Source organism: Nothoprocta perdicaria, unplaced genomic scaffold (genome assembly GCF_003342845.1).
Source record: "Nothoprocta perdicaria isolate Ctin4 unplaced genomic scaffold, notPer1 scaffold_112, whole genome shotgun sequence".
Taxonomy (NCBI): domain Eukaryota; kingdom Metazoa; phylum Chordata; class Aves; order Tinamiformes; family Tinamidae; genus Nothoprocta; species Nothoprocta perdicaria.
In genome coordinates, this window is record NW_020454228.1 from 2322546 (window position 1) to 2466724 (window position 144179).

The following is a 144179-nucleotide window of genomic DNA, read 5'->3' on the forward strand; positions in this document are numbered from 1 at the left end:
CTTCTTTTGGATGGAATGAGTTTTATTTAGCTTTTGCCCATCTGGAATCTAGGAAATTTTGTGTGCCACTTAGCTTGCCTCGCAGGGATAAGTAATTCAGCTGGACAGATTACTTTGCCATCATGTTCACCTCATGATGTATCTTTCTTCTTTCTGCTTGTGCATTTTTTTCACCGGGATGGATGGAGGCAGAGATGAGAACTAATAAATTAGTTTTGTAAAAGTACCTCAGACCCATAAACTGTTGCCAGGAACACAGGCACATCACCACCTCTGCCTGCACTGTCACATTTTACTGTGAGAGTGCAGCTCTGGAGGGACTGAGAGCTCCCCAGAGGACTGCGTGTTACAGTCAGCCCAGAGAACTCATTTTGAAATGATAAATTTTGCTGTGGAATTAATGAGGGAACCTCTCTCCACCTGGAGAGAGAATCAACTCTGAGCCCGAAACTGAGAAATCCATATAGATGAAACTTCTATTTTTTTTTTCCACTTGAAGTGCCAGATAAAGATTCTGCTGTGTTTGCAGTAGTACTTGGAAGCATAGGATCCTCTCCAAAGATACACTGTGTATCCGTAAGGACTAAAATATCTTGCTAGAGAAGGAAAAGAAAAAAAAAAATCCAGCTCTCAAAACAGCACTATTCTGTAGGTTGTGCTAATTGCTGCTTTCTAGTGCGTGATTGTGATTTTTGGCACGCAGTGTCACATACCAAATTCCCAAAATAAAGTGTTACACGATACCTAAGAGCTCTTACGCAGCTTTAAAAAGGGATTTGTCCACTAAATGGGTATCTCTTCTGGTGAAGTCAAATGATGGATGCAGCAGGAATGGTTTAAGAAAAGGGAACTGTAGTCAGCAAGTAATCTGTCTCTTGAAATAAGGGCAAGGGAAAAGGAAAACCTTCCATCAGTCCTGTGTTTGTAAAGGTTGTCAGAAATCCTGCTTTGATTGTAAAGGATTTACAGCTATATGTTTGAATAGCTAAAACATCTGTTCAGCAATATTGTGAAATCGTGAACTCTTGATAAAGGGGACTGCTAAGTGATTGGTTCCTAGAGACTTTACAAGCAGCAAGAGCTGTAAACAGTGGTCACCGCTCGCCTTTCCTAGGCTTGGCCAGAGGATAACTTAAAGCATAGCTCGTACTTAATGCACGGGCGTAGGATTTTCCCCTGGGAATAAGAAGGCAAGAGAGCAGGAAGTGCCTCGGAAATGGTTCATAAAAAAAACCTGAGGTTGTAAATAAAAGAGAGAAGGAAGAGAGCTCGTGAATGCAGTTTGTGAATAGCTGAAATACTGATACCACAGCAGCAAAGGCAAACCAGACCTCTCCGAGAGGGAGCACATCCTCACCCATGGCGATGGACGGAGAGACAGCAGCGGATTCCAGGAGAAGAGCCAGCAGAGGCACGCGGATTGCCCTCGGCGTGCTCGCGAGCGGCACTGTTGTGCTTGGCACGGTGCTCTTCTTGGGTAAGTGAGGCGGTCCAGGCGAACGCCAGTGTGCATCTCGCTAGCGGTTCCGCTTTGCTGCTGGAGTTTGTGCTGCATGACTTATCTCTGCATCTTTCGGTGAAAATCTCCCTCTCTTTTCTCTCTTCTCCTTTTTTTTTTTCTCCCGGTTGTATTTTTACCCTGGGGTGGAAATATGTAGAGAGATTTCTTATGAGAATGCTGTCGCTACGACGTGAGCTCGCGCAACAATGAATGATGAGTTTAAATTTGGGTGCTCGCTTGACTGTGTCCTAGCTAGAACCGGGTTCTTTCATGGGACGGGGGGATTATGTGCATCAATAAAGCTGATTAGCTTGCAGATTGTGACCTTTGTGGACTAATATTCTTCATTTCCTGAAAATCAGTCTGTAGTGCATACATTTTGCAGAATCTTTTCGGTTATCCCTCATTTGGTTTTCATTAGAATTTGACTAAAATTCCTGTAGAAGGTTTCAATAGTGCCTATGCTTGCACATTTTTTAGCTGCTTCTGTTTTCGCAGGGTGAATTGCAAAGTCGTCTTTGCAAATATCGTGAAAAGTGTATCCGGGATGAAATTAAACTGTTTTGATCAAATTTATTAGCTGTGACTGGGAGAAGGAAATAGTTTTTCCTCTTCGGGCTTTGGAATCATTTGTAGATTGACTTTTTTGGAGTATCACAAGGAATTACCTCTAAAATGATGTGTATTAGTAAAATCTGATTTCAGAAAACTCCAGCTAGTGAACTGAAAGCGTTATTCTGCAAACGCTTGCAGAGACACATCCTCGTCTGGATTACTGTAGCCCCACTTCTAATTGCTGTTGATCGACACCAGTTTCTGTGAACTTGAGGAAGAGCCTTTGTCTTTTGCCTTCCTCAAGTCTTTCATGATCTTTTTGGAAAAGTATAACTAATTTAAAGTCACAACAAGGAAAATCTTTGTAGATTTTTTCTGTAGAATACTTAAAGCAACATGTTCCCCTTTGTAGTACTTTTCTATTCTAAACAAAACTCTATAAATCTTTCCACACAAGTAATTTGCGTTATGTGAGAAATGATGTCATAAATGTGAGTAGAATTGGATCCTCACCTGGAGTTTATTTTTTGGCACTAGATAGCTTGTGTATTGTTGTTTTTAGAAAACCATAAAAAATTACCACCATAGCTTGTCAGAGATGACTCCTTTATCCATAGATTGGACATGAAAATTCAAGCAAATACATTGATTCTTATAGGTGTTTTTTTAAGTTTACTTAGGCCCATTCTGTGACCAGGCATTCAGTGTAAAGTTTTCCATTGGCATAACTAAAAAGAAAATAAAATGCTGGCCTTGAGTCAGCCAAAATATTTTTAGATTTTGTTTGGAATTTGTCAGAGAGTTTCAACTGAAAGAATAAAGGAAAACAAAAATTTGTCAATGAAATGTTTTAGTGTGTCCTTTTCAGTGTTTTCATTTTATGTGTAAGTTTACTTGAATTTACTTTTTTACTAGTTTTGTAAAATTATAGATCATTTTAAATGATCTTTATGAAGCACCTCAAGACAACCTTTTATTCTTCATTTTTTTTTTTTTATTTAATCTGAAGATTTTTTCATTTCTGGTAAACAACAACTGATCCTTGGCGTTCTTTTTTTTTCTTTTTTCCTTCCTGAGAATTAAAGCACAAGCTTCTCCTCTACTCTGATTCTACATCTCTGTGAAGAGCATGGAAGAATCATGTGTTTCTACCTAGTGTTGCTTGTGGCATCGGTACCAGAGCACACATTCTTGGGCACTTGCCCAAGTTTCTGGGCAAGTTTCCCAAACTTGCCCACTTTTCTGAAGTTTCCCAGTTTTGAAACTTTTCTGCAGTTTCCCAGATGCCTGTAATGCCTCTGTGCACACAGGCTGGTGCTTCAGTAAGTGTTTTCTCACTAAGTCTGAATTTCTTAAATAGGATTCGGATGGAAGAGTAGGCCTGTCCAGGTAACAACCATGCTGGTTGCTGCTGGGGGAGGCAGCAAGGTCAGTCTGCCTCCTGGCTTGCAGGGTGCAGCTGTGGGCATCCCTGGGGTCAGCAGAAGAGCATGGCCTTCAGTGGAGCCCATCATCCTCAGAGACACGGGGACTCCAGAGGCAGGTGCATTACTGGTGTACTGGATATGGCCTTCGATGGTCCAAACTATGAGTGGTTTGGAGAGCTCAGGGTCCACTGTTGAAGAAGACTCCTGAAAAAAATGATAATCCATGGCCTGGCAGAAGCTCCTCACTCAGAACCATCCCTTGCTCTGAACACAGGGCCAGAGCAGGAGGAGGCAGCTCACTCCCTTGCCCTTTCCAGACAAACCTCAGGCAGCTTTACAGTACTTTCCACTAGCCTTTCTTCCCGCTCGTGGTAGGCCTTTGGACTTCTCAAATTATAACAACGTCCACATTATTCATGTCTGGAGATTTCTATGTGTTTTACCTTTTCAGATTTTTTTTTTTGTTTGTTTTTGACCTTATCCACATTCATCTGCTTAAGCATCTGGCAATAAGCTTACAGAGCAGATGCCAAAAAGCCGGGACACTGAGTCTTAGAAACACTGCTGTAGGTAATGATCTAGTGATGAATCCCGGTAGCAAAAGAAAGCAAGAGAACAAAAATAGGAAACAAACAAACAAACAAACAAACAAACAAAAACACTACCAAAAGTAGCTTTTTAATTAAAAGTACTTTTGTCAAAGATTGTCTTTTTATTTGGCTCCTAATGAGAAGATCTAAATGGAATGAAGCACTTAATTTGCTATTTTCTTTAATTTTGAAGCATCAGAACTGGGAGGACTGCTTTTAGGTTCCTTTTTTTATCTTTTCCTTCTGTGATTTTATGTTTTCCCTCATTTTCCAATGAGTACAGTAAAATTAAATAGTATCTGGCATTCTCTCTTATTTTGTTTATATTTTCTTAAGGAAAAAAAGCTTTCTTGCCCGATATCTGGGCAAGTTTTAAGACAAGCTTAAAGAAGGGCAAAGGTGAGCCATTCTGAAGGAATATAACACTTGGAAACATGTGAAATAATAAAGGATAATATTCCTGATATTTAATTACCTTTTTCTTTTTCCAGACTTGTATGGAAAAGATGGAAATCTTTATGTTCAATTCTAGCATTAGGAAGAATTGCAAGATTCCCCCATGTTGAAATACATACTTATTGTTGAATATATTCTCTCTTGACCAATATAAAACTTCAGAAGAAATTGCTTTATAAAAACCAGCACCATTAGAGTTACCATACCTTGAAATACTCTGCTTGTGTGCTCTCTTATTTATTTTTCCCCCACTGTGATCTGAGTTAATGTAACAGAAATAGCCAGGCTTTTCCTTATGTGTGTGCACATCTACCTCTTGGGACTTCTTCCCATCCTCATCCCAAGCATCAATTAGCTGCATATTTGCTGCCTGACAGCAGCATCTGAAATTAGCAATTCCTGTGCTTAAGTTTCAGTGGCAGCTATAATACATATTTTTAAAAGACGAGCAAAGTCAACTGAGAATATCATAGTTCGTGTCAGCAAGGTTTTTGGAAGCAATTGAGATTGTGAGAACTGGCTCCCAAAGGTACAGTAAAGCGCACTGCGGTTTATAAACCGCAGCAATTACGGTGTCTGCTGCTATGGAGGTTATTTCTAACTGCAATAAGGGTATGTTGCAAGTGGCCTGTCAGTGCTGGGTTGTGCTTCTCGGGCCGGGCAAAGCACGCACCGTCCACTGCAGGGCAACGTGAGCACTGCTGCCTGTGAGTGGCTGGAAAAGCCCTGCAAAAGCCCACTGGGTAGCTACACGTTGAATTTCCAGCTGTGAAAGTTGCCTCTCTGGAGGATGAAAATGTCAACGATTAATTGTTTATTTTTTGGCAGTGTGCACCACATGTTCTTGAGCGTTCTTCTAGGTACTGTTCAGATGGGCAGGGAGAGGAGTCCTTGCTTCATCCTGCCTCCCAGCCAAGACAAAAGAAACGTGGGAGGAAACATGGGGATTGATCCTCTGGGAGCTAATGGATTACTAGGAGCTATTTACTTAGTGCATATTCTAACTTTTAAAAATAACTGTAGTCAGAGATGCATTAGGGTTAGATCTTGCACTAACATCTGAATGATCAAATATGCAATGTTTGCCTCGAACCAGGAATGCTCAGTTCATTGCAGATGATCTCATTATGGCTTTCTATTTTGCAGTGAGCCAAGGCCTTATAAAGTTTCCTCAGAAGTCACAATACTGTTTGACTTCAGAATGCATTGAAGCTGGTAAGATGAATTTTTCTCCTCTCTGTTACATGGTAATCACGGCATGTTAATCAGATAGTGATACCATTTTAACTATTCCATCACTCCTTTCGTTATAAAACCTCATTAACAATAGAAACAAAAAAAAAGATTTTCTTGAAAAGATCACTATCTAAGTTACTGCTAATTTTCTTTTCTTTTTTTCCTACAATTCATCTTCTTGTTATCATTTGTTTTAGCTTGATGGTACCTGGGTTAATTTGAAAATCTTCCTAAATGTTTGGGGTTATTTTTGTTGTTTTCCTTTGTTTGTTCTGCTTTTTATAGAAGACCAAATGACGAGTGACTCAACTTTAAGATATATTTTGCTGTTTCCTTTTCAGTAGTCAGAAAAGTAGTAAGTCAATAAATGGTTATACACAGAGATGCTTTAGGGACAGGTCTTGCATAGTCCTTAAAAAATCATAATGAGGTAGCTATAGCTCAAAATCTGGAATGATTTCCAGATTGTCAGTCTCTTTTCTCCACACATGTGGAGAGAAGCTCCATTATTCTTAATAGAGCTGGGATACCTGTTAGTATTAAATGTGTGCTACAGGGCTCAGGTTTGAAAAGACCTGAAAGTGACACACTGCACTGGTCAACTTTGTTACAAAGTTTTGCTCTCACAAAATCAATGAGATTTTTATCATTGAATTTAGTAAGAGCACAGATCAAAAGACAGTTATCACATCTGGAAATCTGACCTGAAATCTGAGCTGTTTTATTAGCTTAGTGCCACAAGGTAGACCTTATGTGAATTTGTATTTATTTCCATTCTAAATCAAAACTAATCTTGTAAGGTGTCTGGCTCATGTTTGAAATACTGATGAGATTTCCTCACGACAGAAAGGAGAACTTTTATTTATGTGTTTTACTCATGCAGCTCAAATTCTTGCAGTACTAGATTCACTGGCCATCTCCGTAGAGCACCCAGAAAGCATGCAGTGCACACGTTCTGTGTTTTTTGTTTCTCATATGGACACTGTTAGATGCCAGAGGAGCATGAGTTGCATTCTTGCTGCTTTTTGAAAACAGCAGAGGCTTGGACTGGAACAATAAAACTTAGCTTTCAAGTGAGGTCAACATCACATTTCAGAAACTAGTAAACATTAATACTTTATGGACTGTTGCCTGACAGAATTCTGTTTAATAAAAATGTTTCATAAAATTATTATTTTTTTTTAACAGCTGCTGCCATCTTAGGCAAAATAAATCAATCTGTAGATCCTTGTGAGAACTTTTACCGGTTTGCATGTGATGGCTGGATATCTAATCACCCTATCCCGGAAGACATGTCAAACTATGGCGTTTATCCTTGGCTGCGGCACAATGTGGACCTCAAACTAAAGGGTAATTATGTCGTTTCTGAAAATGTTAAGCTGGCTTTTGAATGTAGCTTGTTAACTGGCCAGTTTGAAGTAAATAAGAACTCCATGCTCCTTCCTGGGTACTGCACAATAGCCAGCGGACCAATGTATTGTTCTGTTTTAATGATATTTTTGGTGGTTTTTTTTAAGCAAAAATAATATCAAGAAAAAGAGAAGAGTCTCTGTTTCTTCAAGAGAAACAGAAAGCAGGAGCAAAAGGATACTTAAGCTGAAAGACAGGATTGTAGGATTTGAGGCATTCCCCCTCACAGTAGGATAGCAGAGCAGAGCACAAGACCACCACGTGCACACTTAGAGCTGGTGCAGATGTTAAGCAAACATCAGTCAAGCAGAGCACTCCCTCTGCCAGTGGCCAATAGAAGGAAAAGAATGTAATAGGACAAAAATAGAATGATATTTTTCAGCATACTTAGCTAGTTTTGGGACAGTGGCAATTCTGGAGATGAGTGTTTTTGGTTATTCTGTTTTCTTCATGTTGCTTTGCCAGGTGGCAAATAAGATGTCTAGGTGCGTGGTTGCCACTGGAGCACCTGAACTATCATCAGTGAAATGGAAGACTGCTTAAGGATGTGCTTAAAGTTAAAAATAGCCTGAGGTGGAAATGTGTAGGAAGGGAGGTATTTTAATCTGTGTGTGAGCTGACTTTGTGCCTTACTCTGCAGTAAAGCCACCTCAGCAGGAAGTTCCACAGACCAACTGGGGAAAAAAAGGTGGCGATTATTGCTGGGTAGGAAAAACACACCAGGTTTTTATGATTGCCACTAAAACTGTGAGTCATGCAGAAGAAGGGAGATGTGCAAGATTTAATATTGTCCTTGATGTGTCTGAGCATTGTATACCTTAAGCATGTTGTTGATATATTGACATTTGTAACAGCCTGCTTACACTCACCACAGAACAGAGATCAGTCTTTGGATGTTGTATTTAAAGTGATCTATTGCATTTGTTATTCTATTTTGTGTATATGCATGTGTGTGCATGTATCAAAGCCCTCTCTACTTGCATTCTTCAATCGTATCACATTCAATCTCCACATTGTTAAGTATTTTAAAAGCTGCATTCAGTTTTGGAGTGTGAGTCTGGAAATTTCAGTATAGGATGCAGTCTAATGACTGCTGTTTTAAGTCTGCTGAAGATGTCACAATCACAAGAAAAATTACAGCCGGAGCCTGTTTTAAGTTATACATTTGCATTGTAACTGTTCTGCTGCCAAAATAAGAATGTGCTAGATAACTGCACGTTCCATCTGAACCAGAGCCACATATAAGCCAGATTCAATTAAATGTAGAATAGCAAGATGTGACTCTTATCCTGAATTTCCTCTTTTTGCATTTCCTCTTTTTTGCAGAGGTTAATCAAGGGCATCATGCTAAGCCATATTTTTTAAATGATTTTCCTACTACAGTCCCCTTAGAATTTGCTAATCGCTAGCTAAGAAAATACCACACAAAGAAAGAAGCATCTGAGTGAGCAGTAGTTGCTTAATGGCAATTCTTTATCAAAAAAACACCATGGTGTAATGAAGACCCTGGTAATTACTTTGAAACAAGGCCTGAAGCGCTCTTTAGGAATGCACAGGAAAAAGGATGTGAAATGGTACTTGGAGATGATTGAATATAACATTTGTCATCTTCTCCTTTACTTTTTAATAAATTTAATAAATACTCCAATCTGTAAATGGATAGATTTCAGTGCAAGTGGCTGAAAGAATGAGGCACAACTTCAACCTCAATATATGTTTGTGATTTAACTAGATTTGCTTTATTAAGTCAGTATGGCACTCCCAGTTACTCATTTTGCCATCAAAAGTTTTAGCAAGAAGAAGAACTTTTGCATAGAGTGGCATATATGGCAGACCAGACTTTGGAAGCCAATTTAATCTCTTTCCTAAAGAGCTCTTAGTGGAGCTTTGTACTTTAAATTTCTCTGTTTGACACTGCGTAGATTAAAAAAAAATCACCTTTAAAGAGCTGCTTATTACACAAGTTCTATATTCTGAAATATTTATCATATTAAAAAAAGTATTAATCTAAAAGTGATAACATGGGCTGTCCAGAAAGCCACATTTTTCATAATTGATATTCTTTGATGGTGTGATATAGATGGAAGTACTTAGGCAATATATTAAAAGAAAATGATGTTACTTAAATAAATTATTTGAACATTTAATCTGTTTTCTGATCCCTGAACCTTAAATATCCCTGAGTCTTAAGTAGAAAGGAAATTTGGGTATTTTGTAAGTTCTGTACAAAGCCTTGGTTACACTAGGACATCTTCAGTGTTCTGTGTATTTTATTTTATGTTCAGAGGCAACCAAGATATTGAAGAATATCTTCCAGATGTTAGCAGGTAGCCAGAGGAAGAATTAGTTCTGGTTAACCAAAAAGTAGCACATGCAACAGCAGAGTGTATTCAAAAACCTTTAGTAACTGTTGCTGTGGGTTTTTTTGTTGTTTGCTTTTTTTGTTTGTTTGTTTGTTTTTTTGAGGATGCAGACACAGAGGAGTCCAGGACCTGTCTGTCAGCTGCAGGGAAGGGAAGAGCGCTTTCCCTGTCTGTTGCGACTTTTCTTGATTTAACTGGGAATTGTGAAGAGGACTAGGGGGCTAGGTCAATGAGAAATAGTGGAGAGTCATCGGGCAGTAGATTTTGACTGACTGAAGAGCGCAAGAAAGGTGTATTTCAGGGTTCTTCTACATTTGCAAAGTGTGGCAATCATACCAGTCGCCAAAGTGTGGCCACCAAAACCGTATTTTTGTATAAGAATTTGGGTTTATAATGGATAAGAACATAAAATACTTTATACTCCTGTAGCTTTCTCAGGCTGTGTTAGGAACGACTCAAACTAAAACAGTATCATCATTTTCCTTTCAATTTCTTTCCCGTCCTTTGTCTAAGGGTCACTTGGATTTCTTTTTCTAGCCTCAGAGAAACCTGCAAGCTCCATACGAAACTCACTTTGATGTCCTGACTACATAAAGTGGCAAAACTCCAGCCCAGTGAAACATTAGCAGGAATAGCATTTCATGCCTTATGGGAGAATATACAGAAGACAGCTCCAGATAGCCAAAGCACACAAAGAAAATCAAAGATGAGTTAAAAGCAGAGTCTTGTGCTTTCAGTTGTGACTCAGATTCATAGAATCCTAGAATCACAGAATCACAGAATCTTTCCGGTTGGAAAAGACCTTCAGGATCATTGAGTCCATCCATAAACCCATCACCACTATGCTTGCTAAACCATGTCCCTGAGTGCCTCATCTACACGTTTCTTGAGCACAGCCAGGGACAGCGACTCCATAACTTCCCTGGGCAGCCTGTTCCAGTGCTTGACTACTCTTTCTGTGTAAAAATTTTTCCTAATAACTAACCTGAATCTCCCCTTGTGCCACTTCAGGCCATTTCCTCTTGTTTCTTCAATTGACTGACAGCTAATAACTTCAAATATTTAGCTTAAAATTTCATGGTTCCTAATGGAACTCTATTGGTGAGAATGAAGGTAGTTTCCCTAGTTAATCATTTCTGGCTGAACTAAATTGTCCCTAACTTGTAGCAAGCCTTTCTTTTGCAGATGCAGTGCAGGTACATTGAAAGGTACCATAGTTTGTTAAGGACGACCAATTTTAGCACTGCTGGGACTGTGAAGAAGCCCATGGAGTCTTTCAAAATGGAAGAAATGGTTGAAGTTTAGCCTTTGTGATGTGAAAAAGAGCTACTTCAAACTGCAACCATTTCAGCTTTATATTGTGTCACGGTTGCAGTGTCTCTGCAAGTTAATGTGCGTTTCATTTGCTGCAAAATTTCCTGCAGCTATTTAAAATTTTCTGTTTTACTTGGTGAGTTTAATTAAGAGTTTAGGAGCATTGTCCTCTTACCATTGAAATCCAGGTGGCTTTTCATGAATAATTCCAAACTGTAAGCCTGAGGCAAATGTGAGAGTACCCATTACCTCTAGTGAATACATATCATGAGCCACTTTCTTTTATTTTCTCCAAAGTCTGTAGAATAATTTTTTTTTTCTTCTGTCCAAGTGACCCTGCAGGAATCAATAACAAAAGAAGCCTCTCCATATACTCCTAAATATCAGCATCACAAAGAAAATGTTTTCAGTTATACGAATACTTTGTGAACAAGTCAGTTTTTAAAATTTAGTTTATGCCTATGGAAAAACAGCTTATGGATTATGTTCCCATACTGGTACTGCTCCAATGAGACACATAGTTGGGACTAATCTTCTCTGCTAAGTTTTCTTCCTCAATATCACAATATTGAAATTTGTATTAGTTTGAATGTTAGTTTGTCCTTTCAGACAAATCCTTTAAGGCAGTGTTGACTGTTTGCTGTGCTACTCAGAGGACTGGGTGCTGCTGGGCTTCGATTGGCTTCTGTTCCCCCAGCTTTTGGTAGACACATTGTTGGGACCACTGGGATGGCACAGATGTGGCTTATGGCCTATGTAATGTAACACTGAAAACGGTATATTTATCTAAACATAAGAGAAAACTGGCACAGCACAAGTCAGGCAAATCTCTCTGGCAACAAGTTAACATTTTGATTTTTGATAAAGTATTTGAGTCCAAGATGGAGAAACCAAGACTTCTTATGAGCTTTTGTGGCTGCATGGAATTAAAGCTGTATCTGTAATGGTGCTTTGGGGAAACCATGAGTACAGAAAAGAGATCATTTTGGTTGCTGAATGAGGTTTAAGGCAGCATGGTTGCTGAGCCACAGGATTCCCACAGTGTCTGTCTGGTCAGTTGACCAAAACATCATCTTCCCATGAATCTTGCATTACAATAAGTTTAGGTTAGGCTTTTATCACTCTCTAATTCTATACATAACACTATCTTCAAACTAGATTTATAGTGAATCTCTATTTCAGCTGTTATGTGCATCAGAATAATATATGATATCTTTGGATATTTAATTCTAAAATTGCTATATGACTATACTTTGTACTGGTAATTCTTCAGAAAGAGGCATTCATTCCTTGATAAAGAGGAGTATGTGACATTTGATTTTCCATATTGACTAAAACAAAAAATAATAATAATGCAATATATGTTGAAAATATTAATATAATCAAGTAAAGCTTAGTGCTGGCATTTCACACACAGCTCCATTTGTATGCTAACAAACTGGGATTCTTCAACTTTTTGGTTTAAATGCATCATAAACTAATGTGCTTAATCTAGTCAGCATATGTCAATGTTATCCTATATAGCATAATACTGAGGGAGTAGAGTAATACTGCTCAAAAGATTGTATAAAATAAATATTACTGAAATCAGATTTAGGAACGATGGCTCTCACATCTCCATAAGATTATTTGCCTTTTCTATTATAGTTTATAAACAATTATATTAGTTATTTTTGTGAGAAACTCACATGGAGTACTTATCTTTTCAGATACAAACTCAGAGAATTTACAAAACACTAAAATTATAGCCACAAACAACATTGCCATTTAGGAAATGTGCTGTATATTATATCACTGAGCATTGTTAGAAAGAGTTTATGTAAGCACAGCTGTCCTATTGCTATTTCCATTAGAGCTTTCATATTGTTGAAACTGATATTCAAAAAAAGATAGAGAAATTTCTTCTTGAGGAGCAGGAGGCACCTAAAATGCTAGCATATTAATAGGGTTTATTTGTATAAATGCAGTATTCTTTCATGAAGTTGGCATTTGAAAACACTTATTTGATCCACTTGATCCACTTTTGGCTTGGGAATTGGAAAGTATCTGAATGGATTCATTACTAAATCTTCATTAATTCCTGTAGACATGCATATTAATTAAATTCTCATTAATGTGAAATTAATTCATAATAACTAAGTGTTCTATCAGAATGTCAGAGGAATTGATAGTGATGGACTAGATGGACTAGACTATCCTTGCTGAAATAGAAACTGTCATCAACAAATAGGCTGATGAACAGTAATTGTATCAAATATGAAACATGTTTGCCAGGATTGATTAATAGTGTGTTGATTATCATTAAATGCCTCTTCAAAGGGGAAAAAAAGAGTGGTGTGAACACAATTTCTTAAAACAAGGCAGGTCTATATTAAGGTGTCAGCTCTATAAATACAGTTCTAAGGAAGAAACTCCTGCTGCTGCGGAATAAATTCACAATATTTATTAAAAAAATAATAATTGATGCAAATAACATCATTCAAAATATGGAAGCTGTTATACTTAAGGAATATCTGAATCTGTTCAAGACAAAAACAGCCCTTTCAAAGATGACCAAGAGTCCAATTCATTAGCATTCTACATGCCTTCTGTGCACAAAAGAAATGGGTATATACACTATGGCAGATGGTAGGACAAGGTGGGTTTGTCTAGTGCTCTGAAGGTAGTGGAAGGCTGATTACAGAGAGAATGCAAAATATGAAAGCAGAAATAGTATATGCTTTGGTGAAGTTTGCTTCATTATGAGCATAAGAAAAGGCAAAAGAATATTCACTGCTTAACTTACATCAGTGCAGATTCTAATAAGATGATCCAAGACTCTTAAATTCAAGATTAACTTGCTAAATAACTTATTTCTTCTTCTTCTTTTTTTTTTTTTTCTTGATGGGGAGCATAATAGAAGTTGTGGGAGGGATTAATTTTGATGATGATATCATTATCAAAAAGGAGGAATGTGGATCTTTCATTCCTCAGGATAACACCTCAGCTGTGAAACAATAGCCTGAGTGGTAGCTTTTCTTGTTTTTTTCCAGTTGAAACCGCTTTATTTGGTATAATATATTCTAATTACTGAGTCAGAGGCAAGAATGATTCTTCTAAGTGGTTTTATTAGCCAGCTTTTTCAAATACTTCATATTGTTGGTGTGATATAAGGCTGCAGTTCCTGTTGCAACAAATATGGAATGTTGCATATAAAGTCATATAAAGTAAAATAATTCTGATGGTAAAGATGAAAGAAAAGATAACTCAGAAGTCTCTATTTCTCAATAACTAGAAAATCTCAAGACAGGGGACACATTGAGAATAAGCAAATGGGCTTCAACGTGGATGTCTGTTTGGTTCACTTTCTAGAATGGGGTTTAATTAGCTTCAAATTAGTATTTTTGTTTGTTGTTTCTGTTTTGACAATGTTCTCTAGGTTGGATTGATGGTGCATATATATTTTTCCAAGTAAAGTGATTATTTTCCTGTATCCTTTTTAAATATATGTGAGAATGAGCTCCTTAATTTGTAAACTTAGCTCTTTGCTCATATACCCTCAAAAATGAAGATGTTTTAGGGTTATATATATACACCGACAGGACAAACATTTTAAATGAGATTTTTTTATGGAGAAGGAGCATATTGGTGTTTATGATATTGTTTCGATTTTTTTTTCTTTCTCCTAGCAGCTTCTCTTCCTTCCCTCCCTTTACTTTCTTGTAGCCTCAGATGCAAAGCTTTATTTGGACAAGGATAGATTTAAGCATATAGAGATCAATTTTTGCACGTCCTTAGAACTAGTTTCTTTTTCTATTTATATCGAGCAAACAGTAGAGGAATCTGAGCCGCAATAGAAATTGAAAGCAGACTTTTATAATGTTCATTTAAGTAATTTTTGTAGTGCATGCTTTCCTTTCAGGTCTTCCAAAGTGAACAATATTACAACCATCAACTAAAAAAACAACAACAAAAAAAGAAAGAACCTTAAAGTCAGTAGTATGCTATTTTTTAAAGAATTAAAATACATTAGTGAGACTACCAATACTAACTAGGTAAGCTAGTGGAAGTAGTAGTGATGAAGTGCAAATTAAGTACTCATGCAGTGTGTTTTTATTTTGAAATCTTGGATACAAAGTTATTTGAAAACCACACCCACTTGCAACAGACTCTATAATGAGAGTTTGGGAATGTGGGCTCCAGCTGTGTGTGCCAGGCTCTCCACCAGACACCTGAACTAGTGACAAGCACTGGAGAGTAAATAGCAAAAGCGGTAATTTGAAGTTTAAAAAAAAGTCTGTATTACAGGGAAGCTCCAAAAAACCCAAATATTGCTGTCTACTGGTTGTTTACGAAGAAGACGGGTTTTACTATGAACTGAAGTTATGTAGTAGAAGAAATTCTTAAAAGGAAATTTATTTTTAAGACATAATTAATTAATCAAGTCCTGAAACTATATACAGTTAAGGATAGAAAGCTAATTTTGGTTACACTAGTGTCAGAAGACAGCTATGAATAGCTTTTCTTTTCATCTTCAATGATGTTTACCTTCATGGTGTCTTGCAAGCAGGCAAGAGCTAGCTGCCCTGCAAGGTTTTCGCACACAAAGCAGCTCTGAAACAAAAGCAAGTGTAGCTGCATCAGTGCAGAAACCTGACTGGAGCTAGAAAAGCTTCTAAGAGGGATAAAGTCCTGTTGAAGCACTAAACAGAAGCGCTTGCCTTCTGAAGCAGAGGGTGACTGCATTTGCAGGACTATTCTCTGAGAGAACAGATTTAATTCTAAGAATAATGCAGTCTTGGTTTGACCATACTTGTCTTGGTTTGACCATACTTGTCTTGTTTTCCAAAAATATATACGGCATTGAAATATGTCAGTTAAGTCTATTATTTCTTCTTAGAGCCTATAAATCAAGTTATCCCCTCTTTTCACAGCTTGTTATCTGGGTTGTCAGTATTACAGCCCATCAGACTCATATTATCATGTAGCAAGCTGGCAAAGTTACCATGGGTCAAGTGATCATAGCAGAGATGTGCATAATTTTAGACACTGTGGCTAGTGCTTTTATTTTGAGGTAGAACATTATACTCCTTGTAGACTTTGCTCCATAAAACTCACCACTGCCAGCTCTTTTTAACTCCAGACTTTGAGGGAAAAAAAGGAAGTGGAAACTAGATACAGTAAAATCTCAAACCATTCTGAAATAATCACTCTTGGAACACGCCTATTTGAATGACTGTATTTAAGAATGTGCACTGATCTATCTCCGACTTCTGCAACAGCAGCATGGTTCTAAGCTCTTTTTTTTTGGGTCTTTTGCATTTTGGCCAAGTCAGTGCTGTGCAAGAAGGCTCCATGGGTCCTAATAAACATGACTTTAAATCCAGTGCATGGGGAGTTTCAAGAAATTGCATCATCTTGACACAAATATTTGGCTTCTGTCGATTACAGTTGTTTATCAAGTGGTTCATTTGACATAGGTCCTTGCAAAAGAAATCTGTTGTTAAAGCGTTAGGTGTTCCTAATGAGGACTAGATTAAGCATAATTAGATCAGAGCTCAGGGACTCAGGCATTGGCACGCTGCACACAGGTGCTATATTTTTTGCATGGTCAGGGCTCAGCAGACAAGTGTTTGCCACACGTATCTGTATTCTTTGGTGCATGATGCTTTGTGCCTCCACTAATGCATAAAATCTGCCTCTCTTGCCCTCCCCCGTGGAGAAGATTTTGAGAGGAAGAGTCACCATCAATATATAACAGCATTTAAGTACTATTTTCCTCTGCTTTCAAGCTGAAATTCATCATAGGAGATCCTTAAAACTTGCTACTGCTGGCCTCAGAAGGTATCCTGCAGCTTTCCAAAAGATAACTTGGATTTTACTTCCTCACAGAAGTATCACAGAATAATAACTTGGGAAGAACACAAAGCTTGTGACTGGTATCTGGAGGTGGGTGAACAATTCTTTTAATTCTTCTCATCAGACTGAAGACCTGACCTCTACAGCAGGAGGGGCCACAGAGGGGTGTGTGAAGAACAAAGGCTTTGTGGCTTAAGCACTGAAGGAGAAATCCACCCTGCCTGTCATTAGGTGTTTGCCAAGAAACTACTTTTCTGCAGATGGAGTTTCTGCTTATTGGTCTCAGAAACTAAAGGTTTCAGAGGAAGGGTCTTGGGACATTATATAGATATATGTATATGTGTGTGTATATATATATAAAAAATATTATATGTATTATATGTATATATATACACACATATAATATATATGTATATACATATAATATATATGTATATATATACACTAGGCAGTAAACAAGGCAGTAAACTTGTGGGTGTGAGCTGCTGCAACCTAAAGTTATGGGTGGAGTTTGCTGTGGCATGGGGGGCTGGTTGTAGGCAGGCATAAAGAGTGAGCGTGCTCTGCCTGTGGCCCAGAGCTAGGCATGAGTTTCTGAGCAGCCTTTGGGCGCGTTTCTGGATCTGTTTCTGACTTCCCTTGTGAGGCAAGGCAAGATGCTGAGGTGTCGAGGCATACTGAGGTCATTTGTGCACTACTGAGGTCACTACTAGTGACCTTAGTGGGAATAAGGGACATTTAGCAGCTCCAGAGGATTGGGGCTGCTTGGATGAAGTTCATCAAGCTTTATGTTCACCAAGGAGCATCACTGAAATCAACAGTACTCTGACATGAGCTACATAAAGAGGCATTAGTCCTCTGTGCCTCACTTTCTTTATCTGTAACAATGAAAAATGTTCTGTTTTCTGTCCTGTATCTGAGTGTGTTGAAATCTTTATCATAAAGGTATAGAGTGCGATGCAAAGAGCAGCTATTAGATTATCTCCTGTGATCCAATGTGTATCACAAATGATTACATTACCCCTGTATTCAGCTCAGTGACTTACGTTAGAATAAAAGATGATTCACATAGGGCTAAGGTTTATCTTCCAAAAAAGCATCTAGTCTTGAAGAAGTTAAGGGGAAGAGAATCCAGCATCCATTAATTGCTTGGCTTCAGTGGCTGATCAGTGTCACTGCGGTATCGGTCTTCATCTTCTAAGTGTAGGGGTTTTTTGAGTCTTTTTTTCAGAAGGCCAAAATTCTGTTTGGCACAAAGTGTTTTCTAATGGTGAGGTACTTGTAGATCATTTAATCCCATTACCTTTCCACTCTCTTCTGTGCCACTAAACAACTCACGCTTTTGAAACTGCTCACTGCATGACACTTGTTTTTTGCCAGAATCTCAAGCCACCACACCCACAGGAAAACACAAACAATTGTGACTTTTTTCTGCCCCCTGTCCAGCTGTTCAGCCTTGTTTTTAGAACGCAGACCCCAGGAGGGCACACAGTGTTCCAGTCCATCTCACCAGCCTGAGCGTGGCAACAAGGGCAGCTCCAAGACTGCTATGCCATCCAAGACTGCTCTTTGCTCTAGCATTGCCCTGGGGATTCGCACTGAATTGCTTGTCTGCTTCGAGCTTTTCACTCCTTCAGGGTTACAGCTTTTCAGGAAATGGGATGTCCCCTTTGGGTTTTTCCATAGCACTTTCTGTTTAAAGTCTGAATGTATTCCCACTGGTATATTCCCACATGCAGTGCTTTCTCTTCGAAGTGCAAAACGTTATAAAATATTTCAAATCTTCATCAGATAGCACTGTACAAATGTTTAGTTGGAAGCTTCCACATGTAGCAAGTGTTTGTTGAAAGGATCAGGAGAAAATGAATGAAAAAGCAAAAATGCTACTATCTTCACTAGCACAATATATTCTCCATGTTTGTGGCTGGAAAGTTGATAGAACCTTACATTATTTCAGAGCAATTAATAAGCTTAATCAATCACATAGTTCAGTTGCATCCCTGGGAGAGGCTAAGTAGAAAACTGATAGCACAGAGTATATGCAGTCTGCAGATCAGAACTCTAATTTAAGTCTATATTTTCAATCTGAGGAAGTGGAATACATGTTGCTTTCTCCCACAAATTTGACCACACAAAACCTTTTTCATGCATTCCAGCTCAGATGAGAAAAGTAAGATAGCATTTCTCAGTACTGTAAATTAAATTAGGGGTTTGAAAACTAAAGTGGAACTGGGTAAGACAGTAGGCTGGAAAATCAACAAAGGCTAGAAATGGAAAGTAAGATTAAAGGTAGCATTTAGCCACAGGATTATTCTTAGCAACTTTAGAATAGTCAGATTAAATATATATTTATATATATTTAGATATATACACACAAAATGGATACTTTGTAAAGTGAATTGCTCTCACTCTTTAGCAGTGGATGACTACTATTTCCTCTAGTATAGTGAATCTCAGGAAGTTTGTTATTTTTTAGCCCTCCTGTCCTAGAAAAGCACTGTCTGAAGTCACTTAATATAAATATTCTTTCTATCCTGTCCTCCCAGTTCCCCCTTCTGATGTGGCCTTTTTTCTTGCCTGCCTGCAAGGTGCCTATGCACCTATAGTTCATAGTACTGACCATCATTGCCAACTCTGGCTTCTTTTTTTGTTGTTGGTGATATGTACACCTTTAACTAGCCTCTGAAAGTCGTAGTCACCTAATGAGATGAAGTATGTTATTTCACCACTGTGGAGCAGAATTACAGATAGGTTTTGACACTCACCATAACTGTGTTCTGACGACAGATGTAAATTTTGTGCCTGAGCCTCCTGCCCCCACAGAAAGACCCTCTTGATCCCTAAGAATAATAAAAAAGAAACTATAGAATGAATTTGAAACACATCTCACAAAAGACATGATTGTCAAGTGGAGCTTTGCTATAGTAACCATCCAAAATTGTGTATTATATTTGGCTAGGGACTAGTGATCAGATTCTTGAGCTGCCGCAGCTTAACAAGTTGCTCATGGCCATGCAGGAGGCACATTTACAGCTCATATACAGGCTTTAAATTGTTGTGAATAAGAAAACAAAACAAACACAAGCTTCGTAGTGGTTTAATCTGTAGTATCTCTCTTTGCATGTGGTGATGGTTTCAAGCTACCATATTTTGCTTTGCATTTTCAACAGATGTTGCACTGTGTGGATGTGAATCCCACTATCCCACTACCAGCAGCAACTACTACTAGTAGTAAGTTACTAAATTGTGATTGCTGCTGATCACTTGCGATTATGCATTGTGATCATGATTTCAATAGTTATGGAAAGTTCATAGAATCAGAATCATAGAATCCTTAAGTGCACACGCAGGGTCACCTAGAACTTGTCGCATAGGGCAGCATCCAAGTGGGTTCTGAAGATCTCCAGAGAAGGAGACTCCACAAATGCCTTGGGCAGCCTGTGCCAGGGCTCTGTCGCCCTCAGAGTTAAGAAAATTTTCCTTAGGTTCTTGTGGAACTTTTGCTGCCTCAGTTTGTGGCCTTTTCCTCTAGTTCTATCAGTGGCCACCACTGTGGCCTGTGTTTTCATGTTTAGTATTAACCTTTAACTGGGAGATAACAAATGGACAGTTGCTTCTAATTTTTTGTGTGTGTGTGTGTGTCATACAATTTCTGTATATTTCACAATCTTTTTTTGTCCCTTAAAAATTGATGTTGACAGAAGCTGAATAAAGTTTCTCTCGTAACCAGTGAATCTGCTGAAAATTATTTTTTTTCCTACTGAAATAGCTTGTAGATTCAAGCTGAATTCAGTTAACATTTGGAACTTGAAGTAGAAGATTATCTGGGGAAGCTAAAGCTCTCTATTTTTTTCATTCAGAAAATGGTCTTAATTCCAAATAAATAAATAAAAAAAGTTGCAAGAAAGACAAAATTCACTGTCCATCTTACTGCTGAGTGAATTGCTTTAGTCAAGCCATTGGTAACCTTGCCCACCCTAACTTGGCCTCACTTTTTAATTCCAGACAATGAAATCAAAAATTCATGAGACTTAGCTTCTCAATGGACTTACACAACTACATATGCTCTCCCAGTTAGAGGAGACAACAGTCATCTGGAATGGCAGAGTAGGAAAATAAACAGAAGGCCTGTTGCTTTTTCAGCCAGTATCTGGGGTATTAGCTGACCCGTGGACATCTTTCTCTACCCATCCCTTGGCAGGCTCCATAGGTCTTGCCTTCAATCAATAGAAAGAGACAATATCTGCAGTCATTAAAATTGGACAAGTTGGAAAGTCGCATCCCTGCCCAGCTATATTAAGAGTTGGATTTTCTCGGAAGTGCTAGGAATGTACTCCCTCACTTGGCTAATTTGAAGCTGGCTATATTTTTCTACACTGGTTACTATCACAGCAGTGATTTCCTTTCCATGGATACCCTAACCTGTAGATAGCGTCATTTATTATCTGTATTCTTCATTACTCTGCAGTGCTTCTTGCCTCTTCTTGTTCTTTAAGAACCCTTATACTGAAGGGCATTAAAGATGAATATATTTTGTAAGTTAAATTGGAGTACTTCTAAAACTTGTATTTGGATTTTAATTAGCTAATGCAGAAAGCAGATAAATTCCAATATTCCAGAGCTGAGTTTCTAAAATTTTTGTTGAGGCTTGAGGGTTAAGGCTGAAGAACCTCCTTTGTCTAAAGAGTGTTCAAGGATCCCTCTCCCCATTTCAGTGCCTGGGCACAGGATTCAGGCACCTTATTTTGTTTTTCATGTATGGACAGGGGATTTTACACAATCAGAATCAAGTGTTTTCTTCATAAATGAATTCTGAGAAAATTAGCAGTGTCCGATGCCTACATCACACTTTGCAATAGTGCTAAGAAGCTAGAACAGGGTTATTTGATGGGAATATACCAGGTCTGATTTTAATAGGATTTTGTGCAGGTATATTCCTAAAGTTGATTTTATTTTATTCAGTCTCATCCATTGTTTCTCTCTTGAGTTTCAGCAAGGCTTTAGCTATTGAATTTTATTAGATTCAAATTTCATGGCTATGTAACTCACTAGCAAGGAACAGAAATTATTGCAGTAACTGTAACTGGAATATGCTTTTTCATCCTTGGTTTTATATAGGTTTGATTTATGATTGCTTTTAAATTTCCATTCTTAAAACATGAACAGATCTGATTATTCTGTGCAGAACTGTGCTGGTGTCAGTGACTGCTATTATACTGTGCTTAAGAAGATGAGAAATATTAAGAATTTGAGAATTCCCAACCAAAGTTGCTGTGAATCCCGTCCAGCAGTAGATTTAGGGAAAATCTAACCCATAACATAAACGGAATGATCTCATTACATTTCTCAAAGATGCAAATGCATGAGGTGTTTCTGAGGGAGAAAGAGAAGAGGAGCAAGGGAATGAGGGGCATTTGCTCATTGCTAGGATATTTGTGACTAATAAACAGTTTGATGTCAGCAGTATGGCTGAAGAAATGACCATAGACTGGGTTCAGCTGTAGCACCTTGTTGCACTGCTCCTTACTGGAGCTGGCAGTGGTTTGCTATGCTATGGTTTGCTTCCCCAGTACTTTTGTGCTCTTTCCCTCCCTTGAGTGTAGGTGTTCAGGCTCATATGGTAGAGGAATAATTGAAATGTGCCGTACAGCAAGTTCTTTAAGGTACTGGGTAAAACTTTGGAAATAAATGTCTTTAAATCTTACCTCTAGAGGTCTGCTTCTAATTCTAAGGGAAGTAGTGCTAAAACACAGACCATTTTCAGATATGTAAGTTAGTGGCACCACTCAGCCATACTTTTCCCTCCTTACCTCCTTTGGGAGGTAATCTAGAGAGAAAACTGGTGAGTTACTGGAAAGGACATGGGCTAGAAGCTAGCAACTGCCCCTGGTGTGCAGGGAGTGCTACTCTTGGATTGCAAATGCAGTCAACTCTTCATTACTCAACATAACCCCCAGTAACAGTGTGTAAAGACAAGTAACAGTGCCATGGTTTTGCCATGTTAGGTGCTATGAAGTCCCACTGAGGTTCTGCTAGTTTTGGAAGACCATCAGCTCTTCAGCACTGCACTTTCTTTGGACATGCTGCTTAGCTCAGGCACAGCATAGCATGGAGCTAGTCTGTGCTGTGGATGGCCTTATAAAACCTTTCCAAACCCAGCACTCTGTGGAGTATGATGTAAAGAAGGTGTTCATGAAGTTTTTCATGGCTCCTTAGCTCTGTATTGTCTTCAGTACTGAGATTGTGCTGTGTTTGACAGGCAAAGGGAGAGCTCTTGGCTGTTCGCAGCTACAGCAGAGCCAGCACATGTGAACCTCAGTGGTCTTGCTCCCAGGATCACCTCCTCATTTAGACTCCAGTTTTACAACATGTCCACACCAGGGGCTAAGCCACTTGAAACTCAATTCCTGCCCTCTATTCTGGCTAAGAGGCCAGAATATTCTGGCCCCACAGTTTTCAGTCCCCTCAGTTTGCTGACGTAGTTGTTTGTGAAGATGGCAATAAGCCGTATCAGTCAACCATCTTTAAAATATCCCTATTAAAAAGCAACCATGCCAAATAACATTCTGTGTCAAGGTGGAAGAAAGTGAAAATGCCTCCTATGCTTGTGTTACTGCTTAAAAAATACATGTGGTGCCTTCCTCATCAAGATTAAAGCAATCACTGAGACAGGCAAACAGGCAGTATTTTTCCAAGATGTTAAAAGAATGTCATTTCTTTTTTTCAGCATTGCTTGAGAAACCTATCAGCAAAAGACGGGACACTGAAGCTGTACAGAAGGCCAAGATCCTTTATGCCTCCTGTATGAATGAGCGTAAGTGCCCTCCTCTAAGAGGGACAGCTGTGTGTTACCCATGTTGGCAAAGGCAGGCCCCTTTGCTCTCTGCTGACCTTGCTGAAGTGCCATGCAGCTGCACAGGTTTTGCCTATTGAGATTCAACTGAATGCACAAGGTCCTGTGTCCTTTTTTGAAGCTGACTACCAAGACAGGGGTACATTAAGGCACAAGAAGTTAGTTTTACAGAGAGGTCTGCATGTCTGAAAGCTGTGAAAGGTTTATTACCTATGCAAAAGAATAATGCCATATCTTGGGAGGTATTGCGTGGCAAGTCAGAGGAGCCCATGGCTTTTGGAGCCTCTGATGGAAATTTCACAGTCATGGTGTGTCTGTGGACCTGGGGCTGTGAACACCCATCCCTGCAGAAATGTTGTGCAAAAAAGGAATTTAAAGAAAAGTGGGGAGGGCTGAAAGGTTCTAGAATTTTAACTCATTAGTTAGTTGAATGTCACACCTATTTGAACTAGAAACTCTATGGCCACATTTTTGCAGCACTCGCAAATATTACTGTAAGGTGAGGTGTGTTAGCCGGATACACCACCGTGTCAGCATAGCTGAGTCTGACACTCAGCTTGTGTCAGAGACCTGAGTGCTGGGCAGCCAATTTTGTCACTCATTGTCCTTTGTCCTTCTGGATCTCTTTCTTAATTTCCCCTAAAATTAAGTTTTTTCTTCCAGCATACTCTGAAACTGGTCGTCAGTTATCCTGCCAACCTGTTTCCTGACAACCTGCCCCACAGTCTCAGTGATCATACGCTGACCCTTCTAGTTTTGATAGCTCACAGAAACCCCTTTCCAGAACCAGCTAAGTCCATATACTGTTTCCTGGTTCCAAAGGAAGATATACATTTTCATTCCTTCCATTTTTTTTTTTAAGGCACTGATTTGCCCTGTATTTCTTGATCCAGATAAACTGTGACAGGACTCTCCTGCCTCTCTGTTCCGAAGTACACCAGAGGCATTAGGTCTCAGCTGTTGTGCTTTGTCTTGCCTAGGAATCAATCAGTGCCAATAAATCTTTGTGCCTCCTGTGGCTGCTGCTGGATTTGAATTGTCTGGAAAGTAATTATTGTCTCTTGGAAATTTCAGATAAAATTGAAAAAGCTGATGTGAAACCACTGTTAAGTATACTGAAGCATTCACCTTTCCGGTGGCCTGTGCTGGAATCGAGCATTGGACCTGAAGGACTGTGGTCAGAAAGGAGATTTAGTTTAGTCCAAGCCCTGGCAACTCTTCGTGGCCAATACAGTAACTCTGTCTTCATCCGTTTATATGTGGCTGCTGATGACAAAATGTCCAATCAATATATCCTCAAGGTAAAATAAAGTTTATCTAATAAGTTTCTGATATTTTGTCATCTCATTTTTTTAAAATACGTTCATGAATGTTTACATGTAACTTGTTGCTGATATCTACTGAATTGCAGGTGTGTTGTAGGTGTGAATTTAGGGGAATTTAGAAGAACTGGAACCCAAAGCTTTTGAAGATTATTTATGTAGAGGATATTTTCTCATGAGAAAGGGCCCAAAAGGTCAAATATGTTCCATATCAAAAAATATCCAGGGTCTGTGTGTGTAAAACTAAGAGGTGGATATCCGGTCCTGGGTGGATTCTGGATACTGCTTATGATTCATCTGTTTTATGAAGAATGTTTTTTGTCTATGAAGAATGGTATTTCAGTAGCAGATATTTTGAATCGGAGATATTTTTCCTGTGCTTATTTTGTGCTTCTCTTGTGCTTAATAGCACCTTAAAACACAGAGGTGTCCCAGACACATCAAACTTGAAATGTAGAATATACTTAACCTTTTTGCTGAATAGTTATTGGATTTAAACTAAAATATTACCATTTGGTTAACAGGGTGTAGCATTAAATAATGGTTTAAATCTAGAAAAAGAAAACAAAATGTTGCCTGGCTGTAATCTCAAGAAAATCCAGAAAACTGTGATTATTGCTCTTAATTATTATTCTCATCATGGCAAACCTGAGAGCCTGAGCCCAAATACATTGCTGTTGTTTATGCTGAGCATCCAGAAGAGACGAGTATGCACTGCATGAAGGCAAGAGAGAAGGGCCAAAGTAGAAGTTTTTTTAACGTATTTATGGTTATTATTATTACAAAGAAAAAAAAAGTGATTCTTACATTGCTACATCTTGGTTAGCTGTAGGAATACAGCCATATTTAGGAATGAAACAACAGTGGACTGGTGATACTGGAATAGATGTTGATTTTGACTCAGTTCTTTAAAAAGTCGCTTGACTGAGGCATATCTGTTTTGACATTGCAAGGGCAACTTTTTCCCATCTCTAGGACAGTTTCCCGGGTACTCAAGTCAATGCCAGATCAAATTTCCTATATTAAGGAAATTATTCTGCTGTTCAGGTCTTGTCTGACTTCATTTGGCTTCAAAGATATGAAAATGTGTAGGAGAGGAAATATTTAGGTCTCTCTTGGACCTTTCCATTCAGGTCACCTCCCAGTGGCAGATTTGAATATATCCTTATCGTTGGTCTCTTGAAAATCAAGTTTACCTAATTGTATCTTTGCTCAATATGCTTAGTAGTACTTAATAATTAGGTATGTAAGTAACTAAATACACAGTTCAGTATGAATACTGAATTCATACACTGTATGAATAACTATATTCCTTAGGGTAATCTGTTGCTGTTGTTGTTAATTTGATTAAGAACTTGATTTGCAGTAGGCATCTGCCAGCCAGCATTCCACTTTGTCAACATAACAAATTCTCCAGAGTGCAGATACACTGTAAAGTATTTCAGACTATTCGTGGGAATAGCTGTATTACAAAATTCGTATCTCCTTATTCAGCATTTCCCAGTTATGAGTAGATCAGGGAAAAAAATACAAGTTCCAAATAAATCTTTGTTCTGAATTCAACACAATCTTTTTTTTTCCTATGAACTGAAGAATTTGGTTAACTTTTTTAGTTTGATTCTCATATTTTTGCTTTCCTTAGTTCATCTGACTCTGACTCTTAAGCCAGGAAAATGTGGCAAGCAATTAAAGCAACAGTCATATAATTGGAATAGACCAAATTGCCTGAGGTTTGTTACTGTCAGGATGTATATCTGCAAAATATAAGACTATATTCTTTTCAATTTAAAATGCTGAAAAAAGATGATAGTGTGTTGCTTTTTTTTTCTGAAGAATCAGAATTACACTGAGAATCACTCCTACTCTGCTATTAATGAATGATTTATATTATTTTGTTTGTAGTATGTATTAAATGTTAAGAACCGCAGTCAAGAGGGAAAAGATGAAATTTGCTCATTCACTTATTTAATATTCTAGTTGTATTTATTCAGGTGAGTTCCTATAAATGCAGAAATATTAAATTGACTGTAGGTTTCAGATTGAAAAAATACTTATGACCTTAATTATTAAAGATTTTTTCTTTTATTTTTAACAGCTAGATCAAGCTAGTCTATCTCTTGCATCTCGAGAGGACTATCTAGAAAACACCACAGAAGCTAAATCTGTAAGTATTCTTAACTTGAACTCTGTGTTTCAAGTTCAATCTTTTTTTTTTTTCTTTTTTGGCTCAGTAGTGTGGGTTTTCTTCCCCTTCATTGTTGCTTTTGGTTTGTTGAGCGCTGTATTGAGATTGGGTTGTGGTTTTTTGTTTTTATTTTTTCAATGTATTTTCTCTTAAAAAACATCACCACCACAAATCCTCTTCCAAAGTTTCTTGCACCACCTTTTTTGGGGGGGGAGGGGAAGATTTGGCTTGCCTCCAGCTGCAAGTCCAAGCACATGTCAAGTACCATTGCAGGTTATTAACAACAAATTAACTTTGCTTAACTAAGGAGACAAGAATCCCTCAACAGATTAAGTGCTCTTCTTCCTCTTCTCCCTTTATGATTCCTCAATGTTCTGATTATCTGTAAGTTCCTTGTCACATTTCTGTGGACAAGTCATGAACTGATGATGTTTGTCAAAGGGTTTAGGGTGTATGCTAATATTTAACAATGGCAATACCTTTTCCCGTGCACTTGGAGATCAATTGTGGGCAATATCCATGGCATATAGCCCAAGACCCAATGGGAATAACCACTCAGATTTTCATCAGTGACTAGTCATTGCTGTTCAGGTTTTACAGTTTATTTTTCCTCTTGTATTCTCTGAGAAGCTAGTGAGTTCTCTAGCTACATCCATGTGACCAGATGATGCCAGAATCCAAAGACTTGTATCCTCTAAGAGATGAAAGCTGTTAATGTGCTAGAATATGAGCCAGTAGCTCTCAATAAAAAGTATTCTGATATCTCTGAAACCTCTGAAAGGTAACGTCAAGATAAAGGTGCCATTACATACAATATATTTTGCTGACACTTGTATATACATGGACTAAAACTATACTTTTTGGGGGGATAGCTAAGGAAAACCAATGCACTGTAGTAGGCATGTTTGTAGTGCTGTGGCAGGGATACAGGAGGGAGAGGATGTTCAGAGCAGTATCACTTTATTTGCCTATCTTTTCAACTAGCAGATCTACAGATGTATGTGAGTACTTCTTCAGTCCTGCACTGATCTCAGTATGAGTTTGTGGGAAGTATTTGTGTGCACACAGCCATGCTGTCTAATGGCATCATAAGAGCTGTGTTTTCAGTCTAATCCAGAAGTGTCATTTGCATATCTTGAAATACCACAGCACATATTTCTGTCTGTCCTGCACAGTATATATAGGGATTATTTCACAGGATCACAGGATGGTTGAGGTTGGAAGGGACCTCTAGAGACCATCTAGTCCAACCTTTCTGCTCCAGCAGGGACACCCAGAGCACAGGGCACAGGGCGGCATCCAGGCGGGTTTGGAAGATCTCCAGAGAAGGAGACTCCACAGCCTTCCTGGGCAGCCTGTGCCAGGGCTCTGTCACCCTCACAGGAAAGAAGTTCCTCCTCACCTGGAGATGGAACTTCCCATGTTTCAATTTGTACCCATATTGTCCCCTCTTCTATTTGATGAAAAGCAGGCCCTCAAGGTAGGTACAGTATTGCTTTAGTCTGATTGCATAGGCCTAAAACTACAAGATATTCTGTTCCTTACTGTGTCTGTGTACTTGCAGCCTACTGATACAGCTATGTCCAAGCACAAATCCAGTTGTCATCTCACTCTTGTTTTCCTTACAGTACCGAGACGCGTTTTTGCAGTTCATGGTTGATACAGCAGTACTTCTGGGTGCAAATGCTTCACGAGCTGAGTCTGATATGAAGTCAGTTCTAAAACTGGAAATTAAAATTGCTGAGGTTGGTAATTTCTTTATGTGGGATTGAAGCTAGTTTTAAAAACAAAGTGTATTCCTGTTTCAAATTTGGAAAATATAAAGACATTTTATCGATGACCTTAGCGATAATATTTTTTTCGGAAAGAGAAGGAAAAGAGTGGAATCTATTGAAAATAAAGGAAGAATACAAAGCCCAAAACAGAACATTCATCCTGCATTAATTAATTATGAAACTCACTCTTCTATTCTGAGGGGAAAAAAACCCTAACCAAACTATCCAAATACATTTGGAACTTTGAAATGTGAATATTGATTCTGAATTCAGACAGAATTTGAGTCCCTGTTGTGCAACTTATGCTGCATTATCATCTATGCATCTGTACATATCTCTGCATAGAAGCAGACTACATGGATTCTCTGAGGTACACTCTGAAAACAGCACAAGATTCATGTAGGACACTGGCCCTAATTCATGTAGGACACCAGTCTAATGAAAGGGTGGTGATTTCAGTAGCACCACAGCTAGTTCCTGAATGGCTTTCTTGGGATACCCTAGGGGAGAGGACAAGAAACTCCAAGAGTTTTTAATTATGAGACCAGACTGATTTTAGTAAAGCCAAAGACCATTTATATCTGGCACTCAGTGTCCCACTGATTTACTCAGCCATATTTTGCCCTTTTGTGTAGTCTAATTTAGATCTGTTAAGGTCATAACAGTATTTCTGTTTCCCCATATGCATGTGTCAGTATTTCTCCTACAGGAATTGCAAATCCCCTAATGTTTATTCTTCTCCCAAAGCTGGAGAGAAAAACTTCCCTCAGCTGGGAAATTCCCCAAATTTGGGGCCTACCTGATGCTGATGTGCAGAATTGCCGGCTGAGCCGAGGATTTCTTTGTATTTTCAAGGAAAGACTTTCTCTTTCCCACTGCCCCTTCTGAAATGCTGGGTCTGCTGTTACTAGAGAAGACTTTGTTCAAGGCAGGTGATGCAGTGGAAAAATTACTATTGACTGGGTTCTAGTTTTGGTTTTGAGAGGAGGAAAGGCAAGTGGTAGTTTTAAAAGTGTCTGTGCAGAGTTGAGGGCCATCCACAGTGGTAGTAAATTAGTATGTTTCCTTCTCTCTACTGAAAGCAGAGATGAAATTTTGTCAAACCTCTACATAAAACCCAATATTCAGCTTCAATTATTCAGCACCACAGTCCAATACATAACCTGTCTGGTACTAGAGCCAAATACTTCTCTATGATCCAGTAGACTGGAAAAACAGGAAATGTTTGTTCTCTTTCAGCAATGCATTAAGAAGATGTATTGCTGTCTTTCTTTGATAGTGCCAGTGCTTTGCTTGTCACATGTTAAGTGATTAAATGAGCTTTAATCCCCAGATTTAGTGTATATATGAAGTTCCATATAAGATGGCATGGATCATATTACAGTCCTTCAGGTTAATAGTGCATATCTTTATGGAGCAAGCCATGCTGGGTCATGGTTATCTAATTTCCCTTTAGTATGAATAATCCTGCTATGTTCAAATATTAGATGGAAGTTGTCCAGGGACGTGAAACATTATGTGATCCCAGCAAGCATGATGAATTATATAAACATTTTAGTGCTGTTTCAAGACAGACTGTCCTGTTCATTGTCACTTGGCTTTTACTACACTACATGTTCCTTTCTATTCATTTTAAGTGAATATGTACAAGTGAGGACTTGTGTGCAAACTCGAGGGAGTTGACAGGAAGACAGCAAGAATAGGAGAAGATGCTGTGGCCATAGAAAGGGGCTGCATACTTGGACAGAGCTTCTGTGTACATGGAAGATTTCAAGTAGATTTAAATTAGTGGAGAAAATGGGAAAATTAGGGGAAGAGGAAAGGAGAAAGTAGGTTTAAGAAAATTAAGATATTTGTCAGATAAATGTGTTTTGTAAAAGGGAAAATAAAGTTGTATTTTTTTTCAATATGGCTTAAACAAGAGTAAAACCGCAAACGTTTACTGTAGAAATTTTGTTGGAAAGCTGCCAGTTGTCTGGTTAGTTTGGTGTCAAACTCTGTGCCCTGTTTAAACTGTCCAGTGTAGAACTTGTTGTAAAGGATTTACCTTAGAGCTCAGCTGGAATGACCATCAAGGATTCTTGTAGATCTTGAGGAGCGAGAAAATTTTGGGCTGAACTAGATATGTATTCAGTTTCTCTCTTATGGACCAAACCATCATCTTGGAATCTGAATGTTCTTGTCATTTATAAACAAACTTGTTTTCATGTAGGAATTTTTTTTGCTATGTCCTTGGACTCTGGTAGTGCAATTACCAAAGACTCCTCTGCTCACGCAGATGAGAAGCCTGGTTGGGGAGTACTTTTGCTCATGTTTGGCCTGTATGTCCTGGTTTTCTGCTATGGAAATCAGGATACTGGGGCAAAAGAGGGAAAAACTGGAGCTGTTCCCCCAGATGGGATCAGTCTATAGCAAGGCGCAAGTTCAAACCCAGTAGGTGAAAACTTTTCTCAGCATCCCCATTTCAGATTTGACCTTCAATGCTATATAGTTTTGAGTTGGTTTCTATTTACAGTGACAGAATGAATGAGTACCAATGGATTAGGTGTGTTCTCTCAGGAATCTTTAAGTATTTCTTTAGACCAATTTAGCTCTAATTATACTGACGTGTTCAAAGGAGACATGTGGCCCATTAAATACCATGGAAATTAGTTACACTGACAATGAACCATGTTCCATCTCCTAGCTAATTGCCATCTTTAGAAAGATAATGTCATGAATGCTTTGAAAATGAGTAGTTCTACACTAGGGTTATGATGTACAGTGATGGTGTCAGAGTGGATCTTTTGAAGATAATCCTTGCTTTCCTTACCTGTTTTTTTTTTCCTTTTTTTTCCCTCTCCAGATCATGATTCCTTATGAGAATCGAACCAGTGAGGTGATGTACAATAAAATGAATATATCAGAGCTTAGTGCCATGATTCCACAGGTTAGTAAGGGATAATTGCAATTATTCTTTTAAAGTCTGACCTATATAATTAAAGTTTTGTTTAGTGTCCAGAGAGCAGCATTTTAAAGGAATAACACTAAGAATGTGTGTTATCCGTTTTAACATCTGTTCTTTTAAATATAGTTGCAACTTTACTGAAGGTTGAAATCAGTTGTAATGACAAAGCGTTATAATAAAGTTCCTATTTTTCAATAAGAAAAGTTCTGAAGCCATAACTCTCTAACATGGAAGTAAATTAATATATCAACTCTCTTCATAAACTGTTTTAACCAGCCTTTTCTTTGTCCTTTCAGTTTGACTGGCTGGGATACATCAAGAAGGTGATTGACACTAGACTCTACCCTGAGCTTAAAGATATAGGTCCTTCAGAAAATGTGATTGTCCGTGTTCCCCAGTACTTCAAAGACTTGTTCAGGATACTAGAAAATGAAAGGAAAAAGTAAGGATCCTATGATGCTTTCAATCATGTTTATGGAGGGCCATTAAATGCTGGACATTTTCTGTGGTTTTTAGGTGTCTGAAATGTTCTTGGAATTGGTAGTAAAAGGTTTGGGTCTTGTTTGAATGAAGAGTTAGTTGTTAGCCTGTGTGTAGTAAAAGCACCTTTCAAGCATATATATATTTTTTTACTTTAAAAAACCCAGAACTTGCAGTAAAGCTGTTCTTTGCAGATGGATTCAATCTCTCATATCTGTGCAGGTCTTGTAACTTGTGAAATCATTTGCTTCTGTAGAATACAGTTGTAAAATGCAGGTAGCCCAGATTAGACTTGTGCTTTACATATGGAAGCAAAACAGCTGTGGGGAAGGTGATGAAAAAAAACAAGTTAAGATGACATCCCATTTAGAAACATCTCCTTGTTGATAATATCTAAGCAGTTTCTGTGATACTTTGCTCTCTGCTGATGTGTGTTACTGAGCTTTTTAAAAACACTAGAATGTTGTCTCCAGAAGGTCATTCTCTGTTTGTGGTTTGATATGGTCACAACTAAATTTATATATCATAAAAAAAAAGAATAATTCAGAGGGATTGTTCTTATATTGTTGCTCCTCCACTGACAAAATGTTCATATGAATTCATAACACTTGTAAAAATGGCAAGCAGATCAAACTGTAATAAAAATAAAAATAACTGTTTGTTCTGCCTCCAGACCACTGAACAGCTTTATTTTGTATAATTCAGACAAATACTTGTAGTGTTCCACTTCTAATCTACTGAAGAAAGTCTTCTTAATGGGTTGGGATATCCATGCTTTTTATCTCAAAGTTAGTTATATTAATGGGGATAAAACGATGATTTAAAGGACGCACATGTGGCAAAACAACAGAGCATAATTTACTGCCTGTGTGAAAACACACATCCATGCAAATATGTTCTCTAACCACAAAGTAAACAAACTGAGACTTTTTCTGTTAGGGTCTTAGCCAAGTCAAAATTGGCTCTGAGTGTTAAAGAGGAATTAACACAGCCCGTGTGTTTTAGCAGAGGAAGGCTGGAGTCATGACCAGCAAGAATGTCCATGCCCTTCTTCAGGGAAGCTCTGGACCAGTTTCCTGGTTGCCTCCCAAAGGGTGGAGAAAACGGGCAACATCTCTCTCTGATTTCTAGTATGTTCGGATGGTCTATCTAATAACGGCTTATGTGAACTGATGTTATAGGCATGTGCTGCTTAGTCTTGCCCTAAGATAAATGCATCCTAAAATCTTAGAAATAGCAAATAACAAAATGCTAAACTAAACCCAAATAGACTTCAAATTACTGTACATGAAAACCATCCAAAGAGTCTGCATGATAACAAAGACCATGTTTATCTATTAGTTGATAATGCTCATTACCTAAAATGTCATGCATTGCTCCAGAAGTAACCTTGTTATCCTTCTGGAGAAAATGAGGAAATCTTATTAATTCAAACCCCTAACAATGAAGCCTTAACATTTGCCTCTAGGGCAAATTCTAAAGGCTTAACAATGACTTTTTCTTATGGATAATCCCATTTTTCATTCTCCATATGATGTTTAAAAGGTTAAATTAATGCAAACAACATGCTTTTAGTTTGTTATAGTAAATATTTATGCAGACAAAATTCCTAGTAAAGCATTCCAAAATCTTAGACTTGCTTCAGTGAAGAGAATATGAATTAATTTCTTTATCTCTTCAGGAGGTTCAGCATCATTAAGAGAGGCAGTTGACTGTTTGGAGGTGTTACTGTGGATTTAAATACACTTTTACTTTGACTGAGTTCATATTCTTTTCAGTTGCACAGCTTGTATTCCTAAATTGTATTTTTATTCCAGAACCTTTTGTGCCCTTTTCCCAGATGAGCACCCCGCTGCCATAGCCACTGTTCAAATGTGGAACAAAAAGACAGTGATGGGGTAATCTGCTCAGTGAAGATTGTTTCAGGGGGAGGGAAGAATGGGGTGAGAATTAAGTCTGGCTGCAGAAACAACTTTCTGTGATGGAAATGTGTAGTCCTACAGACTCACAGAATCGACATATTAAAAACTTGCCTTAGAAAACCTGCTAATCAAGTTTGAACCGGGAAATCATTTGCATTGTTACAAGGAAAGAGCACATAGGAAGGGTGCAGAGTAAATTTCATACAATCTGCCTGTTTTTACTGGGTGATGCCTCTAAATATAATCAAGTTATTACATTGGGCTTGACATATGTGGCTGCAATGTAACTTGGATCATCCCACACTCCCAAGCTAGGGCATAGCTGGGAAATGAGCCCGGGAGCATCCCACTGCTGCAGGGTATCCAAGAGTATTGAGCGGTATCTAGCCTTCATTAAGCCTGGACTAAGGAGTTTAAGCCATCTCCAATGCCGAAGCAACTCGCATTTTCTTCCTAAGAAATCTCCAGTGATTTCTTCAGCGTACTGACTCCTTTTCACAGGAGTCTGTATCTATTATAGGAAGCAAAGGCATACTGTGGAGAAATAGATGTAACTCTGCTATAAATAAAATAATGGCACAGCTGCAGCATGGCCATGCTCTGCCAGCTCTTGCCCTTCCCAGTTACCTGCATGTTGTTGCCTTACAGCAGGGCAATAAACAGGATGCAGTGCAAGTGTGTCCTCATTGCAGAGGTCTTTGCAGCTCTTGCAGGAAGCACTTGGACTATTTTTGTGGGTGTCAGAATGAATAACTGGTTTCCATTTGCTGGCTTTACTGCATCTTTGCAGTATGGGGCAAGTAACGCAGAGGTACAAATCTATCAATTCCTGCAGTGGTAAGAGGAAGTTCTTTTTTTAGAAAAGGATGAGGGCACTGGATTTCCTCAGTATTCCTCACCTGCCTCTGAAAAATTACTTGGAGTGCTGAGTTTGGATTATTTGGTTTGAGTTTGTGCTTTTAATGGTATAGACAGAGATTTTTAAGCAGTTATAATTAGAAGCACAATTCAACTCTGCACAAAAAATTCAAGCAAATTTCAAAATTTGTGTAAGGGATCTAGTTTCATTAAAATGCCAATTAATTTGTCCATCTGTCTCACACTAAATCTGTCCTCTTTATTGCCACTCACAGGTGGATTAAAATATTACAAAGTAATGGAATTTTATGTGCATAACCTACTTTAGTCCCAGACAGGATACAGCATTCCTTAGCAGATACTTGTAAGTTCTGGTATAATTTTAACTGTCCCAGCAAGCAGGCTGGCTACCACTTCCTTTGGGAGCATGTATCACAATAACCATCATCTTGCTTAAGAAAGAGTCAGCCTACACTTCTCCCTGTCACAATCGTTTTGAAGTTAAAATAGGGGACAATGTACTGTAATCTTCCTGAAGGTTACAACAACAAGCGCTGTAGTCTCATCGGAAGTGCAGACGGGATTTGGGTTTTATTTTGGGTTTGCGTCTCACTCCTTGTGAAGAGGTCAATGTCTCCAAGCCTCAGTGGCCTTATTTGTGGAACTGGGATGAAAATTATCCAGAAATATGTACTGCAAGGCATTTTATAACTGAAAAATGTTATTTTTAAAACCAAGTGAAGCGACTCGATATTTTAAAGCCAAAAAATCAATATAAACATGCTAAAAATAAACAGATTCTTCTGAGTTTTAAAATGAAACTTTTCCTGTTTTGTAGATATCTGATGCATCTATGGATCTTAGTGTGTTTATAATCTCATCAGAGAGCTTGAGTTTAGGTGGTGTCTGCTCTTTACCTGCCCAAATTAAATCAATCTCAGTTAACTTGGGTATATTTCCTGAAATTGATACCTGCCTTCATGACTTTTGCCTGTTACAAAGCTTTTAGAATTAGCACCCGTATTTGTGGCTTTGCGTAAGTCACCCTTTCTAAATTTATAATTAATAAATTTTGACCATTGATTCACTACCAGTCCGAACAACGTTCCCTAACTGGGAGGTAAGGATAAGTGCCTCCAAATACAAACAGAAAGCACACAGAGGGCAGAATTGGTCTTTTTTTTTTCCCTTAGCAATTAAGCACGCGTTGTAATATAGAATTGCTTCATGATAGTGGTCTAGATCGTTCAGGTATTTTACCTGAAAATTTTGATGGAAATGAAGTGCTTAAACTGTGTAGTCAATAGGACTCATATAAACACTCTTTTAGAGTCACAGAATTGCTTCCTGATAAACTGAAGGATTTGGTAGCTCGCTCAGGAGCGTGCATGCCAGTCAGCTCTTCTGAAATACCTGCAGCACATAGTTGTGAGGCTGTGGAATTTGTGTGCTTTACCAGACTAAAATCTTTTACAGAACTGAAATCTTTTAGGACATTTTACTGTCAGTGTTTAAAGGTGAAAATGGATATCTTTCTGGTATTGTTGTTTAGGTTGGAATGCTTTTTTAATTAGCCTAAACATTATCTCAGAGTGGTTTGATCATTCAATCACAGCTAACCATGCCGGCTGCTGTAACATGTACTGTGCTGTAAGTGTGTTATTATTCATGTTAGACAAATTTGCCAAATATTTATAGATATATATGTATGTATATTCATCTGAATCTTAAAGGAGGGGATATACTTAGTGTTATGTAGCATGCCTAGCCTTACACCATGAGGTGCATGGAGTGAATTTGGTCCTGAGACCCTGGGAATTGAAGTGGGAGGAGGATGCCTGTTTGCCCCTCTTTCCATGGATGCTTTGTGCACTTCCCTCTGTGGCAAGAGACAGGATGAGGATCTGAAAAGGGGTGATAAGGAGTGTAAAAGGCTGTACTTGCAGTATTTGGTTTGTCCTCCATGGCTTCTGCCCCTGGCTCTGGACACTGATTTTTGCTACTAAGAATTCCCTTTTGAGACAGGCAAAACATGAGTGATAATACTTAATATATTAAGTAAATATATGAACTCTGTGGCTAGTAAGTTTTCTTTTTTCTTTTTTAGCAAAATAATGGCTTCTAATGAAAAGTGAAAATATGACATAGTGGTAGTACCTAGTATATATGGGATGGAGAATTATTTTGTTTCATGTCACCATTTTTCCATCCTAGTAATAAGAAAAGATAACAGTCAATCTGATTTACAAGAAAAAAAAATCACTTTACTGTCTCGTCATAGAATTTTTATACATCTACTATTATGACACAAGTCTTGCCACGTATATGGAAAATATGTCCCCCCAAAAAACACATTACTCAAAGAATGACATACTAGGAGACAGATGCATTATAAATATCCTCTGCATAATTATGCATTAACTAGCTGCCATCATACAGATTCTTCTGTGTAAGAGGGATTTATCAATTTGGTCATCACTCATTAATTTTCAAGGTGAAATTTCTAGCATTCAGTTTGAATGTTTGTAGAAATATTTCTGTGGGTGGTTTGCACGACGTCATATGCATTTAAATGTCTGATAAAAATATGTCTAATTTAACAGGACTCTTGCCAATTATTTGGTATGGAGGATGGTTTATTCAAGGTTATTTAACCTCAGCAGACGCTTTCAGTATCGGTGGCTGGAATTTTCTCGGGTAAGTTAATGCTTTTTTAGTATTTACAATGGTACTACTGTCAGCACTGTTGTTTTCCATTAGGGCTGCTGTTTTGTGTTGCTTATGACTTTGTGAAACATGAAATGTTTTCCATGATGAGTCCAGTTCTTGGGTAATTTTAGGGGTATTGAGAACAGATTTCATCTAGAATAATTAAGCCATACTTATTCTTGTGTACTGTACTACAGAAAAATTATGTCTTTTAGAACAGGCTGAAGATTTTTGAGACCTCTTGTTTAAAAAGATATATCTTTTTAATGTTGTTGAGCCAGAAACTTGAAAGATGGACAGTTGTTTTGTGCTAGGTCTGTAACCTGTGCTACCTCCAAAGGATCAAAAACATTTGGCCAAAAGCTAAGCTTTTGAAAAACAGCTACTTTTATGCATGCATGAAAACAGCTGTGGTAAAATGAAACTTTAGGATTACATCTTCTCCAGGCTTGCTCAAACCTCTTTTGCACTCTAATGCCACTATACATGAGCTGTAACACAAATATACACTAGCCATTTCCACACAGAAGTTGTTTAGGTATCTCCCAGTTCAGGGCTACAGATGCCCCAGAAAACAAGCGTTACACTTGCCAAAACAAGGCATGATATTGGAGCTAATTAGCTGTTAATTAATATAGGCATTTATATATAAAACAAACATACTTGATGAAGATCTACAGTGATAATTTTGTGGGTGCTATGAGAGCACTCGGAGCAAACCAAGGCTGAAACTGCACCCAAAAGGTGCTTTGACTCCTCCTTGTCTACAGGGAAATGCAGAAGGCTCCAAATACAGCAGCTTATTGTTAGTTTAGAAGGTGTGTTTTTGCTTGCTGCATTGAAAATTAGCTTCTTGTTGACATCCTGAAAAGAGGCAGGAGTTCTCCTCTCTTCACCAGGCTGCCAGTGGTCTGGCAAGGCAGGATGGCTGCTTTGCCCTCCCTTGCCAGACTTGCACATGGTGTCTTTTCTGCGGAGCACTGGACTAGTTTTTGAGTTGATCAGATATCTAAAATTAATCTCCAGTAGCTTGTTGGAAACTACCTCCCCAAAAAAAGCAGGCTCTCATACTTTTGAAGCGATATTCAAGTCATTCTTGTTAGAGATGCCATGTTCTTTATGCAAAAAGGTGAGAAAGTGTCTGTCAGACCCACAGCCTTAACTATGTCGTCTCCTGGGATGTTTCCTGTTAGACAGGTAAAACAGGCTGTTGACCATCAACCTGTCTGGAAGAGCAATTGTGTTATATTACGGGCAGAAAAAAAATCTTCGGAAGAAGTATCTGGGCTTTAGGTATTGTGCTTTCTGATATGCTAACTAGCTGCTGTCATTCCTTCTGTAGAAACTAAGGGAGAAATCTAATTCAAGCTGATTTAATGCTTATTAACATAATGTCTTCAAGATTTCATGTAAGTGGTTGTGAAAGCTTGGGAAAAACACAGTAAAGGCAGTGAGTCAGCAGTGCATTCACATTATCTGCCTCTGGGACCTCGCACTGCCCAGTTAGTTAAATGCCGTGAACAGCAATAGCTAGTAGTTAATAGCGGTAGTTAAGTGCAATGAACAGCTCAGGGACACAGATTTGGCAGGTCAACAGAATGACAGGACAGGAGGAACAGAAGTCCAAGGCAAACTTACTGTTGAGCAGACTTGTTTAGCCAGGGGCTGAAGGACCAAAGCCACACAGGTGCTCTCTTGTAGAGCCTTGTGACCTCTTGCAGAGAGGTGAAGAAAACACTGAATGGATAATAAAAAGACATGTCCACAAGATTTGATCAATGAGTCTTAAAGTGAAGGATATATTTTATTTGTTTATTCATTATTTCAGTGAGCCTCACATATATATTTTTCACCATGTTCTTGTTTTCTATCATTGGTATTAAATCTTAAGTGTAAAAATTTTGGCATCAGGACATTTAAACTAGCTGGCATTTTGCAAAGAGAGGGGAAAAAGAAATAACAAAACTTTCAGAGACTTCAGGTTGAGAAATAGGACAAATCTGAAGACTCCAAAGGAGGTGCCTTGACTGTCAAATCAGCAGCTCCTCTGTGATAGCTGTTTGAGTGCTAGCAAATGTGCAGTGGCTCTTGAGGAGATCAGTTAATTGTTTTGTGGAGGTCTAAAATGATGGGGAGGGCTCAAAACACGCTATTTATATTCATTATTACTACCTGAAGTCCTGCATTTTAGAGTGGACCATTAATATTAGGAGGATGAATCTGAGGGAGCTATAGTTGTCTGTTGTAATATCAATAAACCAGCCAAAAGATTTAATCTGCTCTTCTCAGCTCTGTTTTTATTGGTTGCCCAGCCTGTATCATATTTCTGCCCTCTTTATGGCCAGACTTCCCTCATAATAATAAAAATAATTATTATATTGTAATAATAATGTGTTGCATTCTAAAAGTCAGCTTTGTCTCCTGGCTCTTTCTGTGTCTGACGTATAGTCAGATCTTTTGGAAGGAATTTCAGCTCTGATGACTAATGCTATGACTACCCTGCTCTCCTGCATCAGAAAGAAAGAAAAGCTCCATTGTCGTTTTGTTTGGACCCTGGAGAGAAATTTTATTGGTCATGTTTTTTTTATTAGTATTATTTTTGAGTCCTGTGATATATAGATATATCTATAGATATAAATATCTACATATCATAGTGTTTTCTCTCTCTGTCTCTCTCCTCATACATATATATATGTATGTGTTGATGCTTTTGGAAAATTAGTTTATTTTCATATTTGGCTCTGTTTAGATAATTATTATCTTATTATGCATTACTTTGCCAAGTGTGTTTTTTTTAAATAAAAGCAGTGTTCTTTCTGTCATTGAAAATCTATTAGTGCGCATACAGTATTAATAAAAGCATTTGTAAATGCAATTTACTGGTATGAGTCATTGATTAAGCCTAATTACAGACAATATGATGGATAAAAATCAATCGCTGAACTACCGAAATATCTGACCTTCAGTAGCAGAGGGTTAAGCTGGTCTGGAATTTTCCAATGAAACCTTTTTGTGCTGGGGAAAAATACAAATCCAAAAGCTTTAGTTTTGCCAAAAGATTCAAATCATCAGTTCAAAGAACACTGAGGTAAAGGAAACTCAGTAACAGATAAGTCCAGAACGGCTCTATATAAGATGTTTCATAAGGACTGACTTAATTTTCATGAGGCTTTTCTCCTTTGTCAATGGAGAAAGAGAAGCTTTCCCAGGAGATATCTTGGTTCAGGGACTGTCTAGAGGAGTCAGTATATCTCCAATGACTGCAGAGACACTACCAAGATTAGTTTAAAATTAGCACTTGTGAAGGTTATCCTCTTAGTCTCTAAACTGTTACTACTGTATTATTTCTAGAAAGTTTGTTTTTTTTATAACCTTGAGATCTTGAAGATTTGTCTTAGCAGTTGATGCAAATAGAAATAACTAAAATATCATTGCTATTGCTTTTTGATAGCTATCTGACAAATGGGCTGTTACACTCTATGTACACAGATTTACTCTCCATAAACAATATTATGTCATGACCTGTTACATGTCCCTGCCAACAGGTAATCCACGGAACCACAACTTTACTGCCCCAATGGGATAAATGTGTGGATCTTGTTGAAAGTGCACTCCCTTATGTTGTGGGTAAGATGTTCGTGAACGCCCATTTTCAAGAAGACAAGAAAGAAATGGTGAGTCTTGCTAGCGAGGAAGAAAACTGAATAAATATCAAGAACTCTCACCTTTCCATACATCGAGCCTGTGCTTCTTTCCACAGGGGTTTCTTCAGACCTATGTATAGCCAAATCAAAACTGGGTTGAACTTTCACCACTAATTTGCCTACATCACATCAAATCAAATAAGGGTGGTCAAACCATGTAGGAACAGAGCTAGGGCATTCCTGAGGAAAGGTTTAGTATCACTAGTGTAATTAAGTATCATAAAGTTCTGTGAACTTAGTGTGTTTGCTGAGTAAGTAAACTGCAGTCAAGAGGGCTAGAGACATATACTGAGCATTTATATCTATGTTTCAGGCCCTTTTTGCTCAATTGTGAAGGAAAGCTTCTTCCACATGGTCCAGAGCTTAGCTTTTAGCTAGACAATTATCCTTGCTAGAAAACGTCAAGCATTGCTATGTTACCACTTCCCTTAATAACATTTTCAAATGATTAATTACCCTTCACAGTCAGTTATGACTTATTTCTCATTCACACGCTTCTCATAGGATTTTTCAATATCTACTTTTCCAGCTCTTGATTTTCCCAATAGTGATCAGTTTAAAATTAACTAATACAGGTATTGAACTTATTTCTGAGTGCAGGAGAGGCACAGCTATTTAGAAAACATGTGAAAAAGCATCCTGCCTTGGGGGAGACAGCTCTGAGATAGTCCTGTGCAGCCCTGGAACACTAGCTTGATTTGTTTGACTGACTGGACCATTTCCTCAGCCTTCTCTAGAGATAGTTGTTAATGATTCACAAAAACAGGACTCCCATTTAGACAGACCATCACGCCAATTTGATTTTGCAAAGATTTTATGTTATGTGTTTTCCTCTCAGGTTCACATTTCTTTTGTCAAATTCCCTTCCTTACTTTCCAATTCCATGGCTCTTTATGGCCTTTGTAATGTGCTATTTGCTAATTTATTGGCAAGGACATTTCTGGGATATTAAATGGTGTGACCTCTGCGCAAGATGGAGAGAGAAGGAGTATAAGAAATTAACCCTGTATTTATTTATTGGGAGACAAATATTTATTCTTGTATGAGGGGATTAAAGGAAGCTGAGAGAATTAGAGAATGGTTCTCTGTTAAAATGTGAGCTAATGGAAATACCTCTTAGGATGGAAATTCCTTTCAGATCAAATATTTTGAAAAACTGTAGAGTTAGAATTCATAGTGGCATCCACAGCAGGTAATGGATATAAAATCTATAGTACAGATCACAAAATTCAGACTTGCAGTGAACTGTCCATGAAGATAAAAATTAGATGCTGGTAAAATTTGTTGCATTCCTTTTAGAAATGTGGTTTTCAAGTTAATTATTTGGTTGTTGTCATTTTTGTTTTGCAGATTTTCACTTCTATTTTCTCTATTAAACACTAAGGGAACATTTGAAAAAATGCTTTGATTATACAGATTTTTTTTACTGACTCATGAAATGTAGCTGCCTATGATAAGTAAATCCTTAGTTATTGCTAGTACATGCTTTTTTTTTCTTCTTTTTTTCCCCCCCCCATAGATTTTGTCACCAATGTTTCATATCTTGGCTACTTCTCTCTTTCATTTGATCAAGAAAGACATTATTTGTGTCTAAATATAGCACTATTTCTAATCTACAGTGCCTGCAGTGTTTCTTACAGCTACGCCTGAGCAGTTCCCGTAATAACTTTGATAGCAGGAATAGGTTTCTCCTCCAGCCCCCTGCAGCTACAGCTGGTGCATAAAGCCTAAGTGCACACCAGAGCCCAGCTGAAGAGCTTGAGTTTGAACTTGTAACCTCCAAATACAAGGAATTCACCTCATTAGTGCACTGAGGTAATTGAGCTAGTGCTCTGTCATCAATATCTTTAAGTTATCCTACTCCCTGGGATGCACTTCTCTGTGAATGTTGACTGTTTAGTCGTATTTTATGCTAGGCTTGTTCCAGTTGTCCTATATTGTCTCTAAAAATGAGAGAAAAAAAAAGAAAAAGATAGAAGTAATGCATAGTTAAAAGAGCTTCCCTATGTTGTTTTTCTGTCTTCATCACAAATAAAGAACAGTTCCATATTAAAACATATGTAAAAGACAATTCAGCTAAAGGTAGCACTGCTTTCTAGGGCCTAGCTCCCAGCATTAGTGAAAATTTAGAGCTACTAGATCTACAGATTAAACATTACATTTTGTTTTTCTTTTTAATGTAATGTAAATATAACACAAAGATCCGGTAAGTCTTTGCAAAAAGGTTATCTATCATGCTGTGTGCCAACTCAGCTCTGGTTCTTTCCCTGATAAAGGCAGCAACTGCTGGATCCCCCGGAACTGCTTCCTCCCCACTTTATTCATAGTGGTTATTTGTGTCATGAGGGTCATCTGTTGGTAAAAATAGAAGCAACTGACTTCATATATCTTTGATCTCTGCTGCCAGACAGATGCATATGCCTGAGGACATTTCTGCTCTTTAGATCAGTGTGATGAATCTCTTAGCCATGAGATTTCTCTGACATTTCAGACTTTCTTTTCCCTTTTCCCTTTCCCTTTCCCTGTCTCTTTTGACATGCTTGTGGTTTAGTAGAGCAAAAAGGTGGTGATTTTTCTGAGCTTTACACAGACACAAATTATCACAAGTTGTCAAGAGCCCCAGAGCAGCCAAGGCTGCTGAGTGTTCTGAGCTGTGGTCTCCATCCCCTCAAGAGGTCAATCATAGGAATATTTCACAAGCAGAGCTTCCTAGGTGAATATTTGAACCCAACAAAGTTAAAGATACTCTACACAGTAAAGGCTTTTGGTGCGTAAATACCTTGCGACTGACTCCTTCTTCTGCATGGACTATTGATCTGGAAGTAAAGTGTCAGAACTGTTCCCAAATTCTAGCAGTATCTGTTACGACTGCAAGAAAAATGTTCCCACAATTGTGACATAAAAGGATGAGCAATGAACAGGTCATGTGGTACAATTGAAAGAAAAGAAAATGAAAAGAAACTTTTCCGAGAACTGTAAAAAGGAAGGAAACCATCCTTCAAAAAGGAAGAGGACTTAGCGTAAGACCATTTATGGTCTTATCTTATTCATCATTCCTGCATATATTGAAATTTTTCTTATAATCATTCTGCTCTAACTTATTTTACTGGGAAGGGCATTGCTATGTGTTTTGCAGATGGAAGAGTTAACTGAAGGAATTCGCTGGGCTTTCATTGACATGTTGCAAAAGGAAAATGATTGGATGGATTCTGAAACAAAAAGGAAAGCTTATGAAAAGGTAATCAATATAAATGGTAGGTAAAATCTTGTCACAGTGAACACAGTGGAAATTGTGATTTGGCTCGAATAAGGACAGAAAGGCGTGGATGACCAATTATTTATTCATTCTTCTTCTGTTTTGCTAGAACCTAAGCAGCCTCCTTCTATCTGAAGTTATTTTCATTGCTTCTTCTTCCTCCCATTCTGGTGCTGGCTCATATAGACTGTATGCTGATTTCTGATTTGTCTCTACAGTCTTTCTTAATAAAGTCTATATCTGTGACTAGGGTATTGGGTGTGTCACCAAGCTACAAAATAAAAAACTCTGAAATATCTGAGAGTTCAGAGGGTTTGGTATAGAGGTGGAAATTTCAACCAGAAGGGGATATGGAAGAGTCCATATATAGTACCATTGCTGCTGTAGCCTTGGAAAAGCCATCCTGAAAGCCAGCTTCCTGGAGGCATGAGACCATCACAGCTGAACAGCAATGTCCCGATAGATTGATGCCAGTTATGAAGTCACACAGTAAAAGCAAGTGCAACAGACAGGTACAAACAGTCCTGATAGCTTTCAGATGTGCAATGGGATGTCACTGAATTAGCAAATACAGTTTCTGAACAAAGTGATTTGCTGCACTATTCCTGCTTGCTGTTTTTTAATAAAAATGATTTGTGTTTAAATCAGAACACCATAATTTTCATGTCTGAAAAGGCTTTTCAGACATTATTAGAAAGTTTTAAAATTTCACATACAGCTGGTTCAAATTTTATACATGCTGCCCTTCATAGAGTTGCAAATGAAACAGAGCTGGGTGAAAGGATAACCAAGCTCTAAATAAGGTGGAGGATAGTACGATGCAGTCTCATGGCAAATGGACTGTAGGTATTATTTTTTACTGGCTATGCTGCTTGTTTCTCAGACCCTTAGAAATATTTTGATTCTTATTTAGGAATTTGACAAATTAGATGCAGACTAAGACAAGGAGGATTTTGTATTTATTTCCTTAGTAACAACATATCTTTAAACATACCTGATTGTTTTTCTAGCAAACAATTGTCTTGTTCAAGCTCTGCTATCTGCCTTGCATCAGAGAAACAACACAGATGTTCTGTCAGAAATTCATAAACTCTCTAAAAGGCTCTCCCTTTCCCATCTTAGAGAAAGCAAGTTAGATCTTTGGTATATGGAAGTACCTCTGTTGATTTGTTTAGGAAGCTTATGGTATTTTGCTGCCAATTTAGGCATTTCAGTTAAGTTTCTGAAGTTAATGGGGTGAATCTGGGCTGAATAGTGCATGACAAACTAATTCAAGCTGCACAATATAAATACTGCTACATGCCATGGTGCTATGAATAGCAAATGGTTTAAACCTATTCTCACTGATTTGAAGGACAATTTTCTAGTTTTCTGGAACAGAAACAGGATTAGGCTTATATGACACAAGCGAATATTACATAATGACTCAGTGCAGTAGCAATTATGCAGCAACAGAGCATTCTTGCAGAATACTTTTTATTAGAGCAAAATAGTATCTTCACATGCTGACATAACTGATGCCTTATGTTAGAGACAAGAAGGCAGGTATGATATATGCTATCAAATATGGTGAAAGTAAGAAAGCAAAACTATACTTTAAAGTCTAAATCACATATGGTACAAATATTTTAAAATAATTATTAGAGCATATTTCATTGTGCTTTTTCTTCATGGTCAGATTTACTCTGACTGATTTATTTTAAACCAATGCTCGGGGGACTTTTCATGTTTGCTCTTTGTTTCACAGCACTATGCAAATAGTACCCAGCTTTATGACAGAGGGCAGTGGGATGCTGCAGGTACTTTCTTTCAGATGAAAGGCCAGAAAGGACCCTCTAGTTTGAACTCCTGTATCAGCAAACTATAGCATTTTAGCCAGTTATTACTGAATTGAGCGTAATATCACATAAAATAACTGTTCCAATTTTTGTGGCTATGAGAACCTCCATGGAATTTTTTATTCAGATACTCTTCTTGGAAACAAATTTCAGTCCTGTGTGATTATCTTCTGCTTGTTTCTATTAACAGAAGTTAAAATGCCAGATACTTTAGTATTATTAGTTAAGAAAGCCAAATTTTGGACAAAGAATGCATGCTTTTTAAATTGTATTTTTATCAGTAGTTGTGAAAGGTCCTCGTCGAAGGCGGTTAGGCCTCATTCCCAGTTACGGATGAGAAACAGAAGCAGAAAACAGCTTGCAGCAGCCAGGCCTAATGTCAGAGCTGAGACCAGAAATGCCTTTTAGTGTTTCCAAATAGCAGATTGATCTGTCCATTCTCTTCTAACAACACAGAGTTGAGTTGCTACCTAACATGCTACAATGGAGCTGTATGAAGATTGCATGGAGATGGCTGTGTTTAGTATATTCAGCTTTTCCTCAATATGTTTAATCTTTCTTGAATTTAAAGAATGCTCCGGAAAGAAAGGAACTGCAGAAACATTGTCTTTTTGTTCATTGGTCATGCTTCATCCAGTCCATTTATTTTGTTGTTAGTCTTCTCTTTAACCTAAGGCACATTTGTCTCATGAGCAATTTTTTTACCCACTTCCTGAAATAGCAATAAGATCACTGCAGGGTCTGGGTGTCTCTATTGTGAGCATGTGAATATTGTGAGTGTGTTCCTGGTGAAACATCTCACATCAGATGTCTGTTCTGTTCCTCAAGGTGATTGTAGCTCTCCCTGTAGATGACAACTCTGTACTGCAGAGGACTTGATAGGCTTTAAAGAACATAACTGAAAACCCTCTCTGTGATAGGGTTACTCACTGTTTTGCATGGTTTCTGCTGTTTGCTGCTCAGCTCATCTGATCTCCACCCTCATCTGTGCACTTGACTCCGGCCAGCCTTAACATTCCTTGCTGTCAGCCTGATGCTTTGCAATCCAAGGGACCATCGACTTCTGAAGGACTTACAAAAGGCCTTCAGGTAGAATCGATACTTGGGTTTTGCTTTAAGCTGCCTGTCAGCTCCTTCCAAACACTGAAGCCTTTCTCAGTCTGTGACTCACTGTGTCATTTCTGTTGTTTTAAGTTACTCCAAGGGGGACACCCAGTGCTGCTTCAGTTTAGTTTCTCTAATATGGTGACCTCAAGCCACAGTAAAAGGATCAAATCAACACTACTATTCCATGTGATACAGGCAACATTTTTTGCAGCCTTGATCTCTGAATCATCATCTTAATCCTTATACACTTAGGAGTTAAGATTTGTCCTTCCTGTATAGCGAGACAGTATAATAAGATAACATTTAATATTTTTCTCCTCTGTTATCCCCTTCTATCTTCTCTTCCATTCCCATGATAGAAGCATAGTTTTAAATGAGATCATCTGAAAGCCATTTATAAAGAAGGATTTTAACAGATTTAGGTGATCTGCTCTGTTTTGTCATGCAATTCTTACCTAATTCTCTGGATGGAGCTCATGCTGCTTCTAAGGAGGCTTTGAGTCAGAGACTAGAATTCTGCACTGTGCTCAGATGTGCTTGTTTTCTGCCCTGTCCTTCTCTGTGCAAGTCTTACCAGTTTTTACTCAGTATTTGACAATAATCAGAAATTCGTTCAAATTGTGCCAGTTAACCTCCTGAATTCCCAATGGAAATTGATGTTTAAAAAAAAAAAAAAAAAAAAGAAAAAAAAGAAAGTATATCCTCTTCTTATTCTTTTAACATCTCTCTCTTGTAAGGGTCATTATATTTTTCCTTTGTTTGAAGAAAGGATAATTCAACTGAATGCAGCTGCAAGGGTGTGTCTGGCAGTTGTCTTCCAGTGTGTGCTCTGTAAGCCACACAGAAAGATGTTCTCATCAGTTGCTCTTGCACTGGCCAAGCTCTGGGTCCCCCTGCAGCCCTTGCCAAGGCTGGCAGAAGAGGTGGGGAGGAAAAGAGGTTTTGCTTTCCTTGGTTTTCCTTCCAGTGAAGGTGCAGACTGCGCAGGCACACAAGTGATATTGGCAGCTGTGCCTTGCAAGGGTGGACCACAGGGAAAGAGGGAATCCCCATGTGAAATCCCATTGGCGTGCCTAGTGTGGTCAGGGCTCTCATCTTTAAAATGGTGATTTATTGCTGCTGTTCTTTAAAGGACAATTTGGCGGAAGTTCATCACTGAGAGGTAATATTATTCCATTTCCTGGGCAGGAGCCATTACTTTCTTAATCACTTTTTTCCTGCTTAAAATGCCCTTTTTCCTCGTGTTTAACTAGAGGTTTGAAAAAGAAACTTCTACAAAAAAAGAAGCCTAGGAAAAAAAAGGGGGGGGGTTTTTCCCTAAAAGTTTGCAGATCTGCCTTTATCATAGGAACTTATTTTGTTGTTTTGTGATACTATTTTTAAAGCACGGATGAAAGGCCAGAAAAGCATGTTTTTCTGCAATGAGATTTTTCTGTAACATTATTAACCTCTGTAGGTCATGGAGCACAAATCCCAAGGTCACTGCACAATAAGTTTTTGCCTACTGAACTGGCCTGATGCTTGGCTGTATTTGTCTCTGAGGATGTTGTAAATGCAACATTTGTTCTCATCACTCCAAGTCTGAAGACAGAGGCAACAGAACCATAGGAAAATATAAGGATCTCTCTCAGGCAGTTAGATATGTTTGTTTAGCCTAAGGGGTTTGCTCTGCAACTTTGGAGAGCTCCGGTAAACTTCCCTAGACAGTACAGTGCAACTTAAGTCATTAGCCCTTGGGAATTTAAGAGCCATGTGTAGAAATCCCAATTTAACAAAATACAGGTACTTAAAAAGAAATATGTGCCTGTGGTTTATCCCTCTGAGGCTTCCAAACTTGGAATTTAGTGGCCATATTCCACCCCCCGAGCCAGTCAGCTGAGTCCTTGCCATCTTTCCAGCTCTCTGTGGCCCCTCTCTCTCTATGCCTGGGTTATTTCACCAAGAACATAACAGCTGCAACATTCAGACCAGAGCTCGGATGTCCAGCTCGGACAGTGGCCAAGCAATGGCAGATGTTCAGAGATGAACATAAGGACAGGGGAAGCAAAAAAGTGTTACTTTTCCCCTGTCCTCCCCTGGCTCTGACAATCTGTAGCTCAGTTGCTTCCTGAAGTACAAGTGATGTCTTCGAATTTATTAGGATTTTTCTGTGTTGTGTTTGTCTAGTGACTTTTTGAAAGTGTCACTTTTTGTCACCCACAGTCTCCCATGACAATGAGTTGCACTCTCTAACTGTGTTTTGTGAGAAAAAATGTCTCCTTTTGTTTTTCTGGAAAATGTCTTCAACTTTTCCTAAGTTCTTGCAGTAGGAAAAACAGAGAATCTTAGGTTTGGTTCTTTTCTCATGCCTCTTTACATATATTTACAACCCTGGCATTGCAATAGGTCCAGAGAGTATAGATTGTACTTCATATATTCAAATAGATTGCTCACCATATGCAGTAGATACAGTTGTAAAGTATAGCTTTTCATTAAGATTGAGGCACACCCAGCTAGAAAGGTCAGACACCACAGTTTCAGGAGCTGAAATTAATCTTGCTTAATGCCATGATAATTTTACACAGGGATGACAAAGCATCTAGTCTTGAGAATGGTCACTGGGTGTTCAGCAATAAGAAGAATGCCTTTTGTGCCTCCAGGGGTCTGTTGACCCATCCTATGCATAATAATTTTTCTGGAAGAAAGGCCCACATGAAGCTGAAAGAACAATACTTCCTAAGGAGGAGGAGGATGGAATTTCAAAACAATATCCTAGACACCTTTCACTGTTTTTTTTTTTTTTTTGACTTAATATAATTGTTCCCAAAATGTCAGAGAACTCCACAAAGCATAAGACTGTGCCAGAACATTAGTAGAATCTGCCAGACTTACTTCGGAAAATCAAGGAAAAGAAGGAGAAATTCCCAAAGGATTTCATTGAATTGCATTTAGGCACTTTACATCTGTTTAAAAGCCAGTGAGAGTGAGTGCTTATCTCAAGATTTCCTGTTTTCATTTGAGAGAGAGTTGTATTTAGATCTTCTTGCCACAACTTTGTCATTTCCAAACTGCAAAGTCACTGAATCCAGGCAATACTTTTCTGTCTATGGAAGTGGACTTTCTGAAATGAGTGTAGTCCTTTTCAGAGGTAGTGCTTTGATGTGAAAATTAAAGATTAAGATTCCGCCTGTAATGTAACAGCTTCGCTGCAGGGATCAATGAGTGAAGTCTGCTGATATAGTTGAAACATGGTTTGGAGTTCAGAAGAGACAGACATATTTTAACTCATTTCCTACTGGTCTACAGTTCTCCTAGGCATTAAATCTATTAGTAAGAACTTATCTTCACAATGTAACTTACTTTTATCCTATGGAGTGCAAGAAAAGGTGAAGACCAGAAGGGAAGTGTAAGCTATGTAGGTTACAAATCATGTGAGAGATTTAAAAAGTTTGCTGTATTTGATGACTTCTGAATTTGGCCCAGGACATTGAGGCTGACACTCCCATGTCTTCCCTGATACATCTTTTTGGAAAATGCCAGTGGTAAGGATGTTTTTCAGCTGGAAGATAAAGAGAATGAAAGATACTTTTCTTTTAGTGAGATAGTGTTCCATGCTTTTTCTTGAATAAAAATGAATCTTCACTTTCCATTGGGTCAGCTTTCTTCTTTTTCCTTTTCCGTTCCCTTTCCTTTTCCCTTTTCCCTTTTCCCTTTTCCCTTTTCCCTTTTCCCTTTTCCCTTTTCCCTTTTCCCTTTCCCTTTCTCTTTTTCTTTTTCTTTTTTCTTTTTTCTTTTGAGTCAATTGCTTGTTTCTCATCACAGACTTTAACTTTTGAACTCAAACAATAATCTCTCTTACATCCCAAATTTACTTTATCCTCCTCAGGAGTACTGGAGCTTTCTATTCAGCAGCCACAGGAGATGTTCTTCTCCCTTGGCCAGAGCTGAAACTAATAGCCATGGCATGTTTGCTTATCTCTTGGGTTAGATCACTGCTGTCAACTTCTCCCTTGTTATCTAGCTGCTGCTACTGCTCACTCAGTTGTACAGGAATGTCAGTTCCATTAATAACCTGGGCACCATGCAAGCAGATATTGGAAACAGGTGAAGGGAGAGGAAATTTTATTTAATGCTGATGCCGCAGCTGTCGTTTTTTAGATTCCGTCACAATTCCATAAGGCCAGGATGGTTGCATGACATCAAAGCATTTGTGACAAATCTCATGCTCAAAATAGAAGGAAGGAAACAGAAAGATGGATGGACACACATTCACAGGTTCACAGGAACTGGGATGAATCTGAAGCTCTTGTGGCAGAAATGCAATGGAAAAGGTACTGATGTGCTAAAAGGTAGCTTAATTCTTCCAAAGCACAGGAAGTCCTATGTCCATGACCCCTAAAAGTCTGCCTGAAAGTCATTTTTGGCTTTGACTTTGTGTTCTTGTTGTTTTACAAAGCAAAACTTTCATCTATAAAGGAAGGACTATGAAGAGAGTACAGTACCCTAGCTTAGCAGTAATACATACTGCATCACAAGAAATATCTTTTCTATTGGAGAGGAAGTCTATGAGTCTCATATGCACCTTGTTTCTAGGAAAGCCCAGGCCCGTAAGTTCTTTCTCTTAGATTTATGTCTGAGCTAGCTTCAGCTCTGCAGCACGCAGGAAGATGAGAAAAGCCAACACGCTCTGTCTTAGCATCTGAGGCTCATTTAGTGGACCTGCTTAAAGTGCTCACACTTCAAAACTTCCATCCTAATCTCCATTAGCAACTTTGCTGCTGTTGTAGGAGACCTAAATGTTTCTCTTGAGTTCCGGGTTCCAGAGAAGCCTTAGTTTATACTCTAGTGCAATCTTAAAACCAGATGCATGCTCACTGCTGGGAACGGTGCTGAAGGGACAGGAAGGATCAAGTTCCTACTATGACTGCTTTGGAGGGTGAACCAGAGCCTTCCTTTCCATCTTGTTCTTTTTTTACTGGCTATTAAAGGAGAGACTTGCTCTCCATCAGAGAGACTTATATGATACCCCTCTTCATACTAGGTATCAGGTTATTTCACTATATGTGGTGGCTATAAGTCATTTAATAGCTAGTTTCATTTGAATTCATATATATCAACTTCTGTGAGTTTGCAGACTCATAGTGCTATTGGTATGTATATTCTGGTTTGTCACTTATTCACCTATGTGGGGAAGGTTTTTATTGGGCATTATTTTGCTGCCCAGGTTTAGGTCAGCTGTTCAGGTGCCACAGCTGTGTCTTAGTTAATTCAAATGTAGATTCAGTGTACAATTCTTCATCCTGTATGGGACTTTGACCTCCCCTTGACTGCTCATGCATCCAACTGGCCATTTGGATTGACTAGATGTGGGCTTCTCTGTGTCTTGTAGATGTGCAAGCCCACAGCAGAAGAAAGAGAAGAGTTGCTGGAGTAGCTGGGAGGTCGCAAGAAGCCACAGCAAGATGGGTGGTGGGTTCTGGGTGCAGCACAGAGTCCTCAGCCCTCAACATTGAGTTAGCTAGGCACAGAAGTTTCAGTAGCACTTTTACTTCTTTGGTTACTGTACTAATCACAGAGCTCTGTAGAAAAAATGTGAAATGGTAAATGGCTTTTCAAAATGCCTCAGGCACTGGTATTGTTAGACTTTGCCTTTAAGGGATCTTTATAACAAGGAGATCATTAGATTTGGGAAGCTACTCCCTCCTTACTGTCCTTTCAGAAGTCGGGATGCTGTGCCTAGGAATAAGGGCTCTCTGAATGCCTTCCTCTGGGAGGTAGCTCTGCGGTGCCTTATGTTTAGTTTTTATTACCTAGGTAGGTAATAAATTCCATCATCAAATACGAACATACATACCATCAAGTATAAATAAATACATATATATATAAAGATTTGGAAAAGAGATATGGCACTGAATAGAAAGCAGTGTACTTTCTACATATTTCTTCTAATCGTACACCAGCCTCTATTTTTGTATCTATATACATGCATGTTTTTCTCGCCTGTACCTACATGGTATGGACAACAGGTAGCGGAGTAGTTGTTCCTACTCTGGAAATCAGGGTCCGTATTCAAGCAAAGGGAATTTCTTTCCAGAGACAGAGCAAACCTGTATATTCTGAGTGGAGTAATGTCTTTGTTTAAAACCAAATCAGGAACTGAAGACATAGGGAAATGTAAGAACTAGTCTCTGCCATGTCTGGCCCTAGCTATATCTAAATATAGAGCTTGGTCTGACGCTGCGTGGCTAGAAATGAGAAGAGGATTTTACAGATTTTATTCATAGTGTGGGGCAGAGGAGAGCAGTTCTGCAACCTTTGGTAGGCAAAGATAACCTTGAAAATGTTAAATGAATATTAACTGATGCAAACAGATGCTGAGGTCAGAAGTTGTTCCTCTCTGGAGCAGGTTATTCAGTTTTGCATAGAATTGCCAAGAGAAACTCTGTGATAAGTCAAATCCCATATAGCTGTGTTGGGAGAGAGATTAGCTGCTCCTTGCCTGTCCCTGGGGCTGTCCCTCTCACTGTGTGTGTTACAGCATTCAGAGACAGAGCTCTCTTTAGCGCAACAGACTTGCAGCTCCTTGGGGACTTTTATTTCATCAGTCAGTACAGTAGTTTTTCTTAAACCTACTGTTATCCCAGGGCTAAAACACAAGCAGAAAATAAAGTTTTGCAGTAAGGTATGTGCGTTTCCAGCAAAAAGGTGACATGACAGCAGTGGGCAGTGGGAACTGATTGATGAGGAGTGCTGGGGGAACAGACCAGGAAGGAATTTCTACAAAAAAAAAAAAAAAAAAAAAAAAAAATACTTATTTGACCATTAATTCATGAAAGATCTATGCATCGTTTGCAAATTATGCACTTCACTGTGTACAGTCATCTAATTTATCACTAGTGATTTCTATATCTTAATGAAAGAAAAAAAAAAAAAAAAAAAACAGAGTAATAATTTTGCAGCTCACTAACATTCTAGAAGCCAGCCAAGGGGGCTTTGTTATTTTCTTTGTCACTTCAAATCTTTAGAATTCTGGTGCAAAATGTGTTGGATAAGCATACCTAATGTGATTTCAAAAGATAGATAAAAAGGGCTTTGTGGCTGTTTTGGAGGGATTTGTGTATGTTTGTGTTTGTTTATTTTTTAAGGTAAGTGCCTTGGAAAACACGGAACAGTTCCTGAAAATAGGATATGAGGGACAGTCTTCTAAAGCACTAACGATATGGCTAAGCTTAACTCTGGTGCATGAACTGGAGAGGTCCCCAGCACAATGCTAATGATGACCCGTCCCTTCAGCCATGAAGCAGCTTGTCTAAAATACAGCTGGAAGAGTTCCTAGTTGCTTTCAGTCACCTCCATGTAGTTACACCTGAAATGACCAAGAGTACAGGAGAATAGTGCACAGAAAGCCCCACACTAGCAGTGCCTGCTCACTGGGGCCATGGGGATGTGCTGTTGCAGCTGTCCATCCCTGCTTGTATTTGCTTGGTTGTCTGTGCACTGTCTTCTGCTCCACAGACTTGACCCCAGCTCCAGTGAAGACTGGAGACTCTTAAAACTGCCTTTGGACAGCAGTGCTTTGGGGTTAAATGAATCTTTTATTGGATACATCCGTTGTGCTAGTCTGCTGTATAAGCACACAGGCAATGGATTAAGGTATTTTTTTCGCAGTTTTCTGGTGGGAAATTGTCCATCCTGGTCTGATCTTGGAAAATCTTGGCTGTTCACACCAGACTCATGTGGCTATAAAGTTAGGTGGCATGAACTGGCCACATCTCCTCTTTGACTCTGTATCTCTTTGGTGTCCATATGGTGTCCTAAAGACGTAACTAGTGGGTTTTCTGTTTGTTTGACTTTAAAAGCTAAAGGTCTGAAATAACGTGAAGTGTCAGATGCAGATTTCTAGAGTAGTGTTTTTAATCTTATTCAGGATACATGTTCTATTTCCTAGAATGTGGCATGAGGTGATATGCAAAGATGCCAAGCCCTCTGGGATAGTGCTGGAGGACTGTGGAGGTAATTAAACCTGGTGGAGCCTTAATGATACTTGCTGGGAATGGTCCCTGGGGCATACTGTCTCCTGAATCCTGCTGGAGAGTTGTTTTGGAGCCCATCTATTGGTAGAAGCCAAAATCATTCACTTTGCTCGTTTGTTTCTTCATGGAGCTATCAGCTATGTATTGGTCACCAGTGACTGTTTATTTGCGTTTTTTTTTTTTTTTTTCCATTTTTTTTAATGAAAAGCAGATGCAATATTAATACTCACCAGCAGGACTGCCCCGCTACCAAACTTTCTACCCAGCTTTCTACCCAAACTTTTTTTAAAAAGCCAGATATTAGGATTTAAGTGGAGCTCTTGGAGTAGTGTTATCAAGAAGTGTTCTTTTCTGTAGTTTCTGGGTTTTTTTTGACATCCTCAGTGCCCAAGGATGGTTTAAGATTCTTTTATTTGTTTTCCAGAGAGCTGTTCAAGTTTCTTCATATTCATCATCTCATTTTTTTAACTCATGGAGATAAAACAAACTATTTTAAGATTTTGATCATGTAACTGGATATACTGTTTATTCCCTGAAGTCAAACTACAGCTTTCATTCAAAACTGTGAAAAGGATGCATCCAATCACTTATATATTGTATAATCACAGAGGAAGATGTGAGCATTTAATTTTCAGAACTCTGTTTCTGTTCACAGAAGACAGCATCACTGACTGCCATGTGTAATAATACTTTACATAAAGATACTTGAATCATGGTGATTATTGCACATAGGTAACAGAGGTGAAATGGAAATAAAACAAACTGGATAAGTATTTTTAATGCAGAGTTAGTTTACACTAAAAATTGAATCTCAATGTAACTGTGGTCACAATGCTTGAACCAGTGGTTGTTCCGGAGAAGAAGAATGGATCTAGGACAGGAAAGACTGGTGCACTGATATAAAGTGTTGTATTATTGGCTCACCTGTAAATATGCTAAAGTTTTAGGTGCTTACAACTTCATTGACTGTAATATTATCTTGTGGATAATTAGTGGATATTAAGATTGCTTGCCTAACAAATTTTGTCTTCCTTTTCACCTACATTTTTAGAATGATAAGTTACCTTGTATGAATGGGTTGGTAGTGTTTTCTTGTCACTGAATCAGATTCACAGAAGGGTTGAGGTTGGAAGGGACCTCTAGAGACCATCTAGTCCAACACCCTGCTCCAGCAGGGACACCCAGAGCACGGGGCACAGGGCGGCGTCCAGGCAGGTTTGGAAGATCTCCAGAGAAGGAGACTCCACAGCCTCCCTGGGCAGCCTGTGCCAGGGCTCTGGCACCCTCACAGGAAAGTTCTTCCTCATATGGAGATGGAACTGCCTGTGTTTATCCTCCCAGTTTCCCGAGTGGTAAAATCAAGAGAAAGCATTTACAATACCTTTCCTTCAAGACTGGCAACTGCCATTCCTTTTCAACAGGAAACTTTCTTTGTTGAATGAGGTTTTGGCTTGAAAAGATGATTCAGAGGAAAAGGTAAGCTTACGTAGCACATAATCCCTTTCCAGTTTCTTCTCCATTCCCCATGTCCACTCACGTCACACATTGTCTGCACTTGCTTTGCACCAATTATAGCATTCATTGGACCATCTGTGTTATGGTTCAGCTGTCTGATCTGGCAGAGAATTAGCTGGGAAAACAACAACAAAAAAAGAATGAGTTCTTACTCTGTTGGTGAGATGAGCCATCTCCTCAAAAAGGATGAGGAGATGAGCCATCTCCTCATCAGCTCAAAAAGATTGTTGAACTAGGAGCAGAGGCAGAAGTTTGCATAGCAACATGAGGGGAGAGGTAGAAAGTGAAAAAAATGAACATTATTTTTATTTTGATGTCAAAACTGATTTTGAAACCAGAGCTTGTATTCAACTGAAAAAAATTCTTTGTGTATTTGATGCTGTATTTTATATTTCTACTGCTAGATGTGGTTATATACCTAATTATCTATTACAAAAATGGAACAAACCATATTTTCCATGGATTAATTTAGAACATCCAAAATAATTATCAAAAAAGACAGGGGGGAAAGGGAAGACAGGGTGAGTGTGAGCTGATATATGGATGGTTTATTAAACAAAGCTCCTAAAATTTTTAAAAAGTATGTTTGATAGGTTTACTCTTTAGTGATTCAAACGTATGAAGAGAAGGGTAAGCCAAAGTTGAAAAATAAATACAATAGCCTGATGATTAACTGTGTTCTTGAGAATGATTCTAGCTGGCTCACTAGAGATCAAGTACTCTTAATAAATGATCTTATCATTTCAGATCAAACAGTAAACGAGTTTGGGTTTGCACTGCCACTTCACCTTTGACTGCAGTTTGCAATGTGCAAATCCCTAACATTTCATTTGGCCCCCGCTGAGAAAATAAAATACTTGATGAGAATGGGCCCAATTGACATACCACTGAAGCCAGGGGGTAACATTCTGATAATACCTCTATGATTTGCCTTTTGCCCTATGATGGAATTTTTCTATGTTTTATCAAGATTCATCATCCTGTTTTCCTAGTTTTCCTATACATAAAATCTAAATAGATGCACTGATATGTATGCAGCAATTTTACCAGATGGCTCTTGAATCATCTGCTTGCAATGAAAAATGAAAAGACCAGACACGTACATAAAGGCTGAATTAATCTTTGTAATTAAATGGAACATTACTTTGCCGTGAATGATTTTAGCTTTCAGAATGTATTTCATGGTAATTTTTCAGTGAACTGTAATTGTATTAATTTTTTTTATATTTTTAGAACCTTGAAAATGATCTTCACAAAGTTATTGTGAGTCAAGTTGATATGTAGAAGATCTGTGTCAGACTTGTAAAACTTTCTTGAGAGTAGAATATATACATTTCTCCCCACACCCTTTACCAGTCAGGACAATATGCTGGTCCTTGGTGTTAGCCGACAAAGTGTCCTCTTCTGACTTTGGGCAGAAAAGACTCTCAGGCAGTTCGTGTGCCATGTTTGAGCATCAAACAAGAGTTAGACTAGAATGAAATCATGCTTTGTATAGCATTGAAAGACGTATATCGCCATAATGGCAAATTGTTAAGTCAAGAAAAGCCCTTCATTGTTTTGTCTCTGTGGTAAACCTCCTTGCAATTTTCTTGTCATGATGTGAAGAGAAACACACATGGATGACAAATTTCTGTCGCAAAGTCAATGGTGAAACTTCCTTGTGTATTCAAATAGCAGAGGGCATAGTTGCCCTTCATGTCCTCTGCTTAGGTCCTGCTCTCTCTAGACTGCCTGTATAGAAAAGTTATTGCTATTGCTTGAAGGCATGGAATTTTTCTCCATCACTCCCTGCAAGAGCCTCACAAATTCATGGAGAGGGGTTTCCTAACTTGCCAGGCAGTCTAAGATAAACTGAGTGCTTAACGTTATCTGCAATAAATACTCCCTTGCCCGCTTTTCCCTGTACATGTGGCTATTTAGTGTGCAAAATAGTGAAAGGAATGAAACCCTTTAAGCCCTAAAACGTTGTGGATGATGCATTTATGACAGAGATACATAGGCAGTTGCCACACAGATGGTTACTATACATTTGTCACATTTTGTTTTCTTTCTCTGTCTGCGTATATATGGCTCCTGGAAGACTGATCTTTTAAACATACTTTTTAATTGTATTAGAGAGAGAATACTGACTGGATTTGGCAAAGAGGAATTTTCTACTTTCTTGTGCTGTTGGGTAAGGAGTCTTCCATCTTCATTGAGCATTGTTTAAGCAAATAGCAAAGTTAATCAAGGAAGCAAGACACTTCAAACACAAAAATTCAGCAATGTCTGCCCAGTGAGATGTTTTATAACTCATCTGTTGGGTGAGTAGGGTTGCATGGTGTGCCAGCTGGCTGGTTTGGATCTGATCCAATGTCCCTGGATGATTATAGGAATCACGGGGACGTCAGCAAGTTTCCAAATTCCCTTTATGGGTTTGTTTCAGCTCCTGGTGAGGTCCCCTCCACCAGTAGCACCACATCCTTTGCTTTTGGCATTGGGGGACTTGCTGGTGTGCCTTCTGGCACATTGCCCGTCTTTCCTTCCCAGATGCCTGGGCCTCATTCCAAGCCAGAGTCAGGATGCTGGGACAGTCCTCGGGAGAAAGGGGTCTTCTTGGTCCCCGGGACCAAGCAAGATCTGTTGCTTCCACACCACTGTGTAATACTCAGTGGGGACAAGGTGTCTGTGGGATGCTAGCTCGGTAGCATCCCAAGGGACATGATTGACCTGTATGTTTTCATCTGCCTTGCATAGTGAGAGCCATACGGTGAGATGTGAATTGTATGCAACTGTCTTGTACTATTTTTCTCTCCATCAGCTCTTGTTCTAGATGTTCACAAGAAGACTCCAAAGAGTAGCATTGATTTGCTATTTTTGAAGGTGCAAAAGCTTTTGTTTTCCATAAAGATATTTAACATATACCTAGATTTCCTATGAATTAACTTCATCATGTAGTAACAAGGTGCGTGTTATTTGTTTACTGAGTCTTTGCCACTCTATATGACTGATAGAACATTTAAGAAGGTATCAGAATTACGGTCTTAGTCAGCTCTGTCTTGGTGTTTATTCATTATAGAGTATATAATTGCATTTCTTATTTACTCAGATTTCTAAATCCAAAATACTGTGGTAAGAATTTAAGTAGTTTAGTAGTTGCAGAGTTTAATGCAATGAAGTAATATATCTTTCTTGTATTTATTTTACAAAATAGAAACAGCTTCAGAAATTGATAAAACATCAAATACTAGATGCTTCATTACCTTTTTAGCTGGCTTTCAAAAAAGCCCTTCAGATAATCCTTCAGAATTGGGCCTGGGGCTGTCATCACTTCTTTAAGCAAAGAAGTGCACTGCTCTGTGGTAGCACTGTCAAGACTTAGGCTTGCTTCAGTCCTTTGTTTGGAGCCTGTAGGGTGTGAATCTCTTTGCTTTCATTTGTAAGGTATAACATAACAAGGAAATGCTCTTTTATTATGCACTGAAAGAAAATCAACAATTTTTTTGATCAACATTGTACTGTCTAAAGAATCAGTGAAATGACTTTGTGCTGATGCACTTAATCTTTATCACTTCTGTCAAAATTGCCATCGATTTTTGCAAGTTGCACTCTAAATTGTTTTTAAAGGGGTGCCTCTTTATCATACAAATTTATCACTTTAGTGAAAATGTTAACAGAGTTATTCATATAGACTTAAACCAGAGACTACTTCGTTAAGTGATTTGAATGATTACTGTTTTTGTGTACTGACTGATCTCTTTTCCATGTGCAAAATATTTGAAATTCATTTAGCCTGTTTAAGCAGTTGGCTTAATAAAAATTTAAACAACTGCTGAATTTTCCTTTTTTACTTTCTAGAGTCTAATATAACAACTAGTGCTGAAACCTTAGAAGTGAAAGGTTAGTTTTTCAGTCCCTTGAAGAAGTTCAGTCAGATGGACCTGACAGAACCCAGAAGCAAAAATTAGATGCTATTCTACAGAAGCTTGCAGACTAATTGTGCTTCCTCCCTCCTCTCTTTTTTTTTTTTTTTTTTTTTCCTAAAGACATTTAAAAATATATTTTAAAGGCTGCTATACCTTCTGGAAAACTGAGAAAATGTTCTATTGAGACTTAATTTGGCTCATTTCATATTTCCTGCTCAGCATTTGTCTTCTATTGTTTTTCTATCACTGGGGATATTTGCATGACAATGGAATCTTTCTTGCTTAAGAGTTCATCTGCTCCTGCTGCTAATTTCCTACCTGAAGTTCCAATCTTCTGTTTGTGACATCTTAATTATCTTAACCACATTTAACTGCGATGTCACAAATGGAGGATTATGACTTTGGGTTGCAAATGAGATTGAGATATTGAAGGAGTCTTTAAAAAATTCTAGAAAAATAAAAGGGGAGACAAAATAGCTCTGGTTAGCCCAATGTGGTCTCCCACCAGCTTCCTTTTTACAGCTGTGGAACAGCTGTTTCTAATTTCTGCCATCTTTGGTCTTCCTAGGAGGTCCTTCTATGGAGACACTGTGGAGGGGAAGAAAAGGCCTAGGGTTTTATTGGGGAAGGAAGGTAATCCTCCCTTGAGCAGCCCCCGAAATGCAAATGGAAATAGATAGGTTACCAGCAAGGCTAGGAAGCCTGCTCACCAGGACTGGATTGCAGGGCTGGCATGCCCAGAGTTGATTTAAAGGTATGCTGAAGACTTAAGGAAGGATTACGTTCTGCTTCCTCAGCCATAAAAAGCAAAAGCTTTATGCTATCCTAGGCCATCATGGGTTTAATTTATGCTATCGCTTTGACATATTCTATTTCTGTATAAGTCCTCTAGTCCTCTTATCCTTTTGTATCTTTCTACTTTTCCCTTGAAAATGCATTGTTTCCATAGACATTCTGGATCACAGCATGGCCTCTTGTATTTTCCTGTGAGCTTTCATGAGGACATTATTGAACTTGTTTACATACTTATGCCATGATTTGTCAAGTGGGAATACTTAACCCACAGCTACTAATGCTTCACACTACAGTGTTTATATAGGTTGTGCATAAATACTGAGACAAGTTCATGACTCCAAAAAAGAATAAACCTGAGTTAATGAAAAGTGTCTTATTTCAACACCAGTACTGACTTTAGGATCAAGTAAAGTAGAGGGATGAAAGAGCAGAATGAAACAAAGATCAGCCATGTGATCTAAAGAAAGTATGATCTACTTGAGAAAAGAGTGCACCCATTCTCAGCGAATGTAAATGGAAGTGACTTTCAGTGGAAATATGCCAGTCTTTACATTCAGGGGCCTATGTCCATCCTAGTACCAAGTGTATTTCAAGTATATGTGGAAGTGTTCCAGCTGCTGCGCTATGGCAAGATGGGTTCTTTTTCTGTTATCTTTTGGAAAACATCATTGTAAAAATAAGCATTTGACTATCTGATTAACTCAAAAATCATTAGAGAAATTAAGCTGTTAGGAATAAAATTTTGCACTCAAACACTGCTTTAAGTTTGCAAAAAGCTCTCTAGGAGTCAACAAAAACATGGCACTAATCTGGGAGCAAAGATGCGTCTCTGTACTGTGATACAACACTGATTTGTGGTACCAAGTTTACCTTGTAGGCAAGTTGGTTTAAAGTTGAACTATGATGCCTTCTGGGAGGCATAATAATTCATGATGAGAAAAGGATGAAAAAGAAACTTACACTGAGAAATGGTGAAGTCTTCCAACTTTTTTTTTTTTTTTTTCCAAAGGCTAAAGCAGTTATGGCAAAAGTGGGTTACCCTCAGTTCATAAAGAATGACACATATATTAACGAAGACATCAAAACAGTAAGTGTCAGCATTCTTCTTTTACATATTGCAGCCATTCTTTGCTGTTTCACCACTGTCTTAAATCAAAGAAGTGCTTTTATTTTTTACCCTTCTGGAGTTCTGCTTGCTTCCTTATTTATACATCTTGAATTAAATATGTGCGCTCTTGTGTCTAAACTGTCAACACGAGGGTGTCTATGTGAGATGGTCCCCAGGCCTGCTGGGAGTAAAATGTGCCTGGATAAAAAATAATAAAACAAAAGTGTTCTTGGTATTAAACAGTATTAAGGTAAAAAATAATTCCTGTATTTAGAGCTGCATTAATAAAAAAACTACTCAAAATTAAATTCTTTTAAAAAAAAAGAATATCGTATTTCTCCTCAGAATATCATAACTCATCTGTACCATCTATGTTCTTCAACCCTTCTCCAGACTATGCATTTTAGTTATTCTTATTAGTTATAATTGTGCCTAGAAGTCCTTGTAGTATAGCCTCGCTGTGCTGGGTGCTGGACAAGAACACTTTTGGAGGATTTGTTCGTTATGGCAGAGCCAGTATCTGTTCAGTCTCATTAACATAGGAAGGCAGATGATTAAGAATTCTCATTTTCCAAAGGAGTGACTCTGGCGTCTATAGGATGAGTGGTATTATCTGTAGTCACAGATGATGTGGAACCACAGACTGAATATGTAACCACAAACATCTAAGTCACAATAGAAATATATTTGCCAGAGAGAATAAGTAAAGTGAGAGTAAATAAAGAGAGAATAAATAAGTGAGAAGTATAATTAATACAGAAACCTGTGGAGAACCAACTCTACAGACCAGTCCTTGTTTATGGAAAGAGCAGAGATGCTACTGTGAACCCCGTTGTCTCTGATGTAATGAGAATATGACAAGCTTTACCTTTCAGGTTAGGGAATTACTCATCCAGATAAGCAATAATGAAAAATCCATGCTAATCGGGGTTGTAAAACCATAGTTTTAGGTAGAACTTGATCACACATGCTAGAATTGCTTCAAACTAATGATAGCATATTCAGATGGATTTATAAAATATTAACCCCTTTTCTTGCATGGTTAGTCATGTCTGTGGGTTTTGCTAATAGATTTGGAGGCTTATGGAAACCTGGAACCCTATGTCTCTAAATACCAATGCATATGAGAAATGATAAGAAAGCACAGCAGAATTTTCTAAGGGAGTACAGTAGTTTAAGATATTTGTAACAAAATGTAAAACAAAGTGAAAAGAAAGGGCATGTACTGCATTTTGGAAAGTGATTCTATAATATGCTTTCAAAATGAAAACAGTTCTATTTCCTTATGAATGAGTCTGTCTCAACAATGACCATAGAAACGTATGATCTCCAATTATTCATAATTCTCAATTCCTCTCTGCTTCTGGTCCAGACAAGAACATTTTTGATGTTCCCATCCTTTTCGCAGATCTGTTCAGCCATTGCTTTTCTTTTCTAAAAAAACTTTAAAAATATTTATTCTTCCTATTAAGTGTGAACATTTTACTTCTTTTGGTAACAGATTGATATTAGGTAATTACTTGTTTAAAATAAAATTTCTAATTTTGATATTAGCTTTTGTTTTCTGGACATGTTTTAAAAATGTCCATGCTTTATCTATACAGATGAAGTTTACAGAAAGTGACTTTTTTGGCAATGTATTACAAACCCGCAAATATACAGCCCAGTCTGATTTCTACTGGCTTAGAAAAGAAGTTCCAAAAACAGAGTGAGTAGATAAAACAAAAATGTACATAATCTTTTAAAATATTCTAATTTATTTTTAACATTTATATAGTTTATATACAGCAGGATATTAAAATACAGAAGGTCTACAGGGACCAAAGATTATTCAGAAACTTATTTTTATCATGAAATCACATTTTATGAAGTTCCAGGTATTTCTGTTCTGATGCACACTAGCTGTATGCTTACGGCTTAAGCTTTAAGTTCAATGAAAAAAAGGTAATTGAAACTCAATTAAAATTGGATTATGTCTCTTGGTCATATTTAGAATTATAATAATACAGCAGGGATTTATGAAATACATTTCCTATGAGTGGAACCATTAGTAAGGGATAATGGTATTATTGCTATCAACAGCAATCAGTGTTGTTAGTTACCTGCTGTTGATAGCAATGGTATGGAATAAGATATCATTTAATTTAATGTTACGTTTATTTATTTATAAAGCTGAGAGTACATATTGTGTTGCATACAGTCATCAAATACGTGGGAGAATCAATCTCCTTTCTTACTGGTGGGTAATCAAATCCTTAAAATGCAAATTAAAACCTAAATAGAAGTTAATTAGTCTAATCACACTACTTAAAAATGGCTCCTTCTACGCAGAGACTCTGAAATCAGTGCCACTGCTTAATTTTTGGGGTTGCATTTCCTTATGGCTCCAGTATTTCTTATTCATGCTGATTTATCCCTTTCTTCAAGAAGGATTTCACATCATCAGCGAGGCAGGTAGGGGATGTCAGCAGGGCAGTGAGGGTGATGGAATTTGCCACACCATGTTTGAGGGTATGTTTATGGTTTAATTTTATCTGTGAATTTTACCTTCTATTCATACTCTCTTGGATACTTTAAGAATTAATCCAAAGAAAATGGTTTTGTAGGATTTCCTGCAGCCTTGGAAGCCTGAGCTGGAGCATGATAATACGTATTCTCTTCAGATCACCAGTATATCCATGAACAATGAACAATTCTGCTACTCACAGAAATAGAGATCAACAGCCTTTATCCTTCACCCTCATGAGAAGAGTTGTGGCTGTGTTAATGCAGGCCAAATAGATTCTTGGCACGATAGGAAATGTCAGCTGTAAGAAAATTAATTGGCAAGTAATCCCTGAAATATACAGCTCAAGAGCCATAATCTGAGAACTGCCACCTCACGGGAATGATTAAGAAAAGAGAAGGATTTGCTCCATTGCCCACTACAAGATTGAATACTTCCTTATGCTTGTCTTTCCCATTGTCTTTCAAGGACTACTTAACAGCAGGCTCCTCATTGCCTTAGCCTTGCCCCAAAACAGGAGATCTTTTCTAGTCTACTTTTATCCTTTCATTGTGAAAAACAGGTAGATCCAATGCCCACAAAATAGCTCATCCTAAATCTCAAGGAGGAGGAGCAAGTGGGTGTGAATTGCCCCTTCCCTGCGTTCACCATGGTGGAGAGAGGTGCCTCCAGTTGGACTGAACATACTGGTGGGGAACGGGGACCTATCAACATAAAACATGTCAAATCTGGCCTCAAACATATCTACTTTCTACAACTTTCTGCTTTTTTTTTTCCCCTAAGTTTTTATCTTTTGTGGCACTCCACAGATCACTGACCTACGCCAAAGTATGGCATTGTGATAAAATATAATTTTCCTTGGGATTTTGTTTTTTTATGATTTTTTTTGATTTCTTTTCTTCTTTTCTCTAGTTCAGTAGCCTTCAGCAAAACATTTATATTTACAGGTAAATAGCTATGATAAGCTGATCAATGCTACGAACTGAAAAAGGTACATAAAACCATGTTTTAAAATATTGTAAAACTATTTAAGGAAATCGTTTAATATAATCTAAGAAAGAAAACAGATAGTTTACCATGTAGTAAAGTAATACCACCCCGAAAAGGTAAAACATTGCCCTCATTTACCAAACAGTTCACATTTCCCAGCAATATCATTTCAAACTAAACTATCTTTCCTCAGTATCGCTCACTATATAGAAAATCAAAGTGATAGATCACTGGTTCGCTCTGAACTACAGTGAGACCATCATGAGAGGAACAGGAGGCAGAAGACAAAGAATTTGATAAAAGCACAGAATCGCTGTTGGGAATGTGAATGTGAATGTGAAAGCAGAATGTTTATTCTGGTAATACAACGTTGTCATACTCTAAGAAGAGGAAAAAATCCCCAGGCTAGGATCACCTGTCGAAATTCCTTGTCCCCTGTTTTTCTGCCTCCTGACTTAGCAGTTGCTTACAGCAAAGGGAGTAGGGAGGCTGTCTGGTACAGCATTGTTCAGACCAGAACTGGAGATGTATCAGACGTCTTTGAGACCAGGCTGGTCCCCACAAGCTGCAACAGGCCTCTGCCTGGCAGTCTGGACTGGGAGGTGAATCTTCAAATCCTGAAAAGGAAGAAGTCTGAAAATAGACTGACAAGCAAAAACAGAAAACACATTTTCAAAAGTCACCTTGAAGATTTACGCCCCTTTAGAAGTTTTTGCTTCTTTTCTTTTCTGGGCAAGAGGTCTTCCAGATTTCAGCTTATTAACAGCTTCATACTGTCTTTTACTTCCAACCAGTTTAAATGCATTATACATTCACAAGTTCTTTTTTTTTCTTTTTTTAATTTATGGGATTTTTTCAATTATATTTTTTATACTTTGGACTTTGAACACCAAATTCTGTTCTACCTGAGTGATTTCTTATAATTCAGAAAGTGAAGAAAACAAACAGCAACTTCAGTTTAAGCTTTAGAGAGATTAAAAAAAAAAAGTAATGGTTTTCCCTGTATTGTAGCTATTCTCAGTCATCTCATTTCATGACTGCCAATGCCGTACACTACACTCTTAGCTCAGATAGATAGGTATTATAGAGGTAATTGTAGCATAAACAAACAGCTGCTTCACTTGCTAACATGGTGCAGGTTTCAGATTTCATATTTTTCAAGAGAAATCTCAAATTTACAGATGTCAAATCTGCAGCATTAGGCTGGGTTACAGGAGCTGATAAGTTAATGTTACAGGATATCACTCAAAGCTGCCCCTCTTTCAAATGCACATAAGAAGTGAAAACAGTTCCAGCTGGTAGTTAATGGGAGCTTAGAATTTCTTATGCGTGTCCTTTTTCTATCTTTGTGCAGATAAGTACATTTTTTGTACCTTAGCAGACTCAAACATACTGAAATTCTAACCAGACCTAGTGCAATTGCCCAGCTAAGCTGACTTTGAGCAGGATTACAAATGCTACTTCTAAACATGCCTCACCAGATTTACTCAACAGTTTAACCTCAACAGATATTTATTACAGATCATGTAGTTAGTTGATGTATTCTTAATTAAGGTCTGTCACTGAAGGCTTACTCATTTGAATGAGCTCACTGATAGCATGAGGGATGTGAGGTGAAGTTGTTCTAGTCTGAAAAGTAGCAATCAAAGTTTTTTCTGTTCTTCTTATGGAAAATGCTTCCTAAATCTTTCTGAGAGTGACTCAGAATGATGCAACAAAATGCTGGAGTGTAAATATACTCCTTACTAAATGGCAAGTACAAAATTAATCAGTGCACTGTGTCACCTGAGAGCTCTGCTTTTCATGGCTTCTTGGTATGGCTATCACATCTTCTGTTTCTGTCTATTTAAAAATATAACACATTTATGCAGGATAGTTCTTCAGACCTCCCATGTAAAAGAGATCTGTAAACAATGTAGTTCACTTTTATCTGAGAAAAATGAGACTTTTGTCAGTATTTGGTTTATACTAGGCTCTAGAAGCAGGATGGGCTCTGTCCTTGTGGATTGCAGTCATGCTGGTGAGTAGATGTGAAGAAGGAAAGGAAAGTCTCAGGATAGAGGTGTTGTGGTGAGTCTTAGCATCTAGTATATAAAGGCCTAATTGTGAGGCAGGTCCATCAGCATGAGAGCATGACAGCTGTGTTGCACTATAGCCACCCGAGAGCAGTCACATCAGGGCTTCAGGAAGGATTTTAATTAGAGTTCTGCCTTTGTCAAAAGGGCCAAGATCCTTCAGGCCTACTAAGCCTTACAGTTTGACTGAAGAGCAGGTCCGACTTCACAAGTAGCTACTTGTAGCCTTTCACCCTCCATTCACAGAAACTGTTTGCTTCTGTGAATAAATGTGAAATTACAATGTAGTTAATTAGACCCTCTTTTTTTTTATTCTCTCACCATAAGCATCCTTTATGCAGTTTTCCCTTATCTAATTTTATTATTGCTGACATTTTATCTCTTTATTACAGGAAAAAAAATCTTATACCATTCCTCCCCTTCAGAATTTCCAAAATAGGCTAAGTTGGGAGGATTATCTATAGACTCTATTACAGTCTATAATGGTTAAGGTATTTACATGACATCATCTTGCGAGATTTTCATTGGTTAGTTTTCCTAGTTGCTGCACTGTGAAAGAAGCTGTCCATCTTGAACATGAGAGAGGCAGATAGATTTACTGATAAAAGGCAGAGCGCTGTCGTTCTAAAACTCTCCTCTTTGTTGCATTGTTTATGTGAGGACCTCAGTTGTCAGTCAAAAACACAATCAGGATCAGCAGATAATTTGATTCTACTACTTTAAAGCAGTGACTGTGTTCTTGAATGTAACTGCCATCATGTTTTCCATGTTCTGAAAGATCTTTCTTTGTCTTACTCTTTGTTTAGAAGCTCTTATCTCTTCTCTTTGGACATTTTTTTTTCAAAGTAATTCCATCGCATTCATTGCTTTGGATTTGTAAAACTTTAGTGAAATATACTGCCAAAGAGAGTAAGATTTTTTTCTGTATGGGCATTTATTACAGCTGTTTCTAATTTATTATGAATTAGCCACTAATTCTCATCTTTATTACTTAATCCTCATTCTTCATTATAAAAAATATTAGATTAAATATTGGGCTCAATGAAGTCAGAATTTCACCCTGAGGGGGTTGGGGTCTTGCTGAAGCTTACTGAGATTTATTTCTACTGATTCAGGTGAAACTATTGTTGATATATATAACTTTAGGCTAAGAAGGTTCATATTTACCTTTTAGTTTTCACATCTAGGTTTCTTTCCAGTCTGTAGTGTCAGTCTAACTTTGAGATGGAATGCCAATATACCTTTTTAAAATTTCTTTTCTGATGTAAGTGCTCCATTTATTTATGGTCACACAGATAAAATTAGCAGTGTTGCCTGAGTAGGGTACGGATGCTGAAGCTGTTCATTTCTAACTTCAGTTTCCAGATAGGACCCACTAATATCACTGGTATCATCCTAAAAGACTGAGACCACTTCACTCATTTCAAACTGCTGTCCACTAATTTTCAGAGAGAGTTTCTCCACACATGGTTGAAAGACAGGTATAATAAACACTAAGAGGTTTTGCTGCTGCCATTAGTGTTACATCTCTGTTAGGTGAAGTCAGGAAATCAGTCTGTCAGCATGGCAAATCTCACAAGCACAACAGTCACAAAATAAAACATATTAGGTATTAAGAAACTTAAAAATTACTCTCATTAAAATTCGTTTCAACATGCATTTAAATGAAACCATTAAACAATGGACTTCAGTGGTCTGGAAAACATAAACAGAACATTTTGAATTACGGAAATAATTGAAGGTTTATGTATTGTAGGTCTTTTAATTTTTAATCACTTTTCAATGAGTGAACTTTTTATCTTTGTTGGTTGTGTTCATAAAGATACTTAATTGTACTGACAATTGATTTCTTCTGCTCCTACTACAGGTGGTTTACAAGCCCAACTACTGTTAATGCTTTTTATAGTGCATCTACCAATCAGATCAGTGAGTATCTGACTTTTGAGCCTTATTTTGAAGTGTATGTTTGGAAAATATAAGTAGCAAGCTACATATATCTGTACTGTTCATGTGTTTGTGGCAGCAAGCCAGGTGTGATGAAAATCAGAAGCTCAGAAACATGGTAATTCAGCTATGATTCATCTTAAGTTTATATGAGTAAGGGCTCATATGCATTTGAGTTGCCCTGCTTCAGCTGAGTTGTAGCTACTGCTTGTATCCGTCCATTGCAAATATGGAAAAAGATTTGTTAACTCAAATTTCTCTTCTTAAAGTTTAAAATAATATTTCTGTCTTCTACTTGCTGTTGGACAAACATGCACATACATACCTTCTTAAATATGCAGCATTCTTTAATTGATTTTAACTGATTTTAACTCAGTCCTATGCTGAGTGCCAATAAAAAAGATTAGAGGAGACTATGATATAGATTGAGAAAGCTAAGAAATGCTCTCCAACAGAGGTGTTCAAAGGCATTCACCTTCAAGGACAAGGAGTGGTATCTGTAATTAAATTCTTGGCTGCATACTTTGAAGTTATTCAGTAAGTACAGTACAATTCGTCTTACACTATTTTTAGTTCCAGGTTGTTTTTAGACAGCAGAATCAGACAATGCCTGTTTTGGAGGTTTGCGAAATATAAAGCTGAGTTTTTCAAAGATGTGCTTGGTTTTGGATCTTCAGTTCTACTCACTTTAATGGGAGTTTACATAGAAACCTAATTGACCTTAAAAGTCAATACTTCTATTTCTAAGACTAATAATGGATACATTACAGAAACACTTTACTTTTTCCTTGATACCTTTTCAAGTTATATCAGTCTTTCTTATTCTGTGCTGCCAGGGTGTGGAAGGCTGTCTGCTTTAACTTCCATGATTTTGGTCACCAAGGACAGGCTTGTCAAAAATTGCTGAGTGACTCCTCATTTTTCTGAATCTCTTTTGATCACACAGTAAAGTGTGTTTGAAGACACAAATTGAATGCATCACAGTGATGAGGTTGTTGCAGAGAACTGGCAGTCCTTTATCCTTGTATCTGCACTTACCTATTTCTGTAAATAATTTTTGCCTCTAAACTTTTCACTTAGCTTCCTTTGTGACTAAGTGAGCTCATTCATAAGGTGAGTAGGATAATTAGGCAGGTTTTTGTTTAAAATTAGTTCTACACTTAGACCGTACCACATTAATTAATGGGCTATAATCATTAAGCAGTCACATTTTTGTTGATTATCTGAGTGAACACTCAAGACAATTTAATTGAATTGATCAGAACTCTAAAGTGTATGTGAAAAAAAATGGCAGCTTGTTTTCATCTTAAATTAAGCACAAAGCATCGCTGCTTTTTCAGATGTATTGTTAATTCAGAGAAAGCTTAGTTGGAGCAAATTAGAACTGTTGCTGTTATATCTTCCTTAACATTGAGTCCTTTTAAGTTTCAGCGGCATTCAGCTCTCTGACATGGCACATTAAAGAAAGCTCTAACGAGAAGCTGGAGTTACTGAAGCAAAATTTCACACTTGCCGTGTCTAATAGTGTCACAAAGCAGAGAGTTGTCACACGAAACCAATCAGTCATGGGTATAGAGGCAATTGTATTTGTATCATAACTGCTGACCTTCTTGCACTGCTGGTGTTTGACCTTGAAGTCTGGATAGTGCTGCCAGTTATCATTTTAAGACTGGACGTAAGAGGAAAGGATTTACATGGATCTTTTATAACAAAACCATCTCATACGAGGGAGAGAAAGGTACAAATGTTGTTTTGACCAGGATTTATGATCCACAGGAGGAAGTTTCAGAGAAAGGCATAGTCATGCACTAGTGCTAGGTGTGGAGACTTTGTATATGAAATATCCCTTGGGAGACCTAAGAGGAACATGCTCAGTCCTCAGTTGCTGATAAATCTTTGTTTCATCACTACCGAGTTTCCATTAATACTGCTGGGAAAGAACTGCACTGCATTTGCAAGCCCAACCATACCAATACTGTGCACTCTACCTCTGGGCAAATCTCACACCCAGGAGTTACTACTATGTACCCATCTATAGTGAGCTCTGTAAGAGCTGGTGAAATGCTACAAAAATCGTGACCTGTTTAAAGGCCTAATTAAACAAGCAAATAAAAATGTCCTACAAAAGAGATAGTCATTTGAGAAGAAAAAATAAGTATGAATTAAAATGAGCAAGGTAAATGCAAAGCTTTAATATAGCAAGCCAACAAATATTTTGAGGAGAAATTTTCTAACAACATAAGAACTAGCAATAAAAATCTTTCTCAGATACTCTAGAAGGAGAAGAGTCCAGGAGGTATAAAACAAAGATAATACTTTATATTGGAAGAGTTCGTAAGGTTCTTATCCTAGAGCTTACCCTTATGGGAAGTAAATCTCGGTAAGTGTCTCAAATTTAGTGTCAATAGAAGATGCTTTAGAAGAAATTTATAAAGTGAACTGTGACAGAGGTGTGAGAGAGATAATATTCTCACAGATGTTTTAGGGGAATTCAGATAAAAAATTGCCAAACTGACAGCTTTGGTGTGTAGTTTATCATTTATACTGGCCCTAGCACAGGAGGAATAGAAGTGGCAAATGTCAAACTTTTTTTTTTTTTTTTTTAAACAGCACTCAGAGGCATATAAGTATATGCAGAAAATTCAGTTTGGGTCTTGTATGAAGGAAATTGGTAACAACTATAACAAAGAAGAGAGTGAGCCTATAAACATATATCACAGAATCACAGAAGGGCTGAGGTTGGAAGAGACCTCTAGAGATCATCTAGTCCAAGCCCTTGCTCAAGCAGGGACACCTAGAGCACGTGGCACAGGGTCGCATCGAGATGAATGTTTTCCTGCTGAAACAGATGGTATATGTTCATATATGAATTAATATATGATTTAATTTGGAAAAGTCAGTGTGACTTGGAATCTGCTTTTTTTCTTCTCAGGGAAAAATGTGCTTCACTATCCTGCTAGAGCTGTTTGAAATTCAGCAAGCATGTAAATATGCTTGATAAAATATATTTAGTTCCAAAGAGTGCTTTTGATGAGGTTCTTTCCAAGGCTATTGAAAGTTGTCGGGGTCAAGAAAGAAGGTCTCTCCTAAATTAATGACTGATTAAAAATGAGAAATGGAGTTAAAAATAAATGATTTATTTTCACAATAGTTAGAGGAGTAGGTTACCAGAGAAGTCCCACAGGAATCAGTACTGGTTGATACATTAAAAAATGATCTAAAAAAATTAATGTTCTATTAAGAACAAAGGAACAGATAGATAAAAACACTACTTCAAGAGTAGGGGTTCCTTTGCTACAAACTGATGGAAGGTGGAAAGATATTCTGGTAGAAAAATCACTGCACACCTGCCTATGCTCTTTTTCTGTGCATCTACTCCTGGTCACTGTTGAAGACAAGAATGATCCAGGTAGACTAATTGTCTGCTCAAGTGCTCCTTCCAGTACGTAGCCAAGATTCTAGTGTGTATGTGTCCACCTGTTTTTGCTTTTGGTAAGTTAATTTACTAAGCGAGGTATTTGAGAAAAATGAATTTTAAAACATGTAATGAAAATTGTTCCTGGAAAGTCACTTCTGGATTAACTGGAAAAGGCCTTAACTCCAAAGTTAATTCTAAAATTTGGGCTCATTCAGTTTCACGAAAAGAAATGTATATGTGATATTGTCAAAATAATTTTGGCAATTCCAAATTCAGTTACTGGTTGAAGGTTCATGAAACCATTTAGAGACAAAAACATTATCTCTGCCTTTAACCATAGTTTCTATGAAGGTTCTATCATCAGGAACATATAGAAGTGTTAGGGAATATGGGGGTCCCTGGTCATTTCTGAACTTTAGATAGATTCCTTTGCTTTCTGAGCAGAGAAGACCTTCTATCACTAGTCAGTGAAATCATAGCCATCTCCATACAAGTAACTGGAAACTCTATATGAAGGCATCTTGTTAGTGTTTTTAATAGCTTTGTAACTCCTCACTCAAAGGAAAAGTTCTTGCTTCACTGAAAGCAGAAATGAATAGAAAGTGGAAATTAGATGATTTTAGAAACAGGAGACTACAGCAGAACTTGGATGAGTAGCAGGTTGTTACAGATTTTGCTGAGCTTCAGTGCAAACATCCTTTGTTTACTCTTTCTTGCTTCATTTCATTTTCATTACTAAATTGTTGATAAATTGAATGGCCAACAACTTGCTTATTTACAAAAGAGAAAGAAGCCAATATATCAAGATAAGATGTGCTGCAAAGAGTTATAAAACATGGTACATATAAATTATCTTATTATAAAAGTTTGGTCCTCATGTATTCTATCCATGAGTTCTTTTTGTTTTCTCACTTTTCAGTTAATTCAAAGTCTGTTAGATTAACAACTATGCCTGTTTAAAATGGATGCTATTTGTGTTTCAGTTATAATTGTAAGATTCATTTTAAAATATTTTCTTATTATTTCCCTTCAATTATAGGTATTTAACCAAGAGAGAGGGTATAGCTTATTGCCTTTAGATGTTACAAAGATAACTGAGTACACCATATAATCAGAGCAGTATGAATAGTCTGTTTTTAATTATTATCATTGCAACACAGAAACACTTTCCCCCAAACTCTATTTATTTTAAGAGTTTGAGAGCAGTATGTGGTGCAAACAGCTTTAAGTGATGACCAAGACATGCTATTATACATGCTATATATCTGTTAAAGAAAAGATTTTGTTGTATTACAGTACTAAAATGTTATGTAAAGAGTAGAAGAAAACTGCTCATTATGTTTGGTGTACTTAATCTTCTTCCAACTGTAAATACATATGTTTCTATAATATGTTTAAAAAGTAATGTTTGTGGGTTGTGAAAAGTCACAAAGAGTGAATTTACAGTGAACAGAACAAATATGAGTGACACATTCATGTGATATGAACTTGAATGGATGAATTGGGTAATTTACTGCTGTTAATATTATCTCTGTAAGTTTATACCTATGCTGCTTCTAAGCTGTTTGTGGTTATACTGCAGTTCTCTAGTCAAGAGGCCTCTTTAGGGAACAGCTTCATTACGTGTTGCAGGAAGAGGAAATAATTTAAAATATAATTTTAAAATTATATTTGAATCACATTCATATATGAAACCACAGATAAGAGTCTATATTAGCCAGTGAATATCATCTTTAGAGAGAGTGGCGCGCAGTTGTTGATAATGGCATCTTTCTGATGTTTCGAGTTGCAAGAAAAAGCTCTTATCTAGCTAGGAACTCAATGTTTGCACATGGTGTCATGGTCTTGGGCAGGGAAAGGGGCTATGTATAGGGACACCTTTTCTTCCTTTAAGAGCTGGAATAATAGGCAGGTTATTTGTGAAGTAGGTTCAAGTGCTCCTCTAGTTTCCAGGACTTTAATCAACACAATTGATTTGGACTGAACATTTTCTAAGCCCTGTTATTAAGAAAGTTTTGAGTGTGTTAAAGTGAGCTCTGGTTTTCAACTTTTATGATTTACTCATGACCAGTATTCTATTTTATTTGATTACAGTCACAGATGAGATGACACATGATCCTTGCATATGTTTTTTATTTCTTCTTCCTAGAATTCTTATCTATAAATATATATAAAATAATAGAACCTTTTGTTTTTCTCAGGGATATCTAGAGAGTTATTCCCCTATATAAAATAAATATGAAATGGCCTTGTAAAGACATGTATTTTTACATCTTTACTAGCTCTTATTCAACCTAGCACTGAAATAATTGACTTGAGATTGCTTCTCTTTATCAATTAACAATTTCATTCACTACTTCTCTAAAAGTGAAGATTGGAACTTATGCATAATATAGAACACTTACTGTGCCTCACACAATTTGTATATATTTATATATGTATATTTTTATCATCTGTACTCAGAGGATAAAGCTTGAAATTACATGTGAAATTCAGGTGTCACAGAGGTTTTCACTCTAAAAAGATAAATAAAATGCTGAAAGTCATCTAGGATGTCCCAAAGTCCCTAAGATATTTCCTTATGCCTGAGAAGTCTGAGATAGGACTTGCAGGGAGAGCTTTGCCCATCTAGACTGGCAGTTGGAGCAGTTGTCCAAGTGTAAGTGTATGGAGTCATATTAAACAACTGTATCCTGGCCTACCTCCTGTGTTTAGAAAACTAAAAAACATCATAGTAGTCTTCATGTTCAATTCATTATGTAAATTCAAATTCCTTTGTTTACTGATCAACAATTAGTCTTCTGCTTATATCTGATCCATTTAAAACTCTCTGAATTATTTCAATGACACTTGAAAAGGAGGTTATAGCTTTTAAACTCATCAGAGAACTGCCAATAAAACAACCAGCAAAGAGACATGTATAGCACAGAATTAGCATAGCTGCCTCCCACTGCTGTTTACATGCTGGACAGAATATCCTGTCAGAAGTTGCTCTTAAATAGACTAATCATTGGAAATTGTAAAAGCACTGACTTGGAATGAGGCTTTACTAGATCTTGCCCTCCTTAATTAAAAATGTCATGCAATATAAATGAATAATGGAATTCAATAATTTGAATTTGTATTTAGACTTGAATCCCATATTTTCTCTGGAATATAGGATCCATTTCATGTCTTTTTAGTGCATTTCATCCATTATTAGAATAATATCATGGGGAAAGTCTACATAGTTTCTATCAACAATTGGATTAAATGTGTTTACTTGTATCTGTTTTTCTTTGAAAAAGTAACAGCATTCCCTGAATTTCAGTGTGTTCATTTTCAAAATGTATATAATGATACTTTAAAGATATTAGCTGACAAATAGAATGATTAATGGCAGCAAAGCCATGATGAAGTCATAAAAGGAGTAACAAAATATTTTAAATTTTAAATATATTTTGACAAGCTTCAGAGCACCTTGGTTGTAGAGAGGACTTAAAATTGATACAATGAATAAAATGAAGATGCCTTCAGTTAAGGTGAAAGTGATCCTGTTCAGATAAAGAGTGATATTGGAGCTTCAAGTTCAGCATAAATTTAAAGCTGAGTATTTAAAGTAAGCCAAATATACTCTATTGCCTGAAATGCGCCTGCATGTAGAACAGTGTGATAAATGAGCAGAAAGTTCAGCAGATTTGTCATGGCCCATGGGAGGCTCTGGTAAGTATGGATGAAGAAGGATTTGTACTGTGTCTTTGCTCCTAAGGATTTTCAAAATAAATGAAGACAAATACTGCTTCATTTTAAATATCTAGGAAATCTAGTGACTTTTTGTTCCAAGAAGAATTTATATGTCTGCCATATGCAGAGAGAGACTCACTGGGCATACAGATATGGAGTTAGGAAAACCAAAACCCTCCTGGAGTTGAATTTGGTAAGTGGGCAAACAGGACAACAAAAGGTTTCTACAACTACACAAGCAAAAGAAACACGCTGCAACATGGAGCAGAGGTCCTGGGGACAAAGGACATGGAAAAGGCTGAGTATGCAATGCCTTCTTCATCTCAGTCCAACCCTTCAGGAATCCCAGGCCCTGAGACCCCAAGGAGAAGTCTGGAGCAAGGAAGGCTTATCTTTGGTGGAAGAGGATCAAGTCAGGGAACACCTGAACGAACTGGACAGACACAAGTACATGGCCCCTGATGGAACCAAAGACTGTTGAGGGAGCTGGCCCATGTCGTTGAAAGACCACTCTTGATTACTTTTGAAAAGTTGTGGTACAGGGGGAAATTCCTGAGAACTGAGAGAAAGCAATTATCACCTCTATCTTAAAGAAGGCAAGATCCAGGGAGCTACATGTCAGTCAGCATCACCTGGATCCCTGGGAAGTTGATGGGTTTAATCCTCATGGAATATACTGCTTAGACTAACCTACTAGCCTTCCACAATGAGACAGTGTACCTTGTAGGTAGGGGGAGAGCAACTCCCCAGAGATACTCTCATCCCTTTTCTCTTTGTGATGTTGGTCTGTAAAGCCTTGAGCAGGTCTGCCCTACCCTAGCAGTGAAGGGTACACACAACTAAGAGAGAGGCTTTTGGCCTTCATTCTTCTTCTGGGGTTATGTAGAGGGAAAAGCATGAGTAAGCAGTACAGGCCAAATTTGTGGTGAAATGCTAACCTGAGGTACCTTCCCAGTGCCAGTATTCATTTCTTCAGATGAGAAACTCTCTGAAGTCTGTCTAACTGTCTAACACATCAGCGCTTTGCTTGCTTGTACTCCCATGGTAGATAAATAATCAGTTTAGTATTCATTGCTTTTACATCCTATGATCTCTCTGAATACTGTGATTAAATATCTTAGCCAGAATATGCCAAGTAAGCAAGGGCCACCAACTTAGCAGAGGAATTTCCTTACTTAAGGGGGATACAGAGCAGTACAAAATAAGAAACTGTCAGGAGATCCATCTCCTGTCACAATTTCAAGGAGTTACTAGGTTTAGGTACCCTGTCATTGTTACCTACAAGAATTTAGTGTTTGATGCTTGTCTAGGGAGATGTTGCTTGCAGAAGCCCTGTGTTTTCAGCTCTGAGGCTATTCCTTGCAGCATTGCAAGCCACAAGGACAAATATCTTACTTAATTTGGTGCCACTAATCTCCAGAGAACAAAAGACCTCTGCTTTACTAGATGCTCAGGAATCATTTACAATACTATATATATATTTTTTTAAGGACTTGCCTGTTGTGCAGTGAGTAATACATTTAGGGAAGTCTCCTTAAGATATATTCCAGAAAACTGTAAATATATCTTGCATTCTTGTGACTTATGATTCTTCATTACCTTAAAAGTACATCCTAAGTTTCTTTTAGAGAAAACTAACTCTGGAAGTGTTTCTGTCTAGAAGCAGAGACCTCTTTCAACAACTTTTCTGCTCAGGCATGACTTACCTGAAGTGGATCCTAGCTTGGAATGAAACAATTATCAATCTGTTTTGTGAACTCCTGGCTGGAGCTTCTTCCCTCTTTTGTTCTCATGACTGATTCAATGAAAGCATTATCTCACTGCTTAACCCATCTGTCTAAAGATGCCTTTTAGATTTTATTTACTAGGTGGGCATACTTGAGTGTAAAGCTCCTCTTTGGTATTGGTATAAATTCAGTATAAATTTGGTATAAACAGATCTATTTGTGCAATACAGAGGGAGCTCTTTCTGGCATACAAGCAAGTACAAATTCATTATACCAACCTATAGCTGGAGAAAATGACTACAGCTCTCTAATAGTCACCTGGTGTGCCAGGAATGGGTGATCCCTAAATGTGATTTGTCAGGTGGCTATTTGGGTATAGGTTGGTACCATCTTTGCTATAGTCTTAGATCTTTATTTTGGCTTTGGATCCTCTCGCTGTCTGTGGGGGTAGGATCTTTCAGGAAGATGTTTGAGAAACAGCAGAAACTGATGTTTCTTTCATTAAATAACCTCTTTAGGATGCCTACTGACTATCTTAAGGTCCATTGTTTGGAAGGGACAACACAGTGTAGTTCAGACTGGATTTCCATCCAACAGTAGTTAGGTCATAAACCCAATGATAATGTATAAAAATAGTAGTCACAAAATGTCTGTGAGCAAGATGCTGAGAATTCTTGTCTTGTGAACAAAGATGGCTATAATATGTCTATGAACATATATGCAAGTCTGTCAGCGTTACTGACATTGTGTATCATGACACAAAATAAGGAAAATGCCATTTATATATACCAAAGTGCTACAACTCAACCCAGAGGTACTTCTCTTGGCCTCAGTGGATTAGGGTTTATCAGTCCTAATGAGGGATTTGCCTTTTTCTTGACTCATCTAGCCTTTTTAGGAAGAACTTAGGTAATAACAAGTAACTTTCATAAGTGTCCTGTTACAGTAAGGTGTTTAACCGTACACACAGTGAATATTGAGCACTCTTCTGTCTGTGCTGTGATGCAAAGAGAACAGGAAAACTTTCTCCTTGACATTTGTACAATTGTATTTTTAGCACCAAAAAAACCAGCCGATACTTGCTTTAAGTAATAAAACCACCGGTGAGGAGATGTCCATTCTGAGTAATCCTCAAATTTGACATTTTCTTAATTCTTGTTGTATTCTGCCTATATTTGTTCTGTTGATCTGCAAAAACATCTGGAGGAAATCATGTAGCTTCATTTTTGACTAGAAACGCTGGCTGTTTATTCTGAGGAACAAACACACACATGCATGCACATGTAAGCAGATATCAAAGAAAACACAAAGTTCATAGAATCATATAACCACAGAATCATCATGGTTGGAAAAGACCTTCAAGGTCATCAAGTCCAACTATAAACCCATCACCAAAATGCCTGCTAAACTATGTCTGTAAGTGCCTCATCTACACGTTTCTTGAACACTACCAGGGACGGTGAATCCACCACTTGCCTGGGCAGCCTATTCCAGTTCTTGACTACTCTTCCTGTGTAGAATTTTTTCCTAATGTGTAATCTGAATCTTCCTTGATGCAGTTCTGGTAATATAGCATCTGGTTGCCACTGTGGTCCTGAAGGACTGAGAATCTGTGCTTCTGTCCAAAGAGCTTCTGTATTCTAATCTGAAAGTACCATCTTAGGGAAAAATTGCCTTGCAGAACCTTCTGAGACAACAAAGATAGTCAGAATAGAGACCTCCAGTCTTGTAACTGTGATACAGCCGTTTTGTGACTGTGATACAGCCATATCCATACAGAAGGATGAAGTAGACAACTCACTATTATCATATTTTGCCATTACAGGATTCCCAGCAGGAGAACTGCAAAAGCCTTTCTTTTGGGGAACGGAGTATCCAAGGTAAGTAGTTCACAAGGGAACTTTTTACAGCTGGAAATGAAGGTTAACAGGGAAAAGTTTTAGAAATAAATACAGAAAAAGAAGAGGGCATGGAGAAAAAGAATATATAATTAAAAGGTGACCACCAGTTATAGACCACCAGTAGAACTGTGCTGTTATTGTGTAGGAAAAGCTTGGCCCTTGGCATATGTGTCCTTCCCTGCTGTGTGCTACTTTTCCTATTGAGAAATCAGACTCAGAAGGCTGCTATTCTGTGTGATAACTTTTCTTACGCTTGGGAGCTGTATGTGTTGCTGTTGTCTTAAACTGATGACTGATTTCTCTCAGGAATTGGTAATTAAGTGCATCTGAGTGGAAGTGTTTCAATGCTATAGCAAGCAGAAGCATCAGTGTGCAACTGGCAGGTATTAAAAGATATTGTAAATCAGGTAACCAGCACTCTTCAAAAGAACTGAATAGCCCGAGCAGGTATTATCAGTTTATTGTTTGCTTTCTGCTAAAATGTAAACCTAACAGTCAGGCTACTCCTGTGCTGTTGAGGTGCATGAGAATATCTCAATGTGCATAAGTGGTTGCCTGAGCAGTCCCGTGTGCTGTTGTAGCTGAAGAATAATTACAGGTCACCTTTAGTTAATTTTGAAAAATCACTGCTTTCATGCAGTTCAATAACTTTAAATATTAGAGAGGGAAGAGATTATAAAAAGTCACCAACAGCAGTTTCTGAAAGTTATTTTACAGTTATGCAAAGCCAGCGATTAGTGAAATATATCCTTAGTATATCTGTTTAAAATTTCTTTAAAACAATTTGATTTTGCCATCGTCAAATCTGAAAATGTCCATGTCAAAGGAAATTTGGCAGTATTTGTAAAGAGATGCACTCGATTTAGGAACAAATGAATTTGCATTCAAAGAGAGTTCTGATGCGCCAGGTGATTTTAAGTGGTAATTAGGCAGAGAACAAAGTTCTTGCTAGGTAAGGAGAACTTATTTTCTGCTGTCATTATTACCGACCTGTTTCTAGCTTTGCTTTCTGAAGAGATTTCTCTGTACCTTGACCTTCTGCCATAAGGATAAAATTGTGGTTCTTTCAAAGAATCATGCTTTGCTCATTTCTCTTCCTTAAAGGTTACCTTAACTTAAATTGGTTTTGCTTGCATACTTCACAAAAATAAATTTGGTAAACAAAAGTAGCTGTTTTATATCAGACAACAGACTGCTTTTGTCCTTGAAATATTCTGGTTCTGTCTTTTGTCTGCTGAAAAGAAACAATGCATGGCACTGAAATTAAAAAAAAATCATCAAAAATCACTAGTCTTTGTTGAAAAGACAAGTTTAGCAAATATTTGATATTTAGTGGAGTTTTAGTGTCCAGTTCCAGCATAGCCACTCTATCAGCTGTACCTGTTTGCTTAAAGGGAAGATATCACTTTACACATCAGTGCACAAAATAAAATACTATTCAAATACATCATTCATTGTCAGCAACCTTCAATGACAGGCATACTGAAACTGAGACTTCAAACTATCTGAATCAGTAGCTTCCCTACCATCCTCTTCCCTACCATTCCTAGTCCCAGAAAGCTGCCTGCTAAGCTGGTACTGGTGGGGCTGACCCTGGTCCTCCACATCTCCAACCAGGTGGAAGTGAAGAGCCTGGCAGAACTGGCAAAAATGATGCAGTACTGAGCAAAGAGCTCAAAGGAGATTGCAAAATGGCCAAAATTCATGCAAAGCTTCACCCCAGCTGGAGAGACTCAAGAAGCAACTGGACATCCCCTTTCCACCATTGACCAAAGAGGTTTCAAGGGCAACGAGGAGATCGATGGAGTTGCTGGGAGGAGTGGTGCTAACATTGGGCACGCTTGGGATGCACCTGACTGAACATGTTGCTACTGTGGATATAAAATTGATTCTGAACTGCTGGCTAAGGTTTAGAGAAAAATAAGACATACTTAACTATAAGACTTAAGTTCAGGGACCTCTTTGCATGTTTTGTGCCATTCCTTTTGTACTTCTCCATCTGCAAAAGATCCTGTGTGACCATTTTACTTTAGATGTGGAAAGCAAGTCTAATATAGTATGTTTAGTGTGAATAATTATCAGTGTGCTACACAAGATTACAAATTTGTCACACAAAAGGATGATATTTCCATTGCTGAAATGCATAATTTTAACAAGCATCTTTTTAATGCAATAGCACCAGGAAGAGAGAGAGAAAAAAAAAAGAACATAGGGAAGAATTTATCACATTTAAACTACCTTTCAGGAAAGAAAAAAAAGAAAGTGAAGAATTGTTATAAAAGCAGGGGGAATTAAATCATATAATACTTTTGGGCATGACTGGGATGAACAATTAGCATGTTATGCATCATTAAGCCCAGTAATAACATGTTACTTCAAAATCCTCAGCCTTTTCTCCTATTTTAATATAATGTATTAGAAATATTCTGAGCTACTTTGAGGTACGGCATCTCAATAACTGAAATAATTAAAATTGCAGAGAACAATCTAACAATTGCAAGATCTGTTTAGTGGATAGTGTCTCTTCCTCCCATGACCCACTTCATTTGATATCAGAAAACAGAATCTCTCTCTTGTTCATCTCTCTTTCTCCCAAACGCGTGTTTATTCAGATATAACTAGGAGAATATAACTCAGTGTCAAAAAGGAATACAAAATATTTCTTTCTGTTATGGTTCTTCAGTGCCTTAGATATAATAGTAGATGATGTCCTGTTCCTGTGTGAAAGGAAACTGTGACCTCTCTTTTGAAAACTGGATGGAGATCTGGTTAATGCTCCACAAACTGGTGTTAGTCATTTCACACAGAATCACAGAACGGTTGAGATTGGAAGGGACCTCTAGAGATCATCTAGTCCAAATCCCCTGCTCAAGCAGGGACACCTAGAGCATGTCACATCCTGCCAGGTTTTGAAGATCTGCAAAGAAGGAACCTACACAGTCTCCCTGGGCAGCCTGTTCCAGGGCTCTATCACCTTCACAAGAAAGAAGTTCTTCCTCACATGCAGATGGAACTTCCTGTATTTCAATTTGTACCCATTGTCCCTTGTCCTGTCACTGACCACCGCCAAGAAGAGTTTAGCCTCATCCTCCCTACATTATCCCGTCAGGTACATATTTACATTATGTATTTACATATTATGACATATGTAATTACATATTACTATGTATTTACATAATATACATATTTATCAAAACTCCTCTCAGTCTTCTCTAGTGTAAACAGGCCCAGCTCACTCAGTCTTTCCTCATAAAATAGAGTCTGTTTGCTGCATGACAGACAAGGAGGATTAGGGCTTAAATGACACAGGCCCACTGCAACTTTGATCTTTGCTTGCTTTGTTTTGTTTTGTTTTAATGATTACGCTAAGAGAATAATTTCACCTCTGGGTTTATCCTCAGAATATGCATAATGCAATTAGCTAGAAGAGACATTCTGGAGCAGAGATGATATTAATCAGAGATTTGGCTAGAAGAGTGAACCACTGCAATGCTCTACAAGGTTTTACATTGAAGTTTGTTTTTAAGCAAATGAAACTTTTACATTCAGACTTCGAGACAAATTTTTGTAGATGTTATTCTTAGATTATTTCCTCCAGCCCATTCCCCCTGTTCAGCTAAATATATAACATTCTTTCCTCAGGGAGGAGGACACCTGTCTTCCTTTCTTTGATGTTCATGAGTATGGATGTGTTCTGAGAGAAAAAACTTCTCTGTGTTACAGGTCTCTAAGTTATGGTGCCATAGGGGTAATTGTTGGTCATGAGTTTACTCACGGATTTGATAGTAATGGTGAGTATTTGTCCATATTTTGATAACTGTTTTTTAAGGAGTTAACAGATTAGAAAGATGACTTATACCATTTCTATACTGTGTAAGGAAAATTCAGATTTAAAATAATAATAGTTTTTATTGAGTATAATGGCTTTCTTTGTTTCCATACTTTCGTTTCCATACTTTCTGGAAAATAAACAAAAATTGTCAAAATAGTGGCATTCCTTACAAAAAAGATCTGTTCCAGGCAAGTAAGAATGACTATAAATAAATATATATTTTTTTACAGTCTGAATTATGGAAATTTAAAAATCTAAAGTATGGAAAGTATGAAGAAACGTATGAAAAATCCAAAGTATGGAAAGTATGAAGAAATGTATGAAAAATCTGAAGTATGGGAGTCACAAAGAAAGCCATTATACTCAATAAACTTTTTTTCTAAGATACCTTTTCATTTCAGTTTTGACATTTTAAAATAAAAATATATTAAAATATTAAAATCCAAGCTTGAATAAAAACATATTGCAAAATTTAAAGAAAAGAAGAATTCCTCTGGAAGTGTCAAAACAGACTTTGTCAGCTTTCCTGAAACATTGGGTGGGCTGGGGCATTCCTACCAACTAACTTTTGACTATGTCAGTGAAGTACTATGTAAAACAGAGCTCCCTTTAGAGAAAGAGAGACAACCTCCTCCAGAGAGCAATTCTCAGTGTCTGACTGATCTCCTGTTCTGACTCACTAGCTAAAGAAGCTCTCTCTACTGAATACATTAAGGAAAAAGAGTCTTTTAGCTCAGTCTAAATAGAGTTAGATTGTGTATGGTACATTACTTTTAATACCTGTTAAAAATAAAACTTAAAAAGCAAACACTTCCTAAAGGAAAAATGTTTCTTCCCAATCTTACACTTGCCCTATAACTTCCACATCATATAGCTTATTGTGTAGCAAGTGCATCCATGTATTTGATGGATAGTTTGATTTGATAAATTAGTTTTTGGAGCTAGACCCTTTTAGCAGGGTTATTGCAGGAGATGAGTAGTGGCTAATTTCTTCATCTTGCAGCATGATGTGGAAGCCTTGGAGCTGTAGGTATGCAGGGCTGACCAATACTCCCAAAAGGCTGGTAGTCAAGTCTTAACTAGTCTGTTGGTACAATAAAATAGACACGTCAGGACTTTTCTGGAGTGCAGGTTACCTGTCTTAACAGCCTAACCTGTAGATGCAGCCTTGTTCTGTGATTTGATTCTTCATTATGATTCCAGAAAAGAGAAGTAAGAAATAGCCAGACAGCATTGAAGACATTTTCATACCTCCTTTTCCCCCTTTTTCCCCCTGAAATGTACTGTCTTGTCTAAATGGAGGCACTCTCTAGAGAAACAGTTTTTTCTATGCTTGGAAAGTAAGAACCTAGACCCAAGTGATAGAGGTCTGCTCTGACAGTCACTTTTAGGTTCCTGCTCTGAGCAGCTGTAGAGATGATGGAGATTAAATGCTCTTCAGTAAACCAGGCAGAGCAAGGACCAACTCTTCCATGAGCTGTTACTGTAACCACCAGACTGACGGATGTGATGTATATATGATGTATATATATTCTCCATGCTTCCATGAACGTGGTTCAAATGTTCTGTTTTTGTTCTAAGGTGAAAAACAGAAAGTTCAGACATTTTCTAGAAAACAGATTTTTTTTTCTGGTCAAGTGCATAACTAGTGCAAATGGCTTCTCATCCTGTTTACAGATTCAAAGACATATGGGCTGCAGACAGTTGTATTTACAGGACAGCTCATGTTTGTGTTGCACTGTATAATTATAAGATGTACTATAGTATTCATTAGTCATTACAATTTTATTATAAAAATGGAAAGTATGATAGTAAGCGGAATACCATTTTTTTATCAATAACTTCACTGTTCCCGGTTGTTTTCATTTGTCTTACTCATTTTGCACACACACAGACACGTATATTTAACTTTCACTTTTGTGCAGGTGATATATTCTAAAATGGGAAAAGTATATTTTTTCCAACAAGAAGGTTTATTTTCTTTCCTTTTTTCTCTCTTTCCTTCTTTTTTTATTTTTCTTTGTTTGTTTCTTTCTAGGTCGAAAATACGACAAAGATGGAAATTTAGACCCTTGGTGGACAACTAACTCTGAAGAAAAATTTAAAGAGAAGACAAAATGCATGATTAACCAATACAGCAATTACTACTGGAAGAGAGCTGGCTTACATGTATGTAAAATATCCCTAACTGAAAGCACTGGTTGATTAGAAGGGCTTGGGGGGTCTTTCGTTTGTCTTTTTTTTGTTGTTGCTGTTCTTATTTTTTTTTCTTTTTTTTTAATTATCTGTCCATAAACCCCAACATAGACGGATACTCGACTACCAACTTGGTTCTCACAACAAATCATTCTTTTGAGATGAATAATTGTGGTCAGAATTGTCTGTCACATTTGATTATTCCCATCAAATACCATTCCCCATACACTGGTGACAAGGTTAAACTACTTTTCACCACAACATCATACTGGAAACAGAAGAAGAGGATGAAGCCACTCAACAGGGCTGGTTTAATTGTTATGAGCACATTAAATATCTTCTGAAAGTGAGGTCAGAGATGAGGACTGAGCAGTCATTCTTTTTAAAAAGAAGAAAATAGCATGTTTTATAGATCCCTTTGGCAATTCTGCCTGTTATTTATTACTTATTTATTATGGTTATAAAATGGATGCATAAACCTTACATTATTCTACATTCAGCTCTCTGTTTCTTCCATGCATGCATGCAGACACAATTTGATCTCAAATGAAGGGCATATGAAAGCAGTAGCTCATATAAAAGGACTGAGAAAGAAAAGGCAAGGAAATCGTTTCTATTTTATTATCTATAATAAATCTGGGCTCTTGTAAAAATTTGTATTTTTTTCTAAGTGTCCCAAATGAATGATAAATAGGATAAATCCCAGACCTTCACAAACAAATAGCTATAGTTCTATTGACTTAGACGGGAACATGCTTTTAATCTTAATTTTTAGGATAAAACATATATCTCCTCCAACTCAGTTCTACCCCTTTTACTTGTATTTTAGCATCAGAAATACTTCTTTGACTTTAATGAATGGAGAGGTTGCATGGTATGCCTAACAGCAATTTTAACACTTTCTCTAGGCTGTTTGTACTAGTCTCAGAGATAACAAGGTCATTTTGCAGTCCAATCTGAAGTCCAGCAGTTCAGACTTGAAGTACTTCCTGTAAGATAATTTGCAAATAAAAATTCTCCATCTGGTTCCTAAACGTCTGCACAAGAAGAACAATCAACACAAAAATGTCACTTACAGAAGGTCATTAAAACCTTCCCCAGGGAAGTGACTGAGTCCTTTCCATGCTTCTGCAATTGGCTTATCCATCTATTTTACTTTCTATGGCATCTCTTGAGGGTGGGGTAGATCTGAACTTTCCCTTCCAGAATAGTTAGTCTTTGGAGTTGGTGAGTGGGTTTAACAGTGCAGCCTTTTCACTTGTAAGGCTTTTTCTTTTGAAATATGATAGTGGATTTCTGTAGGATAACTTTAATCTCCTTTTAGAGGGTAGAAAAAGAATCTTGATATTTTCTGAAATATTTTATAGCTTCTATATGAAGAAATACACGTGCAAAGAGCTTTCTTCTTTTCCTTTTTTTTTTTGTCATTTATATCTCCAATATATGTACATTCTGAATTTTGTTTTGTTTGTTTTTACCCTTGTAGGAGTATTTTGTATGGCTCAAGAAACCTATTTTTTTCATTTTCTCATTCAGTTTACAATAAAACTGTCTCCAGGAAAGTAGCTTAATGAAAGAAGTGGATATACTTCAGAGTACAGTAATCACCTAGAGTCATCTGATAAAATTATGGGCTTATTGTGGTCCCTGCACCATGCCACAAACTATCTCTGCATAGTAGTCTCAGATGAACGACTCAGAACTTCCTGAGTTTGGTGGGAAGACCTTTTGAAGTAAACTGTGGCCAATGTGCCACTGATAATCTAATCCAGAGTAATTCATGAGCCTGGTGTCCCAGCACCTTTTTTCCTTCCCAACTCCACTCCCGTCCTCCTGTATGGAAGGAAGGACTGGGAGGAAAGAGGTGCGCTCTTCTCTGATGACTTTGCTCTTACACCATGTCAAATGCCTTGAGTCTAATTCGGGTGTGCAATGGCTGGGGACTTCCTGGGCGCCTTTACCTCTCCTGCCCCAGTTTCTTCTCTTTTACCCTCCTGACCTTGACCCCCAACCCTCTGTGCTCATCCTCTGTGGCATGGGGACACCCCTCAGCAGATAATTTGCAGGCCATCACTGACCTTCTCAGCTCTGCTTGCAACTGAACTCCATTATGTTGCTTGTTCAAAGGACAGCAGAGCATAAAACTGCTTAATTACAAATACAGTTTGATAGTGCTAGGACCCCAGCAGGCCCTGTGATCTGAGATCATGCTGCACTTTGCAGAAATGAGGGTTTTCTTTGTAATTATATTGCATTTTGGAATACTAGGGGACTGGCTTTTTCAGAAAGCTGAGATAGCACTGCTTCTTCAAATATATTCTAGTTGCCAATGCCTTTGCTGCGGGAATCAATACAAGGGAAAAGGAACATGAATCTCCTTTGTAGACTTTTTTTTTTTTCAGAGCATTGAGTACACTTTCGATTTCAATTCTCTTTCGCTGACAGTTTTTTTAATTATGCTGTTTTATGTTATAACTCAAAAGTTATTGTAGCTTCCCAGTAGCACATGAAGAAAGAGTTATATAGAGAAATAAATAAATATAACTTCTCAAATAAAAGTTTAAGAATTGGATCACCTATGTAACCAGAGAAAGACGGGCTTGAAAGAAAATTATTGATGCGCAGATTAAAGATCAGGGACAGGATGCTTGAAGATTCTTGATATCTACTGAATTTTGTGCTACTGAGACCGAGGCCGAGAGCCAGGCTAACTCATCACAGGCAATTGTCTACTGACAGTTTTCACATTGAAAACCGATTTTCTTTACTGGAGATATGATTGCTGAAACTGGCTGAGGTTGTCTTCGCCTTGTTTTATTTTTCCTCTGTCTCTTGAAGCTGATCAAAAAGGAAGTTCAGAAACAGGTCAGATGACTGATGTTCTTTCATTCTGCCAGGTAAAAGGCAAGAGGACTTTGGCAGAAAACATTGCAGATAATGGAGGTTTGCGAGAGGCTTTCAGGGTAAGTAGATGAAAAATGGCTGAAACACAATCTTGCTTTTTTTTTTCTTATAAAAAAAGAAGCGGTTAGATGCCATGTCAGTGAAGGGCGCTCACTCTCTTTCTCTTATCAGGCATACAGGAGATGGATTGCAGAGAAGAGAGGTGGAGAGGAAGAGCCTCTGTTGCCAGGCCTTGAGTTCACACACAACCAGCTTTTCTTTCTGAGTTATGCCCATGTGAGTAATACAAATGTGTTTCAAGTCTGCATCTATTAACCTGCACAATATACAGTGGAGATGAAACTGCCTTGCTTTAACCATCTATACCAACTAAGTCCAGACTTTTAAGGGTATAATTATAGAGCTCTTTTCCCAAGGTTATTACTTCTTTTCTCTTTCTCTTTGTGTCCTCATCTACCCTTCCATAGTACCAGAACTTCTGAAATGATTCTTGTTCTTGCATTGTGCTGTCATGACAGCTTTCTTTCCTCTTGCTGATTCCCTCCATGGCTAAGTCTTCTTGAACCTACTGACTCCTTTAATATCTTCTCTTTGAAGCTTCTCATTTTTGTAGGGCTTCTAAGATACAGCAGTTTCTTACCACTTCATATATACACTCCTGTTGCAAGTGTCCCAGTCTCATTTGTTATTGGGCACGTTGTTCAGTGAAAATAAGAAGCAGTGAAGAAAATGTTTCTTTTTTTTTTCTCATCTTTGTTGTATATTAAATATTGGTTGTGATAAACCGTTGATATGGAATGCAACTTTTTTTATTAATAAAAACTGGTGTAGAACAAGGGAGAGAATTGGAGAAGTTTGGTGAACAGTTGGACAAATTCCTTATAGAAGAGGTAAAAGCTAATCTGTAAAAGTTTGTTGTCTGGCTTAAATGCTGTCTGGCCTTTGTCAATTGGAAACCTTCAACATAGGGGCTTAGGTAAGGTAAGGGCTCATTATGTGAGGTTTTTTATGAAATAAATATAGCGCAGGAGGAGCTATTCAGTTTTGCAAATATTATCACTTATCTTTTTTATGTTCAATAGCAATTGGTCCTAATATTGTGTATAGGAATAGTAAATTAGGGACCATTGATGGAAACTTGAAAAAGGAGTCATTTCAAAAGTAACCTGAGTAAATGTATCAGGAATTACAGTTGCAGTTCTAGAGATGAGAAACACCATTGCATTTTACCTTTTATACACATTACATAGCTTTGAGACCCAGAAATATACTTGACACTTATTGAGGTGTGGGATGCTACAGCACAAGCTGAAAAACAATCTTCAGTTGTAGAGGATCTCAGAAAAGAACTATCAGAGTGGCTACATTTAAATGATGGGAATGAGGGGGTAGAGAATAGCAGTGAGTGGAGATTTGATCCATTAAGTTTTGAAAAACAAGAAAATACACCAACTGCAAAGCTACCAAAAGTGAAACAAAATAGAAGATAATGGTTTCTTTCCATTTTGTGCATTTTATAATAGGTACCTAAAGAATTGTAATATGACATTTTGCTTTATTTACAGAGTCATCTCAAGTAATGTGCCTGTTTCTGCTTTTTGTCTTTTATTAGGTAAGATGCAATTCCTTTAGACCAGAATCTGCAAGAGAACAAATACATATCGGAGCTCACAGCCCTCCACAATTCAGGTACTGCAAAAAATGTATTTTCTCAGGATACATATAGGATTAATCATTGTAGCACACAAGTGCAGAAATTTAGCATGTTAAGAGGCATTTAATAGCAAACACAAAATTGCAGTGTGCTCTTGGCTTAGATTGAAATTAAATTGCTTTTTATTAGCTTATCTTCTGCTATTACAAATACTTTTCTGTAAAAATGAGAGTCTTGAATCTGCCTTCAAAAACAGCTGAACCAGGACACACTCTGATCTCTGTGATGTTCTATAATCAAAGCCTGAGTATCTACAATGTTCTGTCTATCTCTTCTTTATTTCCATGCAACTCTGGTTTAGAAGACAATGAATGTTAAAGGTGTCCTTGATTTAATCTGCGTGAGTTCATTAAAGGCTTTAAAGACAGTTCCTTCAATTATATTGGAAATGAGCAGGTAGAAATGCTAAGCAGAATGTACTATTTAAATCCAGGCTTAAGAGTGAATTCCAGCTGGTCTTTTAGAGATGTTCTATTCAAGGGTGCCATAATAGTCCAGCTTTAACAGTGTCTCTGTGCCTTTCCCCAAGAAGCTTTTCTAACCCCAGGCACACCTGAACCTCAAAAAGGAGAGGCTGAAAAAGATTCAAAGTCTATGTGAGAAAGCTTGAGATTAATTCTCTGCTTTTCTGTGGAGTTTATGTAACCAAGTCTGAGTTATTTCTGATAGGATTCATGTCAGTTAAATTTATTCTATACCTGTCCTCAATTAGGTGGCTATATTACCTCCACATTTGTGGAAGGATGTTAGCAGCTCCATGAGGTGATTTGTATTTTCACAGCAGAAGTGTCTGTGATGCAATGGATTAAGTGCCTTCTGGAGATTCCCACCTTTTTTTTTATTGACTAACGAGGGAGCTTGGATGCCACATCCTACATGGCTAAAATCAGGCAATATGAATTTGTCTCAATTCTCTCTTAGTAAAAGAAAAATATCAACACTGCTTTCACAGAGGATCTATGAGGTTTTTTTCACAAACTGGGAAGGGTAAGAGGTACTCTGATATATTCCTGGGACCCAGGTACACTGAAGTTGAAGAAATAGTCACAGCATCTTTAGTGCAACTCAAACAACTTTTGAGTAGACTGGGATAAATGCAATTGAACTAGAAACATGATAACACAAATTGAATGTAAGCGAGCAGTGCGGACGGGTATGATTAGCCTTGTTAGACCCCTGTAGTCTGTAATTAAGTGTGTGCTGCTGTATCTTTAAAACACATGTTAACCAGCTAGCCTGAGTAAGACTAATGTGATATGCCTCATGTGGATAGGAATCCACATTCCTATAGCAGCTAAAAATGCTTCATGGCCATGAGAACTGAAATAACACATCATTGTCACTGTACAGAGTTATATTTTTAATAATTCCTACTCCTGTCAAGGTTTTGGTAAAACAACCATCTCTTACATTTTGAAGTCTTTAATTTTATTTACCTATTTATACATTCTGAATCATCATATAGCTGTGCTCCCATGAGGTGGTGCAAATTTCATAAGATTCTAGGAAGCGGTCATAGAACGTTCATGAGGAAAAATCACATTTAGCTGAAGGAATCAGGTTATGGAAGAAACTTCCAAATAACATTAGACGAATCTACAATCTAGAAAATATAGTTAAAAATTTGTCTTAATTTTTATGTGAGATATTCAGCACAGGCTTCTGTTTCAGATGTACAGAGAGACTCTGCTGCCTGTCTGTTTTTCCAAGTCATATTAACAGTGCTAAGAAGCAATATTATCCATTTTGTCCAACTTTACTGCATTTATGTCCTGCAGCCATCATGTTTATAGCAGGAGTAGAGCTACTTTCAACACTGACAACTCTTTCTATCCAAAAATTTCAAACAAGCATATTAATCATAAAAGAAAGAGAGAGTAAAGAATGAGCCTAGGTTTGTTCATCTGAGCTAACCACTTTCATAGTCAAAAAAGAATAGGCACTTTGAGGATGTGTACGTATACCTCATCATTCTGTAGATATGCAAGCTGGATGACTTGAGCTCTGCATATACGTATTTTTGACTGTCAAGGGAGCGGAGGGTGATCCATTAGCAGAATTTGCCTAGACTGTAATACAGTGGGATGATATCCAGATGACACCCTCAGATTTCAAAGTTATGTGTGACAGTATTAAATGGATGGATAGAAGAGCCATATTTAGGGATATGTAAATATTTTTTGCTTACTACATTTCTACCTTTGATTATATTTAGTTAATAGTTTTACTAAATTTCTGCTTTTATTTTTATTCAATTCACTGATTTTCAGTATTAGCAGGCTCTTTATTCATCTTGAATGCCTGTTTTAAAGTGAAATCCCCAGCATGGCGGACAGAACTCCCACTATCTTCAACAGCAGGTGTGCATTCAGTGCTACTGCTGTCCTCATCCAGGAATATGTATTTGCAACTTTTCTACAGTAAAACTGTAAATCTTATTCAAAGACTATGATAAGATTCAAAAATCTTATTCAAGTACAACTGTTTGTAATTCTCCTCACAAATCTGACCTTTAGACATCTTTGTACCAGCTGGCTGCAGATTTTCGTACCCCCAGAAAGTCTAATCAATGTAATAAGAATGTTTTCTGCCATGCTGAGCTGCGCTGAGAAGCTGATTGTCTGCAATGGAGAAAAATGTCTTCTCTTGGAAAAGCACACAATTAATACTTTCTTGCTTTTTACACAGGGTGCTGTTTGCTTTAATATCATTTCAAATTTCAGGGTAGTGAGTTCCAAGATGCTTAAAAGCATGAGGAGAAATCAGCAAATGATGCAATCACAATCTAGTAATGGTAAAATAATAACTTCTGACAGCACGAAATAACACAGACATGAAAGAAGCAGCCAAGGATGACTGCCTACAAAGAGCGAGCTCTTTCCTGGCGCCTGAAGGTGCCAGTCTGGGGTGCAGACACATTATCTAGATTACACAAAGCAGAAATGTTCTTTCAATATTGCACCATCTGGGTGGAAGCAAAAGAGCTTCAGAGGAGGACCAGGGCAGTTTTATAGCTGCTGGAAGTCAAATTCCACTACATCTGACCTGCTGCCTTTTCTGTTAGTGATCAGATTTGACCATTAAATCGTTTTCATTCTAGTTTCTTGCAAAGCAAGATACTCTTCAAAACACTGAAATAAACGAGATTGACTTCACATTATCTTTAAATGTTATTGATTCTCCTGACCTTTTTGTTTTTATTTCTGGGAAAATGATATGGAAAACCTGAAAGCACAACCTGTAGAACCTGTAGTGTTCAACACAAAATAACTTGTGTGCTGATCATTTTTCTTCTTTCTTTGCAGAGTTATTGGTGCCATGAGCAATTTTGAAGAGTTCCGCAAAGCTTTCAATTGCCCAGTAAATACAACTATGAATCGAGGTGCGGAATCTTGCCGGCTGTGGTAGATGTTTCTTCAGATCTTCCTTGAGAGAGGAGTCTACAATGCAAACTGCTGTATCTGAACTCCAGCCCACTGCTAGGGATTCAGAGTAAAGTACAGCAGTGTGGAGAGATTTCATTTCAAATGGATCTTCTTATCTAGGTTGATGACTTGCATGGATCTAATCACTCTTTATTCCAAGACTAGAAACCTTTAATACAGAAGAGGATTTTTTTAAGATAAAAAGGGAGGAGATTTCTCTTGTCTGTGAAACTCCTTCTATTCATCTGCAGTTGCATTGCTGTTGATGGATAACTATCATTATCAATTCTAATTCCTGATTTATAGTTTAGCAAGAGGTAAATGTTAAATCCAGTTTTAATCTAGTGCTCTGTAGGGGTGCTATGCAGAATGTTCCCATACAAAATTTATTTCTTCTGTATGAAGAAATTTGTGAGACCTGCTACAAAGCTCTAATATGCTGTCTAATACAGTACTTACATAACTTAGCCTGTCACTGCCCAGCATGCCATAAATGATGTGGCATAATGTAAAGGCACAAGATTTTATAGAAATTCAGTTTAATATCACCGATTAGTGCCTTAGGTTTTGAAATATTTTCAAACTGAGAAAGCACCTTGTGGTTTATATCTGCAAGAACTAAACAAAAAGGATACTTGTCATACCCTGACCATGGCTAATTTTAGAACAACTTATGGTAAAAATCAGTATATAGTGAAAATTAGAGTCTTGCAGATGGATTTCCCAGTATCGTGATACCCAGAAACATTAGAATACTTATTCTTGTTCACACTGTGGATATTTATTTCCAATAGGGTGAATTTAGTCCTGTGCTGAAGGTAAGCGTCATGTATGTTTATTTTTAAGTTTGAAATACTACACTAGCTTTAATTTTGGGATATTTTAGTTCCTGGAACTCGAAGAGGAATGTAATTAGTGTACATGCGTGTCCTCAAATTCTGCACAGGATGGGGTTGTTCTTTTAAGGGAAGGGGAATATATGACTGACTGAAGAAAAAAGTACTAGTAGCATTTTCCTTGTTTGAGGCAAATGACTTGTTCAGAAGCAGAGGACTTTTAAATGAAAGCATCTATATAGAATATTTTTTTCATCTGATTTCTGACAATATTCACAAAAAACCACATACTTTAATACAGGAGGAAACCTTTAATACTATTACTAAGCTTATTACTAAAGGAAAGAAAGCAAAACAAAATAGCCCTCTCTTCCCCAAGGAAAGATACACATTTAACTGGTATTTATTTTTACCTTGTGCCTTAATTCATTTTTTCACAGTGGAATCATTTCAAATGGAGAAAGAAGGTTTCTTTAGATTGATTTATTTGCTGCAATAATTATGTATGTTGTGTGTATGTGTATACGTACGCTTTTATATGTATTGATATATGTAAATTCTCTTATTAAACTGCCTAAGTTTTATTTTATCAGTATAGAAATGTTAAGAAATATTAGTCAGATAAACTTTTTACAGGATTTGTAAGACATTCTCTAACAAGCAAAGCAGATAAGAAGTCAGGTTTTTGAAAAAGGGGTTAATTAAAGTCTATAAAAATGGAGAACATCATAGAATTTAAAGAGTTAAGTCCTCAAACTGCCTTCTAAGGAGAAAGAAATGAAACTCCTGAACTCTATCTTTTGCCACTTTTTAAAATCAGAATATTATGCTGTGGAAACAAGATTTTTCTTTTAGTTTTTCACTGAAAAAGTGAAAATTCTCTTTAGAGGAAAGCACTTTCCTTTGTGAGAGACAACTGTATTTCTGAGTCCCATGATTTATAGTCTGTCACTTGAATTGATGCTGCTAATTGTTTTCTGAGATATTTCTCACATAAACATCTTTCTTAGTGGAATTTTTGGAGACCATTCCCAGTCATGACTCTTGAGCAAAGTGATCCTGTTTGCCTGCTATATGCAAACAAGTTTCTTAGCAAACTGATTACCACCACACTGATTTCTCTCTTGCTCTCATTTGAGCCCTGATATGACTTAGTGTTGGCTGCTTTGCTAAGTAGCACAAAGTTCAGGGTTAAAAATCTCACGCAGTTAAAGGCATTTTGAGCCAATGTCCTCAAAAACACCAAGATATCTACTCAAAATACTTATCTAACCTTTTTAAGTTATTAGAGCATGCAAAACCGATTTCACAACAGTTGTTTTTGAGTTTTCTGATTTTATCTCTTGAGTCAGAGAGACATTTGAAAGACTTTCTTGTTTCATGACTTTTCCAATGGGACAGATCCTGTCATTCTGTGGTTTATAGGACTGTTACTCTGTAGTGGATGCTGTTTTCTTCCAAAATGCTGTATGTTCACTGTCTTAAATATCCTAGGCTGGGGACTGCAGGGGGCCAAGAGGAGAGGGAATATGGATGGATATGGAGTCCTGGTTTGAGGAGCTAAGAGGAAGCAAACGTGCTGCCAGGAAAGCCCAGAAAAGCGCTTGCCACTGATGCACATGTTCAGCAGTAGCCTCTGAGTTTTCCGTATACTGGGCTTACATATGGCAGTAGGCAGAGTACGTGGAGTATGCCAGAGCGAGGAGCTAACCGTTTTTCTCCTGCCTGCTTTTATCTCAAACCAAACTGCTGATAATGCAAATTACAGTTCGCTTTGGAGTCAGATATTTAGAATCTGGTTGAAAAGTGAAGTATAAGGTAATCAAGCACATTCTTAAAACAGGTTCACCAAAAGTAGCTGGAACAGTGCAATGCTTTGTGAGGTCTCTTTCCCGGGCCCAGACTCCTTGGCCCTTTGTTTTCACTTTGTGCCTCCTGTATCTATACAAGCAATGCTATCAAACTCACTACTTGTGTGGATCTCAACTGTCCCTTTATCATATTTATTCTTCTCTTAGAGTTCTTTGAGTGACATTTTTTAAATTGCCATTAATTATTTCAACATTCTTTAAACACATTGTGAAACATTTCTTCCAACTGATTCAGAAATATTGTTATCCTCTTGGCTGGGAGGGGAACAATCAGCTTTGAACAGAAAGTGTTTACCTATGTGAATCTGAAGAGATTTTCTCTATTGTGTAGACACAAAATACTTCTGTCCTGCATCTCCTTCTCTTTGAGTCCTGAAAATACCCAACTCTTGGGTGTCCAACTCCGAAAAAGCTCAAGTGCACCATCTTGCACACTGTATTTTTGCTAATCTATATTGTGAAAGCTAATCTATATTAGCTTTCACACATGCATGGCTCTCTGGAAAGGTGGTTGTGCTACTCCCCTGTGTAAACTGCTTTCAGGTACAAATGATGTCTGAGCTGGGACTTGATATTAAATGACCATAAACCATGGTTATATTATAAAACTCTTGTCTTGTGCTTTGTGCTAGGGAGCTTCAACATTCTTTAGATAGGAATTCTGTCATGACACTAAACATTTGAAATATTTCTAAAATAATCAGAGGATTATTTTCCTTGAGTATTATGCAACCAATTACATTTCACAGCAATGTTATGTATATATATATATAAATGTCTCCAAAGAAATATTACAAACCTTATGACTCAAGAAGCAAAGCCATAATGAGTTAAAAGGTCTTTTGCATTTATGTCTTTTTAATTTGGATTTTTATTTCACTAGTCAGTCTATCGTACTTTCTAACTCTTCTTCTTGCATAAGTAGTTGATTGACTCTTAGCACTGGCTAACTGTGTTAGCCAATAAAAGCCAAAGTGATGAACTGTCCTGTACATGCATTACAGCAAATGCTGCTTGGGCTCTCAATGTCCAACTCTGTGATGTTACTTCTGTAATACATAGCCTTTATGAAATGTAATAAAGAGCATAATGACATGGCCCCAGGTTCTCAAGGCTATTATTGCTTGACAGCCTAGAAAAGTCCTTCTCTCCGAGAGATTCTCATCGCCATCTTTTACCAGAGTTTATTAAGCTCCTCTTTCCCCCTCTAATCTGCTGGAAACAATTAAAATGAACATAGGAATGAGCTGTCTTGGATGAGAGCTGGCTGCTGAACTTGCTGAAGGGAAGGCTGCTCCGTTGTTTCCTCCTCAAGCAGTCAGAGCAGAGGAAGAGCTGGGAGGAAAGAGCTGCCTGCCCATCAGCATGCCCCTTGTCTTCTTGCCCCCACAGTTCCCTCTCATCCTGGCTCTCTGTAGCCTTTCCTGCTCCTCTGTAGCTTCTAGGTGTTTCCCAAAGTCTTTGTTAACAGGATAACGTGTGTGGCACAAAGTTCCCCTGCTTGTTGCTGCCCAACTCGCAACTGGGGCTGGTGGGGGAATGGCTGCAGCTGCCCTTGCTCACCAGTATTATTAATAATGCCGCGTGTGGCAACATGGCACATTATGAATTTGCCATCCTTACCTGTGGATTTGCCATACCATATGGACTTACTATCCTGACCAACCTTTGTTTGGACAAAACTAAAAGTTTGCATGAAGGAGCGAGACTGAGCAAAGCAAAGGTAGGGCAGGACATGAAACGAGCCTTGGCACTGGGAAAATATTTTGCTTCACTTTCTGGAGTTTACTGAGCTTGCCAGCCTCTTAGAAAGATGCTTTAAGGATGGCTGTAGATCACCCCAAGGAATTCAGGGTTTATCTGCTACCATGAGAGCCTACTTTACTAATCAGACAATTTAATCCTATTTAAAATGTAATATGTATTACCGAAAAAAAAAAAAAAATCTTCCTTAGGGATTCTCCAACACAGCACCATGTTTTATTAAACATAACATCAAAGCTGGAAGTTACTAAGGATCAAGATAATGTGTTACACTAATTTGTGATCAAAGAAAGAGATATAATGATATTATTTTAATCATCTAGAAGCACCGCAGCTGAAAGAGCTTTATCTACATGGCTAAACACATACATACACATGTTCTAACTGGGGATCTGAACTTAATGGACATAGATTATCAAAAATATATTTTAAAAACTTCATCATATCAATAGCTGCTCTTTGAACTGGTGAAAGGGTGACCTGTTTAACAGCGTTTGAGAAGGGGCTTCAAAAGAGATTTTTAAGGCTTTTCTACCTCAGAGTTTATTTAAGCCACAATACTCCTTTGAGCTATGACAGTGTCAGTTATTTTATGTGGATCTATGTAGTACCTTTCAGAAATGTGAGTAGTGCAGGTTTACAGGAACCTGTAAAAATAATGTCACATACTCTTATTTTAACAGTGAAGAAATATTTGGGTAAAGCAAGGAAAAAAAAATTATCTTCTGAATTATAATATTTATGGAGAAATTAATATATGTCATGATGTGAGACCTATTTTATGCTCTTCTAGGTCATTTCTGCTCCTGCTGAGAGAATAACCTGAGCATATGAGCCACCTCTGCTATCTTTGTAATTCACTGAGGAGTGATGTTGTAGGGCTCTTGCTGCTCTCCTTAAAGAGTCGGGACATTTTGGCCAACTACAGAGCTCTGGTTCCAGCTTTGGTTCCAGGTGAGCAGTTTCTGCTCCATTCCTAGGTGGCGGCCAAGAAGGTGGTGTCCAGGAGGGTGGCTGGTGAAGAGGTTTCCCCAATAGCCAGGGAGCTAGATGCAGTAGTCACAGGACTGTGAACGTAGAGGACTGTCCACAGGGCTTTATTCCTCAAGTAGGGAAGGAACAAAATAAAAACATGTTTGCAACCCAACTTTCTGAACCTGTCTTTTCTAGAGACCTTGGAGCCCCAGATAAGTCAGGCTGTAATTCTTTCATTTTTCTTTCTTTCTTGTGAAAGCATTCTTTCACAATTCTTTCTGACTGCTGTTTTTCATGCATCCCTTTTTGTTCTTCCCCACAAGCACATATAACAAGCCTATAAATCAATCAGTCTCCATAGCATGGCCTTTAAAGGGAGAACAAAGGGTTCAGTTCATCCAAACAAAGCATCCCCACTGCATGTTAAAAGAACTGGCTTCTTCTGTTCGTTGTGGCTGCCCTTGCTTAGATGCTTATAGGTAAAGCCTCTGCTTTATTACCGTGCTGTTAGAATGGGGCTTCAGAGGTTTGCACAAGTGCAGGAGGGTGACAGCAACATAGAGTGACCTCTGAACAGAAGACTGAAGAGAAATTAGAGAATCTTTTCTCTAGTGTGGTAAATCATGAGAAGATTTTACAAAGCATTATTACAAGGGCACTGCTATAAAAGATAATATATAGTGGTATGGCGCAGGAAGTCTGTAAGTCTACATTATGTAAGTGTGTATAAAAGTGCCAGAAACATGCATTATTTTTATATAAATAGAGTCTCAGGGTAAAACTCTGACCCCACTGACTTCATTGGGTGATTTGTCATTAGTATCAGTAGGGCTCCATCTCTATATCAGCATATAGATTTTACTGATTTAAAACCATTTGGGATACACATTTTTTCTAGAGAAAAGAAAAGCAGCCCTTGGAATTTTAAAATCAATGTTGCTCTATCCCCAGTTATTTGAACAGGATTGATTCTGTTTACTCTTTTCTAACAGGTATTGCATTTTCATCTTTTAAAACACTTTTAAAGTTACTTTATGACTCTTTCAGAATTGCAAAGTAGTTTTTTCCATAAAGTAGACCAAATTGCCTTTCACAGATAAAACTCTCTTAAGCATTAAAGTAAACACAATATTTACTGTTGAACTAAACGTAAGCTCATTTATGCCATTTAGGCTTTCTTGTCTCCACAATGAGACAGAAAGTCTGATTAACTGAGAATAAAATATCTAGTGTCTGACACAGGAATTTTCCTCCACAGTCCACTAAGTGTTTTCTAAAGGAATTAGCTAATGCTAATTTCATTTAGCACATGGGGAAACGGAGCTGCAGAGAGTTGAAGTAACCACTCAAAGTTAATAAGACAGGATAAGAAAAAAATGCATCCCACGAGCACTAGCCCAAAATCTTCTTCCAGGATGCTTCTTCAAAATTAATGTATGAAATTTTCTTCACTTTTTTGGTTGAGACAATATATAATTTTGTTTTGTCAGCAGGTGCCTTTAAAATGCCTTGAATATAGTGCAGGGTGCATAGACCAAGCAATCCTCACTCTCCCTCTGAATAGACTTTTGTGTGCATGCTGAGCCACCTACCTCCTCCCACACCACCCAACACGGAGGTGGCACAGATATGCCTGCCTTGTGTTCTCCCTCCTACAAGCACCACAGCTGTCCAATAACCTAAAATATAAAGAAAGAAAATCTGAAAATCTGAATGAAAAACTGTCATTCTGTCTATGAAGAAGCCATGGATAAAAGTATCCGTGCCTTGCTCAAGCAGCAGACCCCACCAGGATGATGTGTGTGGATATCTGCAGAGCTTTGCCCAGGGTGGTTTCTATTAGTTCTGAGCCAAAGCAAAGGCAAATTGTGAGATGAAAGTGACCCTCCTGGCAAGCAGGGAACAGTCGCAGAGCATAGTTCAACCAGATTACCTGGAGCCCTGGGAGGCATCTCTAGGAGGTCCAGCACCTGTTTTCATTTGCTTAGCGTGTGCAACACATCAACCTCTCTCAGAGTTGGAACCAGCTGGATTACACTCCTTAACCCATCATGGAAGCACATTCACACCCTCAGCAGTAATGCAGCACCAACCCTGTGAAAGAGGATGGAGAGGGAGAGACCTGCCTTAGCAAGAGGGCATAATTTGGTTCACACGAGCACCAGTGTGAGAAATACATTCTGAACATTCATTAGAGCAGATGCGTTCCTCCTCCCTTCTCTCCATTTCATGGCCTGGCACCTTGGTCTATCCAGCTCTGCAGAGCCCCTGCCCTTGGCACTGGGTAGGTCTCTTTGTTGTCGTAGCCAGCGTAGCAACAGTTTGTTTGAGCTAAAAGAAAATGGCATGGTCTGACTTCACACTAATAATTATTATTTTTAACTTTCCAGGCTCTGATAGAAGGGCAAAACATGGGAGTCTTCCTTTAATGAACACTTTTGTGAGTTTGACTGGACCTTTTTTTGTTTGCTATCTTTTCAGTGCAGCCATAGTCAGCAGTTCAGAGCTGCTAGCACGATACGTATTGCAAGAACAACATGTGTTGAGGCAGTCATTGTGTCTGTATTCAGCAGGCTCATTCGGCTTTGTTTTAATAAATCCAGTAATAGGCTTTCAGACGCAATGAAGAGAGAGGAATAATTTGAAAACAAAGCTGTTGGAAAGACTACAATGCACATGCAGAAGAGAGCAGTGTGATTTTGGAGGTCTGTGCAGCTGTTTTATTCCTTTAGAGGATTTTAATCAACCTGATTACACAAGAAAGCAAAGGGATTTTTAGAACAGAGCAATGATAATCAGCCTGAAGAGGAAATGAAGGGGTGCTTTCCCTCTCTTGGATTCCCTAGTTTTATTTTCTGCCTTTTGTTTGATTTTTCAAATGTGAGTGCTGTATTAATTCATTCTAATTAAAAAAAAAATAATGCTGGGCTGTTGCTAGAGAAGGAGTTTTGTCTACTACATCATTTCATCAAAGATATCCTAAATGCTTTCAAGATTGCCATGCCTGCACCAATCCGATGGTCATCAGTGTAATGGCTTTCCTAGCATACTGGGAAAAAATGTAATTGGGAATGAACCCATACTTTCAAGTGAGATTAGCAGCTCAACTATAGTCTTCCCCTAAATTTCAGGTTCTGATGTTGCTGTCTGGCTCCTAATTTACTGGCTGGCACTGCTGCAAAGCCACCTGATGGTGCCACCAATGTGAGTTCTGCTGCTGGGTTAGAGTAAGTGGAAGGAACATGAGCCAAAATTGCTCCAAGTTGTTACCTCCTGCCCCATTTGGATTCCCATAACTATAAGTTGTAAAGTAAGAGTTAAACGTGGAGGTGACTTTTCACTATTCTTTAAACAAACAAACAAAACAAAACAAGAAAAAAAAAAAAAAAAAAAAAAAGGAGGGAATTTGCTACCTGCCCCTTCTGAAGGCTGATAAAATGGATTTGTCCTACTGCTACCTGTGGCCTCTCCCACTCACACCATCCCCTTTACATCACACTAGCAGTGTATTCACAGAATCACAAAATTGATGAGGTTAGAAGAGAACTCTGGAGATCATTTAGTCCAACCTCTTTGCTTAAGCAGGGACACCTAGAGCATATCTCACAGGATCATATTCCCAATTCTTCAGCAGCTTTCTTCTGCACATCTCGTTGCATCTCCACGGCCCTCTAGCCCAGCACTATGGACTTGCCTTATCAGGCATTGCCCAGCAAACACCACGGGCTGGTGTGGCACTTACCACATATTGGCCACCACTAGGTCATTGTGTCCCACTGGAGACAGTGAGAGACTTTTCTCGGTTGCAACACTGGGGTGAATGGCCCTGCCATGCAGGATGCGTGGGCAGAGCCCCCTGAGAGCCGTGGTACTTCAAAGTATGAATCCAGCCATGCTCACTGTTTTCTTTTGTAAAGGTAGGCATATCAGCTGTAAATGCAGAAAAAATAGTGCTTTAGGTCTACAATCTACAATCATCCCTGAAAGTGCCATTTTTTTTTCTGCTCTGTGCTAGGTTCAAAGTTCATCAGTTCAAAGTTCAGCATCATCATCACTGACTCTAAGCATTTGTGTTCTTCACAGCAAACAGTCTCTTCTAGGAAGTGTAAATGGCCCACCTGTGATAGGAAGCTGAACATTAATTTTAAAAGATTTCAAATTACTTTAAGTGTGTATATTTTTAAGATGACTGGAGGGAACTGGTGAGACAAGTGGCTTTTGATATTACCTAATTGGATGGCAGTTTAAAACTTTTTTTTTCTTCCACTACAAGATATGGTCTTAATGGAGAAATTAATGTGGAAAATTCTTTGGCTTGCCTTATTCAGATGCTTAGACTTGATAATAGGATAAGAAATGGAACAACAGAAATAATTCTTTGGTTCATTTTTTAAGGCCACAAGAGACGGTTATGTAATTTTTTTTTCATTGTTTTTAAGACAAAAAGTCTCTTATGGCCTTAAAAACAACAAAGCAAAGAATAATTCTTATTGTTTTAATTCCTATCATTTTGTTTATAAAATTCTATGTCCTTGAAATTTATTTTTTCTCTACAGAGAATAACATTTCCAGAACACCAAAAAGTCTTGGGGCCAGTTCTTTTAAGATAGTTAAGTGCCTCCATGTCAAACCTCATTAGTGCCCCAACTTTTTAAAGGGGCTATTAAACCCTTTTTGAAGGGTTATTAAAGTGTTTACATTGCCAAATACACTGTAAGTCCCACAGAGGAATTTTTCATTTGGATGGAGACAAATCGAGGTTGGCCATAAGATTAGCGTTCATCTTCTGCCAAACCCAGTACTACAGCCAGGTCACTGACACATGAAGCAGCACCAAAACTCCTGGTCACTCCATGCCTGGCAGAACAGAGGCAGTATCTAAGGGAAATATCTAAGGATATTTCAGCTGGGGAGACAGCATTTTGGATCTAAAGTTCTGGGCAACTTAAGCAAGTAAGTTCTGGATTTAATGTCTGCTGTGAAAAAAAAATGTATATATAAAACATATATATATACATATACATATACATATATATATATTAGGGTATTTCCAGATAAATTTGTTGGACCAAAGCGTTGTATCAGGCAATAGCTCAGGATGCAAAAAAGGGATCAGTTGGAATTCTGACAAAAAGTATAACATATCTCTGTCAACTCGTTCTCTCTTGGTATCTGAGTGAACTAACCAGCATGTGAGGTACACAGTGGGATCAGTCCCAAATGGTGGAATAGCATCTGTAGACTTAGTGTCCTCATATCAGAGCTGAATTTTGCAAGAGTTGATGTGGCTGGCTGTTGATGTGACTTCAGGAGACCCGAAGAATGCCTGTGATTTTCTTGGCTGTGCTCTTATAAAGGGTGGATATCACCAACAAATTCAGCTACTTAGGAGGAACATTTAGTTCTGGAAATAGTTCTGAAATACATGATATTTTAAACATTAATTCTAGCAGCAAAGGCTATGAATATGAAGAACAGGAACCAGAAGAGTTCTGCTTTCCATGTCAAGATGACAAAAATGCAATATGATTTTAAATAAGGTACTACGAGGATATGAATCTATGATAGAACTCATGAATGTTTAAAAGCTGTTCTTGCTAACTGGACAAAAGAAGGAAGGTTAAAAAAGCAGGTGCTAGATGGGATGTAGGACAAAATATGCAGAAGGACTGGTAGAAGAGATAAAATTAAACCCTACTTACTAGATGAAACTCCCAGGCCTTGACTGAAATGGATAGGTAATCCAGAAGCACAACAACAAAAATACCACAAAAGATGAAAAAGAGAAAGGCATATAACTCTGAAACACATAGCAAATGCATTGTTATTTTTACTCTCAAGTTGATGGGGGAAGGGGCAACAAATGCCAAATAAAATAATATGTATGATGTAGAAAATGAAGACACTATCATAGTCATATTGTCTAAGAAAAGTCTTTCACAGAGCAATGGGCAACATTGCAAGAGATGGTGGATGCAATTTCAAAGCAAGGTAGTATTTTGCCATTTTAGGTTGCACTATATCTGAAGGAGACCTGCTTCTCCAGGACCCTGCTGCAGGAATGAGCATCATGCCTGAAGGCAGAGGCTGAAGGAGAAATTAAATTAGCTCTGAGTATTGAAGAGCAAGTAGCAGATGTAACTCTGCAATTAGATGTGTGCTTTGTTTTAGTGGAAAGTGAAGTGAAGCTGGAACTCATCATTTATGCAACAGTGCAAAAGAATGAGATAACTATGTTAAAAGGAAGAAAACAAGATATGTTTTCCATCAATGCAAGAGGAGATAGTATTACAAGATATCTGAAATGAACTCTTCTCTTAGCTTTGTAGTGACAGCCTCAAGTGGCAAAGTAACTTGAAAAAAAGGCAAGTATCCAGGCAGTACCTTCTTAGGTATTCACTGTTTTATCTTTCGGCAGTTTTCGTAGCTGATGTATTCCATGAGAAACTGTCACAAATTTCTGGTAGTGAAGACAGTGACAATGCTGCAGTCTCTATAATCTGTAGCTTCACATACAATCTGAAGGTTAATGGCTGGCAGTGGACTAAAATCTTTAAAGGAAAGTCAACAGCACATTTTATCTCCCAGGTTTTTCACATTTACATGTTGGAAACATTGTCATCTTTCATTGTAAAGACAAATGGGAATATAATCCTCATTGTTTTCTGAATTTGTTTTTGCATCTGGATTTTTTGAGGAAGACCTTGGGGAGCAGAGATTGGAAGGACACATTGCTTTGTCCCCTGGTTTTGTGCTCAACCAGCAATTTATTTTTTTTCTGGAACTGTCTTTCATCTTTCCAAACAATGATGTTTTACACTTGACAGAAGTAGTAGCACTCTCAATCATCTGAATCCAATGCTGGGCAACTTAATTAATAAAGTGCTTATCTTAATGACCCATGGGGGAAAAAACAAATTTTTCCAAGTGAAAATAGATATAATGTGTTGGCAGAATGTTAAAATACAATTGTTAATTAATGTGCATATTGAGATAAAAAATACAGAGCAAGAGTCAGTTTGGGAAAGAATTTCACATATAGTAACAAAAAAGAACAATGCATTTTCTCTCTTTCTGATGCTTCTTATAAGATGATGTTTCTATGTGCTGCTTTCTTTGAGGATTTGAAATCTTCCATGGAGAGTTGGCATTTGGAAATTATCCTCTTCCATCTGGGTGCTATTTCCAAATCTTGAAAGATTTAGAGTCATTTCACTGGTTCCCTTGTGTGAATGGCTTCAGTGAGTTCTTCCTTAGAGTTTTTCTTCCTATCAGTGGGATAAATTTAGCTAATTTATTGTAGTATAAGAAATATAGAAATACCAGAACAGGAGTTGCCATTGACATTAGCAAGGCATGTGAAGGACAACAAGAAGGGCTTCTCTGACAGGTTAGCAGAAGGAAGACTAAATAAATCTCCTGTGAAATAAGACTAGATAGGGATCAAGTGCCAAATGACATGGAAAAAGCACCTAGATTTTTGATAGTTTTTTTTTTTATACTACTGAAGACTATTTTCAGACCTTGTACTTCCCTGAACCTGCTTGCTGAGTCTGGAAGACTGCATCAGGACCCAGAGCAGAAGAAGGTATGGATATAAGATGCAGTCAAGAAAACTAGACATGTGCAAACCCATGGGGCCAGATGAAATGTCTCTGGGAGCACCAAAGGAGCAGACTTATGTCAGTGTGAAGCTCTAAACCAGCTTTGGATGTCTTGTCAAAGATCATGGAGCAAAACCTCTTGGAAGCCTTGTTCAGGGACATGAAGGTCAAAAAACTGATTTGAAACAGCCAGCATGAATTTACCAAGGACAAATTGTGCTTGACAAAACTGATTGTATACTGTGATGAGATAGCTGGCTCTCAGTATGGGGACAGCAGTGTACGCTGTCTATTTCGACTTTAGAAAACCCTTTAATACAGTTTCCCATACTACCCTGATAGCTATATTGATGAGATTGCTTGGGATAGGTGGACAAGAAATTATAAAATGGTGAAAATTGTCTGGATTGTTAGGTTCAAAGGCCTACAGTCAATAGTAGGATGTTCATCTGGTGGTTGATCACTAGTGACAATCTTCAAGAATTAATACAGTGGCCAATATGGTCTAATGCTTAATGGATGATGGACAGTGTGCATTTCCATCCGGTTCACAGACAATACCAAAGTGGGCTCAGAGGGACCTTGGCAGGCTGGAAAAAAGAGTCCTCAGGAACTTCATGAAGTTCCACATGCAAGTCCTGCAGCTGGTATAGAACTCCTCCCATCAATCTTCAGCCAGGGAACTTACTGGATAGAAAACAGATTTGCGTAAAAGACGGGGGATGTCTTTGCGGTACAAGATATGTAAATGAGTAATGTGTCCTTGTTGCAAAGAAGGCCAAACACATCCTGTACTGTATTAGCAAGAACATAGCCAGCAGGTCCTTTGTGGAGTCTCCTTCTCTGGATGCCACCCTGTGTCACATGCTCTAAGTGTCCTTGCTTGAGCCGGAAGGTTGGACTAGATAATCTCTAGAGGTCCCTTCCAACCTTGAATATTCTGTGATTCTGTGAGGTCCAGGGAAGTGACTATTCCCCTCTATTCAGCATATGCAAAGTCTTATCTGTGCTCTTATGTGTACTGTGCCAAGTTCTAGGTTCCCATTGCAAGAAAGATATTCATGTGCTGGAGCAGGTACAACTCCAGTCACAAATATAATCAGGCACTTGGAACACATGACATAAAAAAGAAAGCTGCAGGAACTGGCTTTTTTTGGCCTGGAGAAGTGGAAGTGAAGGGGACATTTTATTGCTGTCCACAACCACCTAACGAAAAGATATAGAGAAGATGGAGCCAGATTTCTCAGAGTCCCCCTTCCCAGAGACAACCTCCCTTTCCCCTGCCCAGAGACCCCTCTAAGTGGTGCAGTAAGACAGAAGTAGCAACAAGGGAAATTCTGAACAAATATTAGGAAAAGCAATGTAGGAAATGGTCAAATATTGATACAAATGTCCAGAGAGGCTGTGGAGTCTTCAACTCTAGAGCTATTCAGACTTCAACTGGACAAGGCCTTGGCAACTTGCTCTAGCGGAACCCACTCTGGATGAGAGAAGGACTAGAGATCTCCAGAGGTTTCTTCCAACCTGAATTACTCCATGCTTCTGTGACAGTGTTATTCCTACAGCAGGTATACTTTTGTGAAACCAAGGTGATGCTAAATGAGAAATCTTAGAGCTTTGGTTAGCCAATTTAGATGTTTGGATGCTTACAAATCTTGGTTGCAAGGGCAGATGTAGGAATACCTGCGTATTTATTCAGAAAAAGTAGGCCAGTCTCACATGAGGCAGGAAAAGGTGCAGAGTGCATAGTGACTGTAATGCTATTAAGACTCATCTATAAAATCTGGAATATTTTATCTTTCTGAATGCTGCACATTCATAAGTCCTCACTTGAGTGAGCAATCTGAGCACATTTTGCTAGAGATATCAGCCTTTCACAGCTGATAACAAGTTCTCAAGGGTCATTGGGCCACAATGCCCCATAAAACGTTCCTGAGCTTTGGAGAAGTTCAGCTCTAGGTCTAACTAGTGCATTCAGGAAAGGTAAGTTCCTTTCAAATGAGTCCTTTCATGACGAGGCCTTCCTGAAAAAGCAGCAAGCCAAACCATGCTAAAGGACAGTTGTTTAAAGTTAAATTTTTAGAGTAGTCTGCTGAAGCAAAGGATTTTTGTTTGTTTGCGTGTTTGTTTTTTGGAATTAATACTGTTAGAATGAATTTCCATGGTCATAAATAAAATCTCAACATATTCTTAGCTGTGATGTAGAAAATGTCCGCCCGCATCATTTTATGGGCTCCATTTTAGAGTAAAAAGCTTTGCTGCAACTCATAAAATCCTTCTTCAGAGGGTGGAGGGGGGAACAAGTACAGTTTGACAATTATTACATAACTATTAATTCTGAAGGACACAGCTACATGATTTTCATTAATAAAGTTACTATTCTCGAAGTTATCAGAAGGCTATTGCAAATGTCTTCCTAGAATGCTTCTTCTCAAAAACCTTTGTATTTGCAAACCCACAACACAACTCTGTCTGCTGACATTTATTGATCCTAAATTCTCACAACAGGGATAATGGGTTTGCTAATGGCACATACAGTAAGCATCACAATTTACACCACCTGTAAATCATCAAGCATTTCAAGAGTGTACAATCTACCGTGAATGAGTTGAGTCATAAATTGCCACCCAGTTATGTTTAATTGTGCCAGTCCAGCAAACCTATATCACTTTTATCTCTGCAGTCCCTACTTTTAAGAGTGCTACCAAAAAAAAGAAAAGAGAGAGAGAATTGATAAAGCTGGATAGTAATCTGTTTATTTCCTGTCATGTAATAACATATCTGAGAAAGGTCAGCTAGTAAAATCTTCTTTGGGATTTTTGACAAAATAAAGTAAAATCAATATAAACTTAAAAAAAAGGGAGAACACTGCAAATTCATTAATTTATCAACATACCTGTGGTCTTATCATTTAGGAGAAAAGACATAAAGCCCAGAGAGACACAAAGACATGGATGATGCCTTGAACTCTTAAAACTTTGTCCTTCATCTTCATCTTGAGCAAGCAGGGTTGTCTTCAAAAGTGGCAGGGTACTTTCTCTGACTGCTGCAGATCAGGTGTTCCTGGGCAGCCAGCAGCTCATGTAAATGTTGTTCTCTTGGCTCGGGCCAGAAAGACCAGCCTTCCTGGCTGGGGCACTGGGCAGAGTGACCTGCTGCTGCAGAGGGCATCAATGCACTCCCAGTGTTGCCTCAGTGCTTTTTAAAAGTTAAATGGTCATGCTCTAAAATAGAATGACTTGACTGAGCAAGCCCTGGACAGTTTTCCACTAATTTCCCAGTTGCCTTGCATTTCGTTTGTGTCTGGCATTGACAGACACATTGGCTGTAAAAAAGCTCCAGTAAAAGGAAAAGGTCAAGGTAAGGGGGAAAATGAACAAGAACTGAGCTCAGACTGTTCTCTCCTAAAGGTTTTCCTGACACACTTAGTGCTGGAGTGGTGCTCCTATCTCCATAATGTGCTATGTCATGTATATACAGTAGCTGAGGTCCATATAAACCTTGAGTCCGGTATGTGGGTCCATTAAATGTGGCAATCAAGTTTACAGGCCTTTTCTGTTCTGCTTTTTATCTGAGAATGAGCATCTGAAGAAGCAGTGCTTTTATCTTGGAGCACTATAGCAACAAGGGAATGGACTCAGGGAGTGAAGTCAGGGCTGATGTTTGCCTTGTGGATCCAGCTCTTTTTCTATGTGCTTTTAGAGACTTAAAATCATAGAAAGGACTTGTCATGATCACAAGCCTTTTCTGAACCTTCCCCATGAATCTTGAAGCTTCCACCAACACATAGTGGTAAGGCACTTCCTTGCTTCTCAGATGTGAAGACACTAAATGTAGGGGAATGCTCAAGTATGGAGGCCAAGTTTATAGCTTGATGGAAATGTAGCAAGAACCTGTATCAGCATCTCCAACTTCCTGCCTATTTTGGAATATTTAGGGAATTTTTACATTAGACTACTAATGGAATTTAGGGATTTTTTACATTAGACTACATCAGTCTAATGTAGACTGTAGTCATGCATGTGACAACAGGTCCTCCAGAGCCAGTGGAAGTAGCCAGCTTGCTCAGTGCAGAGCTCAACACATCCTGGCCTCCCAGGCACTTGTCTTCCCAGGCAGAGAAAGCAAAATGTGCTCTTCAGCAAGCCAGGTTACCAGCAGTGACCTTACCCTTCTGCCTGCACTTTGGCAGAAGTTTTTCATTTCTATTTTTTTAAATGTACTCAAAGTATTTTGTAAAGCAGTGCCTAAATCATTAAATACTTTGCCAACAGTACATCCAGGATGTCTTAATGTCTCTGGTAGCTTTGAGGAAGAAAATGGTAATCTGCTGGTAATCTTGTCAGGATTGTAAGCAGGAGTCACTCTCTTTTGTGGATATATGTTGGCTCTTGTTGGAATAAGCAATGAAAGCCTAGTTCAAATGTTTTGTTAATCAGGAATTGTAGTAGAACAGAGCCTGACTGTTTTCATCAGACACAAAATACTTGACACGAATAATAAGGAGAGAGCCAGAGAGTATGGAAACGTTAGGTGTAGCAGTATCTTTAACCAGAGCTTGAACTGGGGACTTATCCCACAGAAAATGTTTTTGAATGTTGTAATGGCATTCTTAGACAAGAAAAACGAAGCATGTAACCTTATCGGTGAAGGTGAACCTGAAAGGATTTTAAGCTAATTGCACAGGATACTCATTTCAATGAGCAGGCCATATTATGCATAGAGCTAAAGTTCGCCTTGATAAGAACTGAACTAAGATATATTTATTAGGTGTTTACTAGCAATGTTTGTATATACAGGCTGTTGCATGTTTCTCTTATGCTTTGGAAATGTTTCTGCAAGAAGCTGCAGTTGTGAGGACAGATTGTCCATATGAAAAGCCTGCACATCAGTAACATGTGTAAATTAAATTGTTGCACTTATCATATTATAAAAAAAAAGTTTCAGCTAAAGTATGTATTTCAGTAAAATATTTTCACAAACAAAATGTGAGAAGTTGTTCTAACAAACCAAATAGGTTGAATTAGAAAAAACATTTAATGAACTTTAAACTTGCAAAAGACAGAAAGTGAATGTATCTATGTGTAGATAGCTTATATCTTGGCATTCTGTTGTAATAAAGAAATCTTTCCTTCCAAATAAACTTCAATCTGTTATATTGCATTGGAACATTCATTTTACTGGCACAGGAAGCTGAATTTTGGAATTGCATAAGGTTCCTCTAAGAAATGGAAGAATTTAGATGCCTAGATCTATGCCTAGGCATCTTTAGATGCCTATGTTTCAATACTAATTGTTGCCCTAATTTCCTATTTCTACCATCAGCTTTCTTTGCAGAATTACCACCTATTTCTGAGTTTAAAGTCTGAGTCTTATCTTTAAAGTCATATATTTTAGACTTTTAGCCCAATGTTGAATGATAAATAATAATTTTTTTTTTGTTAAATAACTATTTTCTGTTTTTTTTTCCTATTTCAACAATTCCTTTTTTTTAATTTTTTTTTTTGACATTAAGAAATTTCCACAGTTGGCATCTAAAATATTTACCAGCATAAAACAAATAATCTTCACTCTCCTTTATGTACTTGTTCCTGAATAAAGTTTATGGGTGCATTTCAGCTCAAAGAAAATGGATATCAGGATTGAGACTCCCTTGAAAGTACTGTAAAGAGCTGTGAGTGGGAGAGGAGAAAGAAGAGAAAGAGATGATTGTCTCCCTATAAATAGAATATTTTCTGCACATCACTGATCCTGCACAGATGTCTGTCAATGACAGAGATGCTGCTTCAGGAATCACTTAAACAGCTGCATTCCAGGCAGAAGAGACAACTAACAAATGGATTTGGACTGCAGAAAAAAACCATTTGATGACAGATGTTAGGATATAATATTGCTTTTTATTTATGGGGTAAATGCTCTTAATCTTATTTTCTTCTATTATTTCTCAAAAGAGTGTAAGTAATTACTTTATAGGTAAAAGTGTTTATATAATAAGTTCAAGAATTGTAACTTTGTTGTTTCAATAGGAGAAAGTGGATGCTGTGGAGCCCTATTTGATTAACCATAATTCTTTTCTCTCGGGAAGGACAAGCCTGATGTCTGAGGAAGGAATATGCCCAATCTGAGACTAAACAGAACCTTCTTACTGTGAACAGGACTGAGCTCCCCAGGGAGCTTCCTCAGGGAGCTCTTCTCTAAGAGTGTGTGGGTTCACCTCTTCCAAATGTACCTTGAGGTGGTATATACTTTTTTCAAGTCTTCAAAACTTGTGAATTTATCTCTGGAAGTCACTGATGAATTAATGTCTCATGTTGTTAAATAAACATGTTTACCTAAAAAATAATTACTTAAAGAATCACAAATTACTGGATTTTCAAGGGACAAAGTATATAGCTATACTGTGCACAATGTCAGTTTAGGAAATCTACTGGTGCCTCCTAGCCTTAGAATTTGCATATGTTTAATAATTCACTGATTAACTTTGGGGATAGAAGAGCTAAGGCAATGGTTTACATCCCTTAGAAATTTCTCCTTTTTCTACCAGCACTGGAAACAAATCCAGAGAACTCTGAAGGGAGCAAGGATTGCTCCACTTACTTCTGCAGTCATTTGCCCCTACTTTTTTTCCCTTTTGGAGTTACCTTGCCCGACAATCTCCGCACTTGTTCCAAATTGGCCAGAGTTAGCATATGGGGAGTGGAGTAGATAAGGCGTGAGGGACAGCAAAGACATTGCAATGTGTGTGGGGTATGGGGCAAACCCCACAGGGAGGCAGAGCTTGGCAGCTGTGATTTGAGGCACTGTGGTAGGTGTTACTGTGGAACAAAATACATGCAGAGACTTAATGGAGCTGGTGCACTCTCTCAGAGGAGTTAATTTAAGTACCCTGGATACTCTAACTACTGCCTTTAAAGCCTGAAATCATTTGGTTCTAATTTCTGAGCAGGGACTTGCAACCCACACAGCAGCAGGCCTTGATAATTATTAATTATATGTTTTCTTCTGTTCTGTATGACCTTGTTTGGAAAAGCTGTGGGGTAAAGCTAGAATATCGAGAGTTTTATGGGTCCTGTCATGCCTCCTAGCTGGAAAAGAGGAAAAGATTTAAAAGAGAAATTGATTATCCAAAGTATAACCTTGAATTCATGCCCTTTTGTATTTCAGAAAGCACTGCAATCCAGATTGGACTTTACTCATCCAACAGGCACTACAACCGAAAGAACGAGTAGGTAATCTCCTGGTTTAGCTGCAATTAAAATTCATACTCCTTTCTGACAGTGTAATAAAAAACGGCAGCAACCTGCAAAGGCAGGCAGCAAGCATACCAGGGAATCCTAACTTGAAAACCATCATTAGGTTAACATTAACAAGGAACCTGACACTGTGGCTTTGGCCCAGGCAATGGAGCATGTCAGAGAGAGGAAGGGCTCAGCTGCTCTGGATAATCCAAATGAAATCTAAAGAGGCAGAAGCTCTGATATAAGGTTTTTGCCTCTTCATTTGCATTACCTAGGAAGAAGCTGCATTACTCTCCCACCACAAGACTATTCTGTTCCCCTTAGAAAGCGCATGTTAATCTAAAAATTCAGTACATTGAAAATGTGAATTATTAGGTTGTATTTTATGCTGTACTTAGAGAAATGCTACTCTTATCTTTCTGCACCTCACCCTAGCAGTGATTCTTCCCATGAGGAAGGAGGTGAAGCCACGTGGCTGGAAAATGTCACGAGAAACTTGAAAGCAGCCTGTTTGCCACAGTTACAAAGAAAAAGCATCAGTGGATCTAGATTTTAAAATGTAGGAAGATAGATATATTACTTTTGACTTCTCTGAAAAATCAATTGGCTTCCAAGCCTTGACATAAACAGAAGAAAACATTTCTCCATGTTAGTTCTGCTGTAGTTTTCTTCCATAGTCTTGGAACATAATGTCATTCTCTGCATGGTAGCTTGTAGAGTAAGTAAGTGAATTATTGCAGTGTTATTGGAAGGCGGACCTGAAGATGTTCATACACTATAAAACCAGCAGCAGCCCACACTTTACTTTTAATGTTATCACACAACACAAGAATGGAATAGTTCAAATTAAGTTAGAAATCTCAAGTCTTCCTTCTCTTGCCCTTTTGAGTAACAAGATAATGGGCCTCAGCTCTCTAAATTGCAGAAAGGGGTCTCACCATAGTAGCAAACCTCTATGATAAAGATTTATATAAAATTATGACTAGTAAGAGAGGAAAAGGAAAAGCAATTTCATGAAGGCATAGACGTCTGATACAGAAGGGAGAGTGACTGGGAAGACTTTGAACAAGAATATAATACCCTTTCTCACTCGAATAATATTTTATGCCACAAGCAGTGCCCCAGAAGTCACAGCTTGCAGCATGGTGAGCGCTGCAGAGAGGCCAGAACTGGCTTCTTGGAGCTGCTCAGGAAACGGAAGAAATTGTGAGTTCCGCTGTCACCTTGCCTCGTCTTTGTCCTCTCCAGATTTGTTTTATCTATCACTCGTGCCTTATAGCTGAAAACAAAACAGTAATCTCTCTGAGATGAAGAACTGTCTTTTTGTCTGACAAGGGTTACCTCCCAACCAATATGGGCTGTATAATAAGATGACACTGTCTTCAATTCCCCTGGTGTGAACTGGAATATGAGACCTGGTTAGCATGAGACCTGATGTTCGATTTAACTGCTGCCACAAACAGCTGTCAGACTCTGAATGAGGCTTTGAAAAAGATTGCTTCTGAACCATTTTTTAAAATTATTATTATAACAATTATTATTTCACAGATAAAGTAGCAAGCTAAAGTGAGAAAGCAAAGGATGGTAAAAGCAGGATGGGAAGAGAACAGAGCATTCCCACTTGCTGCCAGGCAGCTGTCGGGGATCAGGACCAGAAAACAGATCCTGCTGCTATGGTAAAAGCAGGAGAACAGGAGGCAAATCTGGGACCAGTAAAAAGCAACAGGTATTTAACAATAATTTTGGTGACTGCCATGATTCTATCTTCAGTCCTCAGAAGAACAAGAGATATTCGTGGATTCTATATGGATGGGCTTTGGTGAGTATGAAATCTCAGGGAGAAGTGTTTTCCAGGCAGTAAAATTCAACCTGTAACATAAAATAGGGTCTGTGCATTTCAGTGTGTGCTCTGCAGGAAGAGCTTCTAAGGAGCTGCAGAGGTGCAGTTGCTTTCCCTTTTTTAAGCACTTTTGGGGAACACAGGACATGCAGAGCATCTGGTCCACTCTTCTGCTCTTTTATTTGTCGTGCATTGCCATCACTCCTTTCTTCAACAGCTTCCTGAAGACTCCAGGGATTCACATTTTCTTGCCTTGCTCTCGCGGTTTAATTAGGTGACCATTAAGAAGCCTGCACGACATTTAGGCAAAAAATTATAGTTAAGGCATTATTAGTTTATTTGTGGAGTCCTTGCACCCAATGTTATGTTTCCCATTAAAAAAATCTGATAAAATATTTAAGTGCCAGAGATGTTAGCACAGGGCTATGTAAACAAAGAAGCTGGCACAAAGGGGGATTTCTCCTGCCACAGTCTGTTGTGATAGGGATTCTGCTTGATTAAACTGAGCATGCAGTGAGAACTCTGCCCACATCAGAGAAGGGAAAAAAATTTCCTCAGCAAAAAGGGAATCACCAACAAACATAAGCAACATGAAGCAACGTTTTTATACAATGTGCACTTCTGACTGCAGTCACCTGGACTCTGATAGATTTTGAACAGCATGCCCTGGATTATTATAGACCGCTTGTCTGTTAAGTCGATTACTGTTGAACAATTTCATGTTTTTAACAGGAGTATTGCACAGACTCACACACGTCACCCAGGTCTATAAGAACGTATAGACAGATTTAATGATGATAACACCTTTTCTTAATGTTCCCTTCAGGTCCAGAAACCTTATTGATTTTGGGTTACTGAAAGTAATATATTTTTATAGTTCTAGAAGCACTCTCTTTATATAACTGCAGCTGCCCATAATATTCATCTGTGACAGAAGAAAGGATACTCAGTTTTAATTTATGATTCAGCCATGAATCTGGGTGTCTGTTAAGCCAGTTGACCAAACTAAAAATCTACTTTTGAAATAAGTCATTGAAATTGGTGAAGAAAGATGATAGAGTAGTAATACCATATGGTCTGGGACAACTATATTAAATTAGGCTTTGCTATAGGATTACTGTGGCATCATTAGCAAGTCAGCTAATCATTCAGTGCCTTTTTCCCTCATCTATATAACAAATATGCTGCATCTTGGCCTAACTCTTTGTTTTTATCTTATCTTGTCACTGCATAGTAGGACCATTTTACAAGGACAATTTGCACAGCATTAGTACATTCAAATCACAAAAAAATATGCTAAAGCTTCTGGGATTTGGCTTCATATAAATAACACTTTTATTGTTTTCATTTTAACCTTATTCTAGATTTAGCAAGGGTCTCAGAGAGAATATCGCCATTAAATGAACAAACTAAGCCAATATATGAACAATCCATTTAAAGTTCATTTTAGGTTAACACACACTAGGCTTTAAATAATTCTAACATTCAGAGGAACATTCCAAAAACTGTGATGTCATTGTACTCCTGAATGGAAAATGGCCAACTTTTACCCTTCTAAACCTCCTAGTCTTGTTAGAGTACAGGTTTTTGCATTAATTTTGACTACATACAGCATGGATGCTATTGGGGATTCTTTCTCAAAAAAAGAAGATTTTAATTTCTAAGGGCAGAAAAAAAATGTTGTTTATGATGTCTGAAGCTTTGAACTTCAAGGCATTACACAGTGTACATCTCCATCTCACTCCCGTATAGCATCACTTGCCACCCAACAGAAACTGGTACTGGGGAGGTGGTTTGTCTCAGCTGATAGGTTAGATGAGGACATGCTGGATGGAAGGGGGCGTTTTTCAGTATGAAAATGTCTAGGAAAGATACAAGGTAGAAAACAGAGACATATAGATGCATATAGGGGGTATTATATAGGTAATATATACATTTCAAAAGTGGCATATTGCCCATGATCTTCCAGACATTTTCATAAGTCTTAAGCAACTCCACAACTTTCAGCTCCCTTTTCCTTTTCATAGAATCATAGAATCATAGAATCATAGAATGCTTAAGGTTGGAAGGGACCTCAGAGGTCATCTAGTTCAACCCCCCTGCTCACACAGGGTCACCTAGAGCACGTGGCCATCCTCACTGTCAAAAAGTGTTTCCTCAAGTTCCTGTGGAACTTTTGGTGCCTCAACTTGTGGCCGTTTCCTCTAGTCCTATTGCTGGTCACCACAGAAAAGAAGCTGGCCCCCTCCTCCTCACTCCCTCCCTTGAGGTATTTATAGACACTGATCAGGTCCCCCCTCAGCCTTCTCCTCTCCAGGCTGAACAGGCCCAGCTCTCTCAGCCTTTGCTCATAGGGCAGATATTCCAGGCCCCTGATCATCCTGGTAGCCCTGTGCTGGACTCTCTCCAGCAGCTCCACATCCCTCTTGTACTGGGGAGCCCAGAACTGGACACAGTACGCCAGATGTGGCCTCACCAGGGCTGTGTATAGGGGGACGATCACCTCCCTCGACCTGCTGAAGACGCTCTTCTTAATGCACCCCAGGATCCCATTGGCCTTCTTGGCCACCAGGGCACACTGCTGTCTCATGGTCAACTTGTCGTCCACCATGACACCCAGGTCCCTGTCTGCGGGGCTGCTCTCCAGCTGGTCCACCCCTAATCTGTACTGGTGTCCGGGGTTATTCCTCCCCAAGTGCAGGACCCTGCACTTCCCCTTGTTGAACTTCATGAGATTTCTCACCGCCCAGTCCTCCAGTCTGTCCAGGTCCCTCTGGATGGCAGCACAGCCCTCAGGGCTATCAGCTACTCCTCCCAGTTTGGTATCATTGGCAAACTTGCTGAGGGAGCACTCCAGCCCTTCATCCAGGTGGTTAATGAATAAGTTGAACAGGACCGGACCGAGGACTGACCCCTGGGGGACACCACTAAGTACAGGTCTCCAGCTGGACTCCACGCCACTGACTACCATTCTCTGCATCCTGCCACTGAGCCAATTCCTAACCCACCTCCCTATCTACTCATCTATCCCACACCTTCGGAGCTTGCCCAGGAGGATGCTGTGAGGAACGGTGTCAAAAGTCTTGCTCAAGTCCAGATAGATCCCAGCTGGTCTCCCCTATTCTTCCCTATTTCCTACTACACTTCTCAGTCAGATACTAGAGCAGAGATTTTTTTTTTCTTATAGGAAAAGGTGGCATTATCATTGTGCCTGCTATGCTAGTAAACCTGCCATGCTTTGGGCTTTTCTGGGTCAGATAAGCTCATGGTGTGTTGTGCTGAAAGCAGTGGAGGAGCTGGGTGACACTTTCCAGCCTGGAGAAATCCTGGAGATGAACATCCATGCTGGATGGAGCTTCTGGGATTTCTTTAGGAGGATAGAGTGATGGGCAGAGCAGATACGGAATTCTCAGCCTCAGTAAATTACGCTTTATTAGGGCAGAAAACTTATTTTGTCCTGACTGTTGGTGTGTTAACATGGAAAAATCAGCAAATTCCAATCCATTCCTATAAGCTTTGACTCACTGTGCTGTGTGACCTTAGCCTTTCTTCTTGCAGATAATAAAGAAAGAACTTTCCATTCTACACAGAAGCACAAGTGTATATTTTAGGCAACATACTGTTTCTTTTCCTTTCCTCCTGCAGCTATTTCATAAAAGACAAAATGCCTTCACAGTATGCCAAAGGGAGGCATATTTTCTTCCTACATGTGGTTTTGACATGGATGATCTGAGCAGCTAATGTCATGTTTTGTATAGTAATGGGAGAGCTGGTTGTAACAAATGATCGATTCCAAGAACTGAACCATTGCTTCCATTTACAAATTATCGATGAAAAGCCTGAGTTTTAATGATTTGTTAATGATCCCAAAATAATTAACTGGGGGAGAGACTGTAAATTAGCCACATCAGCATTCCTGAGAAGGTGTCGATGCAGATGGCTTGGAGTTTTTTAAGTGGAGAAAGGGGAGTGTGAGAACCTGCAGGACTATCATATAAATAGCCCCAGCAGCGTCTTCCTGCAGTCGCAGCTCACTCAACACACAGCTGCTAGGAACTAGCCCCTGGAAAAACGCCAAAGGCGAGAGAGGCTTAAATTCTGCTCTGTGTCAGGCAGCAGGGTGGCCTTGTCATGCAGCCAGAGGCCAAGAATGCACAATCTCACAAAAAAAAAAAAAAAAAAAAAAAGAAATTTCAAGAGAGAGCCTAGGATAGCATCCCTGCTCTCTTGGCACTTGAATAGTGACTTAATTACTCGTTACAGCCAGGCTCGCTTTGGCATGCTTATTCAGACCTTTCTACTCCTGAATTCGCTGCTGTGCTCCAGTGCATCGGTGAACGGTTGCAATGGCAACTCACAGCTCATGGCATTCCCATGGGAAGAGAAAGCTTTGGATTTGTGCTCTCCTATGCAAAGAACCAGACTTTCATAGGGAAGTTCATGAGCTATGTCTCTCTGCCTTTAACAGAAGCAGCAGCTATCATTGTATTTTGCAGTAAAACCCAAAGTGACCATAAGCTCTGGTTTCATTCTGGAAATACAGTGGACAAGATTTTCTTCTGCCTGGGTTTGTCAAGGATAGAAACTCTTTGGGCCTATCCAAACTGTATAAAAGAGCCTAGAGACAGTGTCTTCTTACTCCCCTCAATGGAAGTGCCATCAATGTAAGATGCCGCTTCATTAAACATCTTTATGTGCACAACTTTCCATAAAAGTGGTGATTTCAGTGCCTAGCTTTCTTCCTTTGATCTAGCTGCTTCTTACTGACCAGCACCTTTGAGGTTCGTGATAGCTATTGGGCTTGAAAGACTCTGAGAGCAGTATTTTGGTGATTCTTATCACCCTCTGGGCAGTCAGCTGCTTGTAGGCTGACTGTCTATATTGTGTTATGTGGCCTTGTGGCAACTACGTGACTCCAGTGCAGATGCTCAGCAGCGCTGGGGGCATCAAGTGCTTTGTAGCTAAGGTGAGACTTTGGAGCAGGATCGTTCCTGTCAGATAATTCTTTGTCACATTTGCTGAAGTTCACTCTAGGTATCTCTTTAGCATTTCCCTGGGCTTAAAAGGTTTTAAGGTTACTCACATGGCCAAGATCAAACTGCTGGTACCGTGTCTCGACTGTATAGCGCTGTGTGCTCCTGCAGATAAATAGCTGACTCCTCTAGCCTTCTCTAGGTAGGTTATCCCTCCATGTCTGATCTGTCACAAAAGATTTGTGTTTGAAAGTGAAAGCAACTTTTTATTATTATTATTACTGTAAATCTGTCAAAGAGAGGCAGCTGAAGCAAAGCTCTGAGCACTGAGGGAAAAGAAGGAAAGAAAAATATTGTTTTGGTGGAAAACTTGCTAAATTGTTTAAATTAGGATTTACTGATGCTATGGGAGCTGGTGGTGCGGACTGAACCTGTAACTGCTGGAAAAACGGAGCCTGGGAATAGCCGCAGAAGTTGTGCAAAAGGGATTACAACAACACTCCCTCCTTTGCCATGCTCACTAGCCTAATAAGATTTTCCTCATTAAAATACCATGCAACAATGTGAGGAAATTGTCTATTGACTATTATATCTTATGACCTGGAGACCAAAGACACTCTGCCTTCAGCAGGTGTGAGCAGCACCTTCATCCTGACAAAAGTGGATAAATTATATCAAAGACAGAACTCAGGGCCCAAGCTTTGGATCATGCTGTTCGATCCTGTCATTGTTGTGCTTAGGTGACTTCATAGCTACAAAATCTCAGGTGCGCTCGGGTTCCCACAGTGGCTGTGGTTGGCATAGCTTGCTTTGCTGTGGAGAAGCAGCAGAATCATAGAATCACAGAATATTCAAGGTTGGAAGGGACCTCTTGAGATCATCTAGTCCAACTCCAGCAGGCACAATTAGAGCATGGGGCACAGGGCGGCATCCAGGCCTCCAGAGAAGGAGACTCCACAGCCTCCCTGGGCAGCCTGTGCCAGGGCTCTGTCACCCTCACAGGAAAGAAGTTCCTCCTCACCTGCAGACGGAACTTCCTGTGCTCCAGCTTGTGGCCATTACCCCTCATCCTATCGCTGGCCACCAATGAAAACAGCTTGTCCCCTTCCTCCCTGCTTTCTCCCTTCCTGAGAGGGAATTAACATTATACATGTTAATCATATCCCCTCTCAGCCTTCTCTTCCCCAGAGAAAACAGGCCCAGCTCCCTCAGTCTCTCCTCGAAAGAGAGATGTTCCATTCCCTTAATCATCTTAGTTGCTCTTCTCTGGACCCTCTCTAGAAGCTCCACATCCCTCTTATACTGGGGAGCCCAGTATAAGCCCAGCAGCCCCTTGGGTGATTCGCCATGGTGACCAGGTTATACTGAGCTGGACTGAGCGCTACTTTTAAAGATCATGATAAAGATCATGAGCTGGAGGTTTTCAGAAATTGCTGCCAAGGCCCAGGCTATGAGAACACGGGAGGGCAAGAGGTGCCTCCAGGCCTTGCCTGCACTGCCCAAGGGACATGCATGAGGTGGCCTTTGGGGGCACCTTCTCCTGCCTTGGGCAGCTGGCCACAGGAGCAACTGCTACTGTTGCCAGTGCCAGGAGCAGCCAATGGAAGTGAGAGAACACGTGCCACCATCACAGGTGCACGTGCATGAAAAAGGGAGGCCTGACACAGATAAGGTCTCCTCACTCACTCCCTGCTTACAGGGTGGAGAGGGTTAATTCAGTTCCCTGAACGATTTCTTTCCCACAGCTGATGTTACATCAGTTCAGGACCTTTACTCATGTTGAAAGCAGCTTTACTGTACAAGCAAGTGCTTGGAAGAGAATGGAACAATTTGTGAAGAACGTGAAAATCTGACCAAATTGGTTGAGACTGAGGTACGAAATGATGCTGCCCTTCCTTATCTTTCATTTCTGAGCAAAGACTAATGTCCTGATCTATAAGGGCACCTGGCTGCACCACTTGCTGCTAAAGTCACAGCTCAGAGTGTGGCATTTCGTTTCCCTGGATAATGAGCTAGAGACTCCAAAAACGGCTTCAATACAGACAGCACCCTAACTGGAAATGCAAAAAGTGTGGATGTGTAATCATTGTGTGTGAAATGGCAATATTGATTATATGGTCTGGATATGAGGGAGCACACAGGCAATGTGACCAAACAAGTGTATACACCCCTGGCTATTTATGGTAATTGAAGTTTGAAGGGCAAAGTGCATGATGGATGCAATTTGTCACATTGATCTCAAATCTATTACATAAAAAAAAAAAATGCATGTTACATAAACCTGTCCCTCAGGTCCACACAACTCTCGCTGATCTTGGGAGTTCTGCACGTGTTCCTGAAGCGAAGGTGACCCACCTCTGAAGTGCCACCCTGTGAATGCCAGACAGGTTAGCTTATGAAATATGCAGTTATTGTTGCCCACCAAATGAATTTGCTGTAATTACTCAAATGCAGTAAACAATTTTGTGTGAACAGAGCACAAGCCATTAAGCATTTCACTAATGACAGTGTCACATTTCTTTGAAGATATTATGACTAGAAGAGCATAATGTTATATTATAGTACGTTATGAAATTGCTTAGATTTCAATTTCTCCTCCATTGGTTATGATATCAAATCTTATATGGGGTCTTTTTCTCCTATAAATATATCCTATCCTGCATGGTACCTCCAAGGCACATATTTCATTTTTATTAGCTGGGCAGTATGAGTCATGCTATTAATCTGTATCAGTAGCAACACATCACCAGACTGTCCTTTGCTGCACAGCCTATATTTAGAAAGGGAATGAGACTACCGCTGGGTTATATAATGATGCAACTATTTATAGATCTCCATTATACCTAGAGAGCACTGTCCTGCCATCTGAGCTCTGAACGACCAGGCTGGCAGAAGTGTGATTATAGATTCAGCCTTCTTCCCTTCCTTTCCCCCACAAGAGGTATTAGCAGGTTTTTTTACCTGCCATTATTTCTGTTTATTCCATCTGTACTCTAAGTACATTTGCAGTTCTTGGTGTTTCTGTAAAAAAAAAAAAAAAAAAAAAAAAAAAAAAGAACACTTTAGAATCCATTATTACTTGTGGAAAGGTGAGAGAGACAGTCACAGTGCCAGCAAAACAACTGCATTTTCATTTACATTCTCTTTTGCTTGTATGAATCTAGTCAGGAATGGCCTCCTTAAAAATACCCCCATGTCTCTGGTAACACTGTTGCTACAATTCTGTGATTTATCTACTTACTTCTTTGTTCAACTTGATTGTTGGTGGCTGCAGTCAGAAAAAAAGTGTAAGTGTAAGAAGGAGGACTTATTATTGGGCATGAGCAAATATGGGGAAGCGGGGAGGAAAGCATTTGTATGGAAAACAGAAATATGACTTTTGCTGCACCCAGCAGGTCTCACAGCAAACTAAGGTTTAGTTCCCACGTGATAGGCAGTTCATCTGCAATGTATTTTCAGGCATGTTGTTGCAAAGCAGATGTTAACAGTTTAAGGCAAGCGCATGATTTCCCCACCTGCACATTCAAAGCATTTCAGACCCTGAGTGCTCATGTGTAAATTGCCTGGAACTGTAAATCTGCTGCTAAAGACACAAAGAGACTGACCAGGGCTCCCAGAGCCCAAACCATCCCAAAAAGCAAGCTTGGTCTTAGGTGGAAGTGTTGAACAACATAATTAGCTCACACTTAAGCACAGCATAATCCCATAGCAGTGCATTTGATCCTGAGATGTGTATGACTTTCCCAGCCATACAAAACCACATGGAGTGCCTGATAGATCAGAAGGCTGTGCTGCCATTTGGAAGGATCTGAACAGATGGAGATCTGACTGGAAAAATGGGCAGAGGGGACCTCAGGAAGTCCAGCAACACAAAGTGCTGTCTCCTGTCCCTGGAGGGGAATAACCGTAGGCACTGGCACAGGCTGGGGGATAACCTGCTGGAGAAGAAACTTTGCCAGCAGATCAAGGGTGGCGAGCATTCCTCTCTACCCAGCACTGGTGAGTGTTGGGTCCAGTCCTGGGCTCCCCAGTACAAGAAAGACAGGGACATCCTGGTGTGAGTCCAGTGAAGGGCCACAAAGACAATTAAGAAATGAGAGTATGTCTCATGCAAGGGAAGGCTGAGAGAGCTGGGACTGTTTAGCCTGAAAGAGAGAAGGCTCAGGGGGATCTGATCAATATATATAAATATCTGATGAAGTCAGATAGTTAAGAACACAGAGCCAGAATATTCTCCGTGGTACCCTGGGATAGGACAAGCTGAGGCACAAACTGTAATACAAGAAATCCCATGGGAAAAAGAATCTCAAACCCTTTTCTCCTGTGAAGGTGGTGAAACACAAGACCAGATTGCACAGAGAGGCTATGGAGTCTCCATTATCTGAGATATTCAACTGGATGCAGCTCTGAGCAATCTGCAGCAGTTGACTGCTTTGAGCAGAGGGCTGGACTGGTCAGTCTCCAGAGATACCTACCCACCTCCACTGTTCTGTGATTCAGTAAAGGTTATTCATCAGCTAAAGGATTGCTACCTTGATAGCAGGTTTGTTTTAGCACGCTGCTTAGTGCAGGTATTGATGTCATCCACGAGAGATGCCTAGCTCCTCTGTGCACTGCATAGGAGGAGTTAGGTGTGAAAGAAAGGATCCACAGAAGCCGAAGTCTCAATAGAAGAGTTATTAAAGGAAGTCCGTACTGAACATGGATAGCAATCAATTTTAAACCTTCCGTGTGATTTTTGATTGCTAGCAAATATCTTACTTGAAGAGGATGTAAAACATGCTCTAAAGCTGGCCAAGTTTTCTTTCAGAAAAGCAGGCAGGTGCTTGTCTTAGTATGTAATAACTCAGCTCTCCACCAGGCTCTTTCCTCTGCTCTGAAGTATTTAAACCTCATTGACAAATCAGGATATGGAGCGGGAAAAAGTGTTTCCCTATCGTTGTGGTTGCAGCCCCACTGCACTGAAATACTCTGTAGGGACCAATGTCAAATTACTACAGTGACTGTATTTGGGGATTCCCAACACACCATAGTGTGTCTGGTCACTGTCTAGAATGAGGACAATAGTTCCATCTTATATCATCATGTGCTATTTAAAGTGTTTAAAATATTAACCATCATAAATCAGTTGCTTCATTACAATTAAAAGCAGCTTGTTTCTGCAAATTGAGATAGCTAATGATACAAAAATAATGAAATAGTGCACATTTCGTTCTGGCCAGGATTACATTTCTCTCAAGCCCTTGCATTCATTAAGTCTCCTCCTCCCTTTTGCTTGTACATGCAATGCATACTTAAGTATCACAAGAGAATAACAATATAAAGAGCAGCACCATCAATCTGATGGCCATTAAAATATGGTCACTGACCAAATCCCTTAATATACTGAGTTACTGCAGTTGGCTTTAGAATACACTTTGGAGAGGATTAACTGCAAAGCATGTTAAACCAAGGGCATATCTCTCATTCTCAGCTGCCACAAATGGGATGTAAGTTTTGCATACAGGAGGAAGGAGAAGGTTTTTGACAGCTAGCGATGCTTATCTTTCCTTACCACAGGGAAGGCTGGACAAGATGCTGTCTGTTGCCTTTCCAGGCTGACATTATCTGCACATCAGAGAAGCTGCTGAATGTCAGTCTGTGATAACCAAGGAGTACTTGCTTCCATATGCAGAGGAGCTTCCCAGCACACAGCAGACACCAGATAAAGCTTTCTGAAATGAGGCAGGCGGAGGGAGGGTAGGACACACGCACTCAGAATGCACAGTCCTTCTAGGTTAGTTTGAAGGCTGTTTATTAAAACATGCAATAAAATCCTGAATGCTTATGCTAGTTAGAAATCATTATCCATCATATTTTATTAATCCATTGATATTTAACTTACTGTGAGCATCTTGTTAATATATGGAGTTAGATTTAGTGTGGCAGTTATTGAACAGTAATAAAATATCTTTTCTCCCCTAGCAAGGCCATATCCAGATGCTGCGAAAGGCAAGAGCAGCTGCTGACATTTAACAGCTTTTTAATGTCCTGGAAGCAATTTAGGCTAACCTGTCCAGGTTGGAGGTGGCACAGGATTGTGTCCCTGCAGAGGAGGTGGGTGCTGTTGCCATCATCACTGGATAAAGCTATAAAAGATATCCCTGTGACCTGAAATTATGCACTATTTGGGGAAAGATTTTTTCCACAGCCTGTAGAGAGGTTTTCAGAAAATAATAATTCAAATATTTGAATGTGCCTGTAGCACCAGTATTTAGACTTAATGCAGACCCTGTATGCACAAAAAAGACATACAAAGAGTTGTGTCTTTTTGTGGACTAGAGCAGTTCTGCTATTTCTTGGTGAGACAATCCCAAATGGGTATATGTGGATCCCAGACTCCAGACTTCTCTTAATTCCAGTTTTTGCTGTTAGTTTTCAATGATGGCAGTGAGAAAAAAAACAAATAAATAAAATAAACAAAAAAAAAAAAAACAGGTCTTCACAAGATCAAAGCTTGAAGCAGAGGGCAACAGGAGGAAGAAATGAATGAAAACAGGTTTCCCAACTCACACTGAGGTAAGACACCTTGTCTCTGTTCTTGGCTTTGATACCTGGCATTGGTTGACTTCCTGGGTCAAGCAAAGTGTTGACTACATGGTGTAGAGACAGTGTGTAAATGACATTTTTGGCTGAGATCCTCCACCTCAAAGAAGCACTTGAAACACACAGGAGAGCTGCTGCTCATCACGTCACCAGAATATTGCCAGGACATCACCAGCCAAGCTTTGGGGGGATCAAATACAGAAGGTGCACAGGTGTGCATGCATACATTCATACATATAGGAAACTGCTCCCTCCTGCCCATTTCTGCTCCCTGGTCAGTGCCAAACAGCTGATCTCAGTTTTAAATACCAGGAGGAGATAAAACAAATGAGGAGAGGGATAAACAATGGCACACATAAGGTATTGTGGAAGAGCTACATCACATATCTGTTTTCCGATCATTGTCAAATGCATTTTCAGTGAAATGTCTAAAAACAATTCCTCAAATTTATAAACAATTGTTTTGTTTAATAGACATAAAGCTAGTAAAATAGTGATTGCTCATTCTTGCTTAAGTATTGCCAGGAGCTTGAAGAGTTGGGAATATCTGTTATGAAATATTTGAGATCAGGTTACGCTAAAATATAAAAAAGTCATCCAGTTTTTAACTAGTTTTAGTATGAACTCTCTCCCTGCCCCCAACTGGTGGGCTATGTATTTCAGGATTCCGCTGTGCATAAAAGATGTTTATTACCTAGAGGAAAGTGAAACTGCCCTTTAGCAGATTTATTGCTTTTCAAAGCAAATTGGTTTCACTATATTTGGAAGCCCATATGTGCTGAGAAAACCCTTAGACTAAGACGAGTTACCCAAAACTCATAAAATACATGCACAGTAAATGTTCACAAGCTCAAAAGAGGGAGCTATCTGGTTAAACCTCAGGAGACATAACACAACTGTAGAACTTTTTTTTTTCTTTTTGTCATTCTTTGCTCATTGCTATGCAAAGCTAGTGTTATCTAATGCTAGAAATATTTTTTTTTTTTCTGGCTTTATCCCTTCTGAGGTAGCTAAAAAACTGATACAATGCAAATTAAGTATTTTTGAGGCTTCCTTCAGCTTTTCACTTATCTGGCTGTAAACACTCTTTTTTTTAACTGGCTTGGAAGTAGCACGTGTTTGAGGTGATCAATCTGTGACATTCCTTGGGCTGTCTCAGGGGAGAGGGGAGTCACTCAGGGCTGCAGATGGCTATCAGGAAGATGGTCCCTGGCACTACTGTCCCTTTTCCCAGATCTGTGGCTGCATGGGTGCCCAGGCTTTCTCTCTCAAGCATTAGGGGACCGATTCACAATAGGAGTACGAGCAGTCCCCAAGAGCCATGCCCTAACTCTCATGCGCTATCCCTGGGGACATGGGCACCTTCCTTCTCCCCTTTGCAAAGGGAAAGTGGTGTGGTTTCTTGAGGGTGGTTTCTTGAGGGATATTTCTTAAACACAAAACTTTTGCAAGGCAGGGCATGGTTGCTCCTTTGCAGAGACAATCAACTAGCTTTTGAGCAACACCATATAATGATGAGGCAATATCCTGTCTCTGGCCCTGATTATTTTTCTCTGTGCATGCTAGTTCTTTTGTACTCTTCTCCTTGACTGACAAAGTGAGGGACAACTCCCTCCTCCCCCATGCTTTTGGGTTGGTATCTAAGTGATATGGCCCTGTCCAGGGCACTGGAGAGAATTTAGCAGCTTTCACCCTGCCCTTGCTTGTCCCTGTCTCTCTGAATTAACGACTCAGGTGCTGAAACGAGCTCTCCTTCTCCCTTGCAGTCCTAACAGATCTTTCTTACCAGCAAGTAATGACTTCATTTGCTCATCTTTGCTTTCTCGTTAAGGCAGGTTATGGAAGGATATCCCAAACTGGTGAGCTGACTGCTCTGAGGGAGCAATAGGAAGAGAAGAGCTGAACAAGCCATGGGACCAGTATTATTTTCTCCTTGCAAGCCTGCAGTAGGCAGAGTAAATAAGAGTGCATGGAGTTAAGCCTGGTGTAGCTGGAGAGGTGTCACTGTGACAACTGTCTGCCTTGTCTCTCCCCTGGAAGCTGCCTCCCCAGCACGGGAACTGCTGAATGATTCATGAACCACCTCAATTTACAGCTTGGCATTTTCACAGGAATTAAAATTAATGTGCGTTGGCTTTGATACATTAAGCTATAAGTACAGCATTGCAGGGACAGCTACACGGCCTGGTGAGGGTGTTTCTGATAGAGCCAGGAATAGCAATGCCTGAAAGAAATGTGAGATGGGTCCTGGGAAGGAGAAACCCTTCAACCTTTGCAGCATCACCTATGCCAAATATATGCCAATACCTTCTACTGCCCCCAAAGTGATATTTTCTGTGCCAAAGAGTGAAAGGAGCCATTCTGTGGCCACTTCTCAAGGCAATGACTATAACCTATTTAAAGAACTGGATTTGCAAGTTTAGTATCCCCAGGGGACCTTTGTTTAACATTCAGTACACTCATATTAAACCCTATATTTGAGCCAAAAGCAGAAATGGAATAAAACCACGCATTTGCATCCATTAGTTGCCCTTGTTTACCTTTCAAGAATATTCTTTCGTTCCTCCAAATATCATTATTTTTCTCAAAAAAAATATGATTATGGGAAATATTTTTTGGATTATTTAATTCAAAACTGGTTCCCTCACTAAGACTTGAATATTATTTCTTTTCCTTTCTGAAAAGTTTCAAGAACTTGGACTGCAGATATATCTATTTTAAATAGAATACCTTCAACAGGCAATTTTAACTCACCCAGCATACTTTTCTTCTCTAGCTGGTTTCATGTAAGCTAGTATCATAACTTCTAATCATTCTTACCAACAGACATGAAAAATTATTCTTGTCACTTCTCTTTTACTTGAAACCATCTTCGGAAAAATTTAGGCAGCCTAAAGCTATCTGTACAGGAACTAGGGTCAGTGTGCCTGACCTGATATAGGTGCAATTCTTTGAAAAACATAGTGAGTTTGATCTGCTCTGTATGCCTTGGGTAGTCATTGCCATATGAATTTAGTTTATTCTATTCTAGTGGATATTGCAAGTGACCTCAAAACTTTAAAAGGCATTGGGAGGATTTCCTAAGGTAGGGAAATTACCTAGGCAGTCTTAGAACTCAGAACCAAAGAGAAAGGGCAGAAGATGCCTTAAGAACTTCAAACACAATAAATGGAATAAAAAGTCCAATCTTTCCGTGGCAAGCTACAAAGATAAAAAGTAAAAAAAAAAAAGATAATAGTATATAGGCTCACGAATGCCAGGTTGGTACTGTTAGTCTAAATACCATCTATTATTCCAAGTTGAAAGTTTTTTTTAAAAAAAAAAAAAAAAAAAAAAAAAAAAAAAAAAAAAGTGGAAAAAAAAAGAAAAAACTTTTCAGTAAATTATATTTAGATGCAGTCATCCTGCAGATTGGGTGAGCTAAAGGGTTGTAAAATATTCAAGGACAGGTTCACATCCCCTTTCACTTTTTTTCCCTCCTTTCTCCTTCCCTTGCTGCCTTGCTTGCCCACTTCCCCCTCTGCAGACACGCACACCGTGCCCTCTGCAAGCCAAGTGTGAAATAGCTGCCTTCATTCATGTGTGACCTGCGCTAGCCCTCCAGGAGCCTGGAGCAAAGGGAGTTTTTCCTCCTGATTACTGAATGCACAGGGTCACAGACAAGACTCATAAAGACTGCCAGAAAACCAGGTAAATCTTATATTCTGATGGCATGAGGCCCACGCACTCCTTTATACTGGTATTCAGAAGTACGCTGTCTGTTCCTCTGGGTTGCTCGCACGCATCCTGCTCTAGAGCCAGTTGGTTAAATGTACAGTGATGGTGAATTCCTGCTTCAGGAATACCACACTGCTGGACTGGGAGTAGCAGATTAGGAAATCCTCTGATTACTGCTGACGACCAGCACCTTGCCCTGTGCACCTCATGTTTTCCCACAGCCTGTTCAGGAGGAAGCAGAAAAGAAGGAATCACCATCTTCCCACTATAAAACATATACTTCATTTTTAGTGCTATGCCCAGATCTGACCTTGCCTAAGCCTATTTTCTTTTGTATTTCTGGCATACAATTGATGAGATTCAGAGGGGTGGGTTATTCCACTTTCAGACATGACCCAGCAAGTGGCAGTAGCTCTTCTGTTGCCTGCTACTGTTTTCCTCCAAAGTGAGCTTTGCTAGCATAAGCAAAATCTCCCTGTGACAATGAGCTGAAGCAGCCCAACACCACATATATGAAGCTGAAAAAATAAATGGAAATCACAGTTTTGCTTTTATCAGCCTGCAGCCAGCTGCATCTTTTTTGTCTCAGCTAACAGAAGATCCCCTCTCTTCCCTTGGAACAAATCTGCAGGCTAAGAATAGACATGGCAAGTTCCCGTGACAGGTTTTAGTGCTACCTCCTGAGAAAAGGCAGGCAATCAGCAGTCCGTCAAGTGGAGAAACAAAGGAGAGAAAGACAGCCCAGAAAACACAGGACTAGAGTATTGACTAGATGCCTCATGCATCGTTTGTGCAGGTGCCATCTACTGCTGGAGGGGCTCTGTTTTTCTTGCCCATGTTTGTTCCCATCGTTGTTCAGTGATTCCTTTCCTACTTCATTCAACCTCCTCAGAAGAAAAGAGAAATTAAGTTTAAAAACATGCTTATCAGGGAGGCAGTGTTTAATTAGCTTGAAAAAATACAAATTTCACAGCACCCTAGGGCTGGACATGGTGAAATGGGGAGCACTTTAGGAACAATGCTCAGCACTTTTGCAGTACTCCGTGTTTTCAAAATGTGCTGCTTTGAAATCAGAGATCTGCACCAGGCTCCAGTGGTGTGGAGGAATGTGGAAACAATCATCACCTTCCTCTGCTTCCACGGATCGATCCATCAGTTTAGGAGATATCTAGGAAGAAAGCTACTTATGGCTTACTTAATTGCAGAATACCCAGATCTAATAGCTAATGCCTAGCTATTCAATTTATAGCTATTCTTTTTTTATATATATATGTGTTAATTAACTAAATATAACTAATTTTATTAGAATGCTTACAAGCCTAGGAGGTGTGTACTGTTTGAGGAGTGGTTTGTGAAAATCAGCTTGTGGCTGCTTCTTAAAGCCCTTGACTTTCTAATCTGCCTCAGAAAAACTCTCATGCTTCTGAGGAACAGTAAGTAAAATAAATGCCCAACTGAACAAGAGCAAGATGAGGATGTACTCTAGGCTGCTTTTTGACAGATGTGTTGCCTAGGTTGCATCACCTTGTGGTACCTCAGTGTTTATAAGGCCATGTTGACTCTGTCTCTGGGGTAGCATGGCAAATACCTTTCAAGGGTAAGGTATGTGTGTGCAGAGGAGCAACAAAGCCCCTGTTCTTGCAGCCCACACTCGCTCTTCTGGCACAGTTGGGGAACATCATTTACTAATGGCCAAAGCTGCTGAGGAACCTGGGGTGTTCCTAACCCTCAGCTGCTACCCTAAATCCTATTGAGGTAAATTGGGACAATCCAAACATCTCCTTGTCTGCTGTCCAACTCAAGAGGCACCTGGAGACTATAGATTTAAGGTTGTGGTGGCCCTAGCTATTGCAAGACCTGACATCACATCTTCCAGTTACTCCCAGTGTAGTAACTGGATGGAAGAGCTGCTGCCACATGGTCCTTTAGATGAGCGTAGATCCATGGAGCTGAGTCTGCTCTTAAATACTGCATAGATTTATACCTAATCCTTGAAAGACTGTTCTAAGACAGAGAAATGACATCATTAAAGAATGAGAGGTGACAGGATAATATGGCAACAAGATTCCTGTGAGTACTGAGATTGAAAGGGGAGAAGAAAAGAGACTCAGAGCTTCAGAGGAATCTCAATAGTTGCCCAGGAGGAGAGGGAAGCAAAAGCCACTCTTAGAAAGGAACAAGAGCTGTAATTAAAGGCATACAGAAAACAAATCACAACAGTTTGGGAACATGCTGAGGTCAAGGTCCTTGCTATCAATAAGGAGGAGATAAGCCACCCTTTGTTCTTAACAGGAGCTGTCCTAAAGCTACATGGTGAACCAAAAACCATTTCCTTATAAATAAATTTTAAAAATATATTAAAAAGAAGATTTTGTACAAATATAAACCTAGGGAAAACTGGAAATAGTGAATGTAGGACTTCAGAATGAGCTGAAAATGACTAGATGTCAAAGCTAGAGGAAAATCTAGTGGTATGTGTAATGCCAGGTATTATGTTGATCTGGGAACAGATCAAGGTTAGACAACTCAATTTCAAAAAAAAAAAAAAAAAAAAAAGAAAAAGCCCTTTTCCATCCAACGCCACAATCTCTATAGCATCTGTGCATTTCCTATGAGTGTAAGCAAAATAATGCTATGAAGTGCTTTTCTCTTTGCTGCTCTTTTTGCTTGCTTGTTAATATTTTAAGTGTAGTAGTTCTTTCATGGAAAATAAAAGACTGAAGTGCTAGTTTAGAAAGATTAAGACTTATAAATTATTTCTTTTTAATCAAGAGACTCCTTTTTTTTTCCATTGCTTTACTCAGAAGTTCCAAAGATGTGGGCATCTCCTAGAATTATATCTGTCTGGTTTACTGAAGTGTGCTGAATACCAGTCACACTAACCAAGACTTTACCATTGCTGAACAGCATAGGGAGATTATTTTACATGCTTTATTCATCCAGTTATGGAGGCTTATTTATCTATAGTCCCCTTATTCTGATGTCTTCTTTTCCCTGCAGGAGGGCAAAGCTCTTGATTGCAATGGATAATAACTGGAAGAGTGCTAGTTTGAGGGGCATTGTAATGGGATTTTGCTCTTTGGGGTTTGTGTGCTGCTATCATAGTCAAATAACATGACAGAGCTTTCTCAGCAGTAGTCCTGGGGTCTTTTCCAAGTCCTGAGATTGCTTCTGTCAAACCTTATCGTGCACCTTGAATACAAATGCAAGTGACAGTACAATGTTACGAACTTGTCCTGTAATTACTTGTCCTATAGTGTGCAATAGTCTCAACCTTCTGGCCTTTAGAAGGATGCTTATATTTTTTTTAATTATTATTTTTATAATAGTATTTTCCATTGTGGCTCTGGGTGTGCCAGTAAGTTAGAAATGATCTTCAGGCCACAAAGTGACTTAGCAATGCTTGGTGTAGATGCTTTGAGGAGGAGGGATCCTAGAGGAGGCTTCAAGTGATTTTACATTTCCACTTGTACAACTCACATTTAAATTCACTATGGGAAGCAGGAATCCACCAAGTGTCTATTAAGGCTTAAATGAGCATGGAATCTGTAATATGAATAGCCTCTGTTATCCTTTTTAACAGAAATGCCTTCCTTCAGGGAACTGACTTTCGCCTCCAGAGTCTTTGCAATGAGGGCATGAGGATAAAGCCACTTTGGACGTACACGTTTCTCAGAGGTCCTGAACACATTGGAGAAAAAAAATAGACTCTGTATAGCCAATGAGTTAAGACTGTAAGCTTCACCAGCTTTAATGGAGAGTCTTTGGTGCTTGTGAAGGTCATTTTACTACTCAAATGCAGTAACACCGAGAACCCCCTTTCTAGAAAAGGGAACCTCAAAAAGCACCTTGGAAAGACTCTGCTAGTATAAACTTGCACAGAGCCACTCAAGCCACTGTGCTGTTTAGTGGTAATGAGATCTCTCTTTTTTCCATTTTGTAACTTTGCACAAGGTGTCACAGCACAGCTGAACAGTACAGGAGTGATGCTTACCAGAAAAAGGCAGGAAATTTGATTGCTTATAAAGATTTATCAGGTCATCTCTCCTTTCCTGCAATATCCCTGACAGCCTAAGGCTGTCTGTGGCCTTTTCCCACGCTCCCTTTGGAAGGATGTTTGTCACCTAGCTCTTCCACTTTGGCAAGTTTATTCTGTTATTCAATGTCTTGTCCTGCACCTTGTGTTTTTTCTTGTCAGGTTTGCCAGAAAACCTGGTTTAGTTTGCCCTTGCTGTCCAAGTGATGTTGTTGTAATTACTCCATTAGATCTCTTTCCGCTTGAAGCAAATCATTCAAAAAGTCAGTCATATATACCATTTCCCAGCATGTGCAGAACATCCTGGAGATCGTCTGCTGTACTTTTTCCTGACTTCAACTTGCCATTTTAGCCCGAGGACATCACACATAGACACAGGTCTGATATCTCCTCTAGGCAGGGAACAAGGAACTTCTCCCTTGCTGCAGACCACTATAGACCTACAGGTTAACACCTATTTCAGGAATGTGAGAACGGGCATGCTGAGTAAGACCAAAAGGCCATTCAGGGCTTTCTGAACATGCCCAAGAAAAGGTTACAAGAAATAAGAAATATAACATGATGATTGCAAACAGTGTTTTTTTTCAGCTTCTAGTAATGCTTGGTTTAGGGTAAGTAGTAACAAATAGCAAATGAACAGAAGACAGCAATAAGGAAAAAAAAAGAAGAAAAAATAGAAGTAACATAGTGGAATCCATTTGTATTGAAAACAAGGGCTGCATCTAGACCATAGTGGATATATCGCTGTGAGTAGGAGCACTTCTCACAGTTGTAGACGATAAAATGATTTGAATAAAATGACCTACTAAGGAAACGTTAACAGATGAAAGGCAAAGCCCCTTGACTGATGCTCTCTCCTTTGGCTGGTTATTACATATCTGACGTGGGGTCTGGAGCTCTGGGTCATTAATAGCAGAGCTTCTTTAGGAGAAGCTAAGCGTTGTAGCATTTAGGGTAGAGGAACAGATGTAATGACCTACACCAATTTCTGCTGCACAGTGTATGCACTTGTGAAGGAAAGGGGAAGAAAATGGCCCAAAGGCAAGGCTGGTGGTTGGCATGAATAGGTATAAATATTGCCTTTGGCAGAGCTTTGGTAGGGCTTTCTTGAGTTATTCCAACTGTGTCCTCCAAGCACGTGACAAGCAGGTTGAGTCACTAAAGCTATCTAAAGATGTACAATAACTTTCTGTGGATTATTGTGCAGGCCAATAGTATTACAATAAAAGTGCTATTTTCTGAGTAAGGAGGAAATCCGTACATCTGTCAGTTAGTACAGGAGGATTATCATCAACTGTGTAGGAGGTCTGACCTTAGGACGTGGTGGGATGTTGGATTCAATGGAGTTTTGCCAAGATTACTAAGTGGCAAACAAACTGAAGTAGTAATAAATTGAAGCTGGAGATTTTGCTGAGATTCGAGTGAAAGATTTGAGCTTTTCTGTGGTAGGAGTTCTGACAGAGTGGCTCACTTCTGCAACCCCTGGGACTTTGTGACCTGGGGATGTTGAGGCATATGATGACTGAAGGTAATGGGGCAGTATATTATCTGAATCTTTCTGAACCTGAGGAAAAGTCTAATTTCAGAGTGAATTTTTTTCATTCATTCAGAGCAAGATGTGCAGAAGGATATTTTTTTTGTTCTTAGTAGATGAAGCTGCCATTTATTGATCAGATTCTAAAAAAAAAAAAAGGAAAAACAACAACAACAAAAACACATTACGCTGTTACTCCTTGACAACACAACATAACTTCAGAAAACTGAGCCATTCTACATTAGCAAGGACATGTTGAAGAAATATTCCAAAACAAGAATTTTGGATCACTTCCCCAAAACATCAAATACAATTTTAAAGTTCTTATTTCACCTTATTTTAAATGATCATATTAAGACAGTAAAACGTAGTAAAACATTTAAACTTTACTTGCTCAATAGCATAATTTTTATGGAAAATTATCTAAATAACATGTTTTCCAGTTTCTGCTTTAATGGTGATAAATTACATTTAATTCCGGCCAAAATTAACATCATCACAAAATTATGTTGAAGGAATCACTCTTTTAACTTTGAACTTAACTAACTGACGAACATGAAACATATCTCTGTCTGAGTTACTGGGTCATATCCTCAAAGTCACATACATTGAATTAAAGGGAGGAAAATGCTAGCCATTTTAATGTTCCCATCTTTATTTTGACAGGAACAAATAACTCATTTTTTATGGGAAAAGGCAAGATTTGAAGTAAATCTTTGTTTTTGAATAATGATAAATGAAAGGCTGATGTGATGATCATACTTGATAGTGTTTTGGAAAAATGATGATGTGTCTGTCTCATTGATGGATTTCTGCTCTAGCTATAGCTGCCAATATGGGGTCCTGGGAATAATATTACATTTTTTTTCCAAAAATCTTTCTCAGTAAACAATTCTTCATTGTGAGAACTATATATCAAAATTAATCGTAAATGTTTGGGAGTACATGTGTGTTTATATGTGTGCATGGAAAAGAGCAATTTTGGATAATAAAAAAAGGGAAATTCCTAACAGACTATGAATCTCATACTGGATAGAATTAAATTCTAGAGCCTTTGACTGCAAGATAAAAAAGGTCTTAGCAGATTGCCTTGAGAATATCCTGTAAAATGAAGTTTGATGATTTTTATAGTAAGGACCACGTATCTGGTGTAATCTTATGTGGCAGACCAAAAAGCCAATGAATGAACCATTCACCATTATTTCAATTGCTCTAGGCTGTTCAGATTGATTTTAAATTCAAAATATTTTAAAATGTAGCTTCAAATTCCAAGAAGTTGTGGGTTTCTTGTGCTCAGGATGCACAAGTGCTCTGCAGATGGGGAACTAGTCGTTTGGGAAGTTTAATACTTTTGGCAAAAATAATATACGCAGAAGGATAAAGCAGCTGGAGGTTGTCAGACAAGCAAATGGTGAGATGTTTTGATGAAAACTGTTTGCACCTAAATCATTAACATTAGTAATTAAATTGTCACCTTTTAGATTTCAGAATTAATAATCCATAGAAACAAACGGTAAAATTCACAACTCAGGTCTTTTGTTCCAAACTTTTCAAGATTACTTCCAGCACCACAGTTAGTTAACCCCTGGTAGCATGAGCAGAAGTATTGATACAACCTAGATCCCTCAGCTTTGCACCTGCAGTCAATTTCTCCAATATTCAAGAAGGTGTGAGAGCATTATGAAGTTGTGCATATAAGCAGAGCCCTCCAGATGTGCCTTCCCAGTGGGAACCTGCTGCTATCTGTTCAGTGAGTGGTGCCTTTCCTTGTATGGGTTCAGCTAGAGCATCTCTGCTTCACGGAGCCAAATAGAGATTTTCATGAAACTGCTAAAAACACAGTATCTTTGAGATGCTCGTCCATAAGTTAATGTGGATATTTTCCCCTGAGTTTAAAGAGGTACAAATGCTTAAAAGCATACATAAACCTTGCTTTCTCAGAAAGCAGGATAAAATACAGGCCATCACTTTAGCATGAGTGTGTGCTACCTTGTTCCAGACGAGGGCTGGGGATGTGTCTGGGCTCCACTGAAGCCTTTAACCCCAGATGATCTTTTGCTGCTGCTCTATAACAGAGGTAGCTCTGACCTTGGGGACAGCAGGGTCGTGCATCCCTACTTCATAATCCTTGGAATGCATTTCTGAGCCTGCATATCATTTGGAGTTTTGTCCGGGATTCAGAGTTATAAAGGTAGAGGATCTGCTACTCTGTGTCTATATTCTGTTATTTCAGATCCTACCAACCGTTCTCCTCTCCTCTCCTCTCCTCTCCTCTCCTCTCCTCTCCTCTCCTCTCCTCTCCTCTCCTCTCCTCTCCTCTCCTCGAAGTCTGTGGAGCAAATCAACTAATTGGGAGAGAACTGAGGACTGTGCTGATTCATGCACCATGGATACCTTTGTTAACAAGGCTGCAGGGTGCAAATGGAGAACCATTATTACAGTTGATGGTTCACAAGGAAAAAAGCAAGGCTTCTTGATTCCCAGGTCAAGCCAACAGAAATGGCATTGGGGATGAAACAAGTTGCTTCCCATCTTCCCAAACTTTACCATCTGATGCAGAGTACTTACTTAAAAGAAAGACAGCACTGAAAATATCATTTTAAAAGTACATTTTAGACAATAGCAGAATTTCAGCCAGATGTTTTTACAAGTAATATACAGTTCATGATAAATCTTTTCATAGGCTGAGAGGACATCATGGGGTCAGTAAAAAGATGCATTGTTTATACTTCTCCTATTCAAACCTCCTAAGAGGAGGTGAAAATGCATATGCCTTGCTTCTACACCACAGAAGTAAAATTTCATCACTTTTAGGTATGCAATCCCAGAGAAACCATTAAATAATGCAATTCAGAGCAGCAACCCTTAGCATTTAAGCCTGGTGGGCTTCACACTTTCCACTTTAGATACATTGTCTTCCTCTCAGAAGGCAACAGAGCAAGGTGTCAAACTGTGTGATTATTGTTGACTGGCATACTGATGGGAAACTGCCTTTCCTGCTTAGCGGAATTGACTTTGTGATAGTCCTGTGTGTTTTATACCTTGGACTAAGTCTAGAGTCTCTGCTCAAGACAAACAGAGAGTCCCTGCTACCAGCTGGCAGTCCAATTGTCCAAAGCATCTGGCTTAAATCTCCTTTTTTAAGGATCAAGATGTTGCCATTCCTTTCCAGAGATGGATGGAGGCCATCCTGAGCACTTCAGAAGAGACTGGCAACACCTTGATTTCAGCAGCCTGGCACTTTGTCTTACTGATTACTACATGGATTGTCTCTTATGTGATGCTAATTCCTATGGACTAACAGTAGGCTATAAGAGCTTCATATTTATAAGTTTTCAGGAGGGTTTAGATGTAATGTGGATGGTTGCATTAGTCCTGTTAACTTGAAAGAGATAAAAAAAATTAGAAACCTTTTCTCTCCCACACAAAAGCTCTTAATTAGGTCAGATACAATACGTTGGTTAATGAGATCCTTTGAATTTTGGACATATCTTCTGTTTTATTCTTAGCTTTAGCCACTCACTTCAGCATATCAAGAATAGGTGATTATCATGATGATATAGGACAAAGGGAGTTCTTCAAAAAACAGTTAGTTCCAGCATGACACACTATTACTACTATTCCATAAAAATGGAACACAACTAATGCACATTGTCATTAAAATGCTTTGTTCTAATAGTGAGAGTTTTGATTAGACATTACTTGGTTGCAATCTGACTTAAAATTATTTTTGAAATTGAGAATTTTGTAATGGGAAATCGATAGAATTTTGTAACATATCTCCCTTTCTTGTTCTAGGTTTACCTACCATTTTTAGTCCTGTCTATAAAACACATTAAGCATTAATTCATTATGGACTTGATCCAAAGCTCATTTAAGAAGGCACTACCATATAATTCAGAGATTACCATTCACTGTAAAGTGCATTGAATCAGCCTCTGTAGTTAAGAAGTCCTTTCTGGAAAAACTCATGCCCAGGCTCCACAGGAGCTTTGTTACCAGCAAAGTAATACTGAAAAAAAATATTTTATTTTATTTTCTTTGATTAGGAGTATCAATTTCTTCATCTGCGCTTAATTAGATGTGTTAGGAGAACCAGCTGTTAGCCCCAGTGATGACTCTAGGGTATAATAATAACCACATCCAATGATCTGCCACATTTACTGAGTGGTAAAAGGAGTCAGGCCTCCATTACTCTTTTCAGGCTGCACCTGGAAGGCTAGTACATATTTCTTATATGTGTATGCATATGTATCTGTATATATACACACACACACAATCGTGTGTGTATATACATTATATATATATTATATATATTATATATATATTATATATATTATATATATTATATATATTATATATATATACACACAAACACTCATACCATATAAAAAATGTATACATGCCATTTTACGTATGTGTTTGTGTATGTATATATATATATATAAAATTTCCACCAATAAAGCATATACAATCACAGAGACCACCAAAATAGCTCTACTGTGGACCTTTAGAGGATATAAGATAGAGTTCCTTAAGGTCCTCCACAGGAATTTAAGACCAAAAAGGGAATATGAATTTGACCCATGTGTCTGATTTCATTGTGCATTCTGATTCTTCACATTAAGAGATAAATTTACATAAAGGTTTCCTTGTAATTTCTACTGTTGCTCTCAAAGCTTATTTACTATGTGCTGTGTACAGAGAATAGATGACAAATGCTCAGGTCCAGCTGTGTGCCATTTTTTTATAAGCCATGCAAGAGTTTTGTGTCTGAATTAATTATTAACACAAAACTGTGTTGAAAACCTGCACTCCCAAGTGAACTGCAGGTCCAACAGAAATTATATTTGTAATCTGTGGGTCCCTTAAAAAGTCGCCTTTTCCAAATGGATTCTTCCTGGTTTGCCATCAAATTGAAAAGCAGCTACCTAGCAGTTATAATCCATTAAACTTAAGGTCAAGAAAAATCCCAGCCTGACTTTTTTTTTTCTCCTCCTCAGCTTCTTAACAGTTAATGAGCAGTCTCTCTCTTGAAAATATACATTTCTCATTTTGTAATTTATCTATTGTAATTTTTCAAATTCCCTAAATGAAATTTCTACAATTTTGACATAAGATGCTTAGGGCTAGACCAGAATATCATTTTCATACAGCCCTGCACGGATATTGGTGAGGGAGCAACGGGCGATGGGGAATGGAGCAGGGGAACTCCACCAGTCCAGAAGAACACCCATCAGAGTTCTGCATCAGCGATGCACAATGATTCTTACAAGAAAATTCTCCCCCTGCAAAGAAAAATCCTCCACTTACCATTTCATATAGACTACTTTAACAGCAAACAATTTCTCTTTACACTGCTGAAGAAAATAGTCAGTTTTCATTTACATTATGACAAAATCAGGTTTTAAATTATGTGGTGAAAATTCTTTTGTATGGACTATTTTTTCAGACAAAGATTTGAGATCAGCTTAGTGTGCTTGAAATTCAGCATGGCTGTTGAGAAAATAAAACAACTCAGCAAATCCTGGAGCCGTTTAAATTACAGACCTAGATTCTGCTTTTTATAACCTCTGTGAAAATAAGCTAATCGAATAAACCATTTATATTTTACAGAAACCTTTAGAATTGAAATAAGAACTCATGAGAAGAATATTTATTTTTATTTGCTTTTATTTTTTCCTTTTTCTAGGCAATGACTATATCAGAGCCTATATCATAGGCTTTCTATGGCTATATCAGAGTTTTAATGGCAAAAGCAAAATGTTATTGTAAGAATATGATCTGGAAGAATACTACCCCACATACCTTGGCCCGTGCCTTGGGCCATTTTAGGTTGAGGTGATAAGGAGGTTTAAAATAATGGA

General features: G+C 38.5%; 1 protein-coding gene across 1 annotated transcript; it reads left to right on the forward strand.

The window, feature by feature from the left end:
- The first annotated feature begins 1365 nt into the window (after positions 1-1365).
- PHEX (phosphate regulating endopeptidase homolog X-linked) lies at positions 1366-95694 on the forward strand. The gene is made up of 22 exons (XM_026052091.1): positions 1366-1477; positions 5676-5744; positions 6954-7115; positions 23418-23504; positions 24618-24844; positions 26961-27029; positions 28679-28795; positions 31671-31754; positions 32069-32214; positions 37636-37729; positions 41287-41415; positions 44582-44683; positions 62886-62963; positions 64589-64692; positions 70423-70481; positions 81193-81247; positions 84992-85059; positions 87139-87269; positions 90194-90259; positions 90372-90476; positions 91813-91889; positions 95220-95694. Exons 1-22 carry the CDS (start codon positions 1366-1368, stop codon positions 95320-95322), a joined length of 2244 nt encoding a protein of 747 aa, XP_025907876.1. The 3' UTR covers positions 95323-95694.
- The last annotated feature ends 48485 nt before the right edge of the window (positions 95695-144179 follow it).

Bases quoted from the DNA above. Each gene is read 5' to 3' on its own strand.
- PHEX (XM_026052091.1), top strand. From the start codon at position 1,366: ATGGACGGAGAGACAGCAGCGGATTCCAGGAGAAGAGCCAGCAGAGGC. The intron at 1,478-5,675 runs GTAAGTGAGGCG...TCTATTTTGCAG, and splicing joins TGGCACGGTGCTCTTCTTGG to TGAGCCAAGGCCTTATAAAG. The intron at 70,482-81,192 runs GTGAGTATCTGA...TTGCCATTACAG, and splicing joins TGCATCTACCAATCAGATCA to GATTCCCAGCAGGAGAACTG.